Source organism: Mustela erminea, chromosome 1, assembly GCF_009829155.1.
Source record: "Mustela erminea isolate mMusErm1 chromosome 1, mMusErm1.Pri, whole genome shotgun sequence".
Taxonomy (NCBI): Eukaryota; Metazoa; Chordata; class Mammalia; order Carnivora; family Mustelidae; genus Mustela; species Mustela erminea.
Window position 1 is genome coordinate 69,959,279 of NC_045614.1, and position 143,521 is coordinate 70,102,799.

The 143,521-nt window shown below is 44.2% G+C and overlaps 3 protein-coding genes and 1 non-coding gene across 14 annotated transcripts; all 4 read left to right on the forward strand.

Moving 5' to 3' along the window:
* The first annotated feature begins 1,906 nt into the window (after positions 1–1,906).
* LOC116580922 lies at positions 1,907–2,025 on the forward strand. The gene has a single exon (XR_004281832.1). It is a non-coding gene; the product is annotated as a 5S ribosomal RNA (ribosomal RNA).
* Positions 2,026–3,872: 1,847 nt separating this feature from the next.
* ZNF619 (zinc finger protein 619) lies at positions 3,873–10,724 on the forward strand. The gene is given in 6 exon segments (XM_032341425.1): positions 3,873–4,055; positions 4,755–4,881; positions 5,458–5,475; positions 5,478–5,573; positions 6,014–7,585; positions 10,654–10,724. Coding segments are annotated over 6 exon segments (2,067 nt in total).
* A 13,740-nt stretch (positions 10,725–24,464) lies between these two features.
* Positions 24,465–58,222, forward strand: ZNF621 (zinc finger protein 621). Of its 8 annotated transcripts, none has more exons than XM_032311596.1 (5): positions 24,465–24,551; positions 44,221–44,306; positions 53,462–53,588; positions 54,152–54,256; positions 56,038–58,222. In XM_032311596.1, exons 2-5 carry the CDS (start codon positions 44,283–44,285, stop codon positions 57,096–57,098), a joined length of 1,317 nt encoding a protein of 438 aa, XP_032167487.1. In that variant the 5' UTR covers positions 24,465–24,551; positions 44,221–44,282; the 3' UTR covers positions 57,099–58,222. The 8 variants fall into 8 exon arrangements, with proteins under 8 accessions (XP_032167487.1, XP_032167343.1, XP_032167413.1 ...); XM_032311452.1 differs by lacking the exon at positions 24,465–24,551 and adding an exon at positions 43,258–43,942; XM_032311522.1 differs by lacking the exon at positions 24,465–24,551 and adding an exon at positions 43,258–43,831.
* ZNF620 (zinc finger protein 620) lies at positions 24,487–37,553 on the forward strand. 4 transcript variants are annotated; one of them, XM_032311888.1, is made up of 4 exons: positions 24,487–24,551; positions 32,323–32,449; positions 32,935–33,048; positions 35,302–37,553. In XM_032311888.1, the coding sequence occupies exons 1-4, from the start codon at positions 24,528–24,530 to the stop codon at positions 36,294–36,296; spliced, it is 1,260 nt and encodes a 419-aa protein (XP_032167779.1). In that variant the 5' UTR covers positions 24,487–24,527; the 3' UTR covers positions 36,297–37,553. The 4 variants fall into 4 exon arrangements, with proteins under 4 accessions (XP_032167779.1, XP_032167867.1, XP_032167707.1 ...); XM_032311816.1 differs by lacking the exon at positions 24,487–24,551 and adding an exon at positions 24,991–25,437; XM_032311976.1 differs by lacking the exons at positions 24,487–24,551; positions 32,935–33,048 and adding an exon at positions 24,990–25,437.
* Positions 58,223–143,521: the final 85,299 nt, after the last annotated feature.

The window sequence follows — 143,521 nt, forward strand, 5'->3', positions numbered from 1 at the left end:
TATTCTTGATAGGTCATCTTTCTATTCCCAAATTCCATGTCATTTTGGGAACTCTTCAGACTCCTTATTATATAATTAACCAGGTCTGGGCACGGCACCTTGCCAATGCTGTCCCACCACACTTGCGAGGGGTTCCCTCTTGACGAGCCATAGGGGCGTCAACAACTTTCCTGACAGGAAGGCGTCTGAGCGCTCTTCCATAGGGCCCTTTGGCTGAGGCTTCTTCAAGTACGTTTGAAAATCACGTGTGTCTCCCTGGAACATGGTTCTCGTGGTGCGCGCAGGCCGCAAGCACCGGCCTCCTAGGTGAGATGGCTGCACTGTGCCCAGCCGCCCCACACACGCTTCTGAAGGCACCTGTGTTCTCTGGCAAGAACGTGTTTACGGACGCACCTTTCCTCGACAGTGTTGTTGGAGGGGAAGGCTGCTCTCTCAGCAGACCTGTTTCTCGCTCCCAGGGAAGGGCCTGGTACGTTCCTCAAGCCTCCACACACCCTGTGGAGAGCAGTGCTGTCTTCTGCCTGGGAGGATGCTGTTTTGGGGTGACCGGCTCTCACGGCGGTTTGGGCCCTGAGCCTCTTAGGCACCGGGCATGGGCTCTGGCTTCCAGAACAATGCTAGACGAATGGTGGCTTTCCCCGCCCTGTTGTTCCTAAGAGTGGAGTGCATGGCAGCGTGCTGCCCCTCCTGGGGCAACCAGGCGTTCATTGAATGGAACCTTCTGCACACACCTCGGCGTCCTAGGTGAGGTGCTTTCCGATTTCCTCTTGCCCCCTACGCACTGTGCGCTACACGGGTGTTCCCGCGCAAGCCCATGTGTGCGGCTGCACCATCTCTCGCTGCTGCTATCAGAGCCAAAAGGCCCCTTCGCCACAGACGTGTTTCGCGCTCACCGGGAAGCACCAAACACGTTCCCTGAGCTGTCCCACACACTTTGGCAACACCTGCGTCTTGCAGACGGAGGCTGCTTCAAGGTCCCCAATCTTCACTCCAGTGTCGCCCCTGGGCCTTAAGACCAAGCCCCCTCCCTGGCTTCCAAGCTTAGGTTAAGAAGCCGATGCCAAGAGCCCTATGCAAGAAACGCTAAGATGCCTTCCTGTCAGCAAAGCCGTTTCCACGCAAGTAGCTCATGAAGAGGGACGGCCGGTGTGATGCCTGTGTGACAGCATCTGGGAGGTGTGCTTTGTGAACCCATGAGGAGGAATCCAGTCAAGGACGCATCCCTCCATGAGCTACCGCCTCCCAGGCTGGCTGGAGGGCTAGGCAAAGTACCTGGTGCAGGATGCGGAAAGGAACACACCCTGGGCTCTGAAGAAGCAGTTCTGTAGAGCACTCCTCTCCAGGTGCGTCTTTTGTCACTAGGGCCCACCTCTCTCCCAAACTAGCTCAGAGCCAGGGAAACTGCCTTGAGATTAAAGGGCAGGGCTGCAGCTTCTGGACTGGGCTGTGACAACGCCCCTGTCCTCGGTGGGCTGGAAGCCAGGTGGGTTAGAGAGGAGGAGAGAGCCAAGCAGAGCAGAGCAGAACAAGGAGAGGAGAAGAGAACAAAGGAGAGCAGAGGAGAGCAGAGGAGAGGAGAGGAGGGAAGGCCCGGTGGCCGGCTGGGCCAGGCCCAGGGCGCTGGGTGGGCGCTGGGGGGCGCCGAGCACACAGCGCGTGCGCCCCAACAACGCACCCGGTTGCCACCTGGGGAGGCACGCAGCGGCGGGGCTAGGGAGTCCCGGGATGGGAGAGTGCCCAGACGGACTTTGGCGAGGCCCGGGTGCCGCAGGCGTCTGGGCCCCTGGGCGGGCGGGCTGGGAGGCAGGCGCCAGGCCCCGGGCAGGCGGAGGGGGGAGCCGCAGCTCCCACGGGGGCCCGGGAACCGCGCATCAGGCTCTTGAGGCAGCCAGCTGCCACAGTAGGCATCTATGGCCATACCACCCTGAACGTGCCGGATCTCGTCTGATCTCGGAAGCTAAGCAGGGTCGGGCCTGGTTAGTACTTGGATGGGAGACCGCCTGGGAATACCAGGTGCTGTAGGCTTTTTTTTCGCCCCCAAACGCTTGTCTTTGGCCTTCCTCTTCTCTCTCCCCCTTCGGCCTCCCTCCCTCTCCCTTGGCTGCCACTGCTCGGCGCCCTGGCTAACGCGGTGGCCTCCCAACAGTCCCTGAAAGCCTCAGCCCCTGAGCCCGGTCCCCTCAAGCCCCTTAACCCCTGACCCCTGGCCACCCCAGCCCCAGCATCACGGGACCCTGGCCCCAAAAGGGCGGCCCATTGTACAGGCGGCTGGCCAAAACCCTGCCTTTCCGCGGCAGGAGGCTCACCAGCGCTTCAGCCGGCCACCGTGGGGGGCTGCTGGTAGGGCGGGACAGTGTTGGAGGGGGCTCGGGGGCCAGAGGCAGGGAAAGGGGGACCTGGGTGAGGACCATGGCCATGGACACGGGGAGGGGTGTGGGGGAAATGATGGGAGTCTCCCTGCTGTGAGAAAAGAGAGATTGGAATTCAGGAAGGCTGGAGTGATGAAAAGGCCATGGGTTCCAGAGAGAAGCAAGTCAAGTAGAAAACAAGCTCTTGGAAATACACACTGGAGTCCTCTTGAGTCCTTGCTCCATAGGAAGCAGTGTGTGTCTAAGAAAATGCTCCAGGTTCTAACAAAGAGTCAAGGCAACAGAACAAGATGGTTGCCAAAACTCCTACAAGGCTAGAGGTCAATTGACGGAAGAGTTCTTCTAGCTAAGTCAGAATATTCAGTAGAGACGCATTAAGGAGCATGCATTCAGAGCGGGATGAAATGATCCCTCCAAGAAAGCTGACTCTACAGATTCCCTAAAAAAGGAGGAGAACAATTTTAAAAAGGGTCAGAATTACCTCCTAATCTCTCACTGCCTGTGTGACCGCCAGTAAAAGAAGGCAGAGAGTAGCCTCCAAAGGACTCAGGTCATCGAAAGGAAGGCAGTTCCAAAGGGAAAGGGAAGAAGGAATAGACGGGACAAAGAAAATACACCTAGCTAGGTAGTAGATGTCAACTTTAACATTTCAACAATAACCTTCAGAGTGAACGACTAAAATTCTATTGAAAGAAAAGACCTCAATAGGTCAGTGAAAAATACACTCTACATAGAAGGATGCAGAGGCTAGTATAGATTTTGTGGAAAGAAAAATGATGAAAAAGGCTAGACCATACCCAAACGAATCCTCAAAGGCTGCTTTTCCCAGGTCTTGAGAAGGGACAGTGGAAAGACACCCGATCTATGAACACAGAAAGAAGACATTTCAGAACAACAAAGGATCCTTTTAGAAAGACATGGCTATCCTTAAGGTGTCTGCATGCGATGAGAAAACTCATGGAGACCAACCACATTCAAGTCCATCAAAGAAGGCTCAAGACTAATTAGTGGAAAGCTTGTCTTTCTTTCCTTGAGAGACAATGAGTGGAGAGAGGTATGGGAGAGGAGAAGGTCAGTGGGAGAAGCCGACTCCCCAAGGAGCTGGGAGCCTGAGGCGGGATGAGATCCTGCCAGTCCCGGGTCATGACCTGAGCCCAAGGCAGTGGCTGAACTAACAAAGCCACGCAGGCGCCCCTCTCCAGATACTGGTCAACAACAGCTGCGGAGCACCTGGTCGGCACCCTCAGTCAATTGCCCAACTCTTGGTTCTGGCTCAGGTGGTGATCTCAGGCTCTTGAGATTGAGCCCTGAGGCAAGCTCTGGGCTCAGGGCAGAGTCCACTAGGTCTCTCTTTGGGTTCTGCCCTTCCCCCCCCCCCCCACTCAAGAGTGCTCTTGCCCTAAAACACACTAGGAAAACACTTCACAGAAATGAACAACGGTTGAGAGTGGGAGGGGTGGGGAGAGAAGCAACCGGCCCCGGGGCCAGCGGGAGGTGTCCGGGATGCCTCCCAGGGCCGGGGTCCCTCAGCCACCGCCACCGCCACAGGGAGCAGCTGAGCCCCGGGAGCCTGGCGCAAACCTCCAGGAGCACCTCCAGCGCTCTCTGACCGCGCTTGCGGGAGTGGGGGTGGGTGGGGTTCGGGGCCGCAGATCGGTCCAGGGAGGAGGCAAGGGCGGCACCCAGGTACCCCCGGCGGGGGAGGAGCAGGCAACACTGTCAAGGAGATCCCCATGGGACTATTGGAGCTGCTGCAGGGCTTCACGCTGCACTTGGCGAGGCACCAGCCTTCGGACCCTGCCCTGCATCTGGCTCTTTCCTTAGCAGGGAGCCTGTTTGCTCCTCTCTCTCTCTCTGCCTGTCTCTCTCTTTCCTTCTACTGTCTGTCGAAGGAAGAAAGAAAACCTTAAAAAAAATCATCAAACAACCCTCCATATTCTTGTCATTCATGAGAACCCCATGTGTCAACATTTGATTTTTACTTCTTGAATGGAAGGAATTGCTTGATTAATGGACGCATTTGACAGAAAGACAGAGACAGTGACAGAGGGAGCCCAGTTGGAGAGGGAGTCCAAGCAGTGGAAGTGGGAGAGGGAGAGGCAGGCTTCCTGCTGAACAGAGAGCCCCAGGCAGGGCTTGATCCCAAGACCCTGGCATCAGGACCCCAGCAGAAAGCAGCCACCCTGAGGCAGGGAAGTTCCAGAAGTGTGCATGCTGAAAATGCGCTGAGGGCTGTCCCTGGCTGGGGTATAGTTGTGGCTGTCCTTGCCAGTACCAGCCTCTTATGGGCCTCAGAGCCATGGACTCCAGTAGAGGCAGCCCTTCCCTGGAGTTCCTCCTCCTCAGCCCTCAGACAGGACTTGAGCAGGAGCCTATTTTTTTCAGGAACAGGTGACCTTTGAGGATGTGGCCATTTACTTCCCCCAGAATCAGTGGGCCATCCTGGACTCCACACAGAGGGCCGTGTACCGAGAAGTGATGCTGGAGAATTACGCGATCATCACTTCCTTGGGTAAATCCTTCCTTATCCCTGAACGAGCTCTGCCCTGAGGCCCCCTGGCATCCTCCTTGGTGGATCTGGGGTCTCCCACATCCCCAGGACTGATGCACCATGAGCCAAGCTCCCTAATCCCCTGTTTTGGGAGTAGCTAATGGAGAAAGATCTAGGCTTGGTTTGGTTTTTCAGCAGGATTTGCTTCTTCCCTGTTTCCTGGTGGGGACTCTCCTGAGAGGGGTTTTTGGTCTGGGCACAGACAGCTGAGAGGGTTCCCGGTGGCCCTACCTTCACTCCTCCCCTCTTCCAGTTCCCTGGAATCCTGGGTCCTATCTCCCCTGCATGAGAATCTCTTAGGATCCCCTGCACACACCTCTAATGACACAGGAGCTGTTTGTCTTTTCTAATAGAACTAGAGTAAGCCTCCTCTTGAGCAAAACACTTTGAGTCTTCCTCAGATCTCCGCATTCTCTCCACACTGAGCTTAGTTAGGGTCCTGGGATGTTGACTTTTTCACCTGGCAGAGCAGAGGGTGGGCTGAGGGGGTTAGCAGGGACTCTCCTCAGTTTCCTGTTCCTTTTCTTTCTCCTTCAGCAGCATTGCCATTCCCCAAACAGATCTGATACTCCAGCTGGAGCGAGGGGAAGCACCATGGAGCCTGGATCCCTGGACACCCCTCAAGGGAGGGGCCCTGGGAGGTGTGCACACAGGTAAGCAGGAGAACCCACTGCCTTTCTCTTCAGCTTGACCTCCTCCTGTCTTTTAACGATTCAAAATAAGAAAGGTTTTCTTCTGTCATACCAGGTCTTGGTTAGGATGAAGATGGTCACTTTCATTCAGAAAAGTGCCCCTCACTAGAGCTTCAGCCCCATACTGGAAAAGACCCATCTGAAAATTTTGTTTTCTGTTATTTTACCTTGTAAAGCTAGAGGATTTCAAAAATGCATAGTGTAAAAAATACCTAGTTCTTCTAATAGAGAAGACTCCGTTAAAAAACAATTAGTCTGGACTACACTAGACTTAAATAGACCAAAATAGTATAAAATCTGTCATAAATGCATCAAAATGCAACCCCCACCCCCCCCTTTTTTTTTAAAGTAAACTCTACCTTCCTAGCTTCAGTGCCTCTGTTTTCTTTTTATCATGCTAGGTGGTAAAAACAAGACTGAGAATGAGGAGCAAAGCCCAAGACTGAACATTTCTAAAGACTCTGCGGCCCACAGATTGACGGTGGTGGGGCTGCCCACAGAAACTCCGCAGCTCCCTCCGCTTAAAGACAGATTAGGGAGGCCCCAGCCCTGTCGGGCAGGAGAGAAAACAAACCAAGGAGGTTTCAGGGACTCCCTTGTCCAGGACTCCAGATCCCTTGTCATCAGAAGGGTGGAGGAAAGCAGGAAGCTGGAAGGTAGCACCAGGGTCAGCACCCACCTGACAAAGCAGGGCCTCTGCGGAGGACAGGCGTTTTATAAATGTGGCGAGTGTGGCCACTATTTCAGCCAACATTCCCACCTTCTGCAGCATCAGAGGATTCACACTGATGACAAGCCCTATAAGTGCAGAGAGTGTGGGAAAGCCTTCAGGTATAATTTAAAACTCTCCCGGCACCAGAAAACCCACACTGGGGAGAAGCCTTACTTATGTCAGGAGTGTGGACAAGCCTTTAGTCAAAATTCACACCTCCTTCAGCACCAGAAACTCCATGGTGGAGAGAAACCCTTCGCATGTCCGGACTGTGGGAAAACCTTCAGCTACAGCTCCAAACTCCTCCAGCATCAGCGAATCCACACTGGGGAGAAACCCTTTCAGTGTAAGGACTGTGGGAAGGCTTTCCGATGTAGCTACAACCGCATTGTCCATGAGCGTATCCACACCGGGGAGAAGCCCTACGAGTGCCAGGCATGCAGAAAAAGCTTCAGTTCCAATTCAGTCCTCCTCCAGCAGCGCATCCACATGTGGGAGAAGCCCTATGAGTGTAAGGAGTGCAGGAAGGCCTTCCGCTGGAGCTCCGTGTTTCTCCAGCACCAGCGGCTCCACACAGGGGAGAAGCTCTTCAAGTGCAAAGAGTGCTGGAAAATGTTTAGCTGTAGCTCCCGCTTTACAGTGCACCAGCGCATCCACACTGGGGAGAAGCCCTACGCCTGCCAGGAGTGCGGGAAGGCCTTCAATCAGAAGGTCACCCTGGTCCAGCATCAGCAGCTCCACACTGGGGAGAGGCCTTACGAATGCAGGGTGTGTGGGAAAGTCTTCAAGTGGAGTGCAAGTTTCATTCAGCACCAGAAGTTGCATGCTCGCAAGAAAGCCACACAAGTGGCAGGGCCAGCCACAGTTGGACCCCATTGCCCTGCTTCTGGCCACCCCTCTCTGCCTGCCCAGCATGAGCACTCTGCCCCCTCCGTGCCAGGGGCTGCCCCATCTTCCCCACGCCCCGCGTTCCTTCCTCCCTCCCTGCCTCTCTTTGTGCTGCTCCCCTCCTCTGATATGGCTAGTCCTTCCCCTGTTCAAGTAGTGCATTTCTTTCAGGATCTCACTTCCCCTGGGAGCCCAAATCCTCCCCACACCCACCCACTTAGAGTTATCAGTTTCCCTGAGCTCCTGACCATGCCTGTGTTGTTTGTCTTCTGGGTCCGTGTGGTCATTATTGTTTTCCCAACTCCATTTATGTTCTCACGGTGTTTGAGAACCATGTTTGATTCTAAAACTTCTATCCCCTGGGTAGGAAATGGTAGGAGTTGTCCTTTATGGTGTCAGTTTGGGCCTGTACCATCAGTCTGCACCTGCCTTCCTACTACATTAGGTAGAGTTTACAGAACATTTGGGAGCTTAAGGATATGGCATTCCAATGGCATGGCCTGTTGTAATTTAAGAAATAGGGAAGATGCAAAGCCCATGGGAGGAGGTAAGCAGAGAAAGTATCTAGTGATGGCTTTCAGGAATTATGGAGGGCCATTTGGTGGGGCAGGAGCAAGGCTCACTGTGTAGAATAGGAGCCTGGGACTTCTTATTACCTCGATAATGACCATGATGAGGATCCTGTGTAACCAAGCAATAGACCAAGGAAATAACCAGTAGAAAGAATAGGAAGTGATGAGTCAGCATTGATAGCAAGAATGTAGACTGTCTCTAAACTTGATTGGAAGGAATGTGGTTCTCTTTTGTGGTTCTCTTTTTCTCTTTTTGTTCCTTTTCTATTCCTGTACACTTCCTTGTTTAATTTCAGTGCCCACGCAAACACATAGGTACGAAAAGTGATCTGGGACCGTGTGTTAGAGCACAGATGCCTAGGTGTAGCCATCTCAATTCTACATGGAGCAAACTTGTTGGCCTCACACTGATGAGCCTCCGAGGGAAGGAGAGAAACCTAACCGTCTTGCTGTAGCTCCTGCCTCAGAGGAGAGCTCATAACTAACCATACACACACTCAGATATGTTCTCACATCTACTCCACATCCTCTGTGATTAAATCTGCATTTTTGAGTCCTGGTACTTTTAAGTTAATTTTCATAATTAACACCAAGAAGTGTTTGTGGGCACTAATCTTTTTTTTTTTTTTTTTAAGATTTTACGTATTTATTTGTTTGTGGTGCATGAGCTGAGTGAGGTTGGGGGGATGGTGAAGCAGAGGGAGAGGATGAAGGAGAATCACAAATCACAAGCAGACTCTGTGCTAAATGCTGGACAGATGCAGGACTTGATCTCAAAACCCTGTGTTCATGACCTGAGCTGACACCAGGAGTCAGATGTTCAATCAACTGAACCACCCAGACACCTCCTGTTGGTGGGTACTAATCTTACCAGATGTTATGATGTCACTGGTTTGACCATACTTCTCTAATGGTATGGACCCTGATCCTTCTTGCAATCACTGCCTCAGGACAGTGTAGAAGCATGGAAAGGTACTTTAAATAGTTAAGCAGGAATACAGCACTAAGGAAAAGATATGTATACTGTTAGGATAACACCTTACAATTATGTCTGCAAGGGAGGGCATAAAGAAGCATTTCGGTCTGGGCTTTGGTTAGACTTATTGAGATATACTTAATAGGCCTTACCCTTTTAAAGTAGGCAGTTTGGTGAGTTTTGACAAAAGAATATAGTTGTGTGACCAAGATAAAATTTCCATCACCCTTAGCATAGGGAGAAATTTAAATGGTTTGTGGGATATTGGTGGTTTTTCTTTATTTTCTTGCTTGATAAGGTTTGTGTAATATATAGAATTCAGGAGAAGAAAAGTCAGAACCAAACTTAACCTTCCCAGCTGTAATCAGAGCTTCCAGACTATGCAAAATGCAAAGATCCCTCTCCTAGTATCACTGTTAAGGAAAACAGTCAAAATGTAGGAAAATGACAATGACTGGTTTCTTCATCATTATTTCTCTCACACACACATGTGATATATATAAAAGGGTCTTACTTATTTCCCACAAGCCCCAACACATCCTCAGGGTTTCTGGGAGGATTATAGCAAGGAAGGAAGTGGAGGGAGGTGAGAGCCTCTGAAGATAAGCAGAACTTCTCAATGTAGTTCAAGATTAGAAGGAAGCAAGGAGTGTAGGGAAAAATAAATATCAGCTCTGGGCTGAAAATTGGCTTTTGATTCCTCACAGCCAATAGATTTATGGGTTTCTGATGATGGTGACTATTATTGTCTCATTTATTTTTTCCTTTTATCATTAATTCAGCAGGCAGGTAGGGTTCCCCACATTGTTGTGATACAGGCTCCATAGAACTTAGTAGGTGTCAAAGGCTGACTGATGTGCTATTCTTGACACAGGAACTGGTGTTGCCGGTCGTTGGCACTTAATAGGCATGCAGGTGTTTTTTGACAAGGGCCATGTATTGCTCACAGAAAGGATGAATCTGTAAAAATAAACTCATACATCACTTAAAATCCAATGTAGAGTTCTTCCAAGAGTTTTATTTTCTCTAAAAGTGAAATGACTATGAACATACTGACTCTCCCCTCCCTCCCAAACTTATTAGTTTAACACAAGCAAGAGGACTGTCCACTTCCTTCAGGAAAAGGGTATGGGTATCATGTTATCAGAATTGTTTAGTTTTGAGACTTTTGCCTTTGTCAGTGAGTTGGCAATGTTATTTAGGACACTTTGAAAATAACAGAAACCTATTTCAGTGCAAGTAAGTACACTTAATTATAAGGATTCCTATGTATAGCCTGGCACCAAGGGCAAGAATGCAGCAGGAGATCTGGAGCCTGGAAAACCCAAGAGGGAACAACAGGCAGTCTCTGCTCTTTCTCCACTTCTCTCCCCACAACCACCACACCCACCACGCTTAAGATTTTATTTATTTGAGAGAGAGGAATAGAGAGAAACAGCAGAGGGGAAGAGAGAAGCAGGCTCCCCGCTGAAGAGGGAATCTGACGTGGGGCTCCATCCCAGAACCCTGAGCTGAAGGCAGATGCTTAACTGGCTGAGCCACCCAGACACCCCTCTTTCTTCATTTCTGATCCCTTCTTCCCTGTTTGCTGCACTCTCTGTCCCTAGGCACGTAGTAGTAGAAGTTGCCACAAGTTTCGTGTTTACAACCCCATTCCAGGGAGCAGCCCAAACAATCTCCAAGACTGTGGCACATCCCTGGGGGAGAGAATCTGATCTGCCCAATTTAGGTGAGGTGTCCACTGGTCTACTCTTCCTGGCCAAGGGGTTATGCCACATAGTGTGAGTGAGGCTGCTAGGGCCCCACTCTGGTAAGGGGAAGAGTTAACTGAGCTGATCAGACACCTGGAAAGTATCTGAGAGCGCACCTTTTCTCTTGTTTTTGTTTTTTCAGGTCTCCTGACAACTAAGATAACTGAGGAGAAGCTTCAGGGTATTTTTTCCCCAGTGACTGGAAGCTTTTAGGAATTTACCTTTGACAGCTCTCTGTGGGCAGTGTTGATCATCTTCCATTAATGTTTCTTGGTTCACAGTAAGCTTTCAGTCTGTGCATTCAGATCTCTTGTTGATGATTTGTGATTGGCTAGTTTTGGGGTGGAAGAGCTGGAGTTACAGGAAATGAGGTTATGTCCCCCTCTGATTTCCCTATGCTCTGTGTTTGGAGTAAGCAGGCTCTTCTGGCCACGGGTTGAGTGACGGTGAATCTCTGTGGCTCTTGGGCCTTTTTCTTTGGGGTCTGTGTATGTACCCCACTTAGCAGCTGCAAGCCTGGCTCCCTGGTTAGAACTCTCCATCTGGTTCATTTCTTGTTATAGTTCTCCTTGATTTTCCTTGTGTTTCCACAGCCACTCCAACACTGAAGTTGGGTGGTGATAAAAATGTGGCTGCATGATTTCTCCTTTAATCTAGCTACCACTGCCATGCCTCCCAAAGGAATAGGCCTCCAGCAGGTACTCCCTCCATCTCCCTTAACTGATCCTACCCTAGACCTGATTCCCTGAAGCTGAGATTGCTAAGTAGCACCGTCACAGAGCTCTCATTCAGGACAGCCCTTGTATCCTTTAACAGAGATCAGGCATACGGTGGGCAGACCTCCTACAGTCCAATCTAAATTGTAATGTGCTCGGGGGTCTTCAGTGTTTACAGTTTGGGCTAATTCTCTAGTTTTCGGCCTTGTCCTCAGGATAGCACTCAGTATGTCAAGTCTGGCCCTACTAAGACCTCAGGGGTTAGAGCACAGACTCCACACCACTGTTATTTCATTTTTACCAGTCCAGCCCCTGGACTGGGTTCCAGGAATAGTGCGGGCTTCAGAGACGCAAACAGCTCTTTCCCTGTATGACGCGCCCTGCAAGCCAAGAAGTCTGGCTTTTCCATCACTGTTGCACGTGGGATCCCCAAACATTTTCTTCGTTCCTGGCCCTCCTGCGGCCCCGTCTGTAGCCAGCTGTTGAGGTCTGCACAGGCAGGGTTGCAACCGGACCCTCCATACCGCCGCTGGACATCCGCAACACTGACACCTGCCCTGAGACCGCGCGGCTTCGCAAGCGCGGCGCGGGAGCGTCCCGGACCAGCGCACCACAGAGCGGGAAACCTCCGGCTTCCTAGAAGGGAGGGCGGGCTCCAGCGGTGTTTCCCGTTCGTCGCTGGTTGGTGGAGTCCTGGCGCTCCCGCGGGGAGGGAACTCGGTCGCCGGCGCTCGGGGTCCCCGTGAATTGCCGCTCTGAAGCGAGGCCGCTCGGCCCCTGTAAGGTCTGGCCGGCTTAGACTCGGAAATGCCCGGTCGAGGAGGCCGCTTACCCGCGCGCCGGCGCGCTCCGGGGTTCCTTGGTTCTGGCGCGCACCTGCGTCGGGCCCGCCTTCCTATTGGCGGGAGGTGTTGCCTGGCATCGCCTGTTTCCCGGAAGTCCGAGCGGGTCTGCGCCCCCTGCCACCCAGCGGCGCACTTGAGCATCTTTTTCCTGCTCTGACCCGCGGTCCGGCCGGCACCTGCCTCTTGTGCAGTAGCCCTTCTCGGTCCAGGCGTCTTCTGCCCTCCTTTTCTCCAGAGGCAGCCTTTCTTAGTCGTGCTGTCAAAGATGAGCAAAGCTGGGCAGGTGTAATCAGTAATAATTATTACAGGAGGGACAGGAGTCCAGGATGAACTGGACTTCTGTACCAGTCAGAAGAGACTGGACCTTTTAAAGCGAGAATGGAGGAGGAGGGTGCGGGGTGAGCGGAGGATCCACAGGGTTAGGGGAAGTCACGTGAAACCCATATGGGTTTGCTGACTGGTGTTAGGGAAGTTTGGCTCCTACCCAGAGACTGGGAGACAGGGGCCCTGTCTTCAGGTGTTGGTGGGAACAAACAGTAAATTCTTTTGACAGCCCTGAATTTTCTCAGACAGACACTCTAAAAGTGGGCTAGGGTCATCCTTGGGATGTGGTCTTGAGCTGTTAATGTTTTGTTGGTCTTTACCGGCCCAGGTTAAGGCATAGTAGAGAAAAGGGCTCAGTAAAGCCTGGCTAGAGTTTGGCCAAGGACAGAATCTTTGTCAATGGTCAGAGTCACTGAACACATTCAGGAAAGACTATTTTCTCCTCGAATCCAAGCAGTCATCGAAGCCAGGATTCTCTCCAGCTGAGGCCCAGTTCTGGCCAATGGAGTGTAGTGCCTTATTTTGAGAAGCCTTGTGCCTTGCCAGCAAGCAAGTGAGTGAAAAAATAAACGAAGGAGTAATTCTAACTGTGGTTGAGGGTAGAGGCCAGGCTGCCCTGATGTGATAGGATAGTCATTGTTCTGGGTCCAGGAGTCGAGGGGTGGTGAGGAGAGATGTGGGAGTAATGCTCTTATGCACTGTAAGAGAGGGGCAGTCTCACCTGGAGGTCTTCTGCTGTCTGAGAGATCTGAGGCTCTTCCTTTTCCAAAATCAGGGAACCATGCGGGAGGCTGGGACTCAGCAGCTATTCTCCAGAAAGTGTGGTCTTAGTTGATCCTGATAACCTTTCTTAGATTTGCTGTCAGAGAAGTCAGTCAAGGACTCAGGCGTGACATGGTTCCCTGTGCTACATGGTTACAGAAGGTGTATATGTGTGTCTATGCACATGAGGGTCTGTTTGTTTGAGAAAAATGGTTTGAGGTGAGATGAGGTTATCCAGGGAAATATCTTGGATTAGAGAAAGGACATGATATTCAGAAGATCCATTTAAATATATGGAGTAGAAGTACCTGCCAGTAAAAATTTCTGGGAATTATAAATCCATATCACTTTAAACAAATGAAGTCTCTGAACAGGCAAGAAAAGTCTTTTAGAGAAATATGTTCACTGTGTAAATTGTGTAGGCAGAATAGCATAAGATTAGGACTTCGGTCTTCATTGAACAGGTATATACCGAGCACCGTGTGTGCCATGCCATGACATAGGCTTTGGCAGTATTGGGGAACATTACTAATGTTACATAATGTATTGAGTTCTTACTTTGATGGATTCATTCATTTAATAAATATTTATGGAGTTCCTACTTTGTGCCAATGGTCACTAAAATTGCCTTCACAGAGCTCTTGGTTCTAATGAGTGACACAGACAGCGCACCAGGGAGTGTATAATACACCATCAGGGAGTGATACATGTTAACATGGAAGGGTGGGGAAGGAGATAGAAAGTGACAATTCTGCATTGAATTAAGGGCAGTGATATTTGAGCAGAATAATGCAAGGGAGCAAAACAGGCAGACAGAATGTTAATGTCCTAAAGAGTGAACTAATCTTAAAATACTTGGGTTTTTAAGCAATAGAAAGAAGGCAAGGGCAATCAGCTAATCAGTAGTTAGAGAGGACATAAGAGAAAAAGAAAGGGAGAGGGACAGATGGAGTGAGCCGGGCCATTTCTTGTGTGTCTTTGATATTTTGTACATGGGCATGGCCTCCTCTACCTGGAGCTATAAAGGAAGGTCTCACTGAACAGGTAATGTCTGCTTGGAGATCTACAGAAAAGGAAGAACCAGGGAGAGGCAGCCAGGCTGGTGGGAGAACAAACACAAAAACCAAGAGGTAGGAGAGGATTGGATTTGTTGAAGAGAAAGGGAAGTCAAGTGAACAGACCACACAGAACCCAGGGAAAGTATGGCGCTGGCTGAAGTTATAGAGAAATGCAGGGGCCTGCTTTGTATGAACTTAGCTCATGGAAAAGATTTTGGATTTCATCATAAGAGCAACAATTGGCCATTGAAAGGTTTCCGAGTGCTTCATGCAGATTTTATGATATTACTGGGGCTACTGCATAGAAAGTCTGTTGAGGTTTGAGGGGCTAGTTAGACTATTGTAGGAGCCTACCCAGGAAATTGTTGCTCTCTTGCTATAGGGTACATTGCTATCTGGGTCGAGCAAATTCCCTTTCTTATTTTCTCAAAATATTCTTAGCTAGTCTTTTCACCTATTCTTTCATATAAATTTTAGAATCTAGATTCTTTAGGATTTTGGAATAAAAATAATTTCCGGGGCATCTGGGTGGCTCAGTGGGTTAAAGCCTCTGCTGTCAGCTCCGGTCATGATCCCAGGGTCCTGGGATCAAGCCCCACATTAAGCTCTCTGCTCAGCGGGGAGCCTGCTTCCCCCCTCCCCCGCACCTGCCTCTCTGCCTACCTGTGACCTCTGTCAAATAAATAAATAAATAAAATCTTTTAAAAAATGATTTCCATTGGGATTGCCTTGACCTACAGATGAATTTGAGAAATGACAGTTTCATAAAACGAATGCTTCTCATTCAGGAACATGTTCTGTTGTCATTTGTTCAGCTCTTATGTTCTTCAGTGAAGGAGTGTGTGTGTGTGTGTGTGTGTGTGTGTGTGTGTGTGTGTGAACTATAGATCATGTCCAATTTCTAATTGATTTTCTGGGCATAGTATTTCTTTTTCTATCACAATCTTCATCTCATCAGCTAATTTTTGACTGATCATGCCTCCCCTTCTGCGCCTAGCTCAGGGCTTGAGTAGGAAATTTTTGTTTTGTCAGCCACAGTGACCTTCAAGGACATGGTTGTTTAACTCACCCAGAAACACCAGGCCAGCCTAATGCCTGTTAAGAACCTGCCTCAAGATGTGATGCTGGAGATTTATGGGACTGTAGCTTCTCTAGGTAAGTCCTCTCTTTCCTCTAGGACTCAACCTCTGTACCTTGGAGCTTCCTAGTTCTTTTCCCCTTACAGGCACAGGTGTCTCTCCTCAGCTCAGTTTTCATAACTCTGTGAGCTGAGTTCCCCAGAGAAGAGGCTCTGCTCTGGGCAAAATGGGAAATGAAAAGTTTTCTGATGTCCTCCTTAAACCCTTGGTTCCTACCTCACCCTTGTTTTCTTGAGATCTTGGTCCTCTACTGCTACCCCTATTTTAGCGCATATTCAGATAGGCCCTCATAAGGTAAGTTTCTTAAGTTTCTTCCTGAGTGAGACAGGTGCAAGGGCTCCTAAGATTCACCTACCTTGTCCTCCTGGGTGTTTCACTTCCCCTTCCACCTGCTAAAAGCAGAGGATGGGCTGAAAGGAGTTCCAGAATCAACTCTGATTCCCGGTACTCTCCTGTTCTAATAGCTTTGCTGAAGCAAGGGGAGGTCTCATGAGCCCAGATCTCTGGACACAGGTTGGCGCAAAGGTCCTGAGAGGGATGCCTGAGTGGCTCAGTTGGTCAAGTGTCTGCCTTCGGCTCAGGACGTGACCCCATGGTCCTGGGAACAAGCCCAATGAAGGAGCCTCCTTTCCCCTCTGCCTGCTGCTTTCCCTGCTTGTGCGCTCACTCTCTCACTCTCTGACACATAAATAAATAAAATCCCAGAAAAAAGAAAGGTCCTGAGAGATGTCAGTACAGGTAAGTAGGAGAACCTGTGAGCTTCCTTTCCTACTTCTACTCTCCCTTTGTTTTCTTTCTCAAATGGCTGCTGTGGGGGATGAAGATGGTCATTATTAAAGCATTGTAGGACATTTGGTGAAGGCTCAGTGGAGCATCGGCCCTGAACTAGATAGGACATTCCCTAGGGACCTATGTCTGCAAGGGTTCTGCACATTCTGCCACATATTTGTGTTACCACTCTCCTCCAGCCACACACCTTTTATTTCATATAATGGGATAATTTAATTTTCCACTATTTTCAATTCAGAGAAGTATTTTAATTACAATTAGAGGAATTTAGGCTCCCATGAACTAGCCCGGGAGAGCATACAGAACATTATCATTCATTGTTTCTATAAGAAAACGTAATGTTTCTTTTCTTTTTTTAAGGTATTATTTATTTATTTATTTCAGAGAGAGACCAAGCATATATGAGTTGGGAAGGACAGAGGGAGAAGAGCAAGAATCCCAAGTGGACTCACACTGATTGTTGAGTCCCATGTGGGGCTCAATTCCATAACCCTGAGATCCATGACCTGAGCTGAAATCAAGAGTTAGATGCTTAACTGACTGAGCCACCCACGTGTTCTGAATATGTATTATTTCTTTTTCTTTTTTTTTTTAAAGATTTTATTTATTTATTTGGCAGACAGAGATCACAAGTAGGCAGAGAAGCAGGCAGAGAGAGGAGGAAGCAGGCTCCCTGCTGAGCATGGAGCCCTATGCGAAGCTCAATCCCAGGACCCTGAGATCATGACCTGAGCCAAAGACAGAGGCTTTAACCCTTTGAGCCACCCAGGCGCCCCATATGTAATGTTTCTAAACAGTCACCTAATGATAAACTCTTTGAGGAAATCATGGTCATAACTGGGATGGAAACTGGCTTTCTTCATTTGAAAGAAGTCCATTAAGCAAGATTTTTAAAAATCCAGAAGAGTACATTGAGGCCTTTCCTATTCTTCTCAGCCTATCCCAATTTCTCAAACTATACAGAGCTTTTATGTAGCACTGCCACTTCTAATTCAGCCTTGCTGTCACTCTGAAGCAGTGCCTACTCAGGAAGGGCTCTCCCCCAGGAAGGACTTAAGACTATTTTGGTGAGAAAACTTCCCTGCATCTACTGTGAATTCTCTTTATGGGTTATCTGTTTAGCCTGCTAATGACCCTCACAGGGGCTTCAGGGAACTTTTATTTCATTCTTTTATAATGGGTAGGCAATAGGTAGGATTTGGGAGAAAAAAAAAATCAAAATGCAAGATTAGTGTATCCAGATACAGTCTGAGTCAATCCCAGATCTCTTAAGAAAAAAAAGAAACAAACAAACAAACAAACAAAACTGTCAGAAAAAAGACAATGATTTTGGTTTCTGAAAATTATATTTATTAACTGTTTTCCAGTAGTACTTATGAAGAAAACCCCTGAAAAACTATTGTAGCAGTTTAGAGCAGGAGAGAAAAATATGGGATCTCTGTGGCTCTAGTTGATGGACAGAAATTTGTCCTATTCATAGCCCATCATATGGGGATGGGAACACTGAGAAGACTGAGACTGTATGTCTTAAATTGTTTGTAATAGTCCTTCATGGGCAGATAGTTTATTTATAAAGAAGTTGATCATAATAGTAGATTTCAGAGACCTATTCTGCAGTGGGTTAGTGGTTTTGTTTTTTTTTAAATCAATGACAAGATAAAACAATAAAAGCCTATCTAGAATAATGCCTTATATACAATACAGGAAAAATAACATCTTTGATGGAGAGAAAAACCTTTGTAAACTGTACAGATAAGAAAAAAAATGTAAGTGCTTTTCCTACACTTAACAGAAAAGTTTTTCTCAGATACTCAGTGACTAATGGAATTAGTTTTGGAAATAGGATTTAGGCTTGTAGTCAGAACCGGAACATTGGGCAAATGATAGCAGAACGAAAGAAGATACACTGAGTGTGAGGGAAAGTTTCCTTAGAAGAAAGTTTGAGTCCATAAAAGTCAGGCTGGGGATATATGAAAGGGAGAAGGACATTTCTATATATAAATGGCCTTGAAGATATGACTAAACATCTTCATTATTAAAGGGTGTGCTCAGCAAAAGAAGGAAGAATGAGGAGGACATCACGTCCAGAAAAGCATGGGTCCATTGTAGGGAAATTGTGGATTCAGCATGACAATTGTCCACGCTAAACAGTCCATGCTCAGCAGCAGGGCTGGAAATTTGTGTGTTCATACTGTTAAGGGCAGACAGATAGGTTCTAATAGGACACCTGGAGGGCAGCACTAAGGAAGTCATGGCCAACTATTAGGAAGGTCTGAGTCCTGTCCTGGCAGCACTCCATAATAAGCCGGATCAAACCAAACAAGTCCAAGATGGTGGATGCCATAACAGGAAACTCCTGACCAAATTAGGAAGAAACCCTGCTTCACACCCCAGATAATGAAGATTCTGCCCTCTAGTTAACAACTGTCAATACAAGATAGAAACCCAACCCCTGGGCATCCATCTCTCTCTCTCGAGCTCACCAGCTCTCCTATCTCTAGAATGCACTTCTCACTTTAATAAACTTTACCTCTTGTGTCACTTAACCACTGTGCTGTGTGTCTGTCTTTGAGTTCATTCTCATGACAAGTCCAAGAACTCTCAGCAACTCCTTTGGGTCTGTCTGGGTCAAGGCCCCAGGGCCCGAGGTCTCCCCAGTTCACCCAGCAACAATACCAAGAAGGGTTTGTAAAACAACAACAACAAACCCCCCCAAAACCAAACTAGGATATCATAAAGTCAAGCAGTAGAAAATATGCAACTAGGAATTTTTTAAAAAGTTGTGCAATAGAAGAGATATAATCTTTACATACCATTTGGCTCTGTAGTGAGCACTATTTACATGGTACAGGGAAAAGGACTTTCCGAGTAACTGGAGATAGAGATATTTTGAGTGACATCTGGGCACTGCAATCATTATTGCTACCTGACAGATTCTGGCTATATTGTAGGGATGACCAAAGGGCCCAGAATTTATAAACATTCTATATGTATATACATATGTAAAATGTATATACAACAGTGTATACATTTGTGTGTGTGTATAAATTCTTCTGATTAGGTTGAGTATAAAATCATGGCTCACAAAAAATTAGTTTCTTTGATATAGAAGGACCCACTCAGTATCCTAATGCGGGGCTTGATCTAAGGACACTGAGATCATGACCTGAGCCAAAATCAAGAATCACATGTTTAACTAACTGAGCCACCCAAACACACCTGCTTCTGCTTTCTGTGGTTACCTCATTTTCAATAAAATTTTGTAAAACTTTGCTAATTAAATCTTTCTCAACCATATGTAAATGTTGCATGAAGTTTTCTCAAGGTATTTGTCATTAGCTAGATTATAGCAGTGATAACTTAGCATCATTTCCATTAGTTTCATATTTCTTCTTTTATTGGCATAAATATGCAGATAAATGGACATTAGATATTATACGTGTACTTTGTAAAGTCTTAAGTGTATTGTATATAATACCTTCCTAAGACAATGCTGAATCAAGATGGTCACACAGCCATATTGTAATTAATGGGAGAAATGACATTTTTGTGCTATGTCAGATGTTGAAATAATTGTTTCTCTTTTTTAAAAATATTTTATTCATTTATTTGTTTTAGAGAGAGAGAGAGAGACGGAGAAAAAGAGAGAAAGAGAATGCAAGTGGGGAGAGGGAGAGGGACAAGAAGACACCATGCTGAGCATGGAGCCTGACATGGGGCTTGATCCCATGACCCTAAGATCATAACCTGAGACAATATTAAGAGTCAGACACCCAACCACTGAGCCTCCGGTTGCTCCAATTGTGTTTATCTTAATGAAATTTGTGTTCTGGAATAATTTGTAATTTTTTGAGCTTGGAAATGTATAATATATTTCCCGTGGAGATTAATAGTATAACAGTCTAATTGACTTGTAATAAATGGCCTTAATGTTTTTTGTTTTTAAACACATTGCCCTCATAATATAGGGAAGGTGCTCTTGTTTAAAAGTGGTTAGAAGAAACAGCTTTAGGGTGCCTGGTGTAAGGGCCTGGTTAGCCATAGGGAGCCATTTGGTTGTAAACTTAGATTGACCCTGCCCCTCCCAGAGGAACTTACTTGCAAAGCCCAGATACAAGGACGGGCCAGGCCAGTGGAGACATCCAATCAGTAGGACGCGCATATATTTATTATTTACTATGGTAAATTGAAATTCAATTGGCCACCTGTATGGCCGACTTAGCATGACTGTGCAGTTTTCTCTGTGTGTTGCAATCTCACTGGCCACCTGTGTATAAGCCAGGCTTAACCACCTCTATAAAAGTTAGTCTGTGAGGCTGGGGTAGCAGAGTTGTCTGGAGCAGCGTTGTCGGGGTCATCATCGTCGTCGCCTCTTGGAAGAGAGACAGCCCTGACTGGTCGGTTTGATTTTTGATGCTTGGTGTGAAATAAAGCTTTGCTTGACTTTCGCTTTCTGTCAGTCTCGTTCTTTTCATCATGGATCCTAACACCTTGGTGGCTCAGTTGCTAAGCGTCTGCCTTTGGCTTGGGTCATAGTCCCGGGGTCCTGAGATCAAGTCCCATGTTGGACTCTTGGCAGGGAGCCTGCTTCTCCCTCTCCCACTTGCCGCTTCCAGTCAGCGACGGGAGAAGAATTAGGCACAAACAAGTCAGCTGCAAGAGACTGGGAGCAGGGGACAACAGTCGTGACTGCTGCCACGAGCAACTCCACAGTCTCACTTTTATTGGATAGAAACAATAGCCAACAGAAGGACTGATGAAGGTCAAACGTTAATCGCGTCTTGCAGACAAGCAAGGAGGAGGACAGAGTTTATAGTTAAACAAGCACATTCAAAGGACTCAAACTCACAACAGGCGCTTCTGGGAAGAGAAAGGAGCAATAACAGAAAAGGGAAGCAGGCGGTTTTCATTCCACCCTGAGCTGACCAGGCGTTCCCGGGTGCTTGGCTTCCCTGAAGCAGGCGGCGTTCCGCCCTGGGCGGGCCAGGCGTTCCCGGCTGCCCAGCTTCTGTGAAGGGGTGGCCTTCCGCCCTGAGCGAGCTGGGCATCCCCAGCTGCCCAGCTTCATGGTCGTATATCGTCCTTCTCCCCAAAGACCTGTTGCCAGTATATGTATTTCTAAAGGCCATATCTAAATGTGCTTGGTAACTAGTAAAATCCTCCAGGAGTTACAGTTTAAGTAACAAAGTGTTCTGAGGGGCAGCAGCACCCACTCCTGCTTGTGTTCCAGCGTTCGCTGTGTCTCTCTCTCTGTCAAATAAATAAATAAAATCTTAAAAAAATATATATGTATATATAGACACACATATGTATGTGTGTGTCTATATATACATATATATTTTTTAAAAGAAACAGCTTTGATGCAGGGTGGCTAAGTCCAAGGACCCAGAAGGGATCCTGCAGGCTGAGCCAAGAGGGTCCTTGGCTTTGCACAGGATGGAAATCAAACAGAAGCTGAGAGAAGTAAGAGCAGACTATACATACAGACAGAGCATCTGGGAGACTTGGAAAGGAAAGGGAAGGAAAATGTGTTGTCTTTGCTCAGAGCTTTTTTTTTTTTTTTTTTTTAAGATTTTATTTATTTCCTTGACAGACAGAGATCACAAGCAGGCAGAGAGGCAGGCAAAGAGAGAGGGGGAGGCAGGCTTCCTGCGAGCAGGGAGCCCGATGCAGGGCTCAATCCCAAGACCCTGGGATCACGACCTGAGCTAAAGGCAGAGGCTTTAACCCACTGAGCCACCCAGATGCCCTGGGACCTGGGGTTTTTACTGAGGACAATTTTCTGGTGTACCTGTCTTCTCAGTAATCCAGAAACAAAGTGTTAGGTGTCCTCCATAAATCTCTTATGCCCTGGGACCAGGGGTCTTGATGAGCCACTGGTCTTGGAAAACTTTCATGAAGACCCCATTTAGTCCTTAGGTATTATCTGTTGTATTGGAAGACTCCAACAAAATCATTAAATCCTTGACCTTTACAGGGAGGACATACACCATCTGTTCTATAACACCTGTGTAAAGAAGGGGCATACGTCCTAGCAGGAACAGAAGCAGGAGAAGGAATGAAAAAGCAGTTTTTCATGAATCCCTTTAGTTTCCCTGTCGCAGCCTGATCTCAAATCCTTTTCCTGATTCCATGTTGCCTAGAGACTCTCCGTCCTCTACCCAGGGAGAAATATGGAAGTGTATTTTCTTGATCTGGTGAACCATAGATGTTTTTCAGGGACACTATGCAAAGGTGAGGGGGCAGGAGTGAGCCACCCAGTTCTGGAAAACTGGAATTATCAAAGGATGCATACTGAATTGCTAGACTCCTCACCTTGCTCAGCTTCTAGAATGTACTAGAACATTCTTCCATTCTCCCTAATATTGGAGAAGAGGGCGTGTAGTCAGGGCTGAAGAGCCCCTGGATCCTGGGTTCCCAAACAGACTAGGTTTCGACACTCGTCACTGACAAAACCCAAAGGCAGAGAAACAAGTGGTGGTGAAACAAGAAAGGAATTTATTTCAGTGAGCAGATTACTGTCTCAAAGACTGTCTCCAAAATGCCAAAAATACTTCAGGTTTATGTAAGGAAAATGTGGAACAAAGTGGGTGGGTATGTTCAGGTAGGCAGTGAAGGTTAAAAAAAGATCATTGTCTTGGGATCAATCATGGGTAGGGTCTTGCTGCCTCAGAGCAGTTCTTGTTGCTTGAAGGGATAGTTTTGGTTCTCATCAGGGGATACTTGGCCCTGTGGATCTCCTTCCTGAGCCAAGAGACAAGCTGGAAAGAACAATCCACCTAAAAAATTTGAGGTCAGAATGGAGGGAGCCAAAGTCCTCTTTCAAGTGGGCAGTTCTTAATATAGAACAGTAGAGCTTGGCTAGTGGAAGCCATGGCTATGATGCTATTCTCAGGAGTATTAGAGCCTTCCCACATTGGCAACCTCCAAGAAGAGCTTTTTGGGATAGGGTGGAGACTTTTGCTTGGCTTGCAAATATGTAATAAAGGCAAATCATGGTGGCTATCCCATCTGCAGGTCTAGCTGTGTAGTGTGGTGCCCTGATAAGTCTTTGAGGATGGAGTGGCTCTGAAAACTGGCAGAGGAGAAGCTATATGAAATATCTGACTCAATATGAAGGACCCAGTATTCACTCAGAAGGCTGATGGGCCCTTAGTTGAGATCTGTTTCCTGGCTGCACCTGGAACACAAATCCACATATAGGGTGGGAAACGGATGAAAGGCTAACTGTTAATAGCTCTTTTCCCTAAACTGTGCCACATCTTGGAAGTCTTAACAGCACTTGTATCTTCGAAAGCAAAAAAGACAATTAGAAAACAAAACAGGGGCGCCTGGGTGGCTCAGTGGGTTAAGCCTCTGCCTTCGGCTCAGGTCATGATCTCAGGGTCCTGGGATGGAGCCCCGCATCGGGCTCTCTGCTCGGCGGGGAACCTGCTTCCCTTCCTCTCTCTCTGCCTACTTGTGATCTCTCTCTCTCTCTGTCAAATAAATAAATAAAATCTTAGAAAAGAAAAGAAAAGAAAACAACCCGCAAGCATTTACTGTGCGCCAGGCACTACTGTAAGTACTTTGCTAATCCATTAGCTAATTATTAAACCTCAACAGTCCTTTGCGGTTGGTATCACTATTGTGTGAGGGGCTGCTCACACAGCTAAGACCTCCTACAGCCAGGTTTCCGGAGCTATGTAGTCCATGTTCTCCACAAATGCACAGTTGGCTGTTCAAATGGTGGGCCCCGCATACTTCGCCCACTGCAGCGCCGCCACAGAACCTAGCTGGGCAGCTTCAGGACCTGAAGAGCAGCCAGGAGTGACAAACGCCGGCGAAGCCTGGCTGAATCACAGGATTGCAACCGTTCCGCGGTCTGAGGGGGCCAGACCATGTCCCCGGGAGGAGCTACCGAGAGAGGGCGCTGCAGGACCCCAGCCTGGAGCCCGCAACTCTGGCTCGCAGTCTCAGAGAGAAGGAACAGCGGCTGTAGCCGCTCGGCTGGGGAACCACAGAGACGCGCACGTTTTCACGTTCCTAGAGAGGAGGGGAAACGGCTCTACGTGTTTCCGGCGGAGCGGGTCCTAAGCCTTCCCGGGAGCGCAGGTTCGCAGCTTTCCCACGCGTTCCCAGTTATCTGCGGCGCTCGGCGGTAGCGGTCTTGGGCTCCGGGTCCGGCTAACGGGGCTGCATCCCCACGGCGTTCTCCAGCACCGGGTTCCCCAGTCCCTGTGGCTCTGGGCTGAGGGGATCCTGGAACAGAGGGGGCCCCCGGCGGAAGACGGCATTTGAGGGGTGCCCGACAGCAGCAGCAGCAGCCCTACTCGTGCCTCTTACTTTCTCTTCAGCCTCACCTCGAACCCCGAAGGCGCTGTGTGAAGTGGGGACCCCAGCCATGCTCCAGATCACGTGGCGCCAGGTGAGCGAGCATCCTCTCTGCCTCCGTCGTCCCCCTTACCGGCCCTCCCACCCTTGGATGTCAGGTGAGAGCAGATGTCAGTCCGCATCCGGAGCCCGAGTTGTCCAGGTCTTACGGGACTCGGGTCCTTGGACTCAGCATCGGTGGAAACGAGACTGGACCCCACATTTAAAGTCACAAGAAAGGCTTTATTGGGGCTTAAGCTCGAGCATAGGGGAGTAGCACAAAGAATCCTCAGGTTGACTCCGAGGACAGGTCAAGGAGAATTTTTTTTAACCCCACTATTTTTTTTTTTTTAAGATTTTATTTGTTTGACAGACAGAGTTCACAAGTAGGCAGAGAGGCAGGCGAGGGGGGCGGTGGGAAGCAGGCTCCCGCTGAGCAGAGAGCCCGTTGCGAGGCTCGATTCCAGGACCCTGAGATCATGACCTGAGCCGAAGGCAGAAGCTTTAACCCACTGAGTCACCCAGGAGCCCCTCAAGGAGAATTTTTAAGAAGATACTTAGGTAGGAAGATTGTGCCGTCTAAGCAAGTAGAGCAGGGCATTTATTAGCACCTACACACTTAAAGGTCATGTTTCTTCATGCATCGCTTGCGTCATGAGCTTGTTAAATCTCCACCCCCTGGGTATGAGTTTTAGTATTATAATGAGGGAAAAGTCGTGAAAGTTCAGCACTCGTGTGGATCTTGGAGGACACTGGTTTGGACCGGTCGGGGCTTGCTGCTTAGCGGATGCTTTGCTCTGAAAGCAGTGATCATAGCCAGCAGGGAGTTGTGCTAAAAAAGCATTAACAGCCGGCGGGCAGCGGGGAGGTGCATGGGAGCTCCTTCCCGAGGTTCCCGTTTGACAGGCTTGTGGCTTTCATTGTGCGGTTGTCACTATCAGGTACGTGTTCCGGCAGAGGAGGTGGAGTTGAGAGGGACGGAGAGATCAGAATGCCCAAACTAAGACATAATTAGGATGGAAAGGCAAGTGTGGGGGGGTTGATTGGGATAGATTTGCAGTGGAGGCTGAAAAGTAGAAATCCGCATCATTGCATATTGTGAAGACCCTTTTCACCTCTGTTCACAAGAGTGTTCTCTTCCCTTGGACAAAGTAATTCTAGTTTTTGTTGTTGTTGTATTTGTTTTTGTTTTGATAGATTCCATTGGATTTTTACGTAGACATGTCATCTACAAATAAAGACGGTTTTACTTTTTTCTTTCCTGTCTGGATACCTTTTCTTTCTTTTTCTTGCCTAACTTCACTGGCATTTAATGTTGAGTACAGGTGGTGAGGGCAGATACCCTTGTCTTATTTGTGATCTCAAGTGAAAGCATTCAATATTTCTCAGTTAAAGCCAACATAGGTTTTCTTTTGTTTTGTAAATGCCCCATATTACATTGATCATGTTCTGTGCCTTGCTTGCTGAGAATTTTTATCAAGAGTGGGTGCTGGATTTTGACAAATGCTTTCTTTCCTTTTCTTTTTCTGTTGTGTTATGTTTGTTACCATAAAATACATCGTTAGTTTTTGATGCAGTGTTCAAGATTGTTTATGCACCACACCCAGTGCTCCATGCAGTATGTGCCCTCCCTAATACCCACCACCAGGCTCACCCATTCCCCCCCACCCCCCTCCCCTCCTAAACCCTCAGTTTGTTTCTCAGAGCCCACATTATGTCATGGTTCATCTCCCCCTCCGATTTCCACGTCCCCCTTCATTTTTCTTTTCCTTCTAATGTCCTCCATGCTATTCCTTATGTTCCACAAGTGAAACCCTATGATAATTGACTCTCTCTGCTTGACTTAGTTTGCTTAGCATAATCTCTTCCAGTCCTGTCCATGTTGATACAAAATTTGGAAATTCATCCTTTCTGATGACTGAGTAAAATTCCATGTGTATATGAACCAACCACTTTTTCTTTATCCATTACTCAGTTGAAGGGCATCTTGGCTCCTTCCACAGTTTGACTATTGTGGACATTGCTGCTATGAACATAGGGGTACATATGGCTCTTTTCACTGTATCTGTGTCTTTGGGGTAAATACCCAGTAGTGCAATTGCTGCGTGACAAATGCTTTTTCTATGTTGTTTTAGAGGACTTTATGGTTTTTCTATTTTAGTTTCTTAATATGGTGAATTACATTAATTTTTCAAATGTTCAACCAACTTTGCATTCCTTAAATAAAAACCATTTGGTCATTTGTATTATTCTTTTACTGTATTTTGGATTCTCTTTTGTTAAAATTTTGTTTAGAACTTTTGCACTATGTAAGGGGTATCGATCTGCAATTTTCTTGTCGTGACTGTCCATTGATTAAATAAGTTGGAAAGTATTCTGCCCTCTTGAGTATTTTGGAAGAATTTGTGTAGAAGTATTTGGTAGAATTTCTTCCTTAAATATTTCTTCCTTAAATATTTGGTAGAATTCACCAGTGAAGCCACTTAGGTGTAGAGTTTTCTTTCTAATAACTTTAATTAATTAATTTATTTATTTATTAAAGATTTTATTTATTTATTTGACAGAGAAAAATCACAAGTAGGTAGAGAGGCAGGCAAAGAGAGAGAGAGAAGGAAACAGGCTCCCTGCCAAACAGAGCAGAGAGCCTTACGTGGAACTTGATCCCAGAACCCTGATATCATGACCTGAGCCGAAAGCTGAGGCTTAACCCACTGAGCCACCCAGGCACCCATGATAACTTTTATTTTTTATTTTTATTTTTTTTAAGATTTCATTTTTATTTATTTGACAGATAGATCACAAGTAGGCAGAGGCAGGCAGAGAGCGGGAGGGGGAAGTAGGCTCCCCACCTAGCAGAGAGCCCAATACCGGGCCAGATCCCAGGACCCTGGGATTATGACCTGAGCCGAAGGCAGAGTCTTTTTAACCCACGGAGATACCCAGGCGCCCCGGTGATAACTTTTAGAATACAGTTTCAGTTCTTCTCCTTAATGAGTGTTGTTAATTTGTCTCTTTGAAGAAATTTGTCAATTTTTATCTAGGCTATAGACATTAATGGCATAAAGTTGTTAATAATATTTTCTTATCCTTTTATTATCTGCAGTTTTTTGAATTAATATTGCTAATTTATTTTTTCTCTTTTATTTCTGATTAATCTAACCAGAGATTTATAAGTTACATTGATCTTCACAAAATACCAGTTTTTGCTTTTGCTAATTTTTTTTTATTGTTTTTTGTCAGTTTTATGTTGGATCTCCACTTGGATCTTTATTTTGTTTGTTCTACTTAGTTTGTGTTAAATTTGCTGTTTTTCTAGATTCTAAAGGTGAATCTGAGGTCAGTGATTCAAGACCTTCTCTCCTTTTTAAATTTTGTAACACAGGCATTTAATATTATAAATGTCTTCCTAAGTACTGCTTTAGCGCATCCCTCATTTTGGTACATTGTGTTTTCATTTTCCTTGAGTTCAAAACACTTTCTGCATTCTTTTATGTTTTATTCTTTGATCTGTGTGTTATTTAGAAGGGTGTTATTTAGTTCATAAATATTTGGGAATGTTCCATGTGTCTGTCTGTTACTTCTAATTTTTTTTTAAAGATTTTTATTTATTATTTATTTACTTGACAGACAGATCACAAGTAGTCAGAGAGGCAGGCAGAGAGAGAGGAGGAAGCAGGTCCCCGCTGAGCAGAGAGCCCGATGCAGGGCTCCATCCCAGGACCCTGAGACCATGACATGAGCCGAAGGCAGAGGCCTTAACCCACTGAGCCACCCAGGTGCCCCTGTTACTTTTCATTTAATTCTGTTGTGGTTAGTGAACATTCTTTGCATGACTTGATTTCTTTTTCTTTTATGGTCCAGAATATGGTCTACTTTACAAAATGTTTCTTGGACACCTGAGAAGATAGTATTCTGCTGTTTTGGGGTGGAGTGTTCTGTAAATGTCCATTAAGTCAGGTTGGGTAATATATTATTTATGTTTGCTAAATCCTTGTTGAGAAGGGTTATTGAAATTTCCATCTATAATTAGGGATTTCTCTATTTCTCTTGCAGTTTTTTCAGTTTGCTTTATGTATTTTGAAGCTTTGTTACTAACTGCATAAACATGTAGAATTGTTATGTCTTCATGATGACCTAATCCCTTTATGGTGATAAATGACTTTCTTTATCTCTTAATATTCTTTGCCCTGGGGCATCTGGGTGGCTTAGTGGGGAAGCCTCTGACTTCGGCTTAGGTCATGATCTCGGGTTCCTGGGACCTAGCTCTGTGTTGGGCTCTGAGCTCAGAGGGGAGTCTGCTTGAGGATTCTCTCCCTTTTTCCTCCCCAAAATAAATTAATTAATCTTTAAAAAAATATTATTTGCTCTGAAAAATACATTGCCTTAAGTCAATAGAGCCATTCCCAGCTTTTTTTGATTAGTATATATATGTTTCACATCTTTTTGCTTTTAACTTATTCTTGTCTTTACATGTAATATGCATTTCTTGAAGGCAGCACATAGTAGGCCCTTGCTTTTTAGAAAATCTAATCTGATAGTGTTTACTGGCTAGGATGTTTAGATTATGTATATTTGGCATAATTATTGGTATGGTTAGATTTGAATCTGTCATCTTCCTAATTGTTTTCTAATTGTCCTGTCTGTTCTTTGTTCCCTTTTCTCTTGATTTTCTACCTTCTTTAGGATTAATAATGTGTTTTACTCCATGTTTTCCTTTTTGTTGGCTATATATAAACTATAACTGTGTTACTATTAGAAATTGCTGTAGGGTTTGTAGTATGCATCTTTAATTTATCACAGTCTACCTTCAATTTCTTGTCCTTTAGGCTTTTTGAGGTTCTCTCACTACTCCCTGATGGCTCTGTTCTTTTTGCCTTCAGTCTTTTTCTGTTTCCTTTTTGGTTAGTTTTTATTGCTATGCCTTCAAGTTCACAAGTTTTTTGTTTTTTGTTTTTTTTTTTCTCCAGTGTCGAATTTGCTGTCAGTCCCATGAATTGTATTTTTCATCTCACACATAGCAGTTTTCATATGTAGAAGTTTGATTTGGGTCTTTATAAAAGTATATCTTTGGGGTGCCTGTGTGGCTCAGGTGGTTAAGTGTCAGACTCTTGATTTCTGCTCAGGTCGTGATCTCAAGATGGTGAGATCCAGCTGCATCAGGATCGAGCCAAGTGTAGAGCTCCATGCTCAAAGAGGAGTCTGCTTGAATGAGATTCTCTTCTTCTCCCTCTGCCCCTCTCCCCCAGCTCACACGTGCATGCTCTCTCTCTCAAATAAAGAAATCTTTACATACATATTTCTTTATAAATATGATATAAAGAAATATGTATGTAAAGATATACATACACACATACATACAACTTGTTTCTATTTCACTTTGAATATTTGAAATACATTTATAATAACTGCTTTAATGTCCATCTCTCTAATGCTAACACTTATCAGTTCTGGGTTGATTTTGATTGCCTGGTCTTGTTAGGTCACCTATTCCTGCCTCTTTGAATGCCTAGTAACGTATGATTGAATGCCAGATATTGTAACTTTTATCTTGTTTGATTCTAGGTTTTTTTAGTCCCCAAAATAGTTTCTTTAAAAAAATATTTTTTTAAGATTTTATTTTTAAGTAATTCCTATATCCAACCTATATCCAACATGGGGCTTGAACTTAAAACCTTGAGATCAAGAGTCGCATACTGAGCCAGCCAGGCGCCCCTTCCCAAAATATTATTCAGTCTTTTCTGGAATCAGGTTCAGTTACTTGGAAACAGTTTGGTTCTTTCTGGTTCTGATATTTATTATTTGCTAGTAGAATCTGGAAAGTAGAATTCTGGTCAGCCTAGGAGTAATTATTCTCCACTACTGAGGCAAGAGTTTCCCGAGAACTCTATCTAGTGGCCTATGAATTATGAAAGTTTCCAATGTGGATAGTGGAAGTAGGCACTGTTTCTGGCCCTGTGTGAATGCCAGACATTGTGTCCTTCAGTCCTTTAAAATGATCCTTTCTCTGGCTTTGAGTAGTTTCCACACACCTGTGCCCACTCGAGTGAACCCTCTGCAGATAATTGTTTTTTTTTCTCTGTGCAGCTCTCTTCTCTATGGTATTCTGTCTCTAAACTCCACTGTCTTGGTCTCCTTAGAAGCTACCAGGGAATCTGCTCAGCTTTGCCTCATTTCCTCCTCCCTGTGTTGCAGCCTGGAAACTCATAGTAGTAAGCATGGCAACTCACAGGGCTCACCTTGTCATTTCCTGTCCCTCTGGGATTGTTATCCTCCATTGCTGTCACCTAGTATCTGATAACTTGTTTTGTGTAATTTGTCTTGTTTTGGTTTAGGCAGGATAAACCCAATCGCTTTGACTCCATTTGAATGAAAAACAGAGGTTTTCACTCAGCATTTCTATTTTTTATTTTTTTAAATTCATTCATTTGAGAGAGAGATTGGGAGAAGGGGAGAGGGGGAGAAAGAATCCCAGGCAGACTCCATACCGAGTGTGGAACTTGATGCAGGGCCCATCTCATGAAGCTGAGATCACAATCTGAGCAGAAATCAAGAGTCTGAGGCTTAACTGACTGAGCCACCCAGGGGCTCCTTCGCTCAGCACTTTTAAAAACATTTCCCCTTTACTTTTGCCATATTGTCTGTTGCCATCTTTACTCCACAGTCTTTGTGTATGTATGTGTATTTCCTGCTCTGAAGTCCTTTAGGATTTTTTTTTTTTAAGATTTTATTTATCCCTTTGAGAGAGAGTGAGAGAAGCATGAAGGGGGAGAAGGTCAGAGGGAGAAGCCGACTCCCCGTGGACGTGGGAGCCCCATACCAGACTCGATTCCAGGACTCCGGGATCATGACCTGAGCGAAGGCAGTTGCTTAACCAACTGAGCCACCCAGGCACCCAGGATTTTTTTTTTTTTTTAATGTTTTCATTTTTCTGAGACTGCTCAGTGATCTTGTGTAGGTATTTTTCATTTACTACTCTGAGTACTTGTCGGTCCTCTCTCCTCCCTGGTGCTTTTAAACAGATAGAATTACCAAGTTTTAAAAAGCAGAGCACAGGGCGCCTGGGTGGCTCAGTGGGTTAAGCTCTGCCTTCGACTTAGGTCATGACCTCAGGGTTGTGGGATCAAGCCCTACATTGGGCTCTCTGCTTGACAGGGAGACTGCTTACCCCTTTCTCTCTTCCCCCTGTCTCTCTACCTACTTGTGATCTCTCTCTCTCTGTCAAATAAATAAATAAAATCTTAAAAAAAAAAAAGCGGAGCACACTTAAAAAACATCCTAAGCTCATTCTTGGTTTTGTATGATGATCAGCCTCCTTTTTGTTTGCTTCCCCCTCTGCCAGCAGTTAACATTCAGCTTTCTCTGCTTTTCTAATTTAGTACATTCATCCTTTCTGTCTTCTAAAATTCTGTTAACATCCTTGGTCTCCTCAGACTCTTCTCCTCATGGGCCATTATATTACTGTCACTTTAGTGGGATTAGGGAGGGAGTGGAGATCAGTACAAAAGTGCTGTGGGCTGTGTTTATACAGATGTTCTCTGTGCATATGCACACAAAACCCTTGGAAAGGAGCCAGAGGGACAGGCACATAGAGCAGGGCCTGGCAGAGTCAACACAGAGGTCAGCAGGGGAAGGAGGGGCTGTTTGTGGGGATGACCACACAGAGGTACAGTGGGTCTTGGACTCTCCTCTGAGGGCTGGCCCCCACGGGGATTAGAGGGCACTGGAGAACTGTCCTTGGCAATACCACCACATCCAGTAGATCTCTGCCCCAATACTTAGGCTCCTCTGCCTTCACACAGAGTTTGAGCAGGAACCTGTTGTTTCAGGAGCCAGTGACCTTTGAGGACGTGGCTGTGTACTTCACCCAGAATGAATGGGTTATCCTGGACCCTTCACAGAGGGCCCTGTACCGAGAGGTGATGCTGGAGAATTATGCAAATGTGGCTTCCCTGGGTAAGGACTCCCTTCTCCCTTCTGTTGTCTTTCTCTGCCTTTCGTGCATCCTGGCTTCTTCTTTTAGACATCGTGTCCTCTCTGATAACCCTCATGGGCAGTTGCTCCAAAGGCTGAGCTTCTCAGAGGCTACTGGTTGGGGAGAGTTTCAGGTTCCCTGGTTTTGAAACCTGCTGTCCCCCTGGCCCTGGGAGGGACTCTGCCCCATGCTTGGAGGGAAAGGAAGAGCTCTTGGGAGCTCAGCAGAGCCCTTTGTCTCTGTCTTCCAAGTTCTCTGAAGAAGATCTGGGACTCACTCGTGTGAATGGGGGGTTATTCCAGGACTCTGCCCCCATTTGTGGGAATTTTCTTTCTTCTAAGATAGCGCAGGCTAACTTCTCTTCATTTCCCTCCCTGACTCAGTGAAGAAAAGTAAAGACAGTCAAGAGGGGACCTTGCTTCCTGATTCCCTTTACTTTTTGTTCCTGTTTCTTTCTCCTGGGCAGCTTTTCTATTCACCAGACCTGTTCTGGTCTCCCAGCTAGAGCGAGGGGAGCTGCCATGGGGCCTGGAACCCTGGGAGCCTGCGGACAGGGAAGCTCTCAGAGGCATCTGTCCAGGTGAGCACGAGAACCTACCAGCTGCCTTTTTTGCTTAGCCTGCTTTCCTATATTCACATTTGAATGTGTGTGAGACTTCTTTCTTCTGGAATCATTATATGTGATTCTGTGTTCATGGTAGTAGCCTCCCTCAAATGAAGAAGGGCCAGTCTCTTCCAGGGAAGGCATGGCTGCAAGATTTCTCTGCATGTTCACCTTTGCCTTTCTACCTCTCCACCTGTTAAGGGACGCCATGTGGCTGAGCGGGCAGCTCTTGAGGCATGAGGGCTCTTTTGAAACCTGTCTTGTGGAAAGTTTATTTTTCCACCAGTTTGTGTTACAGAGATGAGGATGTCAACCACCTTAGAAGGAAAATAGGCTTCTGGGGCCTATCTGGCCATCCACATATTCACAGCGTATATTCTTTCTTTCTTTTTTTTTTTTAAAAAAAGATTTTATTTATTTATTTGATTGACAGAGATAGCAGGTAGGCAGAGAAGCAGGCAGAGAGAGAGGAGGAAGCAGGCTCCCCGCTGAGCAGAAAGCCTGATGCGGGGCACGATCCCAGGACCCTGGATCATGACCTGAGCTGAAGGCAGAGGCTTTAACCCAGTGAGCCACCCAGGTGCCCCCAGTACATTATTTCTATGGGAACATTTTTTTTTTTTTTAAAGTAAACTCTACCCCTTGTATGGGGCTCAAACTCACAATCCTGAGATCAAGAGTTGCATATTGTACTGACTGAGCCAGCTGAACTCCTCTTTCTGGGAATCTGAATTACGAGTTCCCAAACACTGACTTAAATAAAAATTAAAAAAAAAATTTACAATTGAAAAAATTATTTAAAAATAAAAAATTCTTTTTCACAATGGAAATTTTCCCACATACACAGACACCAGCACAGCACACCCCGTGATTCCTTTGCCTCAACACCCACCCGAAGCCTGTCATTTTTCCCCTACAGACTCTTAAAAAAAACTTTGATTTTAGCAGCTGAGCTTTTGAAACAAATCTTGGTATAACAGAAAGGTGAATGGCGTCCTCATTTTGATTGATATGCGAATGAAAAATAACACGGTGTACTTTTTCCTGCCTTTGTTACTCTTTTTCACCCCTGCTCTTCCTGTAAAATTTCATGTGCTCTTCAGACTCTTCACAGAGAATGTCCATAAGTAATTCCCAACTCCCTCCCACCCAGGACTTCAGGTTATCTGTGTAAAAAGCATTTTTAAACAGTTCGCTTGTAAACACACAAGGTTGCCCTGGCCCAGTGCTGAAGATTATATTAGCCTGCAAAAGGCCTTAATAGGAGAGGGAAAATTGCCTTTGGTTTTCTCTGTTTCACATTCTCACTATCATAGTAAACTATACACAGCTTGTACAGTACTGTAGGAAAAGCACCAGAGTCATTACCAGATCCTCCCTAAGGCTTACGTCTATTCTTGGAAGGGTTCCTCACACGTGCAGTGCATGCTATTTTGTTTTAGTTTTTTAAAGACTTTATTTATTTGACAGAGAGAAGGGGAGTGCACAAGCAGAGAGGGGAAGTGGCAGACAGAGGGTGAGGGAGAGAGGGAGAAAAAGTCTCTCCGCTGAGTAGGGAGCCTAATGTGGGGCTCAATACCAGGAGCCAAAGGCAGATGCTTAACGACTGAGCTGCCCAGGGACCCTTGCTCTTTTATTTTAGAAGCCAGCCTCAGTGTCTTCCCCTTTCCTTCCAGCTATGGTGTGTTAGCCCACCATAGTTCCCTTAGCCATAGCGTAGGAGGCTGCCACTTACTGCTGTCAGCCTGGTGACAGAGACCATTCTCTTTTCAAAGATTATGACACGGATAATGTTGTAAAAAATAAGCAGCTTTTAAGGAATCAGTTGTGGGACCCTTTGTAGTTTGAGCTGCTTGACCTGCCCCTTCTTCAATCTGGTGGTCTTCCTCTGACCCTGGGGTCTCTATTCATCACTTGTCCATACATTTTTATCCCACCCATTCACTCAGGAGAAAGTGGTTGGTCTTCCCACCCTAGTAGGTAACAGTCTTTGCTGTTTTCCAGTCTTTACACTCTTATAAGGCCACTCTCCTGGCCTTGTTTGCCTTCCACCCATAGTATCTTTCACTTGTGGGGCTCTGCTGTATGGTGGTCTTTGGTAGCCATTTTGTGTACCTGTAGGAAAATAGTCACATAGAGCAGATGAGAACAACTTGATCCTTTTCCCCTTCAGCACTGTCAGAGGCTAACACTTGTGTTGGTTTTTTTTTTTTCCTCACATGATGTCAGGAGGTGAGGCCAGAGCTGAGAAGGAAGAATCAACTCCAAAGGAACACATTTCTAAAGAAATAGAGTCCCACAGACTGACATTAGGAGGGCTGCCAGGGAATGTTCCCCAGCGCCTGGACTTTGGGAGCAGCCTAGAGCCCCAGCATGGTCACTGGATAGCTAAGAAGACCATGTCAAAGAGGAGAGATTTCACAGCTGGGCCAACCAGCCATCTCAACGACTGCACTGTCGGGAGTGAGGAGCACTGTGAGAAATCTGGGAAAAACATTAATGTTAGCACACAACTCATGGATCAGACAGTTCCTAGTGGTCAGATATCATATGAATGTAGAAAATGTGGCAGATATTTTAGTCGAATGGCAGATTTTCAGGGATGTCACACTGGTGAAAGGTCTTTCAAATGCAAAGAATGTGGAAAAGCCTTCAGATACAACTCATTACTTATTCGACATCAGGTAATTCACACTGGAAAGAAACCATTTAAATGTAAAGAATGTGGAAAAGGTTTAAGTTCAGACACGGCCTTGATTCAGCATCAGAGAATCCACACTGGAGAGAAGCCCTATGAATGTAAGGAGTGCGGCAAGGCCTTCATTAGCAGTTCTGTTTTCCTCCAGCACCAGAGGTTCCACACTGGGGAGAAACTCTATGAATGTAATGAATGTTGGAAGACTTTCAGTTGTAGCTCAAGCTTTATCGTCCATCAACGAGTGCACACTGGGGAGAAACACTATGAATGTAAAGAGTGCGGGAAACGGCTAAGCTCCCCCACAGCCTTGACTCAGCATCAGCGCATTCACACAGGGGAGAAACCTTTTGAATGTAAGGAGTGTGGGAAGGCCTTTAGTCAGAAAATCACCCTGGTCCAGCATGAGCGAGTTCACACTGGTGAGAAACCGTACGAGTGTGAGGTGTGTGGGAAAACCTTCAGCTGGTGTGGGCGATTTACACTGCATCGGAAACTACACACACAGAAGATACCTGTGCAAGAGTAAGGTGGTCTGCAGCTGGGCGTGCTGTGCCTCTTTGTTTCTCCCCTTTCGTGTTCTTCACTAGCGCGCTCTTTACAGTTAGAAAAGAAGAAACAAACCCCCAAACTCAAATGTACAAAGAAATGTAACTGGCTGTGACTCTGGATTTTGTGGTGTCTCTGAGTGCCCCTCAGGACGGATGAGGGATGGGTGGGAGGACCTACGTCAGAGAACACCACTGTGAATTACCAAAACTCCAAGCTTTAAGAGGAGATCTTAAAAAGGTTCTAGAGAAAACAAAAGTTCAGGAATAAGAATGCACTGGATTTCATAACAGCAGTCTTGAAAGTTAGAGGACAGTGGTATATTCCTGCAAAATTCTAAGGGAAAATAAGTTCCACCCATTATTCAGTACCCTCAAATGTGAATTGAGTATAAACTTGTAGATTTTGAACCTATGTCTCCCATGCATCCATTCTCAGGTGTGCAACACTAAACAAGGGATCAGCCAGAAAAGAAAAAGATAACGTGAACACCATATCACAGTCTATATTAGGAGTCTCCTAAACTCAGAAACAGAGGGCCTTTATCCCTGTGGAGCCATCTGTATTCTGGAGGATATTCCTAGTAGGCTACAGATTTTCAGAGACCTACCTCAGGTGCAGTGCCCACCCACACCACTACTCTATAGTCACTTCTCAATGCTCGGTTGTAGTCTGTGCCTTTGCAAAAGTTGAGGTATATATATACCCTTTGAGTCAAATGCAAGGCCCTATTTATCAAAAATTCGTTCATCTCATTGCTCTTCCAAGTGACCTCACGGCAGGAAGCATTTCCTTGCAACTTCACTTCGTTCTATCTTATCACAGAAGCGTCCGTTATTATCTGTTACCAGTGGAGATGTGGGGAGATATAAATGTGTTCCGTTTTTAGCATCCCTCTTTTGCAAGCTGCTTGACTTTGCCCATTGCAGGAAGCAGAGTAGTGAATAACAACACAGAGCCAGGTGTGAGCCCAGGTGTATCACCTTGGTTAAGTTACAGACACTACTAATTTCCTTATCTGTAAAATCGGGATGATGGTCTACCTCATATGTTTGTGTTGAGGATTAACTGCATTAATACATGCAGGAGTGCTTAGAACAATGACTAGAACCTGGTAAACAATAGTGTTATTTATTATAATACCATTGCTAAGTGATGACTTATGTATATACCAGTGAATCAGTCACCACAGTCAAGATAATAAGCAGAGCCATCACCCCCCAAAATTACTTATGCCCCTTGGTAATCCCTCTCATAGCTTTTCACAGCAAGTGCTGATCTGCTGTCACATTGGATGAGTTTTGCTTTTCTATGATTTTACAAAAAGACTATTTTGTGTACTTTTGGGGGGGGGGTCTGGTGTCTTTCAGCATAAATTATTTTGATATTTATATAACATCTTCATTATATATCAGTGGTTCTTTTTGGGGAGGGGTGGCTGAACAGTATTCCACTATGGAAATAACAAAAATTGTTCATCTCCTGCTGGCCATTTGGGTTGTTTCCAGTTTTTGGTTATTACGAATAAAGCTGCTATGGATATTTGTGTTTAAGTCTTTGTAATGGTGTATACTTTTGTTTCTCTTGGGTAAATAAGGAATGGAATGCCTATGTCATAAGGTAGGTACATATTTACATTTTGAAAAAAGATTTTATTCAAAGAGGGAGAGAGAGCATGTGCCCTCATAGGAGCAGGGTGGGAGGTTGGGGAAGGAGAAGCAGACTCCCTGCAGATCAGGGAGCCTGGATGCCCCAACATGGGGTTCGATCCCAGAACCCTGAGATCATTACCTGAGCCAAAGTCAAATGCTTAACTTACTGAGCCATCCAGGTGCGTGCCTCATTATATATTTACATTTTTAAGAATCTTCAAAACTTCTATAAAGAAGTTGTACCATTTTATATCCATACCAGCACGTATGAGAGTTATACTCTCATGTCTTCATCTTTGGCTATGCTTAATCCTGTTTTAAATTTTAGCTCTTACAATAAGTGTAATGCTGTCTTCTTACAATTTTACTTTGCATTTCCGTAATGACTAATGATGTTGAACACTTTCATGTGCTTATTTGCCTTCCATATGTCTTAGGTTAAATGACCATATCTTTTGCCTATGTTTTTATTGGGTTTTCTTTTTATTGATATTTGGGAGGTCTTTTTTTTTTTAATTTTTTTTTTTTAAGATTTTATTTACTTATTCGACGGACAGATCACAAGTAGGCAGAGAGAGAGAGACAGAGGGAAGCAGGCTCCCTGCTGAGCAGAGAGCCCGATGTGGGACTCGATCCCAGGACCCTCAGATCATGACCTGAGCCGAAGGCAGAGGCTTAACCCACTGAGCCACCCAGGCGCCCCGATATTTGGGAGGTCTTTTTGAGATGGGGAGTTCTTTATATATTGTGGATACAAGTCCTTTTTCAGATACATTATTTGTGAACATTTTCTCCCATGGGGCTGGGCTTTTCATTCTCTTAATTTTTTTTTTTTTTTAAGATTTTATGTATTTGAGAGAGAGATTGAGTATGAGCAGGGTTTGGTGGGAGGGACTAAGGGAGAGGGGTAAAATGGGGAGCCTGGTGCGGGGCTTAATTCCAGGACCTTGAGATCATGACCCAAGTGAAAGCTAGATGCTTAACCAACTGAGCTCCCCCGGTGTCCCTCATTCTCTTAATCTTTTGAAGAGCAGAAGTCTTGTTAATGAGGTCCAATATAACAGTTTGTTCACTTATGGATTATGCCTTTCATGTCATATTTAAGAAATTCTTGCCCTACCCAAGATTGTTTCCCCCCGTTTTTCTTCCTAGAAGTTTTGTAATTTTAGATTTTATGTTATGTCATCTATTTTTGTCTTAAATTTTGTGTAGGGTATGAAGTATGCCTCTAAGTTCCTTCCTTTCTCCTCTTCTCCATGCCTTTTTAGGTGCATATCCTAGTTTTGAAAATGACTCCTCCACTGAATTGCCTTTGCACCATTGTTGCAAATTAGTTGTCCATACAGGTGTGGGCCTACTTTGAGATTCTATTTGTTCCATTGGTCTGTTTGTCTTGATGCCATTGCCTTAATTACTGTAGTTTTTTTAAGTATTGAAGTCACACAGTGTTAGTTTTCCTATTGTGTTTTACCAAAGTTGTTTTGGCCATTCTAGGTCCTTTGCACTTCATAGGAGTTTTAGAATCAGTTTGCAAATTTTTATAAAGCATATCCAGGGATTTCGGTTGAGATTGTATGACTCTTTAGATCAATTTTGGGGAGAATTCACATCTCAAATGTATAGTCTTAACTCAAAAACATGGCAAATATCTCATTTGGATCTTTATTTGAGCAGTGTTTTGTAATTTTTAATGTATAGGTCTTTCACACCTTTTGTCAGATTTGTCTAGATATGTCTATTATAGACATGCTATTATAATAGCATGTCTATTTTTTTATGCTATTATAATAGTAAATTTCTAAATGTTCATTGATGGCACATAGAAATGCAATTGATTTTTGTATTGACCTTGTATCCTGCAATATTGCACAACTCACTTATTCTAATAACATTTTTAAGATTCTGTAGGATTTTTTAACATTGATCATGTTCATAACCATTTTACTTCTTTCCAATTCTGGATCTTTTTTCTTGCCTTATTGCACTGACTAGTGGCTTGGGGATAGTGTGTTTTTAGGGAGAGCCAGTCCTTGTGATATTGACCAGGTGAGGGACATCCAGCTCCAGATTTTTAATTTTGCTGATATATGAGCAAGCTCCCTGATAGCTGTAAAAGCACTCAAGTTTCCCACCTCCTGGTTCACCGTGCTTTCTAGCTGCCTGTACATCAGCACTGCCTATATACTCTGTCCCTCTGGTGAGGCGGTTCTGGGAAAGAATGGGACTTTTGCATGCTCCCAGTTTTCTCCTCTGATTCCCATGATTCCAATTCTCATTTTCACAACTTGGGGATTTTTGTTTGGGTCTACCAAAACTTTCTCATTTATTCTCCCTGCACTCTAATACCAGATAGAGGAATACCATGCCCAGTATTGTCCCCCTTCAAGTTAGATCTGATTGTGATAACTGGCTAATACTTTTTTTTTTTTCCCTAAGATTTTATTTCTTTGAGAGCAAGCGAGCAAGTGATCATAAGCAGGGGAAGCAGCAGAGGGAGAGGGAGAAGCAGATTCCGCTGAGCAGGGATCCCCATGTGAGGCTCCATCCCCAGGACCCTGGGATCATGACCTGAGCCAAAGAGAGATGCTTAACTGAATGAGCCACCCATGCACCCCTGGCTAACACTTAAGGGTTTGTGATGTATATGTGTATATGTGCACCCATCTTTCTAGATTAATTAGTTGTTCATTTTGATCAGCTTAGAGAAGAGGCAGTTTGAAAATAGAGGTCTTCATCATGCTGTTGTCCCTGGAAATCTAATTCATTTACTTACAACAATTGTACAGAAGCTTTACAATAAAAATACAGGAAATTTTATAAAGTATATGTTTTCTGTGGTAGAAAAAATCTCAGCATTAGGCTGAGATTGGTCCGTGGTGATTCTAATTCTTGCATTCATGCCCTTGTGTATCTCATCTAATATTGTATTATGAGAGGCCTGTCTTGGTAGTACATTGAGGTGATGATGGTGCATGACTTCTAAAGCTATGTCATCACACTGCATTTGGCCTTGACATTTTTTTTTTATTTAAAAAAAGGTTTTATCTAATTTTTAAATAAACTGTACACCCAATGTGGGGCTTGAACTCATGACCTGAGATCAAGCGTCACATGCTCCACCAACTGAGGCAGCCAGGTGCCCCTGGCCTTGGCCTTTTGGATTGCTTACTTTAGGTAGAAACCTGTAGGAAAATTGTGAGGACACAACTGTGTGCAGAAACCCATGTGGGAAGGGACTGAAGTTTCACAGCAGTAACCAGTAATTTAAGTTTATATGTAAGCAGCCCCAGGTGACTCCTGCATGGAACTTCATGAGAGATCCCAAGCTGGGATCTTCCAGCCAAACCACTCCTGAATTCCTGGTCTACAGAAACTTTAAGAAACATGAATGAATATATTGTTCTCAGCCACAAAGTTTTGGGATGATTATGCAGCAAGAGCTACCTATTGTACTTTACATGACAGGACTTTAAGCTATAGTTAGTGACAGTCTAATTCCTGTGGAAGGGGAATAGCACTCCCGCTGGTCTGGAGCATTAACACTCCTTATTCCCTGACCTAAGGCCTCAGTCTGTAACAGAACTATTTTACTTTCTTCGAAATTTGCAGACCATTGACCTTGAGAAGTGAAGAACCAGAACCTTCCGAAGCCCCAGAGGCCAGCAAGTCTGTTTGAAGCTACTTCAACTTTCAGATCACTCCGGCAATTTTTTTTTTAAGCAAAATATTCTTTTTTAGGTTACACGAATGATTTTACTAACTCCCTTTCTGTATCTGTAGACCTTGCCCTGCTTTCCAGAAAGAAGAGAGTACTGGGGCACATCACGAAACAAGAACTGGACCCCCATGCAAAACCCCAGCACTGAAAATGTTTCTAGCTGGCCTCAAATCTACATGTGATGAAGAAATGCTACGGGCCACTGCATACTCTTTGCTGATTAGCTGCTTTAAACCCCACTGGGCCAGGCAGAACTCTCAAGAGGGGGCTTTTGGACAAGAGTCCAACTTCTCTCTTGGTTGCCTCCCTCCTGAATAAAGCTCAGATTCCTTTTCAAATAAAATGCCTCTCGAGTGATCTTTGAGTTAACAGGCAGCCAAATGGGTTTGGTAACAAAAGGAATAGAAGCTCCTGTGGTAGATCCATACATCCGGATACCAAGGATCATTATGTCTTTTAGCAGTGGGAGGCCCATTGCCCTCCATGGCAACGAAGTGCTTGGTGAGTAGGAGGCGTGTATCTAAACATGTACTCAACAGAAATAAAGTTCGTTCCTGCTGGCAACCACGCTGACCAACCCTGGTCACTGGAACACGGGGACCCAGTGACTTTCAAAGTCTTGGTCGCTGTATTGAGGGGACCGATTTTCAGGGGTGTTTGCCACTGATTGGCTCCTATTCAGAAGCTTGGGCTGCCATTGCTTTGCTAACTTTCAGAATTGGGACCACCTAAGTGAGGCTATCACTTTATTGGCTGATTTGCAGAACACGTGTACTGACCTGAGTCAAATTAATGGCAATTGCTTGACTATGAAAAACATTAAAAAAAATATATATTTTATTTATTTGAGAGAGAGTGAGAGAGAGCATGAGAGGGGAGAAGGTCAGAGGGAGAAGTCCCCCGATGTGGGACTCCATCCTGGTACCCCGGGACCATGACTCCAGCTGGAAGTTGCCTAACCAACTGAACCACCCGGGTGCCCTGAAAAACGTAGTTTTAATGTTAATTGTTTTAACTTCACACAGCCAAACCGGCAGGAGAGACTTAAGGGATTATCCAGATCTTTATTTATGGAAGGTATGATTTTTTTTTTCCCCAGCCAGTGTTGACATTGTATTTTAGTAGCAGTTACTCGGTGGAAAAATAGCTCTAAACTACTGATTTGTTGATAAAATTTTCGGGAAAATCTAAACAGAAGACATTTAAGTAAATACATTACAAGATCGTCTAACATAGGACATGTCCTATATATACAGGATGCCTGGCAACTTCAGTCACCATTCTTTTGGTAGCTAAATGAGCCTGACGGAAAAGGCACCTCCACACGTGCAGGTCGTAGAGAGGGAGAGGGCTTCACAGGAGTGGACAGAAAACTTCGTTTTCTTAAGCGCGACCCAGCTGGGGACCCAAAGAGTGTCCTTGGTTTGGGCCTCCAAGATGTGAAGCACCGGGAGCCTTTCTCCTCACACTAGCACAGCCCGAGTGACGCTCCGAGTAAAGGCGACCGACCGCTGACCGGCATCGAGTTAACCTGGACCCCACATGGGTCTAGACCGGGTACCTGAGCCTCTACCTCCCGGACCCCACCAGCAGGCAGGTGCCGCAGCCGGGGGAGGCACCAGTTAATGACCACGCCTGCTGCGGCCCGCCCGCAACCCCTCCTCTTCCGCGCGGCTGGCCGAGTCACGTGGGCCGCACCGCGGGGACCACAGAGATGAGCAGCCTCCGTGCGGCCTAGAGGGGCATTGGGGGCTCGCGCTCGCTTCCGCGTCGGCCTGCCTCTATCAGCTTTTTGGTGTTCGGAGAGGGAGAGCGTGGGTTCCAGCGAGTTCTACGTGTAAGGTCCGCCCGGCGTCGGCTTCCTCGTTTTCCCTAGCAGCTCGTCAGCGCCCCCCTCCCCTGAGCTCGGGCCCAGTGCGGACTCACCCCCTCCCCTGACTCGGGGCTCCGGCGCTTGGGCCTCGCGGAAGCCGCCCGAGGTGGCCGAGCGGCCTTCTGCAGCCTGGTCCTACCCCTTGCCCTCCGCCGAGGCGTGATCCTCTTTTCTGTCCTCAGGAACTTGGCTCAGCAGCTTCCCGCGCCCACGACTGACGTTTCTATTTGGGGTCTCGGAGTCCCTGGGTGGAGATCCCGGTCGGGTCTCTGGTCAGCATCATGAGTATTTTACTATTAATACACATTTTGCCATCTCTGTGCCTCCTTTCCATTGACAACGCTTTTGGGTCAACGTCATGGTTCCTGTAAGCGCGTTTTTAGGTGTGTTCAGACCCAACATTGTAGGGATAGGATTTGTCTTGGATCTCTCAGTCCGCTGCGTGTGAATGGGCTCAGGAACACTCTTGGACTGAGCAGGTGATGGGGATTGTCCTGAGGACCAGGCAGAGCAGTTCATGAGGTTGTTAGGGCCATCAGCTGCAGGGTGGGTCTGAGAGAGTCTCTTCCCAGTGCTGGAAACGAGGAGACTGGGAAGGCTATGGGCGGCTGTGAGTGTTGGAGGTCAGGGTGCATTGCACTCACGGCTCTTCTTCTCTTAGCTCCTAAGGTTTTTGCTTTTCCAAATCAAGAAGACAGTGCACGAAGCCAGGGAACATCAGCCATGCTCCAAACATCTTGGCCTCAGGTGAGCTGAGCTTCCTTTCAGTCTTTTAAAATTAAGTTAGCTATCAGGTAATCAGGAAAAGACCAAGAAGGCCTGACTTGGCCATGCTCCCATTTCCCCCTTAAGTTTATCCCCACAGCCAGGGCTCTAAATAATGGTGGAGGAGATAAGTTGTGTGTATGAGAGTGATGAGTGTGGATGTGTAGGGTTAAGTGGGAAAAGAGGCACCCAAGCTAAGAAATTCTCCCTGAATGTGGAAATCCAAATCATGTTCTTCATATAAAATTTGCCTACTGAGGTCAGAGAAATTTTTTTTTTAAGATTTTATTTATTTGACAGAGAGAGAAAGATCACAAGTAGGCAGAGAGGCAGGCAGAGGGGAAGGGGGAAGCAGGCTCCCTGCTGAGCAGAGAGCCTGATGCAGGGCTCGAGATACCAGGACCCTGGGATCATGACCTGAGCTGAAGGCAGAGGCTTAACTCACTGAGCCACCTAGGCGCCCCAAGATCAGAGAAATTCTGTATTGAAGACATTGTTCCTCAAATTGCAGATGTATTGCAGGGAGACCAGCATTGTTCTTTCCCTATGCACTTTGTAAGTGATGGGTATACAGTACTGGTAATGTAGACAAGTCTCCTTTTCTCATGAAAGGCACCTTTAGCAAAGTAGATAGTTTATAAACCAACTAGTAAGTTAATTACATGTTGCTAAAGTGTGGTCAGAAATGTGGTCCCCATGTGGGCAGCATCCACATCACCTGGCAGGTCATTAGAATTGCAAATTCTTGGGTTCCACCCTAGACCCAGAATCAGACTGGGGAGTCCAGGAATTTGTTGTAACAAGCTCTTCAGGTGATTTAAAAAAAAAAAAAATTATTTATTTGAGAGAGAGAGAGAGCGCGAGCATGAGCAGGGGGAAGGGCAGAGGGAGAAGCAGACCTCCCCGGTGAGCAGGGAGCCTGCCAGGGCCTCGATCCCAGGAGCCCAGAACCATGACTTGAGCTGGAAGGCAGATCCCTAACTGACTGAGCTACCCAGGTGCTGCTGTTCAGATGATTCTTAATGCCTGTACCTTTGCAAATCTGAGAAGCCTTGAAGCTCCCTCTCAAGGTAGTGGTCAGGAAAGCCCTCATAGAGGTAGTAGCATGGGGTTGAGATCCCAAGAATGAGCTAGAAACAGTTTTGGGAATCGCTGAAGAGAGAGCTAAAAAAGAGCTTTCTGAAGAGAAGAATGTCAAATGCAGAGGCCCTATAGTTGGGGAGAAAGCTGGGTGTGCTCTGGAAATAGGGCGAGGTCAGGGAAAGTAGTTCACTGTGTGGTGGGAGAAGTAGGCACATGTCTTGTAGGACACTGTCAAGACTTTGATTTCTATTCCGAGTTCATTGGGAAGGCACTGAAGGATTATTAAGCATGGTAGGTGACATGGTTGGATATATGTATTTTTTTTTTAAGATTTTTATTTATTTATCTGACAGAGAGAGATAGCATAAGCAGGAGGAGTGGCAAGCACTTGGAGAGGGAGAAGCAGGCTCCTGCTGAGCAGGGAGCCAGATGCAGGGCTTGATCCCAGGACACTGGGATCATGACCTGGGCTGAAGGCAGCCACTTAACCAACTGAGACACCCAGGCACCTTGTTGGGTATTAAAAAGATTTTCCAGCAGACTTTGACTTAGTTGGTGGAGCATGTGACTGTTGATCTCAGCGTCATGAGCTCAAGTCCCATGGTCCCATGTTGAGTGTAGAGATTAAAAAAAGATTTCTTTTTAAAAAATGATTTTTCCAGCCCTGGTGGTATGTTAGTTGTAGAAGGGTTTGAGTCAGTAAGAAGCATATTGTAGTCCAGATAAGAGATAAATATTGTCCTTTTTTTTTTTTCTTAAAAAAAATACAGGCTTGGGGCGCCTGGGTGGCTCAGTGGGTTAGGGCCTCTGCCTTCGGCTCAGGTCGTGATCCCAGGGTCCGGGATGGAGCCCCGCATCAGGCTCTCTGCTCCACAGGGAGCCTGCTTCCTCCTGCCTCTCTGCCTAGTTGTGATTTCTCTCTGTCAAATAAATTTAAAAAATATTAAAATATATATATATATATATATATATATATAGGCTTTATTTTCAGGGAAATTTTGGGTTCTCTCACACACTCTCTCTCAAATAAAATCTTAAAAAACAAAAAACAAATGACATAATCTCATCCTTTTTTATGGCTGCAAAATATTTCAGTGTCTGTGTGTGTGTATGTGTGTGTATCTCACATCTTCCTTATCCGTTTGTCTATTGATGGACACTTAGGTTGAATCCATATTGCGGCTATTTAAATAATGCTGCATTAAACATAAGGACACATGTATCTTTTTGAATTAGCCCAGTAGTGGAATTACTGGATCACATGGTACTCTTGTCTTTAATATTTTGAGGAACTTCTGTGACGTTTTACACAGTGGCTGCACCAGTTTACATTCCCTCACACGGTGGGCATGTGTTCCCTTTTTTCCACATCGTCACCCACACTTGTTATTGTCTTTTGATTTTAGCTCTTCTGATAGGTGTGAGGTGATACCTCATTGTGGTTTTGCATTTCCCTGACGGTGAGTGATGTTGATCACTGTAGGTCTTTGGAGAAATGGCCTTAGATGACACATCTAGAAAAATGTTGCGGTGGCTAATGTCAGAGAAATTACTGTCTGTGTTCTCTCTAAAGATTTATATGGTTTCAGGTCTCACCTTTATTATTTATTTATTTATTTAGATATTTTATTTATTTATTTAACAGAGAGAGACAGTGAGAGAGGGAACACAAGCAGGGAGAGTGGAGGAGGGAGAAGCAGGCTTCCTACTGAGCAGGGAGCCTGATGTAGGGCTCGATCCCAGGATCCTGGGATCATGACCTGAGCTGAAGGCTGACGCTTAACGATTGAGCCACCCAGGTGCCTCCAAGGTCTCACTTTTAGGTATTTAATCCACTTTGAGTTTGTTTTTGTGTGTGGTGTAAGGAAGTGGTCCAGTTTCAGTCTTTTGCATGTAGCTGTCCAGCACCATTTATTGAAGTGACTGTCTTTTCCCCAGTGTATATTCTTGCCTCCTTTGCCACAGATTAATTGGCCATATAAGTCTGGATTTATTTCTGGACTCTATTTATTGCACTGATCTGTGTGTCTATTTTGTGCCAGTACCATACTGTTTTGATACTAGAATTTAGTAGTCTACCTTGAGATCTGGATTTGTGATACCTCCAGCTTTGTTTTTCCTTCTCAAGATTGCTTTGGCTATTTTTAGCCTTCCCTATAATCAACATCCCTCACCAGAGTGCTACTTTTGTTACAGTTGATGAACCTACAGTGACAAATGACAATCACCCAAAGTTCGTGGTTTACAGTAGGGTTCACTCTTGGTGTTGAGCATTCTGTGGGTTACAAATGTATAAGGACATGTATCCATCATTACAGTATCATACAGAGTATTATTATAGTATCATACAGGGTATTTTCATGGTCATAAAAATCCTCTGTGTTGTACCTGTACATCCCTATCTTCATAGTTTTGTTATGTAGTTAGAATCATACAGTATGTGGATTTTTCAGATTGGTTTCTTTCACTTGATTATATGTGTTTAAGTTTCCTCTATGACTTCTCTTGGCTTGAGAGTGAATTCTTTTTAGTGCTGAATAACATTCCATAGTCTGGATGTACCACAGTTTATTCATTCCCCTCTATTGAAGGGTATCTTGGTTGCTTCTATGTTTTGGCAATTATGAATAAAGTAGTTAGAAACATGTGTGTGCAGATTTTTATATGTATATAAGTTTTCAGCTTGTTTGGGAAGATATGAAGGAGCATGATTGTTGGATCATATGGTAGGAGTATGTTTAGTTTTTTAAGAAACTACCAAACTGCCTTCCAGAGTGGCTGTGCCATTTTGCATTCCTGTCTGCAATAAATGAGATTTCCTGTTGCTCCAAATCCTCACCGGCATTAGGTGTTTTCAGCGTTCTAGTTTTGGCCATTCTAGTGGTACCTCAGTGTTTTAATTTATCTTTTCCTATTGATGTATGATGTATTTTCATATACCTGTATGCCATCTGTACATCTGCTTCGTGAGGTGTTGCCTCTGGTCTTTTGTACATGTTTTAATAGGATTGTTACTTTTGAGATTAAAGAGTTCTTTGTATACTTTGGTTAAGTCATTTATCAAATAGGCCTTTTCAACTATTTTTTCCCTGTGGTGGCTTGTTTTCTCATTTAAAAAAAAAAGATTAAAAAAGATTTTATTTATTTGTCAGAGAGTGAGAGAGAGCACGTGCTTATGCACAAGCAAGGGAAATGGCAGGCTGAGGGAGAAGCAGACTCTTGGCTGAGCAGGGAGCCCAATGTGGGACTTGATCCCAGAACCCTGGGATCATGACCTGAGCCACAAGCAGATGCTTAACTGACTAAGCCACCCAGGCTCCCCTTCTCATTTTCTTATATCCTATTTTTTTCCAGTTTTATTTATTTATTTTAAAGATTTTATTTATTTGGTTGACAGAGAGAGAGTATAAGCAGTGGGAGCAGAGGGAGAGGGAGAAGCAGGCTCCTTGCTGAGCAGGGGGCCAGATGTGGGCTCCATCCCCAGCACCCTGGGACCATGACCCAAGCCAAGCCGAAGGCATATGCTTAATCGACTGAGCCACCCAGCTACCCTCTTTCAGTTTTTAAAAGGAAGATGTATTTGACAAGTTTCCTTTAGTGCAATACACCTAAAAGGAAATCACAATACAGTGAAAGATTTAAATGAAGGCCTCAGAATTTCATACAGACACCCGACACCAAAATCCTAAAGTATCTCCAATTTTCCCCATTAACTTTATTTTATTATTGTTATTTTTAAAGATTTTTATTTCTTCATTTGAGAGAGAGTGGGAGCGAGAGAGATCACAGAGGGAGAGGGAGAAGCAGACTCGCCACTGAGCAGGGAACCTGATGTGGGGAACCTGATGTGGGGCTAGGACCCTGGGATCATGACCTGAGCTGAAGGCGGATGCTTAACTGACTGACCCACCCATTCACCCCTGAAGTATTGGCCTTTCAGTGTAGGGTTTAATTCCTGCTCATCTTTTCTTTCATAACTTCTTTTCTTCCATAACTTCTTTTCTTCAAAACATTTTAGGTAGTCCTCCGTACTTACTTTTCAGGTGACACTGTTATTATTATATTACTACTATTATTATTTATTTTTAAGATTTTACCTATTTGTCAGAGAGAGAGCACAAGCAGGGGGAATGGCAGGCAGAGAGGGAGAAGCAGGCTCTCTGATGAGCAAGGAGCTCGATGTGGGACTCAATCCCAGGACCCTGGGATCATGACCTGAGCTGAAAGGAGATGCTTAACCGACTGAGTCACCCAGGAGTCCCTATTATTATTTTTAGAAGTAACCTCCACATCCAGTGTGGGGCTTGAACTCATAATCCTGAGATCAAAAGTCCCATGCGGTATGGACTGAGCCAGCGAGGTGCCCCTTAGATGACTTTAAATGATATCTTTTCTCTGCACAGATGTCATTGACTTTTTAGATGGGAGTGTGGGTTTTTACTGAATTCTTAGGCACAATTGGCTATAATTGTTTACAAATTTGATTCTTCCCACTTAGAAACACTGTTTCTCCTTTATTTCCGTTGTCTTCATCTTGGTCTTGCATATTTTTGTTAGGTCTAGTCTTAACTATTTGTATATAAATGGCATCTATTTTCTCCCATTTTATCTTTTTTTTTTTTAAAGATTTTATTTTTATCTAATTTCCACACTCTTCAGGGGCCCAGAACTTACAACCCTGAGAGTCACATACTCTACCAACTGAGCCAGCCATCCCCCCCCCACACACACATTTTATCTTCTAATTGTTACAGTATTAGGAAAGCTAGTGATTCTGGTTTCCTTACCCTATATATAGCCAATTTAATGAATTATTTTTGTCCGTTCTAACTACTTCCCATTTATTTCCTTGGCTCTTGAGTATTTTTAGGCAGATATTTACTTCATCTGCAAGCAAAGATGTTTAGGCTCATTTCCTGCATTTATGCTCCTTTTTTAGTCTTGCAGAAAGGAGGATCTCTGCTCTTGGTAAAGCACCAGCCATTAGTTTGAGTGCATATGCTCTGGCATTTTACTCAGGGAGGTATATGCTGCTGTTTTCTGACCTTCTTCATAAGTTTTAAAAAGATTTATGGTCAAATGATTTTTGACATTCATTTAGCAAATTTATATTAAGCATCTAGATCTGTCAGGCACTGGACTGTGTGTTAGTGAACTGGTTATGAACAAAACGGGGTCCTTGTCTTATCGACCTGTGTTCTGTTGGAGGCACATCGTTAATGAACAATCTAATTTGTTGGATGATGAGAAAGGTGGTGGGGAAAAATAAGGTGAGGTACATAGGGACCATCATGGGAGAAAAAAAGGTATATCCACAACCCAGCTACTTACCTTGCAGTAAGTTTTCCTTTTTCCAGACTCCAGAATCATGGTGATATTTGGTGGCAGGTGGGAGGGACTGTGGGGGAGAAAGAGATTGGGGTGGCAGACTGGGATGAGGAGTAGGAGATTGTGAGAGCAGCCCTGAAGATGAGAGGAAGCGAGGTCTGACTTGCTCTGAGTGGAGGTGAACTTTGGTTTGCCTGTGATCCTGTGGTTGGTGTCCTCAGAGGCCTTATTGCTTTGCGGTTCTGTCTGCTGTTGGGATATTTTTTTTGGCTCAGGTTATTTTCGGGGCCCTTTAGACCTTGTCATTGCCCAGTTTAAAGGCCAACTCTTGCCTTGAGTAGTTTCCACATTTGTTCTTTTTCTTTCACTGTCTCCTTTTGAACTGGGTTCCCTAATTGTTGTTTAAAAAGGACACCCTTAGGGTGCCTGGGTGGCTCAGTGCGTTAAGCGTCTGGTTTCAGCTCAGGTCGTGATTTTGGAGGTCATGATCTCAGGGTTATGAGATCAAGCCCATCGTTGGGTACCACAGTGAGTGTGGAGCCTGCTTAGGATTCTCTCTCTTCTGTTTTCCCCTCCCCAGCCCCAATCCCCACTCACACTCTTGCTCTCTCTCTCTCTAAAAAAATAAAATAAGAGGGCACCCTCACAAGGACCTTAGTGTAGAGCGGCCATGAACATTGTGAATGCCAGCATTTATCCTTGGGATACATTTCTTCTGGGCTTCCTCCAAGAGTGGTTACAGTAGCCTTCCCTTCTCCCTGGCCCTGGTGCTGTCCTCAGCACAAGGCTGCTACCCCAAGAGACAGGGGCACAAGAGTTAGGGGCTTAGCTGAATGAACCCCTCTTGGTAAGTGTTTTCGTTTTTGGTGACTGGAAGAACAAAACTGACTGCATAGGGTACTGAATATCTCCTAGGATGTAGACTCTGGGGGCGGGGGCATCAAGGTGAGAAGGTACAGAAATCATGAAACCTCCCATGTGAGAATCTAGTTTCTGTGGTTTGTACTGTCCCGACTGTGGAAGCAGAGAAGGTAGCCAGTGACACCATTAGGGATTGCTTTTGGGCGATTCAGAGTCTGTGGCTCCCAGGGTGGTGTGTGAGGCTTTGAAAGAGCTGAACCCCCCTCCCCCACACACACACCAGTCTACACTCAGAGAGGGAGTCCCTGTGGCTTGGAGGGAGCATGGTAAAGACGGATTGATGGGTGCTGTTGGGGATTAGGAGTTTCAAAGATGGGACAGCACCAGGTAATGATGAGGATCAGGGGTGAGCCATGTTTTAGGGGAAGCTCGTAAGCCTGGTATGGGAGGTAGCTTGGTGTGTGGGAAGAGCCCAGGTTTGCTTTTTGATGGATATGGGCTGAAATCCCAGCTCAGCCAGTTCCTGTCTGTGTGGTCTTGGGCAAAGTAATGAATTTTTCTGAATCTTAGTTTCATCAGGTGAAAATGGGAGTAATAATTTCTATGTCATATATATGTTTTTTTAAAAAGATTTTATTTATTTATTTGACAGAGAGAGAGATGACAAGCAGGCAGAGAGGGAGGCAGAGAGAGAGGAGGAAGCAGGCTCCCTGCTGAGCAGAGAGGCCAATGCGGGGCTCGATCCCAGGACCCTGAGATCATGACCTGAGTTGAAGGCAGTGGCTTAACCCACTGAGCCATCCAGGTGCCCCCATATATATGTTTTTAAGATCAAAGGAAATACGGGGTGCCTGGGTGGCTCAAACAGTTAAGCGTCTGACTCCTGATTTCAGCTCACATCATGATCTCAGGGTCTTGAGATTGAGATCTGTGTTGGGCTCTGTGCTTAGCAGAGACTCAGCTTAAGATTCTCTTCCTCTCCCTCTGCCCTCCTGATGTTTGTGCTCGAATGCTCTCTGTTTCTCTCTCTCTTTCTCTCTCAAATAAATAAATCTTTAAAAAAAGATTAAATGAAATACATGTCCTAAAGGTACACCCTCCTAAGAGCTTGGTGCCTAGGGTCTTAATTAACAAGTATGAATTCCCTTCATGTGTGGGAACATGGATAGCTCCAGGGGGAGGCAGAGAGGGGCCCACCTTGGCAGGTGGGATGGAGCTCAAGACTGGGGGATGGATCTGTGTCCAGAGACAAGGCACTGCTAACTTTCTTTGAAGGTGGGTGAGGCAGAGAAAAGACCAGAACAGGCAGGCTGCAGGTTTCCTTCAAGGGAGCATTCTGATAAGGTAAGAAAGAATGAAAAGAAATTTCAAGAATGCTGGATGGAAATACCTTTAAGGAGTGGGTCCTCTGCACTGGTGGAATGTTGGGGAAGACCGAGGAGATGCTGGGTGCAGGGAACAAACAGGGTGTGCGTGTGTACTCTGGATGGGCAGAGACATAGTGAGTGGCAGTAGCCTGCAGTGGCTGGTGTTTAGAAAACAGAAGACAGGATTGTGGTGCAGGAGGGACAGAGTCAGGAACATGGGGATTGATATAGTGACCAGGCAGAGAGCCCTGGCTGCCAGGCTGTGAGAGGGAGATGACAGTTTGTGGCCTCAAAGCTGTGCACACGGGAGTGTGTTGGGGTTCTCCATTTGGAGCATTGGCTGAGGGCTTGCCCCTTTGGGGTGCTAAGTGTTCTTCTCACTAGAGCAGATCTTCCAGGAGGCTCAGAGTTGCAGACCCTGGCAGGTCCACCTCTTCTCTGCAGTCAGCCCTCTCTTCTGCCTTCACTGAGAGCCTTAGCAGGAGCCTGTTTTTTCAGGAGCCAGTGACCTTTGAGGACGTGGCCGTGTACTTCACCCAGAATCAGTGGGCCAACCTGGACCCCACACAGAGGGCTTTGTACCGGGAGGTGATGCTGGAGAATTATGCGAATGTGGCTTCGCTGGGTAAGGACTCTCGCCCTGGTCCTTTGTGATAGTTTGACATCTTCCTAAGACGTTTTGGGGCTTCTAGAAGTCGTTAGGTTAGATGGCCCCAGAGGTTAGTTCTGTAGTTGCCAGTCTCTGGAGATGCTGGCTGAGGAAATCCCTGATTCTCTCTTTGAAATCAGACTTCCCTACATCCTGGGAAGGGGCTGGTTCTGGGCCCTGAGGGAGAGGCCGCTTCCTGATGCACTAGGTTCCTCCATGCTGCCAGTGTTCTGGAGATGTGGGTCCTCCCCCCATGGGAATCAATACCTATGTTCTTCCTGAGGGGATCTCTTCCTTTAGGTCAGGGTGAGACTGCAGTTTCTTCCTGAGGACAATGGCTATCTCCTTGGCCTTGCCTTGGAGCATGGTTTGAAGTTCTTCCTCAGAACCCCTTGATAGCTCACTTGTTCTCTTGGGCATTTCATCCCATCCCTTCCTCCCTCCCTGTGTCAGCCTGTTGTGAGGTGGGCCTAGCGAGATCTCAGGAAAGCTCTGGAAGTCCTCCCTCAACTTGTTTTTCCTTTTTCTTGCTTGAGTAGCATTTCCATTCCCCAAACCTGATCTGATCTCCCAGCTGGAGAGCGGTGAAGCGCCATGGGGCCCAGATCCCTGGGAAGCAGAGCTTTTGAGAGGCATCTGTCCAGGTGAGTAAGAGAACCTAGTGGCTTCTGGTTTTGCCTTCCCAGTTTATTAGAAGTGTTTCTTTTGCAGCAGAGAAGCCATTTATAAGGCAATACTCAGTACACTCTCTGACCTCTGCCCAGTTCAGCCCTGTGCCTTGGAAGACCAGTCCCCAGTAGTGTGTGGCCACTCAACTCCCACAGAAAAGCTCTGACCCAGTAGCTCTTAAACCACTTCTTTTCTCAACAGTGGAAATACTTAATTTTAAACCAGCTTTATGCAAAGGAGTGGGTTTCAGCTGTACTTTGAGGAAAGTATGATTCCGTGGGTCAGACTGAGTTATTTGTGCCATAGCTATGAATGTTGTTTTTAGGTCTTTAGCAATGAAATAAATGCCTTTAATTTGCCTTTTTACTATTTAAGTCACCGACAGGTTCTATATGCCAGAATCCTTAGGTCTATATTATATTTGTCTTATATACAACTATAGAGGGGGAGGCAGGGGCTGTTGTCCCACCACTGCGCCCAACACACACACACAGACCCCAACACATACACACACACGTGCATGCACACACACACACCCCAACACACACACGTGCACACATGAACACACATGCACACAGCGTAAAATTTCCCTGAGACTGCTTACCAGTCCTCGGAGCTCTTGATTCCCTGGGTTTTCTTCCTTTTGGAGAAAGTTTCCATATATGCTATGATTTTGTAAATTTTAGTTCTTTTAGAAGAAATATGCCTGTGGCCTACAGCTCTCCAGTTCAATTTGTGTTCTAGCTGATTTCCTGAATCTTTTATCCTAGAAGATTATGTGGAATGTTACTTATTTATTTATTTTAGGATTTGTTTATTTTAGAGGGGTGCCTGGGTGGCTTCAGTCGTTGAGCATCTGCCTTCAGCTCAGGTCATTATCCCAGCGTCCTGGGATCGAGCCCAATATTGGGCTCCCTGCTCGGCGGGAAGCGTGCTTCTCCCTATCCAGCTCCCCCATAGTTGTGTTCCCTCTCTCATTGTGTCTGTCTGTCATTAATAAAATCTTTAAAAAAACAATAATAAGATTTATTTATTTTAGAGAGAGAGAGAGAGAATGAGATGGGGAGAGAATCCTTAAGCAGACTCCATGCTGAGCACAGAGCCTGAGGCAGTGTTTGATCCCACAACCCAGAGATCAGACCTGAGCAGAAATCAAGAGTTGGACACTTTTAACCAACTGTGCCACCCAGGCGCCCCATGTGGAATATTTAAGAATAAAATCATTGGGCCATTATTTGGAATTTAGGATGGTTTTCTGGCTTGCAGGTGGGGACATTGAAATAAAGTGTTTTTGAGTTTGGTTTGCAGCTTGCAAGATCCCTGCTAATGTGAGAGCTTCCCGACTCTTCTCCCCAAGAGCATGAATTTCCTTCCCTTTTTGGGGTCTCTTTCTCTCTCTCTGAAAAATTTTCCATTTCTTGCTGATCCTCTTAGGTCTCACATCTTTTTTTCTCTTTTCCTTCCCGCCTGCCTTTTCCTTTTCATTCTGGAAGGTCTCACTGTGCTCCTTTCACTTGTCTTAGTCCACTTCCCAGCCTTCCTCATAGGAGGCACTTCCCGCTGTTTCCAGTGCCATCTGCCCTCCAGATAGTAGATTATGATTTTTCTTTCTCTCTCTTACCCTCCTGTAGGGATGTCTGTAGCCACTTTCTGAGTGTGTTTTTCAAAATCAGATTCTGTAAGAGAAAACAGGAGCCCTGGATCCTTTTGCCCTCCCAGCTCAGTAACTCCGAACACTTGTGGTTTCTTTGGACAGGTGGTGAGTCCTGGATGAAGGAGGAGGAGCCAGCTGTAAAGCAGGAAGCCTCTGAGCAGGCAGAATTGTCCAGAATGCCCGGAAGAGGACTGCTCAGAAACGTCTCCCAGCACTTTGACTTTAAAAGCAAGGCGACATGGCAGACTTTCAGTCTGAATCCGAATCTGATACTTCGGGGTGGAATGAAGTTCTATGAATGTAAAGAATGTGGGAAAATCTTCAGATACAACTCAAAGCTGCTTCGGCACCAGATGAGTCACACTGGGGAGAAGCCCTTCAAATGTAAGGAGTGTGGTAAAGCTTTTAAGTCCAGCTATGACTGCATCGTACACGAGAAGAACCACATTGGAGAAGGGCCCTACGAATGTAAGGAGTGCGGCAAAGGTTTGAGTTCCAACACGGCCTTGACTCAGCACCAGAGGATCCACACTGGAGAGAAGCCATACGAGTGTAAGGAGTGTGGGAAGGCCTTCCGAAGGAGCGCAGCTTATCTTCAGCATCAGAGACTGCACACGGGAGAGAAGCTCTATAAATGCAAGGAATGTAGGAAAGCTTTTGGGTGTAGGTCACTTTTTATTGTCCATCAGAGGATTCATACAGGGGAGAAGCCCTACCAGTGCAAGGAGTGTGGCAAAGCCTTCACTCAGAAGATAGCTTCCATCCAGCATCAGAGAGTGCACACCGGCGAGAAGCCCTATGAGTGCAAGGTGTGTGGCAAAGCATTCAAATGGTATGGCAGCTTCGTTCAGCACCAGAAATTGCACCCTATGGAAAAGAAGCCCGCCAGGGTCCTTGGGCCATCCCTGATGAGTCCCCCGTGCGCCTCTTCAGCCTTCTCTGCTGTTCCTGTCCAGGGCCCATGCTCTGCTGCCATGGTGGCCGTGCCTTCACTGACCTTTCCACGCGCTGTGCTCATTCCTACCTCCGGGCCTTTGTTCATGCTACTGCCTGCACCTGGAATGCCTTCTTCACCTGTCCAAATAGTGCATGTCTTCCAGGGCCTTCCTTCCACTGTGAAGCCATTGCCGGTTATTCTGGCCCCTTCCCCTCACACCTCATGAACTTTATCTCAGCACTCTTCTGGCTCTTGGGCCCAGCAGACCCTCAGCTTCACTTGAGTTTTATTTGTATATGTGTGTGTGTGTGTGTGTGTGTGTGTGTGTTTTTTAACTTTACATGCATTACAATTGTTTCAGCATAAACTCCATTTTAATCTGTATTATATGGGAAGACTGTGTTTCTGTATTTTCTTCCAGGTAGAAAGTGAAACTACCTGACTTTTGCACTGGTCTCCTTCAGGCTTGAACAGTAAAGGCTGTATCTGCCCTCTGGGGGCGGGGATGTTGGAAGTGCTGGCAGGACACTTGGTTGCATTCAAGTGTCTGGGAGTGAGGCCGCCCCTGTGCTGGGCCGTTGTGTTTAAAGCCAGTTGGCTTGGGGGAAGCAGATGAGGGCACAGGAACTGAGGGCAGGATGGGGGGAGCGGGGAAGCACTGAAATCCCCTTCCAGCCACAGACTCAGAAATTAATGCAGCTTGTTCAGTGGGCTAAGGCGGTCGGTCCATCAACACAATTGAAATCATGTTGCCCTTGGCACGATCACTGGGGATCTCCTATGTCTATGCAAAAGATCATGTGAAATGGCCAGTGAAAACCTAATGTGTGCAGTGATCACAATCATTTATGTGAGTGATAGCAATCATGTCTGTAAACACAAAGTGTGTTTTGTGTTTTTTTTCTTTAGTTTTGCTCTTAATGTCTAGATACTTCTCTTTAACTTTGGTTTTCTAAGTAAATACACACCAAAGTACTCATCTTTGTTCCACTGTTGTATACATTTTTCTCCATGGCGTTCTGTTGGCAAGCATTGGCTTCTGCGTTTTATGTTCTCCAGATAGCATGAACTGCAAACATGAATTTGGTGAATTATGAAAGAAATAGCGTCAGTGTTAAGCCAGCTTGGGGGAAATATGAGTAAGTATCCTAAAGTATTTTTTAGGAACAGAGGGAGCTGTCTGGTGGGTCAGTGGCTAAACTTCTGTGCTAGGTCAGTGAAGTGGAATTTTGGATTGCTCTTGGTTTTGACCTTGATGGGGATCTTTTACAGCTCCGTGGAGGACTATGTGAAGCAATTTCTGGAAAAAGAATTATTGGCATTAATATAAAATAACTCCTTAAACATTGATGAAAGGGGCCATACGTTTTATTCTTCTAACTTGCTTTTTTATTTTTTTAAGATTTTATTTATTTATTTGACAGAGATCACAAGCAGGCAGAGAGGCAGGCAGAGAGAGGAGGAAGTAGGCTCTCCGCTGGACAGAGAGCCCAATGCGGGGCTCAATCCCAGGACCCTGGGATCATGACCCGAGCCGAAGGCACTGAGCCCCCTAAGTTGCTTTTGCTACCTCGATGTTTCTCCACGGCAGTTCACAGAAAAACCTTTAAATTAGTGGTTCTTTTCTTACACTTTCCCGTGTGTCTGAATAACCTGGTCTGAGAAGAGTAATTTTCTGGCCTAACTCTCAGAACTTCTGTTTTTGGATATCTGTGGTGATGGCTAGACATACAGTGAGAGAGCAGCCCTGAGCACAAAGTGCGGTTGGCCGTTGGAGATGTGTGTTAAGGGTTTGGGAGGGACTGCCTTCCTGCAGGGTGGGTCTTCAAGGCAGAGACCTCTAAGAGCAGGGTGGATCGCGTTGGTTTCGAAGAAGAGAAAAAAGCAATGAAAACATAGCGGTAGAGAACAAAAGAAAGGGGCAAAGAGGTCTGAGGTAGCCATGAGGTGTTCTAAAGTTCTCCAGTGCCAGTGGCTTGGGGGTTGACATTGGCTACCTTTTGCTATTTGCTTGCTGGCTAAAATAATGAAGAAATATATTCGTATTAGTTAATACCCCTCCAAGGAACTCTTTGGTTAAAGTGAGTACATATGGTGCTTGGATGCTGTGGGTGATCGAAAACTGAACAACGGTAAGAACAGGATGCAGCATGGGCTGGGAAATGGCAAAATGCTGTACTCAGAGCAATATTGACAAACTTGGATGCATCCTTTAGAAAATGAGCTTAAGCCTTGCAGTTCAGCAAGTCAGGGATGGTGTCTAGTTGTGGGAAAAAAATTAACCGCAAACTAAAGAAAACAAACAGATCAGAAAAAATTGAAAACACAGTTGGCAAAAACAAGATACTGCCACGGAGTGTTTGGGGAAAATGGTGGTTGGACATGTTAGCACTCATGCCCTCCTGAAACCCCACTAAAACAGCAAAAGATTAAAAATTAAAAGGCACCAATTTACAAGGACAAGGAAAATATGATGGGAAGAGCTTGGAAGCTGGAAGATGGGTGAAGAGTTAGTACTTTGAATAGCTCCTGGGGGAAGCTGAGCTGCCTATGTGGCAGATTTCCCACAGAGGCTTAGGAGTTGAAGATGTAGGTTTCTGTGGAGGATGTAGAGGATGCTGGTGGAGCTAAAATAAGAGAATTTGCTAGGTTTTTACAAAGCATTTAGAGTCTCAGTTCATCTCCCCTAGCACTCTGTTCACTGGAGTAGTAAAACAAAAGTTTTGGAGGTCAGGGGTACCATGCTGAACATCAGGTCCTTCTCTCTCACCCTTCTGCCCCTCCTTCTGTTCCAGAATGCTGCCAGCTAGACTTGTGTGCCTTCTCAGCTAGAAGTCAGAAGAACTTCTTTGGGAGATCAGGTGAATCAAGAGAAAAGAAAGATAATACATCTCAGATTCCTCAGTGAAATGGCTCTCCAGCAATCTTCCAACTATGCACAGAGAGCTTCTTAGCCAGGCCACACCCCACCACCCCCCTCACTTTAGCCAGCCTTTTATTATTGTAATTAAAATTTTTTTAAAAAAAGATTTTTATTTTGTGAGAACATGTGAATGATGGGGGAGGGACAGAGGAAGAGGGAGAGAGAGAATCCAAAGCAGATTCCCTGCTGAGTGCCAGGCCCTATGTGGGGCTGGACACCATCATCTGACCCCAAATCAAGAGTTGGATGCTCAGACGGCTGAGCCACTCAGGTGCCCCTCCCTTAGCCAGCCTTTTAATGCTGCATTCTGAGATATAAACAAATAGCCAAGGATATGCAGGAGGCTGGAACAAGAAAAAAGAAAGCCCACTTGAAAGAAACTATGGCAGGAAGAATTTATTTTGAGATTAGAGAAGAGGTTCACATTTATGAAACAAAGGCTGATCCAAAAAAGGAAAATTCAGAGAACAACAATAAAAAAAAAAAAAAAACCTCTTGAAAACTTAAAGTTGATATCAGAAATGAGACTTAGAGTGAGCAAGGGAATCACCTAGAAAGCATAGCAAAAAGAGGTGAAAGCAAAAAGAGATGTAGTGTAGGTGACCTAACCGACGTTAGAGGGGAACAGAGAAACAAATCATCAAAAGAAATGCTGCCAGGCGATTTCCCAGAATGGAAGCCTAGGGTTCTTGGCCTTCATGAGCACGTGTTAAGTACTTGGAGTAAAGTTACCCCACTTCAGGCCTCTGTGTCCCTCCTGGCAGGAATAAAGAGGGACTCCAGATCCATTCCCCAACCTACTGTGCTGAAAACTCAGCCTGCCCAGCCTTCTAGTCTGGAGCCTCAGGGCAGCCTCTGCATGCACCCGGCCTTGACCTCCCAGGATAGTCCCTGTCTCCTGCAGATTGAATCAACTGAATCCTCCACATCTCTGCTTTCCCCCTTTGTCTTCATCTTTTACCTCTTCAGCTCCTGAAAGCTTTTCTTCCCTCTGCTCTCTGAAATGGCCAGTCCACTGGTAGCAAGTCGCCTGTGTGCCGAACCTCTCAGCATTGCCTTTATCTTTGTGCTCTAATCAGAACCTGTCTGTCCCTTGAAGATACTGCTACCGTAGAGCCCTCTGACAGGGTAGTCCCCTCTCTCACACAGTGCTGATATCATACAGCGTGGGTCCTCTTTGTTTCTTGTTGCCATTTCCAGACCATTCTGCTCCCTCTTCCCTTTTCCAAAAACCAACCTTTGAATCTCAGGTCATCAGGCTGTACTGCTGGGTTTCAGGGCCATACCCCTCTATTTCTGGAAGCTTTTAGTTCCTGGCCTGCTGTCATTGTCTTCAACATTATTCTTGTTAGGATTCTTGGTAATTTCAATACCTGATCCTTTCAGTACTTCGCCCTCTCGTTTCCTTCCTGGTCCTCCATCTTACCCCAGCCTCTCCTCTGGTCAGACCCTAGATCTTGTTGCTACCAAGCACCTCATCTCCTCTGTGACTCAGCACTTTACATATCCTGCCCTCTTAGCTCTTCTCATTCTCTTTAGAATCCTGAGCTGACCGTCCTTCACTTCCTTCGTGTGTGCCCTTCTCCTTCGCCCAGCACGAACTCCATGCTCAATGACTGCAACAGCCCCTTAGGTCTTCCTCAACTCCCTTGTCATCATGTTGACTTGGCAAAACCCCACCTCAGATTAAACGCAGTTCTTTGCCTTCTCAGGACCTGCACCTTCACTACCGAAAGCAATCAGGAAAACACACTACTGTGCTCAATTGTGTTCATGACTAGTAACTGCAAGTGGGCCCTTGATGCTTCCCGACAGTCATACTACATTTCTAGGGTCCATGTCACTCCCCCACTCCCGTAGACTGCTGTTTCCTAGCTTCTTTCTTCTCAACTCTGTGGCGTCTCCTTCTCAGTCCTCGGGCTCAGCGGATGATCATTTCTGCCCTCTGCTGGGAGAGCAGTTAGGCTTCAGAAAGCCTGAGCGACACATGGAGAAGACAGGTAGAGCCAAATTAGGCCCAGAATCGGTAATCAATGTTATAACTTTATTTCTGCTGTTCTACTTGCTAATTACAGTGAATTTATGATGTTAGAGGAAATTTTAATTGGCCCAAAAGTTCCAATCTACTCCTTTTTGCCACCTTTACAAGGACACCTTGGATTTTAATAATGATAAAAATAGATACTTTCCTGGTTTACTGTTTAATATTTATGCACAGTACATTGCATGTGAGATTTTCTGTCTTAGGTTTGTATAAAAAGAAGCTCCAGAGATGGTAAAGGACCTTTCTCAAGGTCATAGTCATTGGGGACAGACGTGAAATATTTTGATGCCCACTTTCAGTTCTTGATGTTAACTTTTGAAGGAAACGTCACAAGTACAGCGATTTTATGTCTACTGAGAGATCGTTACAGGGCAGAGGTTTTTTTCTTGCCCTTGTTTTGTAGGGCCATCTCAGCAGTTCAGTTCTAATTTGTTTGTTGTCAGTGACTAGTAGCAGATCACTTAATTAATTGCAGGAGCAATGTCCATTAGACTGTCAAAGTGTAAATAATGAATTGCAGCCATTGTGGCAGCAGAAATCTGAAGCTACATTGCACCTGTTCTTGAGAAGAGAGGTTCTCTTTACAGGTGTGATGTTCTGGGAACAGGTCAGTTTTCCTGTACTTCTCAGGTTTCTTATTTTACATTAACAGGATGGCTAGTTGTTTTACAAACACTGAGGGTTTCCATCATTTGTATAAATTGTCCACTTTTAACTTCTTGATCACGTAAAGCAGCTCCTTTTTTAACACTTTTTTTTTTTTTAAAGCAAGCCTTGTATCCAACATAAGGCTTGAACTCATGACTCTGAGGTCAAGTGTCACATGCTGTGCTCATTGACTGAGCCAGCAAGGTGCCCTGCATGTAAAGCAGTCATTAAAAATAAAATCACCATTTTTCTAGTTATAGAAGAAGTACATACTAAAGCCAAAATCTTACCTAGAAAAGCAACTCGTCCTGAATTTCATCACTTTTGATACTTTGGTATACGTACAAATATGCACCTGATTACACAATCATGCCCACACACGTGTATGCATACATAATTATAGTATGCACATTCTATCGTAGACTCCTTTTTTCAGTTAGCAGAATGTCATGTGCTGTCCTAGTCAACAATTAATATTATATGTATTAGCTGCATAATATTCCATTACATGGGTTTGTATTCTTTACATAGCCTATTATTATTGACCATGTAAGATAATTCCATTTTGAATTTCTTAAATACTTTAATGAACATCTAGTACGTACATAGTTGCTATAGTCATTATCTTTCTATTTCTGCAGACTTTTTGACAATAAATGGAATATTTTCAATAAAGTAGGTCTCCCTTTTGTTCTTCTCTTTCTGATTTGCCTCTTCTATTATTTCTCCAGAGTTAAACTAGGAATAATGAATGGCAATCTTTCACACATTTAAAAAAGTTGATGTAGGTGTCAGTGTCCCAGGGGCACGAGAGAGAGTTATGCGATGTACAACTACATACGTGCTCCTCTGTTCATCTTGGTGGGTTGTTAGTCTCTCAGCAACTTGCCTTTTTTCTCTTCACATTATGCTTCAGTGATACTGCTAGAAGACTGTGGTTCAGCAAAATGAGGGAGTGAACCGAAAGAAATATTTAGAGGCACCATGGGGGCTCAGTCAGTTAAATATCTGAGTTGTGGTTTCAGCTCAGGTCATAATATCATCGTCATGAATTTGAGCCCCATGTCAGGTTCCCTGCTTAGCACAAGTCTGCTTCAGATTCTTTCTCTCCCTCTCCCTTCCCCTCTGTCTCTCTCCTCACTTGTGTGTGCTCTCTCTTTTTAAATACATACATACATACATAAAATCTAAAAAAATATTTAGAGTCTAGGGAATGGAGGAGCCAACATTCATAAAGTAGTGAAGGGCTGGGAAGACATTGGTCTTAGGCACCAACCAGTTCAAATTTGAATAGGATGATGAAAAATTGTGAGGCCTCCAGGAAAAAAGGAAAAAAAAATCTTTATTCCAGTCCCATCTTTATACACTGTTAGAATGCCAAGGATAAAGAAAAGATCCTTTGGACTTCTGGGGGTGGGAAATGATGGGGAATAGGCCATACATCAAGGAACTGGAATCAGGAGGACATCAGATTCCGCATTAGCAATATGGGACAATCCAAGATAGTGGAGCAATTTGTTTAAATTTGAAGAAAATTATGTTCAACCTAGAATTCCATTCTTAGCAAAACTATTCATCAAAAGTAAATTAATAGGGGGCACCTGGCTAGCTCAGTTGGTAGAGCATGCAATTCTTGATCGTGGAGTCATAAGTTTAAGCCACTTGTTGGGTGTAGAGCTTACTTAAAAAAATAAGTGAAGTTGGAAAATCCTATTACAATCATTATAATAAAGATAGGTTCAGTTAAGAATCTTCAGTGGGGAGATGTAATGGAGATTAGAATGTTTGTATAGTCTTAAGATGTTTAACCATGGAAATTATAAGTTGCAAGAGAAAGCACAGAAGAGTCTAGAAACTGTACAACACCTTGACTGGATGATCAAAATTACTACCAACAAGGGTGCCTGGGGACTCAGTTGGTTAGGTGTCTGCTTTTGGCTCAGGTCATGATCCCAGGGTCCTGGGATGAGCCCTGTGTTTTGGCTGGCTCCTCGCTCAGCAGGGAGTCTACTTCTCCCTCTCCCCTGCCCCCCACCTCATGCTCTCTCTTTTTCTTTCTCTCAAATACATAAATGAATAAATAAAATCTTTAAAAAAATACCACCACTAATGAGGGGTCAATGGAAATTATGTTCTCTGTTATGAGTATTCTATCATGGATTGAATATGCTGAATCCACAAGGAAGCATGAGTTAAAGCTGAGAGTACATTCTATTCAAAAAGGAGTTTTACTCTTAGAAAAGAGACACAGCTAAGTGGCCTTTAAGCATTGTCATGTCTGACTGTGGTATTCAGAACTCCCTTAGCCATCTCCTGAGCCAGTGGGAATTCAGATAAGGTGACAGGGCTGAGCTCAGAGAGTCCTAGAGAAGTAGAGTCCTGACCACACTACACTTTATATTTTCTTTTGGAAATATTTTTAAAGTTAAAATTAACATAATATAAGGTTAAAAAATAGAAAACTACTCATTGACATCTGAATTCTTCATCCAGACATTACTGTGAACAGAGTGTACATTATTCAGGTCTCTCTCTGTGTATATAATTTTAAAATATATGCACGCATGTGTATGTACACATACACATATACAATTTTTTATAATTCCCAGTGGAATCATACTATAGCTCAGCACTTCTCCAATCTCGAATGTGCTTAAGAATTATCTGGAGGACTTTTTTTTTTATTTGACAGAGATCACAAGTAAGCAGAGAGGCAGGCAGAGAGAGAGGAGGAAGCAGGCTCCCTGCCGAGCAGAGCTCCCAACCCAAGACCCTGAGATCAGGACCTGAGCAGAAGGCAGAGGCTTAACCCACTGAGCCACCCAGGCGCCCCTATCTGGAGGGCTTTTTAAAATCCCCTGGTGCTTATCTCAAGCACTCTCCTTCATCCCCATCACCTATTTCACCCATCCTCCCACCCAGCTGCCCTCTGGTAACCACCAGTCTATAGTTAAGAGTCTGTTTCTTGGTTCATCTCTCTCTTTTTTCCACTTTGCTCATTTGTTTTGTTCTTAAACTGCACATATGAGTGAAATCATATGGTATTTATTCGTCTTTCTCTGACTTATTTCACGTAGCATTATACTCTAGCTCCATCCATGTTGTTGAAAATGGCAAGATTTCATTGTTTTTATGGCTGAATAATATTCCATGGCGTGTGCGTGCATGTGTGTGTGTGTGCACATCTTTATTCATTCACCCATCAATGGGCAACATTTGGGCTCTTTCCATAGTCTGGCTATAGTTGATGCTGCTGCTATAAGCATTGAGGTACATATATCCCTTTGAATTAGTATTTTTGTATTCTTTGAGTAAATACCCAGTGGTATGATTACTAGATCATAAGGTAGTTCTATTCTTAACTTTCTGAGGAACCTCCATACTGTTTTCCACAGTGACTTCCTTTTTCTCCACATCTTTGCTAATGCCAGCTGTGTGTATGTTTAAGATTTTATTTATTTATTTGAGAGAGAGAGAGAGTATGAGCAGTGGGGGAGATAAGAGGAGCAGAGGGAGAAGCAGACTGTGCTGAGCAGGGAGACTGAGGATGGGCTCCATCCCAGGACCCTGAGATCATGACCTGAGCCGAAGGAAGACGCTCAACTAACTGAGCTACTCAGGTGCCTCTCACCTGCTGTTTCTTATGTTGTTGATTTCAGCCATTCTGACAGAAATGAGGTGATACCTCAATGTAGCTCTGATTTGCATTTCCCCAATAATGAGTGACGTTGACATCTTTTTATATGTCTGTTGGCCATATAGATGTCTTCTTTGGAAAGATGTCTGCTCAGGTCGTCTGCCCCTTTTTTAATTGGATTATTTGATTTTGGGGTCTGGAGGACTTTTTTTTTTTAAGATTTATTTATTTATTTGACAGACAAAGATCACAAGTAGGCAGAGAGGCAGGCAGAGAGTTGGGTGGAGGGAGCAGGTTCCCTGCTGAGCAGAGAGCCTGATGTGGGACTCGATCCCAGGGCCCTGGGATCATGACCTGAGCTGAAGGCAGAGGCTTTAACCCACTGAGCAACCCAGGCGCCCCTCTGGAGGACTTTTTAAACACAGATTATTAGGTGCTGTCCTTAGAAATGGCAAGATGTAATATATAAAATCAACCCCATAGAGGTGCCTGTGTGGCTCAGTGGGTTAAGCCTCAGTCTCCCTAAGCACTGGTGGACAAGTTATCTGGAGTTCTGTCACCTCAGACACTCTGAATATACATGACTCACGTCCCTATCCCTCCCACTTCTCTTCCTGTTCATAGGGGAACAGCTGTCTTCATTCTAGAACCTTCCCTTTCATCCAGAAAAACAAAAAGCCTGCATTGCATCCTCTCCCCAGTTTAGTTAATTATATCAATATATTTATACTTTTGATAGCAAATCTCTGGGTGCCTGCATAGCTCAGTTGGTTAAGTGCCTGCCTTCAGCTTGGGTCATGATCCCAGCATCCTGGGACTGAGTCCCACATAGGGCTCCCTGCTCAGCCCTATCTGCTTCTCTTCCCTCCTCTTCTTGTGCTCTCCTCTCAAAAAAATAAAGAAAATCTTTAAAAAAATTAATAGCAAATCCCTGCTGCTAAACAAAGGTATTGTTTTCTGTGGCAGTAGACTCCAATTTGCTGCATCTTTTTTTTTTTTTTAAAGAAATAAGCACTTATTAACTGTCCCTACAGGGAGAGGAAAATTCAGATTTTAGTATCCAAGATACCTAGCTACTCTCCTGGGAGAGGAAAAAAATGTTGACTCCTTGATGATTGACAGCAGCAAAACCGAGAAAACAAATCACAAGCCACTTTTTTAATCAGCCCGCCACATCCACGACACACCAGATGCTGCAGTAAACTCTGGTATGTCATCGGAGGAGCCTTTGAGTAATGTTTTCTGCCTTGTCCTTGACTGATTTATCATGTTCTTTACAACATACTTCCCCCCCTAAATGACTGTACGCTTGGTCTGTTTGATTTTCTACCTACTCCCAAATGGAGGTCCATTATCGAGATAGTGAGAAACAGGTTGGCAGAGACCTCCAGGGAATAACAACCGAACTGGATCTAAAACGATAACGGTTCCTGAGAGACGGACCTGTTTTAAGATACAGTGCTGCTTCCCTAACACTAGTGAGATTCCTGACAGGAAATGACACATTGGGAGATTTATTAAATTCATTCATACATCTCTTAAAAATATTTTTGGGTCCTTACTATGTACAAAGCCCTGCACAGGACTGGAGACATGATGTGGACAAGTACTCACCCTCCTAAATGTTATAATCCTTTGTGGGAGACAGATCATGGGACAAATAATTGAACAAATTATTATAATTTTGATAAGCATTTGAAGGAAAGGTACATGGTATTGTGAGAGAAGCCAGGGGAGAGGAGAACCTGAGCTAGGAAGGCACATGAAATTCAAATTCATTTGAGAGGTCCCTGGCTGGCTTAGTCAGAGAACATGAACTTGATCTTGGGGTTGTGAGTTAGAGCCCCATGATGGGTTCAAAGATTACTTAAATATATAAAACTTAAAAAAAATTCAAATTCATTTGAAATACTGAAGGAAATCTAGTGTGACTAGGGTAATACATGAGGGATGGAGGAAGCACAAATTATAGAATCATTTTACTAGTCCAACTTGCTTATTAAGTAAAGATTTTTTGAAGGTCTACCCTAAAGCAGATAAGTGTGGTGCCTGGACTATTTTTACTCACACATTTTATTTTGAAAATTCTTAAAGCTCTAGAAAATTTGAGAGAATGGTACAATGAATACTTGTATACCATCCATCTAGTCAATAATTAACATTTTTTTCACATTCATATTGTCTATCTTCATACATATCTATGTATCTATTTTCCTAAGTCATTTGAAAGTAAGTTGTAGACATCATGTTTCACTCCTGACCTCTTCAGCTTATCTCCCTAGAATTTAAGGACATTCTACCAAACCACAATATCATTCTCACACCCAACAAAATCTACCAACAATTTGGTAGTATCATCTACTTTATAGTCTATTGAAAATTTCCCCCAAGTGTGTGTTTGTCTTTAAACAATTTAATTTTTTTAAAAAACTTTTAAGTAATCTCTATAGCCAACATGGGGCTTGAACTCACAACACCGAGATCAAGAGTCACACACTCTAGCGACAAAGCCAGCCAGGCACCCCTCCCCCAAATGTGTTTTTGAAGATTTTTTTTCTTTTTTCCTCCAATCCAGGACCCAATTAGGTTTTTGCATGGATTTGGTGGCTATATCTCTTCTGGAATAGTCTTCTCCTTAAAAAAAAAAAAAGTGATACTGACTTTTTTTTTATTTTTACTTTATTTTAGATTTCAGTATATTTAACATGCGATGTTGTATTATTTACAGGTGTACAATACAGTGATTCAACAAATACTGATTTTTAAACACTGCTTTACAGAGGTCTATTTCACATATATGTAATTCACCAGTTTCACCTCTACAGCTCAATGATTTTTCAAAACTTCACTGAGAGCTGAAAACGTGAACTTTAATCAGTTTGACGATGCTTTCCTCCTGCCAAAAAGACCCCTCATGCCCAAGCAACCACTAATCTACTTTCTGTCTCTGTAAATTTGCTTTTTATGAACACTTCCTGTATATCGGGCTTCTTCCACTGAGCATAACGTTATCCATGATGCAGCATGTGTCAGTAGTTCATTCATTCTTATTGTTGGATTAATATTCCATTGTATGAATATACCAAATTTTGTCCACTCGCTAGCTGATGGACATTTGAGTTCTTTCCAGTTTTTGGCTATTATGAATAAAACTGCTATGAATATTCATATGTAAGTCTTTGGATGTATGTTTTCATTTTTCTTGGATAAATCCCTAGGAGTAGAATTGCTAGTTCTGATGCTAGTTTTAGACTTACATTTTTGAGAGGCTGCCAAGATCTTTCCCAAAGTGGCTGCACCAACTAACATTTCTACCACTAATGTCTGGGGGCTCCTGTTTTGCCATATGCTTGACAACTTCTGTTATTTGTCTTTTTCATTCTAGTCATTGTAGCAGGTGGGGAAGGGTATCTCATATGAGTTTAATTTCTATTTCTCTAGTGACTGATGTTAAACATCTTATCTTGTGTTCATTGGTCATATGTATATCTATTTTGGTGAAATGTCTGTTCATATTTTTTGCCCATTTTTGGACTGGGTCATTTGTCTGATTGAGTTGTAGGAGTTCTTTGTGTATTCCGGGTACAAGTCTTTTATTGGATACATGTTTTGCAAATCTTTTTCTCCCCGTTTGTTGCTTGTCCTTTCACTTTCTTAATGGTGTCCTTTCAAGTACAAAAGCTTTGAATTTTGGTGAGGTTTAATTTATCATTTTGGGGGGCATGTGGGTGGCTCAGTGGGTTAAGCCTCGCCTTGGGCTCAGGTCATGATCTTGGGGTCCTGGAATCGAGCCCCACATCAGGTTCTCTGCACAGCAGGGAGCCTGCTTCCCCCTCTCTCTTTTTGCCTGCCTCTCTATTTGTGATCTTTGTCTGTCAAATAAATAAATAAAATCTTTTAAAACATTTATCATTTTTCCTATATGATTATGATTTTGGTGTTGTATCTATGAAATCTTTTCCTAATTCTTAATTTTTTCCTAATCTTGAAAATTTACTACTATGTTTCCTTCTATAAGCTTTATTGCTCTAGCTCTTACATTTAAGTAACTGGTCCATTTTTAGTTAATTTGAGTGAAATCCATGTAGGCTTTGCGTAGATATTCTATATCAGGTTGAGGAAGTTCCTTTCCTTTCCTAGGTTGTTAAGAGTTTTTATCGAGAATAGGTGGTTGATTTTTTCAAATATTTTTTTCTGTGTCTATTGAGATGTCTTATTTTTTTGTCTTTTGTTTTATTAATATTGTGTTAATTATAACATGTAATATTAAGACATATAATATGGTGTTATTAGTATTGATTTTTGGATGCTAATGGACCCTGTATTTGTGGGATAAATCCCACTTGGTCATGGTATATATTTTCACATATGTTGTTAGATTCAGCTTATTAATCTTTGTTGACTTACATCCATATTCATCCATATTCATGAGGGACACTGGTTTATAGTCTTCTTTTCTAGTGATGTCTTTGTCTGATTTTGGTATAAAATGATCCTAGCCTCAATAGAATGAATTAGGAAGTTCCCCTGTCTTTTATTTTCTGAATTTGTAGAATATAAGTATGAATTTCATCAGCGAAAGCCATCTGGAATTTTTTGTGTGCATGGAAAGATTTTGAGTGGCTAATTCATTGTCTTTACTATTCAGATGTTTTATTTTTTTCGTGAGTCAGTTTTTGTATTTTGTAATTTCTTAGGTATTTGGACAAATTTCTCCTAAGTTATCTAATTTGTAAACATTAAGTCATTTGTAGTATTCCCTTTAACTTCTGAGGGGTCAGCAGAAATGCCCCCTCTTTCATTACTAATTTTTGTTATCTGTATCATCTCAGTTTCTCGATGCAGGTAAAGATTGGTAAAGATTTTTGATTTCATTGATCTTTTCAAAGAATCAGTGTTGGTTTCATTAATTTTCTCTATTTTTTGTTTTCTACTTAATTAATTTCTGCTCTAATATTTATTGCTTTCTTCCTTATGCTTACCTTCCATTCTTTTGCTCTTTTTCTAGATGTTTAATTAATTAACCAATTAATTAATTTTAAAGATTTATTTATTTATTTGAGACAGAATGAGAACATGCATGTGCTTGAGCACAGGGAGGGGCAGAGGGAAAGGGAGAAGCAGACTCCCCTCTGAGCGCGGAGCCTTACACAGAGCTCCATCCCAGAACATCGAGATCACAGCTAGAGCCAAAATCAAGAGTGAGACACCCAACTGACTGAGCTACCCAGGTGTCTTTTTTTCTTTATTTTTAAAATGAAAGATTAGATTAATGATTTGAGATCTTTTCTAATACAGGCATTTTCTTTCTTTAATAATATGGGCATTTAGAACTATTTCTTTCTAAGCACCACTTTAGCAGGATCCCATACATTTTTATATGTTGTGTGTGTGTGTGTGTGTGTGTGTGTGTTTAAAGATTTTATTTATTCATTTGACAGAGAGAGATAACAAGTAGGCAGAGAGGCAGGCAGAGAGAGAGGGGGAAGCAGACTCCCTGCGGAGCAGAGAGCCCAGTGTGGGGCTTGATCTTAGGACCCTGGTATCATGACCTGAGCTGAAAGCAGGGGCTTTAACCCACTGAGCCACCTAGACGCCCCATGTGTTGTGTTTTTATTTCACTTGTGATTTCTTCTTTAAACCATGGGTTAGAATATGTGTTCATTAATTTCCAAACTATTTTTGTTTTTCCAAAATTCCCTTTTGTCATTGATTTCTCATTGAACTCCATTATGGTTGGAGAACAAACTCTGCATAATTTAAAATACTTTAAATTCATTAAGATAATTGTAAAACATTGGCTTAGCATATGGCCCATCATACTGAATATTCCATATGTGCTTTAAAAGAATGTGCATTATGCTTTTGTTGAGTGGAGTGTTGGATAGATGTCTTTAGGTCAAGTTGGTTCATAGTGTTGTTCAGTTCTTCTGTGTCCTTGCTTATTTTTTCTCTGGTTTTCTATCGATTATTGAGGGTGGAATATTGAAGTTTCCAATGATTGAATTATCTCTTTCTTTTTTGATTCTGTCAGTTTTGATTTTGGGACTCTGTTGTTAGGTACATATCTATGTATAATTGTTATTTTTCTGCTAAATTGAGCTTTTTATCATTATAAAACATCTTTTTGTCACAAATTACATTTTTTAAAATCTTGAAGCCTCTTTTGACATTCAATAGCTACTTCAACTCTGTATGGTTACTGTTTGCCACAGGACATCTTACAATCCTTTTACTTTCTGTCCATTTGTGTCACTGGACCTAAATTGTGTCTCTTAAAGCAGCATGCAGTTTGGTCATTTAAAAAAATCCATTCTGCTAACTCTGCCTTATGATAGGAATGTTTATTTTCATTTGGTGTAATTACTGTTATGGGTACAATTTATATCTGCTAATTTGCTCTTGGTTTTCCATATGTCTTATGTCTTTTTTGTTCATGTGTTCCTCCCTTTCTGACTTCTTTTATGTCACTTAGATATTTTTAGTGTACTGTTTACATTTCTTTGTTTTTTAAAACAGATTTTTTGGAATTTTTTTTTATATGGTTGTCCTAGGTTTTACAATTAACATCTTGAAACAGTGTGGCCTACTTGTGTCTGCAGGGGTTGCTCCTAGGAACCATACCACACTCCATTTCCCTCATCCTTAGAAAATCTTCCAGGACCTTTGATTCCCCAGTCCCCTTGGAAGTTTGCTCAGGAAATTTGGGGCACATGGGCCCTTGACTCATTACCTGGGCCTTGGAAAATCACCCCTTACCTGCACTGTGCCTTAATTTATTCTCAGGCCCTCAGGTTGCTGGGTTAGTGTTTTTTTTTTTTTAATTGTTGTTATTGTTAATTTTTTTAACTTAATTTATTTTTTTCCAGTTTTAAGAAGAAATTGACATAGATCACTGTATAAGTTTAAGGTGTACAGTGTGATGATTTTATTTACATATATTGTGAAAACACAAAAAATGTTGTTTTGTGCTAATAAAATTTTAGTTAATGGCTCCCCTCCAAAAGGTGGTTGTCCCCCAGTGTTGATTTGTATGGTAACTTTTTCCTTCCTTCTCGGTATTTCCTGTATCCTTAAAGTTTGTCTAGAGGTTTGATTAGGTTCTGGTAACATCTCTGATAAAAACACTTCATGCTGGGCACATGTCTGTCTCAGTTGGTAGGGAATGTGACTCTTGAGCGCCATGTGTAGTGTAGAGTTTACTTAAAACAACAAAACAAAAAACTTCATGGAGATGCTTTATCTTTCCAGCTCCAGCCCAGACATCAACTATTTTTCCAAGCAGTCCTGGTATGGGAAAAGGTATTTAAAAACCAAGAGCTGGGAACTAGATGTCTTGTGTTATCTTGAACATGGATTGTGCAAAGTTGGGCTTTGATACGTTTAGTCCAGTTCATGGGTGTGGGGCTATTGGACTTTTTACCTGCCTTTCCAACTCTCTCTTCGAGTGGAAACCTAAACTGAGTAAGTGATCCTGTGATTTTAGTGCTAAAAGATAGTGACCAAGAGGCATTGACTGTTGGTTTTCATTTGAACTTGTAGTCATCATGATGTTTTTTTGTATTTGTTACTGCTGTTTTTAGTGTAAGAAAAGAGTAAACAATCTATGATTATTTGACATATCTAATTCATACAGCTCTCTCATTCCAAATAACACAGTGCCTGACGTGTTGAAGGCTTTCAATAAGTACTTTTTGAATAAATAAATTATGAAAGCATCATTGTACAAATAGTTATTGCCTTCATCATAATTCATGCTGTAACTTAATGTCACCAGAAGGCTAAGCAGTAAATATACAGAGATTCATGAGCTATAAATTATAAAACAGGCCTCACGACATATTAAAATACAAATAAATGACATCTACAGAGCCTAGTTGTTTTAAAATTGAATGAACTATTCCCATAATGATAGGATTACTTTCAGAAAATGGAGCAAAAATTATCTTAAAGCATCAAGGAAATGTATATTGGTAGACAAATGTCATTAGCACAGGGGAAATAAACAGGGTGAGAAGCAGCAGGTTTACTTTTTTAAAGATTTATTTATTTATTTGAGAGAGAGAGAGAAAGAGAGGGTGTTCAAAGGCATGAATTGTGGGGAGGGGAAGAGGGAAAGAGAGAATCATTTTAAGCAGGCTCCATGCCCAGTGTAGAGCCTGATGTGGGGCTCGATCTCATCACCCTGAGGCCATGACTGAGTCTGATCTTAACCAACTGAGTCACCCAGGTGCCCCGAGTTTATTCTTTCTTTATTGGTGGGAACAAGGGCAATATTAGGCATTGTACATCTTTATTTTATCTGCACCCAGATTTTAAGCAAGCAACATTTCTAAGAAAAAGTGGTATTGGCATGTGAGTGGGCACAACATTATTATAGAAATAAAGGGGAAAAAAGTAAAGATGATTTGAGTCTTCTCAGTTCATCCCGCTGGACACACACAGACCACAAAATAGTTCAGTTTGTTCCAGGATCAACTGTGAGGTCCTCTGACTTTTCTGGTATGTGAGCATTCAGAAAGGGGATTGACTCTCGCTCAGATCTCCATCCTCATTTTTACCCTGCTTGAAATGAGTTGCATACAGATTCAACAGTTAACAGCTTCCATATTTGATTATTCTCTTTCTAAATAGAGAGACATATATACATATATACAACCACAGTGTTTTTTTTTTCCTTGAAACATTTGAGAGTAAGTTGCAGACATTACATCCCTTCACCCTTCAATACTTGCATGGGTATATCCAAGAACAAAAACACTTTCTTATGTAATCTCAACATAGCTGTCAAATTCAGGAAATCGAACATTGAGCCAATACTATTTTCTAATTTGTTTTCTACTTTCTAATTTCACCAGTTATTTCATTAGAGTTGTTTGCAGATATTTTTATTTCTAACCCAGGATCACACTTTCTAGGGTTTTGATTTTTTTTTTTAAGATTTTATATATTTATTTTACAGAGAGAGACACAGTGAGAGAGGGAACACCAGCAGAGGGAGTGGGAGAGGAAGCCTGATGTGGGGCTCGATCCCAGGACACTGGGATCATGACCCGAGCCAAAGGCAGACGCCCAGCGACTGAGCTACCCCAGTGCACCATCTCTCTGAGGTTTTTAAATTTGGAACACTTACCCCTCCTTTCTTTGTCTTTCATGACTTTGACATTTTACATAGCTTGGGTTTCTCTGCAGTTTTCTCATTATTAGACTCTGATTATGCATTTTGGCCAGAATACCCCAGAAGTGATATTGTGTCCTTCTCAGTGCACCTTATCGTGAGGCATACATCATGGGTTGATTTAATTATTGATACAAACATCAGGCATTTGTTAAGGTGATGTCCGTTGGATCTTTCCACTGTTAAAGTACCTTTTTTTCCTTTTGTATTTAATAAGTACTTTAATGGGAGATATTTAGGGTTTATGCAAATATCCTGCTCCTTACCAAACTTTCACCTATTCTTGCCTGAATCATCACCCTGATTTTTAAATATAGATGATATATGCCTGTCTGTATAGTCTGTGGAGCATAAGACAGAACTTTAATCAAGTTTTATAATTCTATTAAATTATCTTTGGCAGGTGAAATGGCTGCCGAATGCCATTTCTGAAGCAAACTTCAGACTATTTACTCAGCAGATTGACAAATAAGCCAATCAGGTGAAACCTGCCAGATATTTTTAAACAGACTATAAACAACACCAGGGTGAAAAAGAATAAATTTCAGCTGAGACCGGAACCTCTAACTCTTCGGGTGGCGATTTTCCTGCTGCTTGGAACCAGGTACACCTTGACAAGGGTGACCCTCTAGGTGATCCACTATTCTTTGGACTGGGAAGACCCTTTTTCCCTCTGTTGACTTACTGAATGGTTATTTAAAAATGTACTGGGGCGCCTGGGTGGCTCAGTGGGTTAAGCCGCTGCCTTGGGCTCAGGTCATGATCTCAGTGTCCTGGGATCGAGTCCCGCATCGGGCTCTCTGCTCAGCGGGGAGCCTGCTTCCCTCTCTCTCTCTCTGCCTGCCTCTCCCACTACTTGTGATTTCTCTCTGTCAAATAAATAAATAAAAATCTTAAAAAAAAAATAAAAATGTACTTAGTTTCCAAAGCTGAGGTTCTTTCTTAGGGAGACGCTCAGTTCTTCATGAAGAAACTTTAGACTTGTAAGGGAGCTGTGTGGCCATGCCAACCCTGGTGTCCCTCCAATGCCAGACATTGAAGGGCAGAGAGGTGCCTGGCCTTAACCGGAGAGCTGGGTTAAGGCTTTTTCTGGCTCACTGTGTACGGTGCATTTACTGCTCTCAGATGAGAACACTTGTTTTAAATTCATTGGCTCCTTAACATACATCATGTGAAAAAATGGTGATTCAGAAAGATCTGAAATTGGGTGATTTGTCAGTGACGAAGTCCTGCTGGGCTTTTCTAAGTATCTGTGGCTCTAGGTTGGAATTATTCTCACAGTTAAATAATGGGACAGTTGTTTTCATTCATTTCTTCACTGGCAAGGAGAATTAATGCCTATGGGGTTGCATGAAGATTTACGTACAGGGAGAGTTTCCATAACATTAGTCATAAAGAAAACTGATGACCAGGATAAATGTTTCTCAGGCTAAAAAAAATGACTACCATGATGGCAAGAGACAAAACCTAGCTTTTATTGAAATATAATTATTATGCAATGTATGTATTATGCAATGTATGCAATTGTATGTATCTGAAGCCTTTACTGAGTTTTGACAATTGTATATACCCACGTACCATCACTAAACCAAGGCATAGGACATTTCAGTCATTCCAGAAATTTCCCTCCTGTCCCCTTCCAGTGAATACACAGCAGCAGCCACTATTCTGATATTTATCACAACTTTCCCCTTCCAGGTATCCATTATTCTAACCTGTATCTTGAAAAGTTGGTTTTCTCTTTGCTCTTAATCAAACGGCATCATATAGCATGTATTCTTTTGGGGTCTGCTTTCTTCACTCAACATTGTGAGATTTATCCATCTAGTCCTAATTACTTTCTTAAATTGCTTTGTATTATCTCCCAATATTATTTTGAAGCAAGTTCCAGACATCCTATCATTCAATTCATAAATATTTCAGTTGGTAACTCTAAAAGACAAGTAGTTTCAAAAGACCCTAAATTATCACATCTAAAACAAATTACCACAAATGCTCTAATATAGTTCCAATTCTTTGTCTGGAGGGGATGTTGGGGGCTTTGGTTCAGGCTGGATCTGAAACGCAGGGAGTTGGGAGCTTGCCATGGCAGAGGGGTGTAGAGTGGGACAAAAGCATTTATGAACCCTTAGTGGGGTGCTGGGGAAGGGAAAGTCACAGAGAAAGAAGGAGGAGAATGACATAATTCTGCGGTCAGGATGGGCCAGGAACATGGAGGGCTGGGAGCTTGCTAAATGTACATGGAATAAGTGAGTGACAACATCAGTGATCTTGGATGGCAAGATACCCTGTTCTCTACTCCTTTGCCTTTTATTTTTGGATTTCTGGCTGCCAAGCCATATACCTTAAGAAGCATTTATTCCCCTTAAGTGTGTCTATTATGGTTAAAGATTCAACTAGCCTGTCTCAGTACATACAATATCTCTCAATCCCAAATAGCTTTCTTTCCCCCTTTATTTAAAACAAAGTCTTATTCACATACCCACCCCCTCTTTTTGTTGGAATTTAATTTGACGGGAAGAGATTGGTTTCTTCTCCGAGGTTATTGTGACTGTGCCTGCCTACTGTCTTTTCTTGTTCATTAAAACCAGTTCTTTCCCATTTTAATTTCCTATTCCAAAAATGGTGTGTATCAGCCCAATTCCGCATGCAAATCAGTAACAGCACATTTCATGTTCTTGGTATATTTCCCTGTGCTTGCCTCTGTTTCTGGTGCCCTCCTGCTGTTTTCGTGCCTGTGTGTTCTTTTATTCTGTTGATAGCTTTCATTTTGGCCTACCCTTCGCATCTGGCCCTGCACGCTGGGCTGTGGTTCTGCACTGCGGTTGGGCTGTTCAGCGATTGGACTCTTTCCAGCCCCCACCAAATGCTGTCGCTTTCTGTAGCAGGAGGATGAGCTTAGGATGTCTTTTACTGTGCCTCGAATGATATATTTTGCTTTGAGTGGAAAAGCCCATACCAACTTGAAATGCTGTCTGTGCTCTGTATTTAATAATAATAATGATGCTCGAAAAAGCCACATACTTTTAGGGCCATCTTTGAGCAGAGCCCTCTCCCTTGGCCATTATTTTGCAGTACTATTCCAAAAGGTCTATTGATTATATTGCAAAATGTCTTTGTGAATATTCTTTTCTGTTCACCTAACATTTTTTCCATTTGCTATCACATTTTGTATCATTCCCCCCCATAGGAGTGAAAATTAAAAAATTACAATTGTTATATCTGATGACTAGGGTACGTGTTCTTCAAGCTTAAAAAAACCCCAACTATTATGACAGTAAGAGACTAAAGCTTTTATTGAAATATAAACAGCACACATTAAAATGCATATACTTTAAGCATTTGATGCGTTTTGACAATTGTGTACACCCATGTACCACCACCAAAACAAGGTACTGACTGTTTCCATCTGTTGGATTGTTCCTGCCCGCCCCTTCTGGTCAATTCCTTGCACCCAGAGGCAGCCACTGTCTTGACTTCTATCACCATAGATTAGTTTTGCCTATTCTTGACCATTGTGTAGATGCAGTATGTGTGATTTTGTGTCTGGCTCTCCTTTTCTTTTTGAGACTTAGCATGTCTCTGAGATCCATTCGTGTTGTATCGACAGCCCGTTCCCTGTCACAGCTGAATAGTAGTAACTCTTGTCTACTTACACAGTGTGTTTTTCCATTCCCCTGTTGATGGGTTCTTGCATTGTGGGTACTATCTCGAATAAAGTAGCTATGAACACTTGTGGATGAGTCTTTGCGCAAGTGTGGCAGAAGATGCTAAAATGGCTCCCGACGGCCCCTCCTGGTGTTCACATCCATATAGGCTCCTTCCCTTGGGTGTGGGCGGGACTGGTGATTTGCCTCCGACCCACAGATTATGGCAAAGGGGATGGGATATTGCTTCTGTGATTACATTATGAATTATTGTATCTTCCATTTTGCTTGCACACTCTATTGACTTTCTTGCTGGTTTTGATGAAGGAAGTGCTTTTTGAGGAGGCCCACGAGGCAAGGAATTGCAGGACGACTCTGGCCAATAACCAGTAGGAAACTGAGGCTGCCACTTGGGGGCCTGCAAGGAACTGAATCCGGCCAACAACCCCATGAGCTCAGAACGGGGTATTTCCCCAGTCAAACCTCAGATGAGATCCGAGCACCAGGCGGGTCCCTTGATGGCAGTCTTGTGAGACATGCTGAAGCAGAAGACCCAGCTAAGCTGTGGCCAGACTCCTGACCCACAGAAGCTGTGAGATAATGAATATGTACTGTTTGAGCTGTTAAATTGGTGGTAATATTACACAGCAAGAGATATCTAACAGAGTAGGCATATGCTCTTATTTCTCTTGGATAAATATCTGTAAGTGGAATGCCTAGATCCCATGGTAGGTGTACATTGAACTTTCTTTCTTTTTTAAAATTTTTTTATTTTTAAGATTTCATTATGTATTTGACAGAGAGAGAGAGCACGAGCATAGGGGAGAGGCAGAGCAGCCTGTTACAGGGCTTGATCCCAGGACTCTGAGATTAGGACCTGAGCCAAAAGCAGACGCTTAATGACCTAGCCACCCAGGCACCCCCCAAGTGGTTGTATATTTGACAATCTCATGAGCTGGTGCGAGTTCTGTCTGCTCCACAGCCTCAGTCAGCGACGTTTTGTCACCAATCTTTTTGATTTTCCATTCTAATGGGCATGCAATTACTTCTCATTGTGGTTTTTAATTTGTATTTACTTGATGAGTAGTGAAAAATAAAACTGTTTTAACCAGTTAAGCACCCTGTTCAAATTTTATTTCTCTTCCAAGAAATAAATCTTGTTTGTTGTTATTATGGGAGATATACAAGTGAAAAGACAGGGTTCCTATTTTTAGGAAACCTATAATAATATATATAATATAATATAGAAAACATCAGCATGGAATTACATGTGAAAGTACAATGGGGAATAGAGGACATAAGGTATGTGGTATGGGGAGAAAATTGAGTAATTTGGTGTACTTATTGCTGGTGGAGGTAACATGCACCAACATACTGTAAGGTGAGTTCTTGGAAGTTTTAAGATAAGGACTCAGGTTTCCAGACTGGTATCAGTTGAGATGGGCTGGGCGCTGCTGCAGTAACAAGCAGCCCCACCATGTATTAACGGCTTAAAATTATAAAGGTTTATTTCTTGCTTATTTGCATATCTTCAGTGCATTGTTCTGTGACTCTGTTCCACATCCTTGTTGTTTTCATTATAGAACTCTGGGTGACAAAGTATCCACCACTTGGGATGTTGCCGATCACTGTGTCTGAGGGAAAAGAAAGCTTGGCAATCTTGAACAAGTTCACTTACGTGTAATGTATTCATTTTTCTCTTTCTTTGACCAAAAGAATGACTCAGAGGGCAAGGATATATAATCCTATCATCAGAGGTTAAACTACCTGAAAGAGCCAAATCTGGACTTCCAGGCAGATCTTATGATTCCATACATAATGATTCTGCCCACCCCCACCATGATGTGCCAAGTGATCCTTGAAATAATGTTGTTTCGTTTACTTACTCACTCTAGTTTTTTATTCTCTTTCTAGGTCTCAAATATCCCCTTATTCGTATTTCATCAGTATGGGCCAGATACCTCATGTAAAAAGAATTTATTTAGCATGCCTGTTTACTTTATTTATGTACAGATGACTGTTTTCAATTTCTTCCTTTCCAGTTCAGAAAGCTCTGTCGGTAATGAATTTTCATTAAAGTAGTACAAGATTGGAAAATAAAATAAGCTTCAACACATTTTCCAAAATAATCAACACAAACCCAATGTGAGAACCAAACAATTATTACCTTCAGAATTAGCTCCAGATTATTAAAATGCAATTAGGCTTGGAAAAGTAACCCAGCAGGGGGCCATGTTTCTTTTTTTCTCCTTTTCACAATAGATTTTTCTCTATGTGTATGGGGAACGTCCCCACCATACTCTCCTCTTAATATCAGAACAACACCCAGGACTCAAGGGCAAAATGATTTGTTTCTTCCTCTATTGATTCCAAAGATACTAATCAGATAATGATCAGATATTAAATCAGATATGGTCGGATATGGCCTATAGATGTGGTCTATAGTGTTTATAATTTTCAAAAATTAGCTACCAATACTTAGACCTCTTGCATACGAATTTGGATTTGCAGCTTCTCTTGGAAAACTGGAGGAGCTGGCAACTCTGGGCCACATTTTCTGCCAGCACTTGGGGCCCTTTGGGAGGGCCACATGTCAGATCCCCACTGTTCCCATAGGGGGTCTCTTCACTCATTTGAGTTGCCTAACGGAAGGCAAAGAGGAACTGGGGGATTTCTCATCTCTCTCCCTTGGATTCTCTTCTTTCCCCAGCCCCAGCTGTCAGAAGCCTCTAGATGCCTGAGATGCCTGCAGGGCTAGAAGCCAGATGCCACAGCAGCAGGTACCAGTGAATTCAGCTCAGGGCGGTGCCTACGTTCCCTTAGCTCTTGTCACGGACTTTATGCAACGCCTGGCTTCCTCCTGACTTGGTGTCCTGGCTGCCTTTCTGCTTCTGTGCTTTTTACTGGGACAGTCCACCCCTTGTTTGGTCCCGCGAGGTGCACAGACTCTCAGGGCTGGTGTAACTTTTCCTTCCTTGAGAGAGTTCTTCCTGCATCCGGCTCACCTGCAGCTCCCTGAGGGCAGCCCCAGCGCACAGCCTGGTCGCTCACTCTGGCTCTGTTCATGGCTCAGGCTCTCAAGTGGGTGTGGCGCTGCTTGTAGCTGTTATTGGCTGAAATTTTGTTATTTATTTGCATACAGTAAGTCTCTAACTCTCATACAGTAAGTGGGTCGTTGGCTCAGGAAATTGGAAGATGAATTGACCAATGGAACAGAAGAGAGTCTAGAAACTGACATATACATGCATATACAGTCACCTGAGTTATGACAAATGTAACCCTGCAGGGTAGGGGGGACAGGATGGTCCTTTTAAATAAAGGCATTGGGTCAACTACCTATGAGAATGGGAAAAGAGCCTATCCTCACCTCTACCTCAGGCATACACAATAATACAGGTGGATTTCAGAAGGCCTCTGAAAGAATACAGAGGAAAACCTCCTTATGACCTAGAGTAACACTAGTTTATTTAGTTCATTTGGTTTTAGTCATGCAACACAAAGCAGGATGGAGAGCCTACTGGGTACCAGACTCTGTGCTGGGCAGCGGGGATACAAGAGCCAAAAAGACCCAGTCCCTGTCCTCAAAGAGCACACAGCTGAGCTGGGGAAAGAGACAAGGAACAACACCAAAGTGTGATGAGAGCCATAGCAATGTGTGTGTGGGCCCAGACATGGGAGGGCCCAGTTCAGTCTGGGATGGGAGGAGAGAGGGCCTTCTAGAGTAGGTGATGGTGTATGAGGGAGGAGTTAGCCAGGAGGAGTTGGGGAAAGAGCATGCCATGCAGAGAAACCAGCATGTACACAGGCAAGGAAAAGCAGGGCACAAGGACAGTGTGTAGAAATTCTCTTGATTTATTTGCTGGATTCTTGCAGAAAAATATCACTTGTTTGTTTAGCATATTCACCACGATGTGCTGGGACATCCAGGATGGGTCTGATCCTCGTTGCCCAAATGGGGACAGGTGGATTTGAAGCCCCTGGGTGATTATCCACGTCCACCTAGTGCCCCTGGGGGGGATGGTGGAATTTGAATTCAGGTCCTTGGATGTCTACTTTTGCATTCTTTCCACTACACCAAGTGGTTGCCCGTTCAGCCCTGGCCAAGCTTTTGGGACATCAGAGAGCCTTGTACACTTTGAAAATAAGGGCCTTTCAAAGATGTTCCAAGCAGCCGTGGGCCAGGTTTACAATGAGCTAGTTTGCGCCTTCCGTCTGCCTAGCATGCTTAAACCTAAGGGACTGACACACCAGCAGATTTTAGGACATGGTTATTGAGGACCAGGGCACAGGTATGCTGAGAGCATAGTGTTCATTTTACTTTACACTAAATGGCTAAATGTATGAAGGTGCTTTGGAAGGAAACGTGCACCAGGACGTCATGCCCCACACCTGCCGCTAGGTGGAGCTCAGAGGCAGGCGCAAACAGGCCACTGGAGGATTTTGCCTTGGCTGCATCAGCACAGAGGGTAGGGGAAGGCGCTGAAATCTGTAACAGAAATCTGCAGGAATAATGCCCTCGTTAATGGAACACTGAGTGTTGTACATAAACAATGAATTTTGGAGCACTGCATCAAAAACTACGATGACTAACATATGACTAACATAACAATAAAAAAAATGTAAAAATCGTAATATGTAATCAAAGAAATGTAAAAAAAAAGACATCCGGAGGTGGCAGGGAGACTTGGATACACACACCACACACAGGGTGACCATCTCCCCTTGTGGGATTGCCCAAATCTGCCTTCGTCCATTTACAAGCTTCGAGGCTGAATGTCCGTGATGGCCTCGCGAGATCTCTATGTCCTGAAACTAGCAAGGAGATTGGGAGTAGGGGCAGTGGGCTCTCATCCTTGCCCTGTCTGCGTTTACCCATGGGGACCACAAGCAGCTGGACTCCCCCACATGTGTAAGACACAATCCTGTGCCCACAAGACCCAGACGTGCTTGCTTATAAATCAGCAAGGATGATCTTTCTAGGTTTCCTGATGGCAAACTTCCAAATGGCCACAGCAGACTTATTCTTCATTTCCTGTGTTCTGCTTTGCTATCCATTGGGAAATCTGTGTGGATGATAAGTCAGCCTCTTGGCACTTAGAAACCTCAGTTTTCTCATCTGTGTTGTGGGGGCAATTACAGCGTGCACCTCCTAGGGCTGTTATGAGCGACACATGAAAGAACAGAACCCAGAGAGCTTTGCAAACCCTAAAGTGCTCTTTATGTTCTTTGTGGCTCCATCATTGGAGCACTATTCTTATCACTTGCTATTTCTTGCTATTTCTCCTTTTCCCACTCCAGGGTAGCATTTATCATGTGTCAGGCAAGGTTCAAAGTGCTTCATCATTCAAACATCTCCCCATGCCCTGTATGGCGGTGCTTCTGTAGCCCCACCAGGCTAGTTCGTGACAGAGGGGGACTTTAAACCCAAGTTGTTGCTTCGAAACTTAACCTCGCACCACTTCTCCAGATGGCCTCTCCTGATCAAAGAGAAATTACTGCCATGGAAAATTATGTGCCTTATTTTCCATATTTCATTTATGACAAGATGGAGACTTAGAAGTCCTTTCGTTGTGGTTTTCACCTCTGTTATACACACCTGCGACCGTGAGGCTCCTCTTTGTGTCCAGCTGTCCTTTACTCCTCAGCTACTTCTCCCTTCTGGGGTGGACTGGAAGAGGGCAGGGCATTCGAGGGGGAGAACTAGAAAAGCTGGATGGCGGTGCTCTGCTCTTTGGGTCCTGCTGTGGAGAAGGTGGGCAAATTGAGGAGTCCCCCTACTCCATTTGGTTGCTGTTAGGAAGAGTAACACTTCTGGGGAAGGATTATCATTGTCCTCTTCTGGCCCTGTTGACTGGCATCACACTCAGCATCAGAATTGGAGAATACAAGACATTTTTCTTTGGGCTGCCAGCCTCCTCATCACCTCAGATCTGTTACCTTCCACCTGGGACCAGTGAGGCTGTCTGTGATGGACCTACTCTCCCTTCTCTTCTCTCAAAGGCTCCAGGGGATCAGGTCACAGGTGGCATCTAGGAGCTGAGGGAAGGTCTATACCAGATGGGCGTCGGACCTGGTGTCTTTTTGGTTTTTGCAATTTCATGGAGGCATGCCTGTTTTAAGAGGTTCACGGTTAGCATTTGAACTTAAATTCATTAAGAGTGAGGGTGTGAGGAGAGGGGGATAGGGGATGTGTTTTGTAAATGTATCAAGCTGTAGCAGCAGCACTGACCGGAAGGAATGAGGTCAGCTTGGCTGAAGGGTGCTGGTGGTTAAGGCCCCTGGTCCTCCTAAGATGCTGAGATTCAATGACCAGATTGTAGTCATTTGTTTCTATTAAAGTGTAAATGACTGATACATGATGCAATTATCCTTATCTTTTACACAGGAACTATTAAACAAGGTTTCTTTCAGCCACATTCTCCAGAGAGTAGTTCCAGGAGTTCACAAAAGGAGTTGAACCACTGTGGGAAGCTCCTTCTTCAGATCCCAGCTGTCATCTCAGCCAACCCTTGCAGGGGAGGTGCCTCCAGTGGGTGACAGGCTAGGGATGGGCCTGGAACCATGGCTCAGTGACTCCTCCCCGGATTGGCAGCTTCCCTGACCTTGACGGCACCTCTGGCCAACTCACACAGGAATGACAAAGTTGGCTCATCTCCCTGCTGCCTGGGGGCCCTGCAGAAGGAGTGGGGACCCGAGGAAATCTTTTCTCTTCCCAGGACAACTCCAGAGGCAAATATTTTGTCCTGTGGTCAGATCCCATGTCCCAGCTTCCAATTCCGTACGTGTGGTCCCACAGGGGAGTCACATCCAGATACAAAGAGATTAGGGGAACAGTGAAATATTTGCTAAGTGCTTTCCAGTCAGAGCCTACTCAGGTAGATGAACCGGTGGTCAAATGACCACATGGTGATGTTGCCATCAGAGAAACGGCATGGGAAGGGGAGGAAGTGGGAAGAACTGTTTGCAGCCGTAAGATACTCACATGGTGCTGAGTCAGAATCAGGCAAATGATGGAGGGGCAGAGAGGGCTTCCAGGCAGACCCCGGAGGTGGAAGAAAATGGGGCATGCCCTGGGCGAGGCAAACCGCTTGGCCTTGTAGGAAAAGGAGCCCTGGAGAGAGATGGGGTCAGAGAGGTGAGCGGGCTCCTTTAGAAGGGTTCAGAAATGGAAGGAAAGCCCAAGGGTGCACTAGAGAGTCTCAAGTCAACAGCACTGGCAGAGAACTGATGCTCTCCAGCACGCCAGAATGGTCCCTATGACAGCCGAGAGCAGGCAGGCCAGAGGGTGCAGAGAAGGCCTGGGGTGCCCCGAGGAGTGGGGGCAGAGGTCCTTTCACACCATATTAGACATGAATCACTTAGGGGCTCCTTGCCATGCCCGGCTCCTTCTAAAGGTCACTGGTCCTGAGCGTCTGGCATTGTGATTTGTAGCTACTGCCAAGTGCGAGGTCTCTGGTCATCTCAGAGTGATTTTTACAGATTCAGTCCCTGTTAAGGAGGGTTGCAGCCCAAGGCAGCTACAACACGGGGAGAAATACAGGGCTGGCAGGAGATTCCAGCGGCCAGAGTGGCCAAGCTGCTCCTTGGTCTACGAAGCTCTGAGCCTGGGGTGGGGGATGGGAATTATGGAGCCTCCCTCCAGCCTGACAGCGGGTACATCATCCTGGTCACTCCTAGCCTGAGGCCACAGGGATGTGAAGACATTCCCCTAGGCCCTGTGGGCCCACAGGCACGGCTTCCTCCTTTCTGTTCTGGTCTGGAGATACCATTTCATTTTCTCTGAGATGGGAATCCTGGTGTTGGTGGCCATAGCATAAAGGACCTTGATTCAACCAGTTGCATTTACTGTGCAAGGCACTGGGCTTCTTGGGACCTGTGATTTTTCACCTGTAGAAAGATTGAGCATTTGCTTTTGGCTTGGGTCGTGTTCTCGGAGTCTGTTCTGGGTTTGAGTCCCACGTCGGCCTCCCTGTTCTGCGGGGAGACTACTTCTCCCTCTGCTTGTGCTCTCTCTGGCAAATAAATAAATAAAATCTTAAAAAAAAAAAAAAAAAAGGAAAGGGTCTGTATCTCTACCTTGCAGGGCTAAAGGCTGAGTAAGACGATATGGGTAACGCTGCCCAAGGCCAGCTCAGTCCTTCCACTTGTGATCTGGCATGGCACAGAGGACCATTCTCCTGCCACCCTGGGTCAGAGAGACAGAGAGCCTCCACCCACTGGCTGGCAGAGACCTGGCTGAGTTGGCGGACCCAGCCTCGACCTGCATCGGCAGCTCTGCAGCTCAGGGCCTGCAGGGGGCAGCAACGGGACATGAAACCGAGGCTGGGCCACCCCAGGCGGGCCAGCTGGCTTTCCCTTGCAGCCTGGGATAAAGTTCTCCTTTGCATCAGTGAATGCAGCTTGGGTCGATTTGTTTTTAAATGGGTGATGTCTGAGATTCCTTTATGAAAGCGCTTCACATCTGGCATTCAAAGAAAATCATCGGTCTAGACTCTTGGGCCTGATAGCAGCTTGTGTGAAATTTGGGCCCATCTTTCCAGTAAGTGCCTCCCTGCTCTGCCACCCGCTCTCCCTCCTTCTCTTCTTGTGACCTTTTATCTCAGCGGGAGCTCTGACTAGAAAGAGGGTTCTGGAAATGTGGTGTGTTTCTCATTAAGTTTCTGCTGCATAAAAGTCATGTGACACAAAGCCCCCCCCCCCCGCAACGCCCCCTTCTTTCTTTATCTTGCACATAGGTTTTTTTTAATTTGAGATGATTGAAGACTGAAATCTTGTTGATAGGAAGATTCTAAAAAATCTGCTTCTTGAGTGCCGGTGGTATGTTTGGTTCACTTTTCCTTGGTGTTGAGATGGTCAAACAGAATCCCAAATAGGGTCAGTCCTCTGCAAGGCCCCAAATGCCCCATTTCCCTTCTCTTTCCAAATCGGAAAATTTCTTTCTTTACAACCTGAGGCTTTGACTTGGTGATTTTTGGCCGGAGGCTGCTGAGTGGGGCTCAAGGAACTGCTGGGGCTCTGCAGGGAGTCTCAGGGCTCTGGGAAGGTCATTGCTATGAGCCAGCTGCTCCCTTCCCTGCATCTGTTGAGATGCTCTCATCTGAGGCCAGTGGTCGGTGGCCATGAAGGAGATACAGGGGGAGACAGGGAGGGGGAGAGAGGCCACAGATGTAGACAGAGGGAGGAGGCCACAGATCCTGATAACTGCCAAGTCTCTTTAACTCCAGGGCCCCTGGCCCTGCTTCTTGAGGCTGCAAGCCCAATGCTATCGCTGTGAAATGTAAAGCAATGGGTTGGAGTTTGTGCCGCTGGTTTCTCAAAGTAGGTCCACCGCTTCCTGCCTAAAGTGGAGGCCTGGGAGGGGATGAAGTGAGTCCAGCTGTGCAGGTGAGCCTCTAGTCATGGTGGTGTGAACCAGAGCCTCTCCTTACCCATGGCTCTGCAGTGCTCAGCCAGTGGGACGTTTCTTGCGGCCCTTCACCCTGGACTTGACAGTGAGAGGTGCCAGACTTTCACCTTCCTTTGAAGAGCAATGGGGTAAGGACCTCCTGGCTCAGGATCACCCTCAAGGCCTCTTGGTGGTCCAGGGACCCTGCACCTCACTGGACTGGCTCCGAGGTCCATCCACAGGCAGGAGGGCTGTTGGCTGCCTCTGCTCCTGGCTTTCTGGTGACAGGCACACTTCCCTTCTCCTCCTGGGGCACCTTCTGTTACAACATTTGTAGACGCCCTTGGGATAGCCCACCCATGTAAGCTTCCATTCCGAACAACAGAAAGGACACAGGGGGCAGGTTATCTCTCTGGGGTCTGCCCGCCGCTCACTCCCTGTGGGATCTCGGGCAAGTCCTTTCCACCTTCTGCCTTTGTCCTTGTCTTTACAACCTGGGGCTGGATCCAAGGTTTGCTGGACTCCCAGCTCAACTGCTGCCCCTCGAGTGCTCTGCTTTTCCTAAATAAAGTTTTACTGGCACGCAGCAAACCCACTGTTTACATACCGTCTGTGGCTGCTTCCTCCCTGCCACGCAGAAGTGAGTAGTTCTGAGACCCAAGGTCTTTACTCTCCGGCTCTTTACAGGAGGAATGTGCCAGGCTCTAGTCTATGGCTTCAATTTCATTTCATTTTCCTTGGAGTGAGACAGTGCTGTTCCCAGAGTGGTTGTAATTTTGTTTCTTGGTGACGGGTCACTTGAATGAGGGGCTGGAGGCTGTTTCAGCCTCCCGGCCAGATCGCACTGAAGGAATCTCTTAGTCAGCTTGAGCTGCCATAACCAAATACCACAGACTGGGTGGTTTAAACAACAGATAAACAGCAGGTATTTATTTTCTCACAGCTCCGGAGGCTAGAATTCCATGATCAAAATGCTGGTCACATCAGATTTCGTCCGAGGCCTCCTTACCTGCTGCGGGCAGCTGCCACTTCTGTGCCCTCACCCAGCCTGTCCTCGGTGCCTGGTGCTCGGAGGGCAGAGAGAGCGTGTGTGAGCTCTCTGCTGTCTCTTTTTCTAAGACACTAAACCCTTTGGATCAGGCTCCACTTGTATGACCTCATTCAGCCCCGATTACCTCCTTAAAGGCCCTGTCTCAGATAGAGTCACATTGGGGGTTGGGGATTCAACATAGGAATTGTGTGTGTGTGTATGGGGGGGGTGGGCAGACACAATTCAGTCCCTGACAAAATCCTACTCACTTTCTCAGGAGACTTTCTAATTAGACCAACCTGACAGATGAGGAAATGGGGGTCAGAAGCTCACTCTGTGTCTTGGGTTGGGTTCCCCAGAACAAACCCTAAAGTGAGGACATTGTGCGTGGGAAACACTGAAGACAGGCTTTGTGGGGGATTGGTCAGGGAGGCAAGGCAGTCCATGAGGGGCAAGGCAGAGACCAGAAGCAGCTCCCCAGGGCTGGCTTCCTCCTGCCCCCACAGGGCAGCTCAGGGAGGCTGAGACTCTGCACCTGTCAGGCACTGGCTAAGGGCTGCCTTGGGGCAACGCTAACTCCCAGACATTTCCAATCTCTGCTGGTGTGGGCAAGCAGCTCTGGTCGCCTGAGGGCAGTCCTCTGGAAGCGAGATCACACAGAAGCCAGTGGAGGGCCGCACAGTCTGTGTAAAACGGATGGCAGGCCAACTTGGCAAGGCATTGGCTGTGTCGCTACATCCCAGACAGGCAAACCCGAGTTGATAATAAAATGTCTCTCCAAGAGTACCCAGGTCAATCTGGTAAAACGAAACTGGGGCATCTTCCAGGATATTCTATAGTTGGAAGAGCTGAGGAAGTGACTAAACCTTGTGTCCGCAGACATTCCCAGACCTGGCACATAGTAGTTGCTCAGTTAGGGCTGAGGGCTGCTTGCAGGGGGGCTGAGTAGAAGCTGGGCAAGGGGCTGGAGTGAGGGACCCCAGCCTGGGGGCAGTCTGAGAGAGCCAGCCCTGTCCTGGGCCTCTCCCGAAAGCTAGGACACCTTGCCCCTGGCTGACAGCCCAGGCAGGCATGGGGTTTGGCCATTTGCCCCAACAAAGGGCTTTTCTGAGTCTGATTTTCAAAGACTGTCATCACACAGGAGAGTGTGGCCTCTCCCCAGGGGTGGAGAGGTAGAGGGGCACTGGAATGGTAGGGGAGGCTGGGGGGAGGGGGAACACATGACTCTTGTGTAGCACTAGTGGGAATTTGCTTCTACCTAGATTTTTTTATGTGTCTCAGAACAAACAGAGTGGTGGCCGATTTCACACGTTTTTTGTCAGTTTTGTCACATCGTCTACATTTTTTTTTTTCTCCTTTGGGAGAATTGAACTGAAAAACTATTAGAAATAATGAGAGTTCAGTAAGGCAGCCAGTCACAAAATAAATGTACAAAAATCAATAGCTTTCCTATTTCCAACAGTAACCACTTAGAAAAAAATAGTGGAAAAGAAAGATCTTGTTCACAATAGAAACAAAAGGTATTTATCACCGTGAAGCAAACTGATAGGAGAAGACACATGTGCTACCTTTTCCTCCCTCCATCCCAGGCGTCCCTCTGTGTTGGAGGAGAGGCCTGATATGACTACAGCTTGGGTTCCTGGCTCTCACCCTCCAACCTTTGCCACAGAAGGGCTGGGAGCCTGGGTTTCTCTGGCTCTCTTGGTGGGAAGCATGTTGAAGATAGAAGCTCATGACAGCTGCGCAGCTGCCAAGGGGCTGCTGGGCCTGTTAGTGGCCTGTTGGGGGAACTGTGGGTGGTCACCCGAGCTGGGGTCCGGGCCTGGGATATAGGATATCCGATGCAGCAGAGAACCACGGGACATGGTACAATTTCCCCGAGGGCCTGCTCACTCTGGAAGTGTACGCGGTTAACCCACTTCTACCACTCTGTGGTGTCTCGGGGGACATGCTGGCCATGCCAGTGTGGGTTCAGGTCATCAGTGTTATCATTGGTAAGAACTTCCTTCTGTAACCAGGGTGGTGTCACGTCTGGGATGGGGTTAAGTGAAGGAAGGGATCTGGGGCTACTTCATCCCACTTTCTAGGATTCCTTTGACCTGGGTGGAAGGGTCACATATATTAGTCAGGATATTTTTCTTTGCAAATGGCAGGAAGTCTAGCTTAATCTGCCCCTGACCTCAGCAACCCTTGCAGGGAAAAAAAAAAAAAAAAAGATACAAGAGGGGCGCCTGGGTGGCTCACTGGGTTAAGCCGCTGCCTTCAGCTCAGGTCATGATCTCAGGGTCCTGGGATGGAGTCCCGCATCGGGCTCTCTGCTCTGCAGGGAGCCTGCTTCCTCCTGTCCCTCTCTCTGCCTGCCTGTCTGCTGCTTGTGATCTCTGTCTGTCAAATAAATAAATAAAATCTTTAAAAAAAAAAAATCTTAAAAAAAAACCCAAAAAAGATACAAGAGCACTGTATCTCCCTCATTGCCCCTTGGTGCAGCACACAGCAGTTTGCAGACAGCCAGCAACACCCCACCTCCCCCTCCCCCGCCAGGGTCTGCTTTGTACATTCTCATGGTGGGCTGAAAGTGAAGGGTTATTGATGCCTTGTGGGAGTAACCTGACACAGTGGGGGGGGGTGGTGGTGTGGCGGGTGGGGGTGGGGTGGGGTGGTGGTGTCAATATCCCAGCTACCTTGCCCCTTGGGCAGGATGACTCTGAAATGTGTGCTCCACAGGGTGTTCCTGGAGTTCCTGCTGTGTCTGGGTGGCTCAGTCCATTGAACATTTGCCTTCAGCTCAGGTCATGATCCCAGGGTCCTGGGATCGAGCCCCATGTCAGGCTCCCTGCTCAATGGGGAGCCTATTTCTCCCTCTCCTTTTGCCACTTCCCCAGCTTTTGTGCTCTCTCTCTCTCACAAATAAATAAATAAAATCTTTAAAAATGAAATAAAATACTTAAAAAAAAAGTCCTGGAGTTCCTGAGTGGTTATCTGCTCAGTAATGTACCTTTTCTTCTTGGTTTTACTTCCCCATTGCCCTGCGGGTGTTTTCTGGGATTGCTTCTCACATTAACTCTTTATTGCACATGAATCCTTATTTCAGGGTCTTCTTTAGCAGTAACCTCAAATGAAAGAGGAAGGAGAGAGGGGGGCTGTGAATGTTGATTTAGCCTCATATAACTGGAGTCCAGGCATAGATTTGGTTTCAGATAAGGTTGGACCTAGTGCACTCATTCTATACCATTAGGACTTGGTCTCTCTTCCTGTCACGGGGCTGGGCTTTCTCCCCAGGCAGAATTTCTCAGCACAATGCTCCCAATACACCCAGGAGTACATTCTCCCAACTAGACCACCTCAGTGGACTGTTGGTAGAAATGCAGACTGGTGAAGCCACCCTGGAGAACACTTTGGGGGTCCTCAAAAAGTTAAAAATAGAATTACCTTGGGGTGCCTGAGTGGTGTAGCTGGTTTTGGCTCAAGTTGTGATCTCATTATCCCCTGCTGGGCTCTGTGCTCAGTGGGGAGTCTGTTTCTTTTCCTCTCCCTCTACCCCCAACTCTCTCTCTAAAATAATCAAATAAATCTTAAAATAGACCTCTCTTACGATCCAAAATTGCCCTACCAAGTATTTACCCAAAGAATACAAAAATACAGATTCAAAGGGTACATGCACCCTGTTGTTTATTGCAGCATTATAAACAATACCCAAACTAGGGAAAGAGACCAATGTCCATCAACTGATGAATGGATAAAGAAGATGTGATGTATATAGTCAACGGAATATTACTCAGCTATCAAGAAGAATGGAATCTTGCCATTTGCAATGATATGGGTGGATCTAGAGAATATTATGCTAAGTGAAATAAGCCAGTCCGAGAAAGACAAACACCATATGTTTCCGCTCATATGTGGAATTTAAGAAATGAAACAGATGAACAGAAAAGAAGAGATGTCAAACCATAAAACAGACTTAAAAATAAAAAGATTTTTATTTATTTGAGAGAGAATGAGAGAGAGGGAGAGGGAGGGCAAAAGCAGGGGGAGGAGCAGAGGGAGAAGGAGAAGCAGGCTCCCTACTCAGCAGGGAGCCTGACACCAGGCTTGATCCCAGAACTCTGGGATCATGATCTGAGATGAAGGCAGACTCTTAACCACCTGAGCTGCCCAGGCACCCCTTGTTTTGTTTGTTTGCTTTTGTTGTTGTTTTTACAAGATTTTGTTTATTTGTTTGAGAGAGAGAGCAGAGTGAGAAAGAGAGAGCATGAGCATGGGAAGAGGGAGAAAAAGCAGGCTCCTTGCTGAGCAGGGAGCCCAATGCAGGGCTCCATTCCAGGACTCTGGGATCATGACCAGAGCTGAAAGCAGATGCTTAACCAACTGAGCCACCCAGGCACCCTAACAGACTCTTAGTTATAGAAAGCAAACTGAGGATTGATGGAGAGAGACGGGTGGCGAATGGGCTAGATGGATGTTGGGTATTAAAGACAGCACTTGTGATGAGCACTGGGTATTGTTCCAATTTTAGTATATGTGCTGCCGAAGCGAGCACAGCACTGGGTATTGTATGTAAGTGATGAATCACTGGATTCTACTCCTGAAACCAATATTGGACTGTATGTTAACTACCTAGGACTTAAATAAATATAAAAAAATACTACCTGAGTAGAAAGAACTTATTTTTGTGAATAGTTTCAAGAACATCACAGAATTGCAAACCGTTGGCCTGGGTTTCACCCCTCTGAGCCACCACTGAGGCCAGGTGGACAAGAGGGTCTGATTGACCAATCCTGGGTCACATGCCTGTGGTTTCCCTCAGTTTTTCTTCTGTACACCCTGTTCTACTTCTCCCACTCACTCTACTGTCTCTATTGGAGAGATCCAAAGCAGGGATAAGGGCTTTGAGTTTTAAAAGCAGATAGGGCAGACCCTTGCCCATGTGTATGTGCTGGTGTCTGTCTATTTGTAGAAGGGTCCAAGGAACCTCAATTTATCTGTCCCTCTAGAATCTGATCACCTGCTAACCATCAGACCATATTGGTGAACATTTCCAGAGACTGTCTGGATAAGCCAGACTGCTCTCCCTCAAAAGTTATGAGATAGAAAGAAAAGGAACAGGGGTGGCTAGCTGTCTCAGTCAGTGGAGTGTGTGACTCTTGATCTTGGGGTTGTGAGTTCGAACTCCACGTAGGGTGTATAGATGACTAAATAAATGCATTTAAAAATATTTTATTTATTTCTTTGTCGGAGAGAGTGAGAGAGAGCAAGTGCAGAAGTAGTGGGAGTGGCAGGCAGAGGGAGAAGCAGGCTCCCTGCTGAGGAAGGAGCCCAGTGGGGGCTGGATCCCAGGCCCCTAGGATCATGACCTAGGCCAAAGGCAGACGCTTAACTGACCGAGCCACCTATGCATCCTAATAAAGGAATCTTTTTTAAAAAAAGAAGAAAATGAACATCCCAGCTGAAGTACTGCATCCTTCTGCTTTTCATACTAATGACTTCCGTGAAGAAACCAATCTTTGACAAGAGACTAGAGGATGGGAAGTGCCTGTGCCACTGTGCACCAGGCATCATCCTGTGGTCATGCCTCACTTCACATCAAACCTGTGGCATTCATCGTATGGGTGGGTGCACTGAAGCCAGAAGATGTTGAGTCAGGTGCCAGAAAAGCAAAACAGGGACCCTGAGTCAGCACTGTGACATCCCCGAGCCACGGTATTTCCACTGTTCTAGAACCTTCCCTCAGAGAATGGCAATGGGAAGAGGAATCAGATACTCTGCTAGTCTGTGGGTAAGACAGACTCTCTTCCCACTGGTCTATATACGATGATATTATTAAAAAGACCCTTTAACAAAATGGGGCATTGTCCTACACAGTGTAAGAATCAGAAGCAATCCATCAGTACTTGTGAAATCACAAGGAGCTTAATAACAAACAATTAGTAGTTTGCTCAGATCCAGGCTGGAGAAACCTGTCTATGCAGTCCACAAAACAGGCAAGAGAAGCAAAAGACAGCTCAGTTTGGAGAGCAGGGACTCCGTCTGCAGTTGTTATGACTTTGCATAGTGCTTGGCACACAGTAGGTGCACGGCACATATCTGGTGAGAGAATGAACAAATGTGCGCATGCTGGCGGCTTTTTTTTTTTTTTTTAACAACACTACTTTCCAAATGTCTTTCCATAACAACAAATAAATCATTTCTGAGGGTCGCGTAAGAGTTCCCAATGGTTCAATTTATTGAACATTTTATCTTCAAAATATTTAATTATTTCATTCCTTATTTTTTGAGCAGTTGGGTAGTTTTCTCTTTTGTGGAGATATTAAACAATGCTGGGAATAACTATTCTTCCACTTACATTTTTGTAAATTCTTCAGATTAATTTCCCTAAGATAATATGCCGAAAATAATTGCTTGGTTAAATAGCATGGACATTTTAAGGGTTACTTACTTATTTATTTTTTGGATGCACACAGCCAAATATATATCCACATCTTTATTCTAAGGAAAAAATGTAATTTATTTGTAAAATTAAGCTGACAGGATTTGCCCTTGATACGGTCTTGGGCTGGACCTAGACCTACCTGTCATATTATAGTACAAATTATCACCCTAAAGCTAATCAAGTAATTTTTGTGGATTATTGTTTAAGGTAAGTGAGCCACTGGATGAGATTTGAAAATTCTCTGCTTGCTTTTTGTTTCCATCGTGCTGTTCTGTGCCCTTGGGGGAAGATGAGCAGTTTGTCTTTGGTGCTGGGACACCACGTCTCCTGCAGCTTGTATGCTGCTTTGCTTCCTCTCCACCCCCCATAACCTCATTAGTGCCTCACACAGGGTCCAGATTCCAAAAATACTCATGGAATTAAGCGTTGGCAAGACTGTGGGAAACCTAGACTTGCAAACACCGTTGGTGGGAGTATTAATTGGTACAGCCACTTTGAAAGCAAATTGGCAGCGTCTTTTAAAATGGAAAATGTGCATACCCTGTGATTCAGCAATTATACTTCTTCACGTCTTCTCAAGAGAAACTTCTGCACCTGTGCAGATGTTCACTGAAGTCCTGATCCTAACAGTGAAAAACTGGAAGCAACTCAAATGTCTGTCAATCGGGGAATGATGGAAAGGGAAAAGATTCTGTTCTGTGCACTATTTAAGGGAAGGGAAAGAGACCAGAGACAAAGAACTGGGTCTGGTAAACCTAATCCGGTCCAGGAGATTTATCTTACTCTCACTGCACAGTATTCTTGCCCTATATTGCCCTAATCTACTATTTTAGTAGGTCAATTCTTGTTATTTGTTATGTTCTATATTGTCTCTGTGAGTACTGAAGGGGTGTGATACCTTCGTGTCCACAAGGTTCTTGCAAGCCTCTGACACATTTTCTTCAACCAGTAAATACATAACCTTGTTTTACATGTGCTTTTGTTTAAAGACACTGTATTTAATATAGATTATTGATTCATTGACACTGAACTCATGGACAGCAGCACTATACCTTGAGCCTCAATGAGACTTACCAAACAGGTGTGTTTTCTTCATGTGGCACATCACAGCCTTTCACACTTGGGAGCACTAGATTATACACCAGCACTTAACTTAACCATTTTAAACAGGAAATTACAAAAAAAAAAAAAAGTCACAAAAAAATGTGACGTTAAATAGACCACAGAAAGAGTATTTGCTTACAGTATGAGAACTAAAATAAGAAAGCAGAGCATCCCTTTGTCCAACCTGAGCTGGGAAAGTGCATGTCAGGTGACTCAGACTTTTGCTGCTCTGCCCGTGTCCATGATTGACCATAAAAAAACCAGCATCACTGATTTGGGGGTTACAAATAAATTTTATTGAGTAGGGGTGATCTGCAAATATAGAATCCATGGATAAATAGGATGATGATATAAACCTCTAAAATATAAGGACTCTTACTTTTAAATTTCTTTATTATCATGTTCAATTAGCCAGCATGTAGTATGTCATTAGGTTTTGATGCATGGTTCAATGATTCATTAGTTGTGTATAACACCCAGTGCTCACCACCACACATGCCCTCCTTAATACTATCAGGCCGTTACCCCAGCCCCCCACCCCTCCCCTCTGTAACCCTCAGTTTGTTTTCCAGTGTCCAGAGTCTCTCATGCCTTGTCTGCCTCTCTGATTTCTTCCCATTCAGTTTTCCCTCCCATCCCCTATGGTCCTCTGAGCTATTCCTTATGTTCTTTTACAAACAAAATCCCCATTCCCATGATTACTCCTAGATTCTTTAGTATTATTGAGCATTTAGTCAATGTTTGAATTTTTCAATTATCTTATTAAAAAATTACAAGCCCATGAATTTAAGCATATTTGATACATTTAAATTTATTGCAATGATTATTATTATTAATTTTATGATTATTTTAAAAGATTACTAATATTGATGCTCAGGTTGCCCTACCTTTGACCAGTGGGAACCCTTGCAAATTGGGATAACCCCATCAGTCTGATAATTTTGTTTTCTGATATAATTAGGTCTTTTAGACTCCTCGTTTATTTCCTGTACTGTACTTGGAATTAGCTATTCCTCCAAGCACATTTGGTTCATTTTGGTAAGAAATGGTATCTCCAGACCCCAATTTGAGCACAAAAGGAACTCAACCCATTGCTATTGACCTTGGCACTATTTCCAGTCTCTTGGGTCTCGGGGAAAGAACTGGGAAATATGGGTAGTTTATCGATCTATCTATCATCTATTATCGATCTCTCTATCTACTTATCTATTATCTATACATCTATCTATCCATTCATCTATCCATCTATCATCTATCTATCTACCTACCTATTATTTATCTGTCACCTGTCTATTTATCTATCATCTATCTATCTATCATCTAGCTATCTACATCATCATAAAATACATTATGAATTTGAACCAATGTTTTTTTTCAGTTTCAGGATTACATGGTTTTTACTTAAACTTTTCCAACATCTGCATTTCCTTCTTTCCACACCCAAAATCTTTGTTCTCCAAAATAGCATGAATGATAGAATTGGAATATCATGCAATTATTCAACAGTTTTATCCCACATTACTCATATATCAGTCTTAGAATTCCAAACCCACACACTCCCACCAGAAATATTATTATTTAAACAGTTACTTTCTGTTGTTTTTATAATTCTTTTTGTACTTAGGATATATTCCACTGAAAGTATGCAGTCAAATTACTATGGCTTTTTTTGTGTTGTGTTGCCAGCATAATGGATACACAGGTTCACTTAATTCTTTTTATTTCTTTCATATTTGGGGATTAATATTTTAAAGATTAATTGCCTTAAAATTATATGAAAAATTATATAACATTAAAGATATATCTAAAAACCAACATATGTTCAAATAACTCTGGCCTCTTTTTCTGTCTCACCTACTCTGTACCTTCCTTTCCCCTATAAACAACACTTTAAAATGTTTGTGGCTTATTTTCCATTGAGAAATTTAATTAATCTGTATAAAAGTATACCTATATATCTCCTCTTTTCTTACAGAAATAGTAGAATGTGATACACATTTTTCTGTACCTTAGTTTTTTTAAAAATAATTTCAGCAATGTAAGTTGGAACTTATTCTATAGTGGACAATAGAGATATTCCTCTTTCCTTATTATAGTTATACAGTACTTTATCATATGGATGTATCATAATTTTTTAAATCAGTCCCTGATTGTGGCATTTTGGTTGTTTTCTGCCTTTGCTATTATGACTGGTAACTGCAATTAGTGACCTTGTGCATATATCTCTTTTGTAGTTTTGGCAATATATGCTTTGGGATAAATTCCAAGAAGTATGATTATTGGATCAAAGGGTAAATGAATATGTAGTTTCACTAAATCCTTCTCAATTCTCTCCATTGGGGTTATGTACACCATTTGGCATTCCCTCTAGTGATGTATGAAAGTGCCTGTTTTGCCAAAGCTTCACCAACAGAGTATATTATTGAACGTCTAGATTTTTGCAAATCTTTTGGATAGAAAGAGAAATGATCTCAGTTGAGTTTTAATTTGCATTTTTGTTACTGCTGCCCAGATTTATAAGGAAAATAAAATGTACTGAAAACGTATAAAGTAATACATCTCATAGGAACACCTCCATCTCCATCTCCCTTGAATTAACTCCCATTAATTCAGCTGTACCAAATCAACATTTCCACATGGCATGACTGGTTGAGCTGAGTATCTTCAGATGGGCATGCATTTTCCCATTTAATGTAGACTCCACTTTACCTGTTTGCAGGGTTATATTATCTGACTCTCCCTGTCAACATTTGAATTTGTCAGCCTGTTTCCTGACTTGGGAAGTTGGTGTATTAGTTAGCTATTGCCACGAAAAGGCTGTATAACGGTCACAAAACTGCAGTGGCATATGACACTGAGCATTTATTGCAGTTGCCTGTGTGGTGGTTGGCTAGGAGGCTCTGCTGATGTGCGCTGGGCTCATTCACATGGCTGGGGGTTTGGTTAGCTATCAAGTGATCTAGACTGTTCTTGGCTCTATGGTTACAGAGCCATCTGAATATGCTCTATGTTCTAGAGCCATGGCAAGCTCCTTGTCTAGCTACTGCTCATGTCATGAACCCTCCCTGTCAAGTTTATGGTTGGGACCTGAGTCCTATTGAAACCCATATGTCCTGTTGTTGTTCTGGACCTTTCTAAAGCCCCAATTACCGCCCCCCTCCCACAACACGGTCCCAGCACTCTACTCTCAGGCATTTGCTCAGTATCAGAAAGGACATTTTCTTCTACTCAAATCCTTTATCTCTGTCAAAGATGGGAATGTACTCTGGTTCTGCATGAAGGATGCGGTGGGAGATGAGAGATGTAAGTAGTAATGTTGGCCTTAATAGAAAAAAGACTGCAATCCCCAGGAGAAAAGGAATTCAGCCGGGAAAGTACATAGAGACTCAAGTTGCAACTCTTTCCTGGGTCTCGAGCCTGCTGGCCTACCCTGCAGATTCTGGACTTGCCAAGACTCTGAAGTTGTGTGAACCAATTCTGTAAAATCTCTGCCTAGACACACACACACACACACACACACACACACACACACACATTCTGTTGGTTCTGTTTCTCTGGAGAACCCTAATACAGAATGTTGGCAGAGGAAGAGTTCTCAACCTGGGTTGTTGCTTGTTTTCTTAAATTAATTTAAAATTAAATACTTCTCACCACTGTGAGAATTAAGTTCTTTCAATGTCATACAAAAAGATGACTTCCTTACAAAAACAAAATGCTGACTTTATTTCTTGTCAATTATAGCTCTATTCTTAGGGTTCAGTTCCTTCTGAGTTGCACCACAGAGATCTCTGGTATTAACTGACAATGCAGGGTCTCAGCTCCAGATAAGTGTTTTATAACCCCTAGGCTGTTGTCCTACAAAAGTGGGTTGAAAGAGATGGTGAAGGGGCAGAAGGACTAGGATGAAAAGAAGTCGCCTCGCCCTGTCACAATCTTTAGAAAGTGGTTGTGGTTTAGACCTTCCTTAAGCACCATTTTTTCTCAGAAATTGTTCTGGGGTCAGGGATAGGTTTGGTTTAGGCCAAACCCAAGAATGGGGATGGTGTAGACATAAGAATATTTGGGCCATTTTGTCTCATTTTATCTACCAGAATTTACTATCAGTTTGGGACTCCATAGTGGAAGGCTCTGTGTGTTCTGAAGATGCTGAGTTTTATATAAATGGCATGCCCGACACATAGGTCTTGACCCACCCTTGAGGATCCCTGGGAGCATGTGAGAAAGATCTCAGTAGCCAGACTTGGCAAAGGAGAGGAAGTGAGAGGGGATATCAGTCTGCTGTTGTGTCAGGCACTCTAGACTCTAGTGTTTTCACAGCAGCTGAGGCTGGGATGCTTGGCTTCCTATCACATTATTTTGCAAATATTCCATGGAGTGTTTGTTCTAAATATCCTTTGATTTTGCAGAGACACCTTTGCATCACGAGGAACTGGCAGCTGGAAGAACTGAAGGAACTCTGCAGTGGGGGTTGATTTCTTAAATGCTCATAAATTCTGCATGCTGCGGAAACAACAAAACACAAAACAAACACACATTCTGAAAATCTTCTTATGAATTCTTTTCAGTCTGTGCTTCTGCAGAGAACAGGGGCATCATCTGAAAAATAAATAATCACATAGTCTCCAAAACCCATAATGGGTGAATGAGACTGCTGGGCTTTACTCTCCAAATTTGGGTCTTACTTCCCAGATCCCACCATTAAAATTCTAGTGAGCACTGGCGGGTGGGGGGGGGGGGAGTGGTGGGAGAGAGAGGGAGGAAAAATGTGATTATGTCACTCTCCCAATGGAGCCACTGCTCTTCTTTGGGAAAAGAAACTGATGTGAGGAAGGTGAGAGCAACAGTGAGCTCCCATGGCATAGAGGTGCTTGGAGGTGGGTCTTCTCATGCCCTGACCCTTAGTTTCTGTATGCGTTAGATGACAATTATAACTACCTCAGTGTTGTGGGGAGGTCAAGATCATGTTTGTGAAGAATATGGCACACACTCAGTCTTCATAAGTGCTAGCTGCTCTTGTTGCTTCAATTTGTATTACACATGAGGCTGTGGCATTGAGAAAAGCTGATGGGCACCATTTCTACCCCCAGTGAGGGGTGGTGAGTGAGCCAGTAGCAGGGTGGGGCTGAGAGCTGAATTCTTGGCTCCAGGTCAATGGCTCAGTCTACTAAAAAGGCCAGATTCTTGATAAACCACTGCCTGAACAAATGGAGCAATGGAACCTGCCCTGGGGACAGGTATGTATTTTGTTTTTTGAGCCCTGGCCAGCTCAGAAGAGTTGCTGATCATGGGGCAACCTTGTTTATCTGACCTCTGCTTATCTGGGCCATGGGTTTCTCTGGACAGAGTCCTGCCTGGCTGTGTTGTGTGTCTCCTGCATTTCCTTCAGGGCAGAGCACTCCTGGAGATGCTGGGTCTCTGTTTACAGAGACTTCTCAGCCTTCCTAGGACACGTTTCTCTTAGATAATTCAGGGGTGTGCTTGTGTGTGCCTATGTGTGTGTGACCCCTGATTCAGATTAATAGGAGGTCTGTAAAGTGACAAACCCAAATGGGAAAATGAAGCAAAGACAGTAATCAGGGGCATGTGGGTGGCTTAGTCAGGTTAAGCATCCAACTCTTGGTTTAAGCTCAGGTCATGATAACATGGTTCTTGGGATCGAGCCCCACATTGGGCTTCACATTCAGCACAGACTCTGCTTGAAATTCTCTCCCTCTGCTCCTCTCCCCACTCTCTATGTCTCTCTAAAATAAATAAATCTTAAACAAACAAACAAAAAAGTAATCACAAAGAGTCTCTTCTCTGTCTCTGTTGTTTCTGTTCTTCTTTAATCTCTTCATTATTTGGATAAACTTGGTGCTAATTCCAATTATGGCATCATGGTAAAATCATGACTTTTCCATGCTACCTATGAAGTTTATGTAAGGGTCATCTTTCCTCATTAAAATGGAGTGATATTGAAGAAGTGAGCTACCCAATGTGAGAGCAACATGGCATACTGGCAGAGTGAACAGATTTGGGTACAGTTGGCCTGAGCTTGTGTCCTGGCCCCGTGACCTAGAATAAATTCCTTACCTGCTTTGAGACTTAGTTTCCTCATATGTGTTAAGTGATCTTTGTTTTCTTACTTTTTGTATATGGCTGACCTTTTTGTAGTATTTGCTTCCTGGTTGAACTTAGAATTGTGATTTAAAAAAAAAATTTATTTTATTTTTTCAGTGTTCCAAGATTCATTGTTTATGCACCACACCCAGTGCTCCATGCAATATGTGCCCTCCTTAATACCCACCACCAGGCTCACCCAACTCCCCACCCCCTTCTTGTGTTATGTTTTGAAGGTAAATATGAACTGACCATCAACAGTGAAATGTTAGGTGATTATTTATAACCAGGCCTTGGAATGTTCTGGGTCATGTCAGGCTGTCAGGAAAAAGGCCAAAATCTCCTAAGGTTTTATATTGAGCAAGACCGAGAGGAACTAAAGATTTTTAGATAAGGAAAGATAAATGAATGTCCCTTACCTTTGGGATCAAGAATCAGAGCACTGAAAGAATAAAGATCCCATGCTATATAGAGTGTACAGCATGGCAACAGGTCATTCTCAAAAGTCCTGGAAATACCCATCCAACTCAGACTTGCCCTTCTGTTTTTGCTCTGCTCAGAAAGAACAACAGTGGGGGAGGTTGCCCTGGCTGGGTCAGTTGGGGGAACATCAACTCTTGATCAAGGGCAAGTTCAAGCCCCACAGGGGGTGTAGAGATTACTTAAATAAAATAAAACTTAAAAAAAAACACCGAAACCAAAAATGAGCAACAGTGGATGCCACTGATGGCCAGGTGTCTCTGCTGAGAGCTAGAGTTTCACCCAACAAGGCCACTGTCCCTGCACCAGCGGTGCCCCAAGGCTCTGGAAAGCCTGCTGTTTGAGAAGTCCTGTGTTGGGTGGTAAGATTGTGAGGCAACTGAGAGAGTTCCACAGCATTCCCTGTTCAACAACCCATCTCTTGGGAAGATTGTAGCGGATGGGCTGTTTGTTAATGAGAATGGAAGGATGCTGGACATGAATGCCAATGGACCTGGGTTGAATCCATGGCAAATGTACAGGATGGCCAAGACTATGAGAACTCTGTTTGGTGAACACCAGTGACCCTTGAAAGAGTCCCAGTCTCCCCAAAGATCTCACCATATGTGATGAAGCTAAATTCAGGGAAGAAAAAAAGCAGAGGCTCTTGGATTCCAGGAGGCTTGTTCAAAGCCTTCTTCGAAAAGGCTTTGTTGCATTGTTTTTGGTGTGGAGGCTTCTGAACCAGAGGAGGTGCCCTAGTATTCCCACCTACAGCTCCTTAACCCAGGGGTCCTTTTGGGGCATATGTCAAAAGGGGCACAAAATAAGTATAATAGAAGTACGTTTTAAAAAAATTTTAAATTTTTAAAATTAACATATAATGTATTATTAGCCCCAGGGGTACAGGTCTGTGAATCGCCAGGTTTACACATTTCACAAGACTGACCATAGCACATACCTTCCCCAATGTCCATAACCCCACCACCCTCTCCCTACCCCCCTCCCCTCAGCAACCCTCAGCTTGTTTTGTGAGATTAAGAGTCTCTTATGCTTTGTCTCCCTCCTGATCCCACCTTGTTTCATTTGTTATTTTCCTACCACCCAAATCCTGCATGTTGCATCTCCACTTCCTCCTATCAGGGAGATCATAAGATAATTGTCTTTCTCTGATTGACTTATTTCACTAAGCATAATACCCTCTAGTTCCATCCCCATCATCACGAATGGCAAGATTTCATTTCTTTTGATGGCTGCATAGTATTCCATTGTGTATGTATACCACATCTTCTTTATCCATTCTTCTGTTGGTGGACATCTAGGTTCTTTCCATAGTTTGGCTATTGTGGACATTAACAGAAGTACTTTTTAAACAATGCCCTTTATGCAACTTTAAGCTGTTGTAACCATTATCATTACATTGATCTTCAATGGAGTGTTTTTTGTCTCAGATGGAGCATACAGAAACTATCCCCTGACAGGTGGAGGGAGGCAAGTTCTTATCACTGTTCCAAGAAGAAAATTCTCCCAGGTATGTGCTTTATGGAACCTTTCCTGATGATGCCATTTTCCTCTAAATGTTTACTGGTAAAGACCCCAGAGCTATGATATCTCCAAGACAGCTCAACATGGATAATATCCAACCTCTTATTCCCTTTAAAAAGGCAAAGACTCTTGGTAGTTTGCCTGCTGTTTGGTGTGTGTCACATTTTATCGTCTTTACTGACGACTGTGGGTTTAGTAAAAGAAGAGATATCTGCACTGGCAAAATGAGAGATTAGAAATTCTAAAGCCCTTCTATTACAAACTATTAACAATGTTAGATAAAACGTAAGAAACATAATTTTATATGTAAGATGACGTTTCAAGAAAATGAAGGCGGTCGTTAGAGACTTGGGATGAAGTGGGAGAGGGAATGCAGATGCGTGAGTGAGCGCAGATGTTGCTGTAGGCACCTGGTACCACGGACATGAATGGAAGCAGGACGCTGGGCCCGGTGAGAATTGGAGTCTTCTTTCCACTCCGTGTGAAGCTATGATCCACAAAGGTCTATACTCTCAGTAAAAACATAAACTGGATAAAACCCTCCTTGCAAAGGAAAAATGCAAGGAAACTTGTTTGTCCCAGCTGAGTCTTGATCCTGGGTACAGGTGGAAAGAATACTCTGTGAATCTGTGGACCTGAGTGGGCTCCTGGGTGGGGCCAATGCCTGAATGCTATTTGCAAGGTTTGAAATAAACAAGCTGAGAATTTTAACATGGGCCCAAGAGAGTCAAGCTTTCAACACCTGAAAAAGCAAATGGAGATCCTCTTCAGGCTCAAATAATTCCCCCTGATGGAATTTCTAGGATTTTGGACTCAGAATAAAAACAAATTGTATGGGGTGGGAGGAGGGGTAGGGTGGCTGGGTGATGGACATTAGGGGAAAGTTATGTGCTATGTTGAGTGCTATGAATTGTGTAAGATTGATGATTCACAGATCTGTACCTCTGAAACAAATAATACATTATATGTACAACTTAAAAGGAGACAAAGTGCCTTGAAAAAGTCTGTAGGAACACCTGTGTAGGAAAAACTGTTCTGTTTCTCATTACTCTCAGTGCCCTCAGTACTTCACATCTGGTCACCAAAGGTGTGGAAGCTACTCCCCATACCAAGCAATTCTCTGATGTCAGCTGGGGGTCCTACAATTTCACTCAAGTCTGACACTATCTACCTGATGATAGTATCAGAGCCCATAGGTCAAGGAATAGATCCCATAAGACTGCTTCCTCCCAACTTCTCCCCTCCCCCTACATAGGTCAGATGCCAACCGCAAGTCCTGGTTGTCTCTTGTGTTTCCGATCAACCTACTATAAATTGGAGGTTCCTACAACCCCCTTTTTGGGCTCATCATTTGTTGGGGTGGCTCACAGAACTTAGGAAAATAATTTACTTACTAGACTACTGATTCATTTTAAAAGGATAGCTCTCAGCAACAGCCAGATGGAAAAGATGCATAGGGCAAGGTGTGGGGAGAGGGCATGGAGCTTCCTTCCACAACCACACCATTCCCCAGGCACCTCCACATACTTCCCAACTCAGAAGTCTTCCTACCCTTTCCAAGAGGGCTTTCTACAAAGGCTTTATTACACAGGCATGCTAGGTTATGTCATTGGTCATTGGTGATTGGTTCAGTCTCCAGCCCCTCCCCATTCCCCAGGAGTTGGGAAAGGCCAGAGGGTGGGTCTGAAAGTTCCAGACCCTTAGTCCCCTGATCATTCCTCTGGCAACTAGTCTCCATCCTTAGGTGCTTCCTAAAACTCATTTCCTTAATTTAGTAAATTCAGGTGTGGTTGGAAGAAGTTTGTTAGGAGTAACAAAGACATCTTTATCGCTCTTATCACCTGGGAAATTCCAAGGGTTGTAGGAATTCCATCCATGCCAGGAAGGGATGAAGAACAAATACATTTCTTAAGAATCACAATATCACATCGACATACATGACAAAAGTCTCAATAAATCCTCAGAGATGAGAATTATTGGGTACAGAATTTAAAATAAATATTCCCACTGTTTTTAAAGAAATAAAAGGAGGCACTGGGGAAAAAAAAGGAATTGAAAACATGAGTAAACGAGTAAGAGTAAAAGGGCCAGAAGATCTGAAAAATAACCAATTTGTACTTCTGGAAATGAAATGAAAGCCCAACAATGGAAATTTACAAACCAATGGCAATTAACAATGGCAATTTAAAACTCAGTGGGTGTGTTAAACAGCATATTCAAGAGTGGTAAAGCAAGAATTAGTGAACTGGAAAAAACATGAAAAAAATCACAAAGAATGCAGTACAGAAAGGTGTCGAGTATGAAGTTATACACAGTCTAGTTTGAATCCTAATTTGTCTGAAAGAAAGGGAGAGACAGCAGTCAAAGAAGTAACTATGGAGAACTTTCCAAGATAGATGAAAGACACCTAAAATGCCTTACCTGTAAATGGGGACAGGGATTTCTGCCTTGTCAAATTATGGGGATTAAATAAAATGAGAGATATGAAAATGCTGAATATACTATCATTAGACTGTACAAATTTCAGCTCAATTCTTCTCCTCAACAGCGATTGAGCACACACAATTATAGCTACCACATAAAACATTTGCTAAGTGAGGCAACCTTCTAAACTGTTGACTACTCAAAGCGTGGTCCTTAGACCAGCACCGCTGGCATAATCCAAGAGTTCGTAAACCAGACGATTTCTAGGGCCCCACCCCAGACTTGCCATGTCAGAGATCCCCAGATAATCTGTATGCATATTACAGTGTGAGAAACACTGATTTAAGCACATGAATTAATTTATTTAATCTTTAAAACAACTCTTTGATTCAAATCCTGACTCCAAAGCCTTAGCCCAGTCTTGGAGTCCCAATACCCAGCCTGAGGTGCTGATCCTGAATAAACATACATTTTGCTCTTTTCCCCGTCTGGAAGGTGAGGAGATTACTGCCGAGGGCAAAATTAGGTGTGGGGAGGGTCTACCTTCTACAGGGTTCAGGGGGAGTTGAACCCTGAGTCCCAGGGATTTATCTAATTCAAGTTTACAGTGGAATGGAGTAAGAATTTGGTGTGTCTTACCCCAAAGCCCTGCAGCCACTTCTAGTCCCAGTTCTTGGAGAGGAAGTTCTTGGAGAGGAGGAGTTAAGAGTTAGAATAAAGAAATCAGCAAGGCTCGGTGACCCAGTCTTTCCTCTTGATAGGCCGGTATGTTTATGACTGCAAAAGTAGCCGCAGGCACCCTGGATGGGGGTACAGCCTTGAGAGCCAACAGCCTGGGAAGAGCTAGCATCATCTGCAAATTGGTGGAGGACTGCTCTGCCTGTGTTTGAGAAAGCCCTTGCTCCACTTCTAGGTGCCTCGGCACTCGCCCAGAGGGAATCATTAATCAGCCCGATCGCCTTAATTAAAGCTCTCCAATATTTCAGTAGAGATTAATATCCATGTGCAAAGAGCTGAAGTTTCAACCGTTAGATGCAATAAGCTCAAAACTCTGAGCCACAGACGCTCTAAATTCCATCAGCCCCTCCAGGGCAGAACAACGCACAGATGACTTGGAAGGTCTTAGGGGGACTTGATGTGCATGGAATAATTATTGCTACTAAATACCACTACAACCACTACCATCTTACCATTGTTACTTAATGTTAGCAACTACTGCTGCTGGTGTCCCAGGCACTGTGCAAAGTTCTTTTCCTGAACTATCTCTTAATGTTTACAACCAGCCCATGAGGTAGGAATAATCACCCTTGTTTTTCAGATGAAACAGTTGAAATTAAGTAACATGCCCAGTAGCAGAGCTTGTGAATGTCATCACTGGGATCTGAATACACTTTTAGTTCATGTCCTCAACAACTGCCTCCTGAGATGCCTGGATTTTCTTATGCTTCTTGCACCTTTAGGGTCCCATGACATTCCCATAGAGTCCCTCCCAACCCTTTAATTGGCAAAGGGATTACAGCCATTGGAATGTTTCTTTCAGGAACTGTCTGAGTATGTCTCTGTCTGGCTGACACCATCTGAAATTTATCACCTTACGCTCCTGGACAATGGTCCGGAGGCAGGTGGGTATCAGAGAGGAAGATGGATATCATCACAGTGGCTCTGGCACTCAGTGTGGGTAGTAGCAAGAAAGCTGTCCCCAGATATGACACTTGAGTGGAATTTGAGGGTGAATGGGAGGCAACCAGGAGGAGGTGGTTAGAGGCAATGGGGACAGTCAGGAAGGAGATGATGAGTGCCATAGAACGGGACCACACAGAGCCTGGTGAAGTGTGGCACTGGGCACAGGAGGGCAAGGACAGGTGGCTGAGGGGAGATCTTACAAGGTCGTGAATGTCATGGATTTGGAACTCAGCTGGAGGGCAAGCCCTTTGTGTTGGCATGAAGACCCACAATCACGTTAGCTTTGTAGCAAACGGATTGGAGAGGGAGAGACTAGAGCACCAAGACAAGAAGGAGGCTGTGCTAGTAATTCAGCAAGCTCTGGGGAGGGAGAGAAAGAGAAATGAACACATATGGGTGTGATTTAGGAACTCCAATAGAAAGGACTTGGTGATCAATGCATAGAGGGATCTGAGGGTATTACCAGGTCTCTGGTTTGAGTGAGTGTTTGGTGCCTTTTAGACAGACAGGGAAGGTAGGAGGAAGATTCAAATAAAGGGCATTGTCCATCTGACAGGGGTCTGGTTGGATGGCTCCAGATGCCAGCCAGGAAAACCCCCAAGGCAGGCTTTCATGAAAATGCAGATCTGAGACTGGGGCGGGGCTGCCGATCGGAACCTCTGCGCTCCTATCTGTGTACTGGGTAAGGATGGTTTAGCCAGCAGGACAGAGCAAGGCCGCACACATGTGCCAAGTGGACGAGTCCACAGATGCTGATAATTGGTATTCTAGCAACCAAGACGGTCAGCAGGGGGGCTTTTGTCTGTGTTTTTGTGGCATTTGCTTGGGGTGACTCAGAGCAATTTGAATGTCTTTGCTGCTTGCAGATGTGGCTGTATGGTAATGCATTCCTTTGTCTTGTCCAAATATTAATAAAAACACTTTGCATAGAGCTGTAGGCGCCTTTCTGGAAGGTCTGAGGGCTTTGAACAGGTTCTGGCTGAGGGAGAATTGCTCTCTGTAGGGGAGGAAGCTGTATCCCTGTGTCGCACACCAAGTCTCTCAGCTGAGAATTTCAGAGCTGTTCACAGTGAAGGGATAGTGAAGGGATTGAATTTTCAGAGGTAAGAGCGTCTCCTGAGCTGGTTCAGCTGCGGTATCAGGATTGGGAGCCTGTGACTCCCACCGAAGCTGAGCCTGGAAAGACTGAATTATATCCACCTGAAGTGGAGCTGGGTTTAATCCCAGGGAGCTTGGTTTCCTCCTGCCATCCAGGCCACTCACTACTTCTGATTTTGGACAAAGGGGTCCTGGGTGAAGAAGTGGAAAGAAATGCAAGGGTAGGTGTGGGCTTTTGCTCCCCCTCTCTTTCGAGAGCCCCCAGAGGCAGACATTCTCATTCTACTTGGAGACGAGGAGCTAGAAGCCAAGAGAAGTTAAGATTTTGCCCAAGACCACACATTGAGAGCTAAAACTATGACCTCACTCCAGAGCTTTCTGATTTTTCCCTTCTTAATGAGATACAAAGAAGACAGAGAGAACATCTGCAGGGATCTAGGGTGACACTTTGATTCCTCATGTGGAATGCACACAGCACCTCAAAGTTCTACCCAAATCCCAGGGAATCAACAAGGCTCTGCTAAACTAACGGAAGCCATGAAAACTAATGGCAGAGTCAGGTCCAAAATAGCCTCAAGGGGCTAATAAAAGGCCAGATCTAACAAGATGACATGGAATGGGTGTCATATATTAGATTCTTGAAAGTCACGTCCATGCATTGGATAGGTGTTTTGCACATATAATCTCATTTAGTGAGCGCAGCTACCCAGTGGAGCCCGCACTGTTATCCCATTTCACTGACAAGAGAACTGAGGTGGAGAGAGTAAGTAATTCATGCTGCTAAGAAAATGGATGATCCAGATCTGACCTAGGACCAGGCAGTCTGATCTAAAAGCCTATCGTCTTCACCACCAGGCTTTGTTACCTTGTGGTGAGTTAGATCAAAACCTTGCTTGTAGGGAACATGAGATGAACTTCCCCTAACATCAGGGAGGAAATAAAGATGCTTACCATTGCTGCTGCCATTTGACAACTTAAAGAATAGAATAAACAGAGCAAAGGAATAAGAAGAATTAAAGCTGGGCTATCATTACTTATCGATGTTATTATTAGTAACTAAAAAACCCCTAAGAGATCCAACTGAAAAACTATTTACAGTAATACAAGATTACAGTAGGAGGGTCATATTTTAAAATAGCAAAATCAATGATTTTTCTATGTTAGCAATAACCACCTATAAATCTTTCTTTAAAAATCCTATTTAAAACAGGAATACAAATGTAAAAGTCTTGGTCAACAAGAAATGTACAGAAACAATATCTAGACAACAACATTCTTAATGAGAGACATGAAAGAAGACAAGAATAATTTAGGAAATATACCTACCCAAGAGTGGGAAGACCCCATACTTAGGGTGTTAGTCATTCCCATGTTAATTATTGAGTTGCAATTCTGTTAATTCTATGTCGATGTTTTTTAAATCAAGATAATACATATACACGGGATAACAATCATCCCCAAATTAATGGTTCTGTGCATTACTTGTAACCATATTCTGAAGATAGGTTTTTTTTTTAATCGAGGTGACACATGTTCTTGGTTAAAAAATCAAATTGTACCAAAGGGTTTATAAAGAGAAACAACTGTTTCTTGCTTCATCCTTTCCAACCTGGGCCCCACTCTTCGGAGACAGCCCTTATAAGCACATTTAGCTCCTTCTTCTGAAAGTTACTGCTATACTTTTAAGTATATTTTGCAGCAATTTATAGACTAATCAACTGTGTACATTAATTATTGACCTCGTGGCATGACAGATGAAGACTTAGTTCCCCTCCACCGCTTCTCCATCTCTCCCCAGTGGCCCAGTATAATACCATCACTCTTAATTTTTTCTCTGGGTTACCTTTGTCACTTATGGAGAGATCTGCTTGGACTGTATTTCTCGTTAGGTCAACAACAGCAACTTCTCCCTCCTCATGTTGTAGAATGAGCTTTATACATCCCTACTGATCTCCCACCCCTGCCACTCCATCGTCTGTGCTTAAATGTCCATGATGTCAAGGTGGAGGTCTGCACTGCGTTCTTCGATCCTGAAGTCTCCTTGTTGGATTCTAGGTCAGTTTTTTTTTTTTTTTAATTTTATTTATTTATTTGAGAGAGAGAGCGTGAGAGAGTGCATATGCCCAAGTAGAAGGAGGAGGGGGAGAGGGAGAGGGAGAGGGAGAAACAGACTCCTCGCTGAGCAGGGAGACTGACAACTTGGACTTGATCTAAAGATCATGACCTGAGCCCAAAGCAGACCTTAACCAACTGAGTCACCCAGGTGCTCCTCTAGATTGGTTTTAAGTGGAGATAATCATTAACAGGGATTGCATTGCCATCACTACATAAACATTGTTCACTGCCCACCAGTGTGCTGGGGATGATGGTAACTTCCCTGCATGGGTTTGTTTTTATTTTCTCTGGAGTTAAAAAAAGAGCTTTCCTTTTGCTTTTCCATTGTTTGGCCTCATTGCCTCCTTCACTTCAAGTTCTCATGGAAAGTATAAGATCTCCCAAATCTTGCCCCAGTGCCTTCAAGGCTTCTGTCCTATTCCTCTTGGGCTGGGGTGCACGTCCCTCTACACCTTCTTTCCCTCACCCTGTCTGTGGGATCTACTGTTTTCTGGAGGACAAGACTCCTTCCTTGTTTTGAGGGGCACTCACATCCTATTGGATTCCTAAGAAAGGACAGATGGGAGTTAATTTTTCTCCCTTCCACAAAACTAAACATGACTATTCTACTCTAATTCCGAATGGCTTTAACTCTCCCTGATGTCTGAAGAATCCTTTTCTGAAGGATTTACTTCATTCCAGGCTGCAAACTGGTAGATTTTCCAAGTCCTTCTTTCCTTCCACAGCTCTTAGCTGGCATTCTTGTATAAAGAAGGTTTTTTTTGTTGTTGTTGTTTGTTTGGTTTTCCCCCCTCATAAAGTAGATGTAAACTATTGCTCCTAAAAAGCAGAGAATGGCTTGGTTCTTCCCTCTCTCTTTTTAATGTCTGTTGAAGGCATCTGTGAAACAGAAAACAACAAAGTTGGGCTGCCTTTCTGTAGGGTTGATGCATACGCGATCTGCTGTGATTTCTGGATTTCTTCCTGTTTGGGAATCAGAGGAACGGGGGAGTCCTGTACCAAATGGATTCAAATCCCAGACTTTGTTTCAGGACAGGTAGAGAAAGAGGATAAATCTTACCTCCTGGGAAAGCTCCCTGGCCTCTCCTGTGGCACTGTGCAGAGAATATCCAAGGCTCCATCTCGATCCACTGTAATTCTGGCGTTTTAAAATTTCATGCTCCAGATGTTTCTAGAATAATTGCTGTGCCTAGTGAAGCTGTGCCCGCCTTAGCAAAGGCGGTCTCTTCCCGGCTCGCCCCACAAGCCCTACCCTCACAGAGGGCCTTGTGTAAAGGAAAAAGATCCCAAATGACTCTCCAGTCCTATTTGCTTAATCTGTTGTGTTACAGTGAATACCCCTGGGTTTCGAGTTCATTGGAGCTTTGCAGTAAAAGGAGAAAAGGAGGACATTTAAGATGTTTTGTAATCCTCTTGTCTCTTGGAGCAAAGATTGTAATTTCTGGTTCAAAGGAACTCTAGCAGAGAAATCTGCTTTGTTTTGTTTGTCCCAGGGGAAACACCCCTCCCCCCCGACTCGTCGCAAATGGCCTCCTTTCCTGCTGTGTGTGTGCATGTCTACACATTCACCTACTCTCCTTGGCTGGAGATTTCATTCCTTTCTCAACACATGTGTGGGTGTTCCGCCGCTGTTTTGGATTCTGGGGGGACGGGGCGGGGTGCAGGAACCATGGAGATGTGACACAGATGGTGTGGCCTCATTCTGCAGTGGAGTGCCTTTTCCCTATGCTACCCCGGGGGCAGTTTCTGGAGACAAGTCATAATGGCTCACAAAGTTTCCCCATCAGGAAAATGACAAGCTGGAGCTGAGCAGAAGTCCTGTTTGCAAGTGTCCTGCCCAGTGTGGGCATGGAAAAGGCAATTGAGACATGTCCCTACCAGGCCTGCCTTGCCCCCAAAAGGGCTATTTCTAAAACCTTCCCCAGACCTGCTGGTCTATGCCTCCATGTGTACATGGATTAATAATGGGGTGAAGTGGCATGTTTTGTGTGGAGGTAGCAGGGAAAGCCCTGTGCTCACAGGCAAGGATTCTTCTAGCAGTGCCATGCATAAAGAGGAGCGACCTTGGAGAAGACTACTAGAACTTCCTCTCTGCATACATCAGGAGGGAGAGTGCCTTCTTATCTTAGGGAACTAGGCCACCAGAAAGGCAGTGCTCATGATTCACATGACTCCCAATTACTTTGCCATTTTTTTCTTTCAAAATGACTATATATATGCATTTTCCCTAATATTTGAATACGGCAAAACAAACAAACAATCAAACAAAAAAGCCAAAAAAACAAAACACGAAAGAGAAAGTTCAAACGCCCCATCCCATGGTAAGAACTACTGTTAATGGGGTGGTTATACAGGCATTCGGATTTGTTAAATAACAAAATTCAACTGAGTAAAATCTAAAGATCTTATTGGCTTTATTTAATGATTCATGAATAGGCAACTTCCCATCTAGCAGACAGAAAGGAGCTCCGAGGAGCTGGACAAAATGAAAGATTTTTCTAGGCAAAAGGGAGCAGGAACAAAGAAGTTACACTAGGTGAAAAGGCAAGTCGATTGTTGCAAGGTCACTGTCCTGTAGGGGTGAGCTGGGGTCTATCAGGCAGATGACAGGACTAGTGCTGATCAAGTGATTCCTGATGGACTGGGTTAAGATTCCATTTCTGGGAGACCCAAACAGTAATTACGTGAAGTCTTGCTTTGGTAACAGGAGGTTTAGCATAAGGGATTTTATTTTGGGCCTGTTGTCTTGTTTTGAGCAGACTGAGAAAATGAATATCAAGATAGGTGAATAACTTCTGTTTTATTACATAAATGGAATCTCTGATTCTGTTTTCTTCCTTGTAACATACATATTTGCTTGTTCCTCTTGTCTGTATAAACCTGCATCACCAGCATCTGTTTGAATCTGTCCACCTTTACATGGAATTCTATTGCCTGGAATTTTGGATCCTCTTTCCTACTCCTGCTGGTCTAGATGCCCTATGTCCCACACCCAATGGGACTCCCTGTGGAGTTTTCAATATTACCCAACCGCTTCCCCAGGAAGGAGGACTGGGGACAAGTGTATCTGTGTTTTAGCACATTCTCCTCTCCTTAAGCACAAACCACAGTGACATTCCCAGACAGCTCGGGCCACAAAATGGGCTTGGCCCACAAGGCACGAAGACACCGATTTGTGTTTTGGGTTCCCCACTATTTATGAAACACTCCCATCCTTGTTCTTTCTCAGAGAAGGCCAGTCTGTGAAGCTCTGAACCAGGTCTCTGTTCAGGGGCTCCTGCCTCATTTTCTTGTCAGGTTTGACTAGAACATAGCTGAGTGTAGAGAGATGATGGGGCACCTGATAACTTACAAAATCCCGTAAATGATGTAACCAGCCTTGTATCCACCGCCCAGGTCAGGGTGCTGGACAGTCCAGCACCCAGGTGCTTTCTACCTGCCTCCCTTCCCCGCCCCCCTTTCTCTCTGCCCTCCTAGAAGCTTTTTCGGCCGCCTGTAAGGCCACCAATCCTACTATAGGCTGAGTAGGAAGCACTTAACTGGGCACCCATTTCCCACCCCAGACATCACTTCCTTAACTACCACCGCCCGCCCCGCCCCCGACCATTTCCAAAGAAGTCACCACCCTGGAGGAGGAACCAGCTTCTTTCCTCCAGCTTCTTGGTTTTTCCCAACCCCGTTTCCCCGCATCCCCACCTCGGCCTGGAACCAGATCCAGACGGGAGTTCCGGCAACAACCGCACCACCCCCAGCAAGCACAGTCCGGAAGGGGTTAAACTCAGGCGCGCACCAGCTCTAGCAGTTAATCCGGGATTCTCGGCACTGATCTCCGTGCCTGTCATTTGCATTTCTCTCCTTTGTGCGGGCTTTTCTTGCTCCCTTTCCCCGGGCCCCGCGCCCACATTAGCATAGCGCGCTCGGCGCGCCGGCTGCAGGGCTCCCGCTGTGTGCCAGCCTGTGCAATCTGCGGGCGCCATCAATTTTTCAGCACTGTGCTCATTTCTCATTACAGTCAGGCCCATGCGGCTCCCCACTCAACACCCTCGTCGGCCGTCCTGCCGGCGAGCTGGCGAGCCAGGCGCTGTCACGTCCCTCCCCGACCCTCCGGAGCATGCACTTGCTTGTTGAGGCTCCCACCATAATTAATCACAGTATTAATCCTGGCCAAGCCTGTCTTTCTGAATAATTATGTCAACACGCTTGGGTGCCTGGGCCCGACAGAAATGTTACCAACCTTGAGCCCCCGACGATATCCTTGCGGGTAGGACTGCAGAGGGGGCTGGGGCTCCTTGCCTACCCCAGCCGCACACTCACGGGTACACATGTATGTGGCCGGCTTGCACACACGTGCAGGCACACACTCTGCACAAAGCTAGAGGCCCAAGGGATGAGCAGAGTGGTGCCCCTCACAGTAAACAGCATTTCTTTTCCAACAAGGGAATCAGGGCCATACAATGAAGTTATCTTTAGGTACCAAAGTGGGTGGTTGTCATAGCAATGCGTGCATTATTAAGAGAGTGTTGTTCATCCTGGCAGCTAATCTTATAATGAGGCTGGCTCATTATCACGTTGAGGCAAAGTTGGCTTTTGCTCTCCTTGTAGCTGTGGGCCTGGGGTCCAGCAGGGTCCCCAGCTCCAAGCTGGATCACTGACTCCCAGCATGCAGTTTATTTGGCTATCCCATCCTCCATCCCTGTTCTTGTCTGGGGTGGGGAGAAGTAGGGAAGGTGTGGGGTGGTGGTGGTGGTGGTGGCAGAGGCAGGAGGCTGGGACCAGGCTCCTGTGCCTTTGCCTCCTAGATGTCCTACAGCTTGTGCCTGCTACAGTGTATGAAGCACTTTATCATACCAGAGAAGGATGTTGGCCCAGGTATCTGGGCTCGCATGAATGAAGATTCCATATTGCCCTGCAAACAATCAGTTCCACCACTTTCCTTCTCGGCCTGCTCCTCAAGTCTAGGACCACATAATGGACCACATACTGCACCACAGCCACCCTTTCATGGGGACTTCTTCACTCCCCAGCGGTCACTGGAATTTTGTGACTCCCCAGGATTCATTAAAAGTCCACTATCATCTCAAGTTTGGGTGTCTGGTGACTCACTTTATGACCAGATATCCAGTTAGTTCTATTTCCTCCCCCCTCCATTCTTCCCTCTCTCCTTCCTGTCCTTCCTTCCTTCCTTCCTATATTTATTTTATTTATTTTAGAGAGAAAAATAGTACAAGCAAGGGCAGAGGGGCAGAGAATATCAAGCTAACTCGTCTCTGAGCATGGAACCTAACACAGGGCTAGATCTCAGGATCCTAAGATCAGGACCTGAGCTGAAACCAAGAGCAGGATGCTTAACTGACTGAGCTGCTGAGACTCCCCACCCCCTTTATTTATTTATTTTTGTAAGTTTTTATTTAAATTCTAGTTAGTTAACATAGAGTGTCATAGTGGTTTCAGAATATCTAGTTAATGTTACTATTTACTTTGTTTTTAAAAAAGATTTTTATTTACTTGTATGAGAGACAGAGAGTGAGTTGGGGAGAGAGGTGGGGGGGAGGGCGAGAGAGAAGCAGACTCTCCTGCTGAGCAGGGAACCCCGATGTGGAGCTCCATCCCAGGACTCTGGGATCATGACCTGAGCCCAAGGCAGATACTTAACCAACTGAGCCACTCAGATGCCCCATAGCCAGTTAATTTTAAATAGCTTTGGAGATCATTTGCCATTGCCTTCTTTGTCAGTCTCTGTTCGGGTTTTTTTGCAGATTGCCACAAAGTTCTATTGGGCTCAAGTTTATTTTCATGCAGCTTGTGATTTTCATCCTCTTCTTTCATTTTAAATTAGACTGCATCTAATTTTGCTCACCATTCGGATTAGGGGGGTATCCTGTACAAAGGGAGAGGAGGAAGCAAAGTAACCCACTGCCAAGTATGCCATCCAGGGAGATGGTTGCTACAGACCTGAGAGGTGAGCCAGGGAAAGGCAGTGGCTTGTACTGCCCTTTATTATGAGTGTCCTGTCATGGCCAGCAGAGGTGCTGTCCTCCGAGGGACAGCCCTCAGGGACACACAGATGCTACCCCCCACCCCACCCCTGCACTGTCTCTCTCCATCCCAGCCATTCTTCAGAGGCTTCGCAGCCTGCACTGCAGCCTGGTGATGCAATAGCATTTTGTGCCAGGTTTTCCCAGGGCGCAGTTCATGGACATGAGAATCACCTAGGAACTGATTAGAAATGCAGATTCTAGAATCCCCTGACCAGTTGGAGCTGCCAGTTTCTACAAGTTCCTCAGGTAAATATGATGCACATAGATTATTTCCCATGAGCCTCTTTGTTTAATCGAAGAATGTGTTTCCTTTACCCTTCTCCCCCTTTAAAAGTAACATAGGGATAAGACAAGGCTGGTTCAAACAATGAAAGGGAAGAATAGTCCCTAGTCCCCAGGCTTCCTCCGCAGGGACTCCTACATTTTTGTTTTTTAATGTATCTTCCCAGAGATATTCTTCTTCCCAGAGATATTTATACACATACATATTTGTATAAATCCCTTTAAAAGTCACAAATGGTGGCATCCTAAACACACCATTCTGTCACTTGCTTTCTTCATGATGCAATATATCTTGGTGATGGTTTCATATCAACATATTGAGATCTTCCTCATTTTTAAAAATGGCTGTGCAGTACATTTTGTATGGGATGTAGCATGTTTTATGGTTTTTGGATAAAGCTGGTGTCTGATCCTAATTAGGCACCTTTCTTTCCTCAGGCTTTAAGACTTCTGCCTCAGACATCTGCAACAACCCCTGGAAAAAGGGAGACAGCTGGTTTTTTGCGGGCCTTACTTTAAACCCTAGGGTAGCCTGTCTTGACCATAGGGGAGCTTGTCTAGCTTGTTTAGACCCTGACTCCAGGATTTCAGTGTGGGTAGCCTGTCTGGGAGGTGATCACAGGGAGCACCTGTAGGAGAGTGGGGATGAGCTGGTGCATTTATATGTCACCGACTGATTGTTTGTGGGAGGTGGGGTGTTAAATTCCCCTGCATTTTTGGGCTGCCTCACTGGGCAGGCAGGTTGTAGAGTCCAGAGAAAGCAGATCTCAGTCAAAGAGATGCTAGATGTTGGGCAGATGGGCACTGAAGTAGAAAAGGAAAGGGGATGCAGTAGGGGTACCAACAGCAGTTTGCTATCCAACTGGAGGCTAAGGTTTCCAGACTAATCTCTATGCTCAGAAAGTGCAATTGACTTTGATGTGCCATAAACACCGATTCTATTCCTAGTTCTGATTCTATGGGTCAGTGACCTTGAGTGAGTTGAATCATTCAAGCTTTTGTAGCTTTACTTTCCTCATCTGGAAGATGGGGTTGGTAGCACCTACCTCTCAGGATTGCTTTGAGGATTAAATGCCATTCCGAGTTTTGGAAAAAGGGCATCAGAGCTCTGCATGTGGGTGACTGCTGTTCTTGAATAACAGCTGACTCTGTGGGAAAGAAGGCAATTTGCATCCTTCAGAACCTGCCTGAGATCACCGAATCAGAGTCCCAGTCCCTGAAGTCACTCATGTTATTCTCTGCAAGTACCGAAGTCAAATTTAGACCAATCCAGTGGCACAAAGATGCCAACAAGAATGGGAACAAAATGATTCCCAGGCAAATCCTTTAATCTGAAAAGAATCAAACCCTTTGATCTTGTAGTAGCCAGGCTACCTTGTTTCTTTTCTTTTCTTTCGTTCTTTCATTTTTTTTGTAGTCTTATTTATTTTTATTCATTTATTTATTGTTATTAACATATAATGTATTATTTGCCCCAGGAGTACAGGTCTGTGAATCATCAGGCATACACATTTCACAGCACTCACCATTGCACATACCATCCCCAATGTCCATAACCCAGCCACCCTACACTACCCTTCACCCTTCAGCAACCCTCAGTCTGTTTTGTGAGATTAAGAGTCTCTTATGGTTTGTCTCCCTCCCGATTCTTTCTTGTTTCCTTTCTTCCTTTCCTACCCCCCATAACGCCCTGCCATGCCTCTCAAAGTCCTCATATCAGAGAGATCATGTAATAATTGTCTTTCTCTGATTGACTTATTTTGCTCAGCATAATACCCACTAGTTCCATCCACATTGTTGCAAATGGCAAGATTTCATTTCTTTTGATGGCTGCATATTATTTCCGTGTGTGTGTGTGTGTGTATGTGTGTGCATGTGTGCGTGCACCCACGTGCATGACATCTTCTTTATCCACTCATATGTTGATGGACATCTAGGCTCTTTCCATAGTTGGGCTATTGTGGACATTGCTGTTATAAACATTCGGGTGCACTGGCACCTTTGGATCACTACATTTGTATGTTTAGGGTAAATACCCAGTAGTGCAATTGCTGGGTCATAAGGTAGCTCTATTTTCAACTCTTTGAGGAACCTCCATACTGTTTTCCAGAGTGGCTGCACCAGCTTGCATTCCCACCAACAGTGTAGGAGGGTTCCCCTTTCTCTGCATCCTCGCCAACATCTGTTGTTTCCTGACTTGTTAATTTTAGCCACTCTGACTGGTGTGAGGTGGTATCTCATTGTGGTTTTGAATTGTATTTCCCTGATGCCGAGTGATGTTGAGTACTTTTTCATGTGTCTATTGGCCATCTAGATGTCTTGTTTGCAGAAATGTCTGTTCATGTCCTCTGCCCATTTCTTGATTGGATTATTTGTTCTTTGGGTGTTGTTTGATTAGTTCTTTAAAGATTTTGGATACTAGCCTTTTATCTGATATGCCATTTGCAAATTTCTTTTCCCATTCTGTTGGTTGTCTTTGGGTTTTGTTGACTGTTTCCTTTGCTGTGCAAAAACTTTTGATCTTTTTTGCTCTTACTTCCCTTGCCTTTGGCGATGTTTCTAGGAAGAAGTTGCTGTGGCTGAGGTCGAAGAGGTTGCTTCCTGCAACCAATCTCCTCAAGGATTTTGATGGATTCCTGTCTAACATTGAGGTTTTTCATCCATTTTCAGTCTATTTTTGTGTGTAGTATAAGGAAATGGTCCAGTTTCATTCTTCTGATGTGGCTGTCCAATTCTCCTAATACCCTTTGTTGAAGAGACTCTTTTTTCCATTGGACATTCTTTCCTGCTTTGTCAAAGATTAGTTGACCATAGAGTTGAGGGTCCATTTCTGGGCTCTATATTTGGTTCCACTGATCTATGTGACTGTTTTTGTGTCAGTACCATACTGTTTTGATGATTACAGGTTTTTAATACAGCTTGAAGTCTGGAATTGTGATGTCACCAACTTTGGCTTTCTTTTTCAACATTCCTCTAACTATTCAGGGTTTTTTCTGGTTCCATATAAATTTTAGGATTATTTGTTCTATTTCTTTGAAAAAAATTGATGGTATTTTGATAGGGATTGCATTAAATGTGTAGATTGCTTTACGTAGCATAGACATTTTCACAATATTTGTTCTTCCAACCCATTTGTTCCTCCAAAATGGAAGTTTTTTCCATTTCTTTGTCTCTTCCTCATTTTCTTTCATGAGTAGTTTATAGTTTCCTGAGTACAGATTCTTTGCCTCTTTGGTTAGGTTAGGTATCTTATGGATTTGGGTGCCATTTTAAATGGGATCAACTCCTTAATTTCTGTTTCTTCTGTCTTGCTGTTGGCGTATAGAAATGCAACTGATTTCTGTGCATTGATTTTATATCCTGACACGTCACTGAATTCCAGTATGAGTTCTAGCAGTTTTGGGATGGAGTCTTTTGGGTTTTCCACATAAAGTATTATATCATCTGCAAAGAGTGAGAGTTTGACTTCTTTGTCAATTCAGATGCCTTTTATTTCTTCTTGTTGTCTTATTTCTGAGGCTAGGACTTCTAGTACTATGTTGATTAGCAGTGGTGATAGTGGACATCCCTGCCATGTTTCTGACCTTAGGGGGGAAAGTTCTCAGTTTTTTCCCATTGAGAATGATATTCTCTGTGGGTTTTTCATAAATGGCTTTGATGATATTGAGGTATATACCCTCTACCCCAAATTTTGATGAGTTTTGATCAAGAAAGGATGCTGTATTTTGTCAAATGCTTTTTCAGCATCTATTGAGTATATCATATGGTTCTTGTTCTTTTATTAATGTATTGTATCACACTGATTGATTTGTGGGTTTTGAACCAACCATGTAGCCCAGGAATAAATCCCACTTGGTCATAGTGAATAATCCTTTTAAGGTACTGTTGAATCCTATTGGCTAGTATTTTGGTGAGAATTTTTGCATCTGTGTTCATCAAGGATATTGGTCTGTAATTCTTCTTCTTCTTCTTTTTTTTTTGGTCAAGATTTTATTTATTCGACAGAGATCACAATTTGGCAGAGAGGCAGGCAGAGAGAGAGGAAAGGAAGCAGGCTCCCTGCTGAGCAGAGAGCCCAATACAGGGCTCGATCCTAGCACCTGACCTGGGCCGAAGGCAGAGGCTTTAACCCACTGAGCCATCCAGGCATCCCTGTAATTTTTCTTTTTTGATGGGGTCTTTGTCTGGTTTGGAGATCAAGGTAATGCTGGCCTCATAAAATGAGTTTGGAAATTTTCCTTCCATTTCTATTTTTTAGAACAGTTTCAGGAGAATAGGTATTAATTCTTCTTTAAATGTTTGGTAGAATTCCCCTGGGAGGCCATCTGGTCCTGGGCTCTTATTTGTTGGGAGATTTTTGATGACTACTTCAATCTCCTTAGTGGTTATGGCTCTGTTCAGGTTTTCTATTTCTTCCTGGCTCAGCTTTGGTAGTTTATATGTCTCTAGGAATGCATCCATTTCTTCCAGATTTTCCAATTTGCTGGTGTATAGTTACTCATAATATGGTCTTATAATTGTTTGTATTTCTTTGGTGTTGGTTGTGATCTTTCCTCTTTCATTCATGATTTTATTAATTTGGGTCCTTTCTTTCTTTCTTTCTTTCTTTTTTTTTGATAAGTCTGGATGGGGTTTATCAATCTTATTAATTCTTTCAAAGAACCAGCTCCTAGTTTTGTTGATCTGTTCTACTGTTCTTTTGGTTTCTATTTCATTGATTTCTGCTCTGATCTTTATTATTTCTCTTCTCCTGCTGGGTTTAGTCTTCCTTTGCTGTTCTTTCTCCAGCTTCTTCAGGTGTTGGGTTAGGTTGTGTACTTGAGACCTTTCTTGTTTCTTGAGAAAGGCTTGTATCACTATATACTTTCCTCTCAGGACCACCTTTGCTGTGCCCCAAAGATTTTGGACAGTTGTATTTTCATTTTCATTTGTTTCTATGAATTTTTAAAAATTCACCTTTAATTTCCTGGTTGACCCATGCATTTTTAGTAGGATGCTCTTTAGCATCCTTTATCTTTAGCCTCTATAGAAAGAATTTAGGTTCTTTCCAACTTTCCTTTTGTGATTGAGTTCTAGTTTCAGAGCATTGTGGCCTTTAAATATACAGGGAATGACCTCAATCTTTTGGTACTGGTTGAGACCTGATTTGTGACCCAGGATGTGATCCATTCTGGAGAATGTTCCATGTGCACTAGAGAAGAATATGTATTCTGTTGCTTTGGGGTGAAATGTTCTGAATATATCTGTGATGTCCATCTGGTCCAGTGTGTCATTTAAGGCCTTTATTTCCTTGTTGCTCTTTTGCTTAGATGAACTGTCCATTTCAGTGAGGGGGGGTGCTAAAGTCCCCTATTATTACTGTATTATTGTTGATGTGTTTCTTTGGTTTTGTTATTAATTGGTTTATATAGTTGGCTGCTCCCATGTTAGGAGCATAGATATTTAAAATTGTTAGATCTTCTTATTGGACATACCCTTTAAGTATGATTTAGTGTCCTTCCTTATCTCTTATTATAGTCTTTGGCTTAAAAATCTAATTTATCTGACATAAGGATTGCAACCCCAGCTTTCTTTTGATGTCCATTAGCATGGCAAATTGTTTTCCACACCCTCACTTTAAATCTGGAGGTGTCTTTGGGTCGAAAATGAGTTTCTTGTAGACAGCATATTGATGAGTTTTGTTTTTTTATCCATCCTGATACACTGTGTCTTTTGATTGGGGCATTTAGCTCATTTACATTCAGGTTAACTATTAAAAGGTATGAATTTAGTGCCATTATATTGCCTGTAAGGTGACTGTTACTGTATATTGTCTCTGTTCCTTTCTGGTCTACTACTTTTAGGCTCTCTCTTTGCTTAGAGATATTTCCTGTAGGGCTGGTTCGATGTTTACAAATTCTTTTAGTTTTTGTTTGTCCTGGAAGCTTTTTGTCTCTCTTTCTATTTTCAATGACAGCCTAGCTGGATGTAGTATTCTTGGCTGCATATTTTTCTCATTTAGTGCTCTGAAGATATCATGGCAGTTCTTTCTGGCCTGCCAGGTCACTGTGGATAAGTCTGCTGCCAATCTAATATTTTTACCATTGTATATTACAGACTTCTTGTCCCAGGCTGCTTTCATGATTTTCTCTTTGTCACTAAGGCTTATAAGTTTCACTATTAGATGATGGGGTGTGGACCTATTTCTACTGATTTTGAGGGGGATTCTCTGTGCCTCCTGGATTTTGATGCTTGTTCCTTTTACCATATTAGGGAAATTCTCTACTATAATTCTCTCCAGTATCCCTTCTATCCCCTTTCTCTTTCTTTTTCTTCTGGAATCCCAATTACTCTAATATTGTTTCATCTTATAGTATCACTTATCTCTCAAATTTTCCCCTTGTGGTCCAGTAGTTGTTTGTCTCTCTTTTGCTCAGCTTCTTTATTCTCCATCATTTGGTCTTCTATATCACTAATTCTCTCTTCTGCCTCATTTATCCTAGCAGTAAGAGCCTCCATTTTTGATTGCACCTCATTAATAGCTTTTTTGATTTCAGCTTGGTTAGATTTTAGTTCTTTTATTTCTCCATAAAGGGCTTTTATTTCTCCAGACAGGGTTTCTCTAATATCTTCCATTCCTTTTTTGAGCCCAGCTAGCGCCTTGATAATCGTCATTCTGAACTCTATTTCTGACATATTACCAATGTCCATATTGATTAGGTCCCTAGCCATTGGTACTGCCTCTTGTTCTTTTATTCTGTGGTGAGTTTTTCTGCCTTGTCATTTTACCCAGATATGAATAGATGAATGAGAGAACAAAATACTAAAAGGGTAGAAAAGACCCCAGAAAAATGTAAAGTAACCAAATCAGAAGACACCTGAAACCAGGGAGAAAAGGAAGGGGGGAGAAAAAAAAATATATAAAATATTTATTAAATATCTATAATATTTATATAGTAAATATATATAATATTTATTAAATTTTTTTGGTGTGTGTGTATACACACACACACACACACACACACACACACACACACATTAGATTGGTGAATAGAAAAGAGCCACCTACTTGATTTTGGGTGTATTCTGGTTTCTTAGAAGAAACTACCTCCCAAAATTTTAAAGAAAAAAACACATATATATACAAAAATAAGGAAAAACACAATGAAGGGATGGATATGACCATAAAGATGAAAATTAAAAAAGATTCTAAAAAAGGAATTGATAACATAAGTTGGTTGGATAAAGAAACAAAAAAAAAAAAAAAAGAGGAGAGAATGTGATCAGGCTGGAGACTAGAACAAAGCCACGTGCTAGATTTAGGGTATATTTTGATCTATTACAAGAAATTGTATCCCAAATTTTTAAAGAAAAAAACATATGTATACAAAATATAAGATTAAATACAATGAAGGCATAAAATATGACTATAACAATGAAAATTTAAAAAGATTTTTTAAAAAAGGTATTGATAAGACAAGATACTTAAAAAAAGTTAAAAGAGGAAAGAGGCAAAGTTAAAAAATAGAATAAGAAAAAAATAAAATTAAAAAAATTTAACTTTGAAGGACAAAAGGATCATGGGAAAAAAGCTGTGAATTCTATATGTTGCTTTCCCCTAGCTCTGAAGTTTTGCAGTTTTCATTGATCGGTGAACTTGGTCTTGGCTGGATGTTCTCACTCATCTTCTGGAGGGGGTCCTATTGCAGTGATTCTCAAATATCTTTGTGTGAGGCGGTATTGCGCCACCTTTGCCAGGGGCCAGGCTAAGTAATCCGCTCAGGTTGCTCTTCAGCGTTTTTGTTCCCTGAACGTTTTCCATAGAGCTCTGGGGGACGGGAATGATGACGGCCTCCCAATCTCTGGCCCTGTGGAGCCAAGAGCTCAGGTCCCCACTCCTCAGTGCACCCTTAGAGAAAAGCAGTCAATCCCTCCTGTCTCCCTGCTCTCCATCCACACTCTGTGCTCTCCTGGCCTGTGACCAAGTGTTTCTATCTCTGGTGCATGGCTTCCAAACCCAGCAGATTCCTGCCACACACTCCCGTGGCACTCCTCCCAGAGGAGGAAGGTGAGTCTACGGGGATCTGATCTGCCACTTTTGGGGTCCCTGCTCAAAGAGCAGTGGTCTGACTATGCCTCGGATCATGGTTTAAGGTAACCCCGAGCTGAGAGCTCACTCCTTGGCTCTGTCTCTGTAGCCGGCTTCCCCGCTCCAATACCTGTGGGCTCTGCCACACTCAAACACCCCCAGTCTTTCTTTGGCCCTGAGGAGCCTGAGACCAAACTGTCCCCACAAGGGCTCAACCCCCTGCTTAGCCTCTGGAGCAACATTCTTCAGTGGAGCAGACTTCTAAAAGTTTTGATTTTGTGTTCCACTGCTCCACCGCTTGGTGGGAGCTGGCCCCTCCCCCCGTGGTCTATCTTCCTGTCACCTTGGATTCACTTCTCTGCACATCCTACCTTCCAAAAAGTCGTCAATTTTCTGTTCCCAGAATTGCTACTCTTTTCTTTTCTATCTCCTGTTGAGTTTGTAGCTGTTCAGAATGGTCTGATAACCATCTAGCTGAACTCCTGGGACCTGACGATATTTCAGTGTCCCACTCCTTCACCATCTTGCTTCCTCCACCTTGTTTATTTTTCAAAAGTAGCCTGGATTTTAGAGTCAGGAAGAGTCCTTAAAAACTGTTAAATTTAAATTTAATTTACTTAATATATAGGATATTATGTTTCATTGATAGAATGTAGTGATTCATCAGTTGTCTGCCACACCCTGTGCTCTTTACATCAAGTGCCTTCCTTAAGTGCCCATTTCCCAGTTACCCCATCCCTTCACCCACTTCCCCTCCAGCAACCCTCACTTTGTTCCCTATAGTTAAGAGTCTCTTATGGTTTGTCTCCCTCTCTGTTTTCATCTTATTTTATTTTCCTTCCCTTCCCCTTTGTTCATCTGTTTTGTTTCTTAAATTCCACTATAAGTGAAATAGTATAGTATTTGTCTTTCTCTGACTGATTTATTCATTTAGCTTAATATCCTCTAGTTCCACCCATGTTGTTGCAAATGGCAAGATTTCATTCTTTTTGATGGCTGAGTGATACTCCTTGGGAGATATATCTATTTATCTATTTCTCTATCTTACATCTTCTTTATCCACTCATCTGTCTATGGATATCTGGGCTCTTTCTATATTTTAACTATTGTGGATGTTGCTGCTATAAACTCTAGGGTGCAGGTGCCCATTTGAATCACTATATTTGTATGATTTGGATAAATACCTAATAGTGTAATTACTGGATCATAGGATAGCTTTATTTTTAACTTTGTTTCCCAAAGATTTTATTTATTCAGTTGAGACAGAAAGATACGGAAGAGAGAGTGACCATGAGCAGGAGCAGAGACATGGGGAGAGGGAGAAGCAGGCTCCCCACTGAGCCAGGAGTCCTGACATGGGGCCTGATCCCAGGACCCTTGGATCGTGTCTCAGTCGGAGGCAGATGCTTAACCATCTGAGCCACCCAGGTATCCCTATTTTTTAATTTTTGAGGAACCTCCATATTATTTTCCAGAGTGGCTGTACCGGCTTTCATTCCCACGAATGGTGTAAGAGGGTTCCCCTTTCTCCACATCTTTGCCAACATCTATTGTTTTTCTAGGTTTTCATTTTAGCCATTTGAGTCAGAAAGATTCTTAAAGATAGTGTAGTTTATTGGTTTTAAGCATTTTAGCCTCAGGACCTTTTCTTTAAAGAGAATGATGTTTAAATGATGTCAGACGAAAGCGGAGTGCTCCTCCGGTGGAATTTGGTGGGTGACTCAGGCCCTCCCTTGGGGTCCTGTTGTAACTACCTACTCCCTTGCTCACTTCCAACAGGCCCAGTCCCTCACCATGCTCTGCAGGTGCAGTTTGTAAACAACTGGTCTGGTACATCCCTTTGAATGAGAAAAGGAAGAGATGGGGCCTCCGGTTATCACATGCTGAGGCCTCTTTAAATGGCCCAGGGAACCTAGATGTATGTGCCCGGGGAGGGTGAAAACCCAGTTAAGGCTGTAAGATCCCAATATTGGAGACAATGAAATGGGAGAGGCCTCCATCCCCTTGCTCTGATTATGTGCTTTAAGGACACATTCTTGAGTCCCTTTTCCTCCAGGCCTTACCCCCTCCCCTTTGAACCCACCTTGAAGTTCCCAACCTGGTCTCCTGTACATTGTCAACTCATTTGCTGTGAAACTCAGCCCATTCCTTCCCATTACCCGTCACTCTCATATAAACCTGAGACCTGAGGCATATAAACCTGAGACTCCTGCTTCTCCTTGCTCCCAGGGACTGGCCTGTTGGCTTCACCTCCTTCCCACCAAGTCTTCTGCTTAGGGGAAGGGGATGGGATGCTGGATGAGATGAGCTGACTTGCCTAGTGTTGCAAAGCGCCTGCTAGCCCCTAGTGCACAGTTATTTTGACCAGGTGTGATTCCCAGTAGTTGTTAGGTTGCTGTTTTCTGGCATATTCTGTCTTGCCTCTCCTCTTATCCAAATTAGCCTCCTCTAAGGAGGCTTTGTCACCAACCCAGGAGTCAAGCAAATGGCAAAGGGGACACACTGATGGACACATTTTTTTTCTCCAGGGGAGGAAACAATGGAAGTGGGATTTCATGTGGCCATATGGATTGGCAAGAACAATACTGATCTTTCTATTGTCATTGTATCACTTCCTGGCAGGCGGCACCCCACCCTCCCAGCCTCCTGAGCCTCCGTTTCCCCAACTGTGAAATTGGGATTGTGACACCTTCTTTGGGTTGCTGTGAAGATGACATAGAATGACATGTGTGAAAGGGCTTTGGAAATAAGAAGACCTTCAGAATGGAAGGGATTTGTACCTTTTTTGATGGCTGTGATCTCTGTAAGGCTGAACAACAACCTCATAGGAAGCCGGGTACAGAGTGTGAAATATGCCTCCAGGGAACCTCACCCTGACTGGAGGGAGCCATGACCTTCAGATGTGTGGCCAATCGGGACAGGAGTCAGTGTAAATGCCCCAGTCTTTCACTTCTCCAGTGGGATGATTTGGAGGTGCATCCTTCGTATCCTAGAGGACCACCAGCATGACGAAGCCACACTACTGCTCGGGGATGTGCCCTTTACTGGATTTTCTCCCTTCCTTGCATTGTGTTTCCAGTTTTCCTCTCACCCTATTCTCTGGGGCTCCCCTCCCAAATAAACTACCCATACCCTGTTTTTTGTTTCAGGGATTGTTTTTAAGGGAACCCAGGCTGAGCCACACAGTGTGTGGACAGCAGTAGGAAGAGGGCTAAGAGAATGTTGAAGATCAGAGGAGGGGAAGGCCTTCTACTACTGAGAAGCTGATAGATGGCAGGGAATAGAGGTCCTTGCTGAAGGGCCCAGGGAGGAGGTAGGGCCCATGGAAGATGCCTGTGCCCTACGGGCATGACCCGAACTGGAACCTAAGTCTTCCAGCCCTGGGCTAGCTTGTCCTCAGGGCGCTCTTGCTCAACCCCACACTCAGTGCAGCTGTGCCCTGCTGGGGGGTGGGGACGGTAGGACAGAGCACACAGGTGTTCTGTGCCATGGCAAAATCTCAACATCTCCATTCAGGGCACACTTACAGAGTACCTGTGCCCTGAGGAGCATTTGGGGCTGCATCTGCTGGGGATGGGTTATGAACCCCAAAGCAGTGTGATGAATCTAAACACAAAAGCATGCAAATAGGGGGTGGGGGGAGTAGGGAATTTAGGAACTAACTTACTACATGAACTTGGGCACAATTAAATTCTCTGGGTCTCTATTTCCTATCTGTAAAATCAAAGCGGTGGAGGGGACTGGCAGATCCCCATGGGTTGTCCCAGCTCTGAAATTCATATCTGACTTTTTTTTACTGAGCCTAGTACTAGGCATACCTTACTGATTGAGTGTTAGCTCACAGCTTGTCCACACCATCTCTGGACTATTACATTTTCACAGTTCCCCACCACTGAGCTCCCTGGAAAGCTGTTTTTCTATGGTGAGTCCCGTCCTGTACTCCTCCTCACTGAAGCCTTGAGCTTGGAAGGCTGTGATGCCACCGTCATGTAGACACTGTCAAATAAGACTTTGTTCCTTAACTTCTCTCCCCTACTCCTTTCTGAAGGTTTATAGATTTCTGGCCCTAAGTCAGGTTCAAGTTGGGGAAGGGGGAGAAACTTTAAAGTTTTGCTATTAGATTGGACTGGACTAACTTACTTTCTTACTTTCTTTCAGATTTTATTTAGGTATTTGAGAAAGAGAGCACAAGCAAGGGGCATGGCAGAAGGTGAGGGAGAAGCAGGCTCCTTGCAGAACAGGAAGCCAGATGCCAGGAGGGGCTCGATCCCAGGATGCTGGAATCACTGCCTGAGCCGAAGGCAGACACTTAATTGACTGAGCCAGCCAGGCGTCCCTAAACTGGATTTTCTTAACACTTAAATGTACGATAAGGTGTGAGGCCATGCTCTCTCTGAAGGCTCTCTGGGAGAACACTTTCTGGCATCTTCCAGCTTCCAGTGGCTTCAGGAGTTCTAGATTTGTGGCCACATCCCTCCAGTGTCTGCCTCCCTTTCCACATGGCCTTCTCCTCTGTGTCTTCACAGGCCTTTCTTCTCTGCATCTATGTCTCTTCCTCTTCTGACTCTTCTAATTAAACTTGCTACTAGACTTTGGGCTCACCTGGGTAACCCTGGATGATCTCATCTTGAGATCTCTAACTTAGTTACATCTGCAAAGACCCTTATTTTCAAATAAGGTCACAGTCCCAGGTTTCAAGTGGATGCACCTTTGGGGTAGACACCATTCAACCCATAACTTCTGGGACTTCTTTTTTTTTTTTTAATATGCCAATAATTTATTTTTAAATTATTTATTGTGATTGTAGCTTTTTTAATGTTTACAAAGTGTTCTCCATTTGAGATTATACATCATTCTTTTACATTTCCTCTTAGTATTTTTATTTTCATTTTTTATCATTTAAATATGTTCTATCTTAAATTTATTTTGTTAAAAGCATGAATTAAGTTTTCAAGGCTTTATTTTTCACAGATGGTTTTAGTTGTTCTACTAAACCATTATCTCACTGGCAAACACTAGTTCCAGTGGAGAAAAAATAAAGTAATATAGAATAATTTAATTATATGATCAAGATAGTTGAAATAAAGGAATTTGAGGACAGCACTAGAATTTCAGAAATACACACTTTTCAAGGACTAATGAACGTTTTTTTAAAGATGATATGTGAAGTCATAAAATTCTTATTGTCCCTGAGTGTAAATTGTGCTCAAGTGCTTGAACCTGCCTGCAGAGAGGCAGGTTCTTTCTCTAGGACACTAGTTCTTTTATTCTCCAGGTCACTTGGGATTGGGCATGACAGAATGAGAGGTTACTAGTGGGAGAATGACTAGGAGCCAGTGGAGCCTGAAACCTTGGCTCAGTAGCAGTGTTGTCCAGTCTACAATCCTGATTCTGACCAAGTTTCTGCTCCTCCTTGTGCGGAAGGAAAGAACTAAGAGAAAAGTGAGTGGAGGGGAGACCTCCTGGCATGGAGAGCGGAGGAGTGGCGATGTTCCCAAGAAGGGGGCTTTAGCTCAACATGACATTTTCATCACTGGGACTGGCCAATACTTTCATCTTTCTAGGCCATCTGAAACTCATTACTTCAAAGAGTTGTCACTCCAGGTGGTCAGAAAGAGCATCACCTGGAGCAAAGTGGCCCTGTTCCAGGGATCTGGTCATAGAGAGGATGGATGGAAATGAGCTTGAAAGCTGAGTTAGTCAGAGATTTTTCAGCCCTGAGGAGCCTCCAGAGGAGAGAGAGAGTGAGCCAGGTTGGTGGGGACATTCCCTCATCAGAGGGCACTGAAGTGTTCCTTGGGGCCCTGGGGGCTGTACTGCCAAGTGCAGTAGCCCTTGGGGCCTCTGTTATTATAGCTAGGACCACAACTTCCCCCAGGTCTCCAAATCGAGGCTGGCAATTATAACATAAGAGGTCATCTCATAATGCTCCATACAAGTGGTGATCTTTCTCATCCCCAAAACCAGAATGAGGGAAATGTTCTGAAAGGAAGAGAGTTTGAGCTGTACTTAAAAGCAGAAGCCACAAACCACCCACCAACTCTAACTGCAAGGTTAGGACACTTGAAGAGGGAGAGGCAATGTTTCCTCTAGACCAGGGATTCTACTTTCCAAGACAAGCAAAGGCCTCAAGTAGTCTGTGATTTTGTGAATTTGAAAACCAGCTCCCATAGGGACTGCGCCTCAATTTCTCCTGAGAACTGATGGAATTGCTTTCTTCTTGGTTTGGACACAGACCTGAAAAGAGAGAATGTGTGCAGGGATGAGCTGTGTACTCTGCTGGACCTGGTAGATTTTGGGGATAGGAAGGACAGGAAGGGCTTAGGGACAACGGCCACAGGAGCCAAAGTATGTTCCCATCACAACACCCTCTGCAGCAAAAAACAGAAGGACAGGGGCAGAGGGAGAAGAGATGGTCCTGGGCAGCTAGCTATTGTCACAGTCATTTTACAGAAAGGCTGTCTAGAAGGAAAGGCAGTTACTTCATAATTGTAGTTGGTTATGAACAGGATGGGGGACCCTCTTCTCATAGTACAGACACCCCAACATCAGGAAATGGGGAAGCCAGCTCAGAATGGTAGGGGATATAGGAAAGATCTGGAGGAAGCTAGGGGGTTTCTTCCAATTACTTGGTGAAGAAATACTGGGATTCCATACCAGAGACTGCACTGTACCATGGATTATTTGTAATGTGTCTCATAAATGTGGAAGAATGATATTGAAAAAGATGTAAACTGAAGTTCATATTTTCAGTTTCCTCTTTTTTATCACAGTGGTTCCCCCCACTCCCCACCTTTCAAGGAACCATCCTGAGAGAATCTCCCAGAATCCTTAAGGGATGGAGGGTACTGTGGCATAGACAGAACACTCAGGGGGCACAGCATAAGGAAGAACAGAGTATTGAGGAGAGAGGGCTTCTCCCAGGCTTGGGGAAGAAGGGAGTCAGAAGGGATGAGATGAAAACACAGCCTCTGATGTTCCTAAAGAGAGGGACCACAGTTCTATTTTCTCAGTGGAGCATTAGGGAAGCAGGCAGATGAGAACCAAGGGTGGATTCTGTGTACTGTTTCTTGGGTAGAGTCCCGAGAAGGTGGGAATGGCTATGGGGTATATTATGACAGCCTGGTAGAAGGATTCTGTCACCCCCATGTGGCATGGCATAGAAATAAGGATGAGAGATATGGGGCCTGAGGCAGCCAGAGGATGGGAACAAGGGATAGCTCAGCAGTGATTTATGTAGCCTGGTGACTAGGGATGGTATGATGGGGTTGTCTTAGCTGATACCTAAGGGGCAGGTGACTTACTGGTTAGTTGTTCCATCCTGCCCTGCCATTACTATGCCTTGACCCTGTGGGCGTTCCAGGGAACTTGGACTTACAGTGTGTAAGTTTGAGTTCCCTGAAAGCAGAGCCTGAGACAAGGATTCATGAGTAAGTAGGTTATTTGGGAGGCTATCCCAGGAAGCAGAAGTGAGTGGGTGGGAGGAGTGAGTCAGGGAGGGAGGAGAAGCCAATAAAGAGGGCATTAATGATCAGGTTACTGCTGGAGGGACTTAGGGCTCAGTTTCTCAGGGGGCCCTCCAAAGAACAAGCCTCAAAATTGTCTTCTCAGAGGATTATAAAAAAACATAATTCAATCAATAAATTTGCAGATCTAACTGGCTTTATTAATTAATCCATGAATTGGGCAGCATCCCCATATGGCAACTAGAGGGGAGCTCCAAGGACCTGTACAAAATGGAAAGTTTTTGTAGAAAGGAGGGTGGGGCAAGAAAGTTATTAGCAAAGGAAAAGGATTTTTTCAAGCAAGGTCACTTTCCCTTAGGGGGAAGGACAAGGGATCTTATCCTGCAGATTACCTCATCTTCCTTTTGGGGATGGAGAGGGCCCATGTGACAGAGTATCTCATTGGTGCTGATCAGAAAATTCCTGACTGAGTGGTTAACACATTTCTGGGGGAGGTTGGAACTGCAATTAGATTAGGTATTAAACCCAAGTTTGCTGATTTGGCCTAAGTGACACCATTTTGGGCTTCTTTTTTGTGGTTTCTTTTTTAACAGGTCAAAGAGGCTGATAGCCGCCCCCTTTGCGCCCCTCCCCATCCCCCAACTGAGGGAGCAGAGAAGAGAAGTGTGGTGGCATATGCTTAACTTAGGTACTGGCAGTGTGTATGGCCTTGTGTGGACCTGACCCCTATGACTGCCCAGGGGGACATGATGTGAAGCATCCCGAGGGCCTACTGCTCAAACCTGGAAAGGGCAGGGGCAAACAACTGGGTTTAAGTTACTGACCTCTTGGTGGAATGAGCTCGAAAGAAAAAATAAGTTGATGATAATAGAAAACTGAAGAAAGTTACATTTGTTAAACAATAGTGTTTGTATACTGAGATTTTATATCTGCTTTGTATAAAATATGAAGATTAACTTACATCAGTCTGGTAAGAATATGGGTGGAAAGAATAAAAATTCTGGAATCCAAACAGCATTGGATTTGAATTCAGGTCACCATGAACTGAGCTAAAGTCAAGAGTTGGATCTTAACTGACTGAGTCACCCAGGTGTCCCTTGATCAGCTTATTCTTTTTTTTTTTGATCAGCTTATTCTTAACAGGATATTTTCATATTCAAGAAGTTCTTAACAAAGATATTTCTTCTGGGTCCTATTCTAAACAGATTTAAATGGGGTGAACCCAGAGGTCATTGTCCTCCTCGAGTTCGGCACCATCACACCTGGAAATGAGGCCACACAGAGGGTGGCTGTCTTGTGCCTCTTTCTATCTAAGCACTACCCATATTGCATATGGGCTCACTTTCCTAACTGACCTCAGAATGAAGCATTTGACTTTGGTATTTGTTTTGGGGCCGGAAGCAGTATAGTGGAGGAATTCTCTTCCTTTCTCCTTTGCAAAATCTCTTCCCACATGCCAATAAACCTGTCTGTTCTTCAGTTTATTATGACAAGGGGTGAAAAATGCATCTGCATGGCAAAAGCCAAATCAGCTGCAGCTGGGTAAAGCTGAGATAAAGGCTTAATAAGAGTGGCGAGGTGGCAGCACTGTCTGGTGTACAGCCCTCATTAAAAACTGGCTGAATCAGTAGAAAAGCTCCTGCAGACAAAACGTCTGCCTCCTCAGAGGGTTGAACTTGGAGTGTGTCACCGCTGTCCCTGAGGAAAGCACGGTGTGGGCGCTAGAGCAGACAACCCTGTCCAGCATGGTGACCTTTGCTCCAGCAGGTGGCACCTGGGTTGGAGCCACCTAAATGGACATCACAGAACCTGGGCACACTCAGAATTCCCCACAGCCCCTCCTCACTCACAACAGAAGCCTCAGGCATGCCCTAGAAAGTCCTGGAAGCTCAGCTCCAAAATCTGGGTAAGCATCATTCCCATTTAGTCTCATCTTGTCTCCTCAAATTTCCATTCCACCAGTGCGTGCATCTCTGCTTAGTCCTCTGGTGGGATATCTATTGGGATTTCACATTTTCTGGTCACTCCTGGATGCTTTCTGTTAACTGGATGACCTAGATTTCTTGCTTTGAGAGGAGAGTTTGTTCCATTTCATGAATTGTATAACATGTGTATTGGTCAAGTTTCATCATGTAACAAATAGCACATATCTATTGTTTTTGCTTATTGATCTGTGGGGCAGTGAAGGTGGCTCTGTTTCAGACTGTGGGTCACTATGGTCTCCTCTTTCTGGTACCCTTCTTATGGCAGATGGCAGAGGCTTGAAAGGCCAAGCTCGATGAAGCAAGTGCTTTTAAAGTCACTTCTCACTTCACATCCACTCACATTGTACTGGGCAAAGCAGGTCACATGGTCAAGCCCACCATGGGTGGGATGGAGATGTACTTCCTGCCTCTTCCAGGGGCAGGGAGTGCAGAGTCACATGGCAAAAGACATGGATGTAGATGTGGTGGTGGAAGTAGTGAAGAGTTGGAAGGAGAAATCCAAAGTAACACACTGTGCCAGGCTCCATGCTTTTGGTAACTCCTGGGCAATCTGTGAGAACCAAACATCTGACTGCCAAGGAGATAAATTCTCCTTTGGTGCTAAGTTGTCTTTCTGTGAATTACCAAAATGTGCCCTCTGTGGGCGGATTAATTATCAAAGTTGCCCCTTTCTTTGGTATTATGCAGTCCTTAGTCTGGGTGCTTAGCTTGACAAGTAGAAGATGGAGTAGAATTCAGCCCCCATCGGCTCCTTGGGTGGGCACCTTTGTGCAGGGTCAAGCCACAGGTCTGGGTGCTGTGACCCTGCACCCACCCAAAGAGTGACTCACAAGGCCCAGGAATGCATTTTGTCACAACTGACTCCACGCTCTGCAGGTTGGAACAGTCTGGGATAGTTTTCTGTTTTTGTCAGTCCAACTCAAAAAAGCTGGATTTCTTTGGACTCCACCTTCAGAAAAGAAATGGTGACTTTTTTCCTTCTCAGAAATAGCCTTACCAGTCAGCCACATAAGGCAAGAGCCAATGTAAAAGGAATGAGATGATTATGAAACATTCATAATTGTAGAGCAGCGCATCTGTCTTTGAGGAAAGACCTTCTCTTCTCAGGAATGACCACATAACTTGCAATTACCCTCATATTCCAGTGTCAGAGGAAACGCCACATCTCTTTGGGCAGCAATTAATAACCAATGGTGACAATGTAGGCCCATGAGTACTATGGTCCACACTGACTACTCCCAAAGCACAAATGTGTGGGTGGCATACTCCATCATTGCTCTCCAGTTTTTGTAGTGGGCAGGTATATGAGCATCTCATCTTCATACTTCCTAATTATCAGAAATACAACCAGTGGATTAGAATTCTGGAGTCTTTATCAAATATTTTGGCTTCAGTTTGAGTTTGGAAGCAGACCCAGGCTTTGATAGATGGAATTGTTGGCTCTGTATCCCTCACTCTCTCCTATGTCCTCATCCTTGCCATGGCTTCACTGTGGTGGAGGGTGGCCCTCACCCCTTACTTCGGGTTATGCCATGTGACATCCTTGGGTCAGTAATATATGGATGGCAGTGAAGGGTTGCCAATTCCAAGCTTAGGTCTTAAGAGGCCTTGGACTTTCTGCTTTTTCCCTATGCATCAGAGAAGACCTTCTAAAACTCTAAGCCCTGAAACCAGCACTTGTGGAGTAGCTGTGAGCCAAGCCTCCACGAAGGCCAAGATGAACTATATCCAAAGCTTGAGGCAGAGCTGCTTGGCCAATCCCAGCCTGAATCGGCCAACTTCCAGCTGACCTGCAGATCCACAGACTTGCAGATACACGGGTGACATGAGTGATTATTACTAAGATTTGGAGTAGTTTATTACATAGCATTATTGCAGCAACACTAACTGATACACTTGTTTTCTAATGTTGTGTCACAGTTGACCTTGGACACCAGTCATGGCTGGGACACAGGAAGCACCCAAGCATACAGGCTACTTTCTTTCTGACTTGAGGTCTGGGATCCTTATGAAGGAGAAAGTGTGTGACTCAATTAAGATACAATTAAGATCCTCCTCCGTGGTCTCCCTTTTATCTACTGTCCTCATTATCCTGCTTCCTTTTCCTCTCACCGTGGGACTGGTGCTGCAATTGCATGCTGATGAGATTGTCTGTGGCCCAACTTCTGAACTAGAGATATCTGGGTAATTAATTTGGATTTAAGCTCCTCTAGCCAGCCCTTGATAAGCTCACAACTGAGTGCTTTGGAAGGCCTTGATTTCTCCTGGGCATTTTTGGGGTACTTAAAGGTCAAGAGTCATTTGGTACCTATCTATCTAAAGTCAGTCTCAAAGTGAGTTTTGAAAAATGTATGAAAATGTATAGTTGTTTCAAGTGACTTAGCTTACTTCTGGGAATCTCCCTCATCCCCCACAAATGCTATGAAGTTTTTTGCATTTCATCTCTACAATTTGGTTACAGAGTAATTCTCCCTTATGAAAGTATGGAATATTTGTTAGATGTAAGGTTTGCTGGAGCTCGGATTGGATATGGGCATCTTGATAGAAGACCCCGGACTGAAGTAACGTGATGGGCAGATAGAAGCAAAACTCCAAACAGACAAGTGGGGAATGAACTCAGGAAGTAACAGCCCTAGTTCTATGTGTCACCCTGTTTCTGGATGCACAGTGCACTTTCTAATTTTCCATATTTCTTTGTCTTCTCTCTAACCCCTTTGGATCCTCTTAAGGTCCAGTCTTTCTAGATTTCATCAGGGTTAAATGAAACCATTGTCTTTGAAATCCTGCTTACTACAATGGCTTTCAAAATTTTTGCTGTGTCCCACAGTAAGACTAATAAATTTTGTGTCACTTCCTAACACACACACACACACACTTAGAGTGAGCACTACATGGAGAGTGGCAGCAGAAAGAGAGTGAGAGAGAGAGAGAAAAGAGCTGAGCAGGAAGCCCGACACAGGGCTCAATCACACGACCATATTATGACCTGAGCCAAAGGCAGATAGCTAACCATGAGCCACCCAGGGGCCCCTATAAGTCTAATTTAAGTCTAAGATGCAGTCCTGGCAGTTGAAAGTCAAGCCTGTGTGAACTCAAAGGTAAAGATGAGGGGATATGGGTAGAGGTGTTTGCAACTCTCAAACTCCACTTAAATCTCATCAACATTACCTCCCTCTCTTTAGGTAGCTTGGAGCATCCACTCCTTGAAAGCCTAGTTCTTCCAGAATGATCTCTGGAAGGAAATGGTAGAAGGAAACGGAAAAGGACAAGTCTCTTTCAGGACACCTGGGTGGTTCAGTCAGTTAAGTGTCTGCCTTCAGGTCAGGTCATGATCTCATGGTCCTGGGATCGAGCTCCGCATTGGGCTCCCTGCTCAGCCGGGAGTCTGCTTCTCCCTCCCCTTCTCCTTCTGTGCATGCTCTCTCTCTCCCTCTTACTCTATCAAAAAACAAAACAAAACAAAACAAAACAAAACAAAACAACAACAACAAAACAAATAAAAATTTAAAAAAAGAACAAGCCTCTGTTTACATAATTGTGCCCATCTCTTGTGCTTCCTTTGGAGGCTGTTGGTATTTCTTGGGCCAACACTGACTGGTTGTTGATACTCTCTGTGACATGTGTCCAAAGGCAAGGCTTTCTTAACACGGAGCATGTCTGTGTCTTTGAAGGGTCCTGTGGTAACTCCCTGATGGAGGCTGACCTTTCCCAACCCCCCACTTAACTTTCACTATGGAGTCTACCACACAGTCTCCTCTTCTTCCTGCCTCCCTGTGCCTAGTGGGGCAACCCACTGGAGTAGAGTACAAGAAAGGCAAGTCAAGTTTAACACTCTGAGGCTTGAGCTTTAGAGAGCTCAGATCATCAGCCTCGCCAGACACTGAGGTATGGGCTGCTTCGGGCTGTCCCCTTCTGCTCCATGTCTCCTCTTCAGGCATGTCTCTTGCTTGGTGGCTCCACTGTGGGTCCTAGCTTCATATCTGGAACAGCAGAAGTCTGGCCTAGTGACCCATAATACAAATAAAACACCTCTTACAATGATGGGCAATGGGTACTCCACAAATATTCATTTCTTCCTTCTCAGTGTTGATGATAGAACCTGTACCAGTGTGACTGGTCTGAGGACATGGGGTTTAATACAAAGCTGGGACTCAGAGACAGAAGGAAAGAAGAGCATGCATGTGTTCCTAGTGCAGAGCCGTGAGTGGAGCAGAGCAGGTATTCTCCAAAGAAGGAAAGATGGAGTTGACACAGGAGTTTTTTCAACAGAAAGGAAATGCATAGAGATACAGAGGTCCAGCATCTGTCTCTTGTGCTTGTGGGGGACCAAAGTTATGACCTTGGCCTGGTCTTTAGTGGTTGGCCACCATAAATCGTGGGCTTCCTCTTCTGGGTCACCAGGAACTGCCACCTGACTTATCTTTTCTGTAAACTTGGCCAGACCAAAGATCCTTACCAGGAGCCTTCCGTTCTAGAGGCTACCTGGGCTCCCTCCCCTTCTCTTTCCTCCTTCCTTTCGTGTTCCATCCATATATTTCAGTATCTACTACAAAGGTCAGAAAAACAAATCAATGAAGAGAAGGACCCAATAATCCTGAGACCTGATTCAGGGATGGCAGGTAGGGAGTGAAGCCGCTCAATAAAATGAAAGAGAATTTAAAAATTCCTTGAACAAGGCACAGCATGGGGTCCTGATCAAAGAGCCAGGCAGCTTCAGCTTCACATGTGCAGAGGCAGGATGCTCTGGGGCTGGGGGAGAGGTAGCCCCTCCCCACCTCCCTTCCAACACACACACACACACACACACACACACGCCCATGCATTACACATGTGCACACACACTCTGTGGGCCACCACCTGACTGCTAAAGAAAGATCTGATGATGGATTTCTGGAGTCTGGGAGGCGGAGGGAAGAAGGCATTGGCAGGTGACTTATATCCCCACAGCGGCCCCATTTTCCGAAGCTATCTCAAGATCCCTATCTGCAGGAGAGAGTTCAAATGTTCTTTGAGGACCAGACAAGCATTAGGATAGTGATGAGGTGCCGGATGTTACAAGTGCTACCTGGCTTTTTCTGATCCAACCTTGGAAAAAGATGAGAACATAAGAACCCACCAGTCTGCAAAGAGTCGAATCAGCTTTCTAAAGTCCCTTCCTTGTGAATGCAGCTCTTCCATGAAGTCCTTCCTGGCACCCACCACCACACCCTCAGTCCTCTGGGCTGATTGATCATGGTCCCCAGAAGCACCCGCTGTATCCCAGATATCTTCCCGCTGTGTCTCCCACCAGAACACCTGGAGTGCAGTAACATTTTTCATCACTAGTCTGTCCCATTCTATTCTAGAAGGCCAGTGGTAGAGCAGATCAGGAGAAGGCTGCCTGAGTTTACAGCAGTCCAGCCCCACGCTTGGCTGTGTGACTGTGGCCACACGATGGGACCTGTGTCCTCATATGTACAATGGCTATAAAACATGTATTCCTTCTTTGGCCCAATGACTCTTCAAATATTTAAGGGTAGGTTTTTCTCCTCCTAGCTGAATAGGCTCTGTTATTTTCGCAATTCCTTATATAACACAGCTTCCAAAGCTCCAAAAATATATCGAGGAAGAACACGATTGTTGGAATAAGGGTAGAAACTCTCCACTTTGGGGAACCTCATGCAGATGCATATGTTCTGGCTTGTTTGCTGTCAACTAACTTCTTGCTTTATATTATGCTTATCGTACGTAGATGTAGAAAACATGAAGACCTCAATGTATACATAGGTGAGGAAGGCAACGTATGTGCATATCTGTGTCTGAGCGCATGAGTGTGTGCATGTGATTACTTTTCTGTTTGCTTCCAGAGTTTTGAGGTGATTTGCTGATTAAAACAGAATAAAAGATGAAGCATTTAATAATAAAACAAAATCAAAATGATGGAAAGGATGCAGAAGCAGATGCTTTGAGATTTCTAAGTTAAGCAGATTAAATATGTGTAGGAAATTTGGCTGTTTCTTAGAGGTTGAGGTTCTAAGAGTAACCCTTCTGGTTACCCTGTTTTTTTTGTTGTTGTTTGTTTTTTTAAAAAATGGTTTCATTTCATGACTATTTCTTGCTTGCAGTTCAGAAAAATGGCAGTTAGATCCAGGGAGATGAGGCATTTAAGTAGGTTTAGGAGTTGGCAGCCAACAGCATGTGGATTTGTGTCTTTTTTTTTTTTCCACTTACATTTTCTTTGTTTTTTCCTTACTTACGTAGCAACAAAACCAAATAATAAAAATCTTGTATTTGTAAGCCACTTCCCACATTATTCCTCTAATGATTCTGTAAGTGGTATAAACATTATTCTTCCCATAAACCAAAGTGTCAGAGAGGTGAGAATGACATGTCCAATGTGTGGACATACCGTAGTTAATTTATCCTTTTTGGTGATGGACCTCTCAGTTGTTTCCACTCAGGATTTTGATAAACAAAGCTACTGGAATATTCTTGTATGGGGTAGAATTACTGGGTCATAGAAGATGTGTTTGTTTATTAGAAAGCCAAACAGCTTTCCATAGTGATTTTACCAGTATACAGTATATATATACCAGTGTATACTCCTACTAGTGGTGCCCAAGAGTTCCAGATTCTACAGGTACTCACCAGCTCTTGATATTGTCAGTCTTTGTCTCTAGCTAGTCCTGTGAAGGTGTAGAGGTATCTTACTGTGGGCTTAATTTGTATTACCTTGATGACTAATGACTTTGAACACCTTTTGTAAGTGACTTGGCCACTTGGGTATCTTCTTTTACATATGTGGTTTGGTCGTTTGAATATATTCCTCAAAATGAAAGGATAAGCTAATGCTACTCACAGTAATGGACAATTTCAAATACATTATGTTGAGTTAAAGAAGCTTGACACAAAGGAGAACATACTGTACAATTTTGTTTTTATGAAAGAACAGACTAAACTGATATATAGTGATAGAGGTCTTAATAGCGGTTGCCAAGGGAGCTAGAATTGGGGATGTTGACCGGGAAGGGGCAGAGAGAAGTCTCTGTGGAAGTATTGTTTATCTTGATCTGGGTAAAGATTACACAGGATTTCTTTTTGCTGGCTTTTTGCCAGAACACCTCTGTGTGTGCTCACCTAAGGCCACTGGCTGTCAAACCCTGATTCCAGCCCCAAAAGGGGCTGGAGATAGGAGTCTGGCAAACCACTGAGCCACAGTCTGTCTCCTTCCAAGTTATTAGCTTTTACTTCATCATACAACTAATCAAAGACACTTAGCCCAGATGTTCATTTTGTGCATTGCACAGGAGTACCTAACAGAGGGAATGAACAGGAACCAGACTCCAAGGTGTGGGCCCTGGCTGCACCAGCCCAGAGTAGAAGCC

Bases quoted from the DNA above. Each gene is read 5' to 3' on its own strand.
- ZNF620 (XM_032311816.1), top strand. From the start codon at position 25,369: ATGGGAGCTCCTTCCCGAGGTTCCCGTTTGACAGGCTTGTGGCTTTCA. The intron at 32,450-32,934 runs GTAAGGACTCCC...TCTCCTGGGCAG, and splicing joins TGCAAATGTGGCTTCCCTGG to CTTTTCTATTCACCAGACCT. The intron at 33,049-35,301 runs GTGAGCACGAGA...ACATGATGTCAG, and splicing joins TCTCAGAGGCATCTGTCCAG to GAGGTGAGGCCAGAGCTGAG.
- ZNF621 (XM_032311211.1), top strand. From the start codon at position 44,160: ATGGGCGGCTGTGAGTGTTGGAGGTCAGGGTGCATTGCACTCACGGCT. The intron at 44,307-53,461 runs GTGAGCTGAGCT...CTGTTTTTTCAG, and splicing joins TCCAAACATCTTGGCCTCAG to GAGCCAGTGACCTTTGAGGA. The intron at 53,589-54,151 runs GTAAGGACTCTC...TTGCTTGAGTAG, and splicing joins TGCGAATGTGGCTTCGCTGG to CATTTCCATTCCCCAAACCT.